This window comes from Xenopus tropicalis, chromosome 1 (assembly GCF_000004195.4).
Source record: "Xenopus tropicalis strain Nigerian chromosome 1, UCB_Xtro_10.0, whole genome shotgun sequence".
Lineage (NCBI taxonomy): Eukaryota > Metazoa > Chordata > Amphibia > Anura > Pipidae > Xenopus > Xenopus tropicalis.
Genome location: NC_030677.2, coordinates 129,384,806 through 129,506,701, shown reverse-complemented (window position 1 = coordinate 129,506,701; position 121,896 = coordinate 129,384,806). Strand labels below are relative to the sequence as shown.

The 121,896-nt window shown below is 38.9% G+C and overlaps 3 protein-coding genes and 1 long non-coding RNA gene across 8 annotated transcripts in view; 1 reads left to right on the top strand and 3 right to left on the bottom strand.

The window, feature by feature from the left end:
* Nucleotides 1–5,066: 5,066 nt before the first annotated feature.
* Nucleotides 5,067–40,090, bottom strand: fam189a2 (family with sequence similarity 189 member A2). Its single transcript, XM_002935596.5, has 11 exons — nt 39,360–40,090; nt 29,828–29,884; nt 27,276–27,386; nt 19,914–20,042; nt 18,169–18,276; nt 17,746–17,879; nt 13,004–13,133; nt 11,240–11,315; nt 9,085–9,231; nt 7,050–7,339; nt 5,067–6,078 (listed from the first exon to the last, which is right to left on the bottom strand). Exons 1-11 carry the CDS (start codon nt 39,729–39,731, stop codon nt 5,872–5,874), a joined length of 1,761 nt encoding a protein of 586 aa, XP_002935642.3. The 5' UTR covers nt 39,732–40,090; the 3' UTR covers nt 5,067–5,871.
* Nucleotides 40,091–49,910: 9,820 nt separating this feature from the next.
* tjp2 (tight junction protein 2) lies at nt 49,911–100,191 on the bottom strand. Of its 5 annotated transcripts, none has more exons than XM_031890787.1 (23): nt 100,109–100,191; nt 83,806–83,859; nt 82,247–82,371; nt 78,164–78,266; nt 77,040–77,649; nt 73,741–73,844; nt 73,094–73,247; nt 72,520–72,625; nt 71,585–71,739; nt 70,599–70,665; nt 69,284–69,434; nt 68,525–68,633; nt 64,895–65,105; nt 64,288–64,475; nt 62,788–62,883; nt 62,622–62,701; nt 61,111–61,321; nt 59,827–59,927; nt 58,377–58,589; nt 55,638–55,748; nt 54,236–54,565; nt 53,010–53,095; nt 49,911–50,880 (listed from the first exon to the last, which is right to left on the bottom strand). In XM_031890787.1, exons 2-23 carry the CDS (start codon nt 83,848–83,850, stop codon nt 50,715–50,717), a joined length of 3,522 nt encoding a protein of 1,173 aa, XP_031746647.1. In that variant the 5' UTR covers nt 83,851–83,859; nt 100,109–100,191; the 3' UTR covers nt 49,911–50,714. The 5 variants fall into 5 exon arrangements, with proteins under 5 accessions (XP_031746647.1, XP_002935643.2, XP_004910833.1 ...); XM_002935597.3 differs by lacking the exon at nt 100,109–100,191 and adding an exon at nt 94,866–95,411; XM_004910776.2 differs by lacking the exon at nt 100,109–100,191 and adding an exon at nt 94,866–95,411 and having other exon boundaries at nt 70,599–70,662.
* Nucleotides 95,285–100,613, top strand: LOC108644692. Its single transcript, XR_004219583.1, has 3 exons — nt 95,285–95,547; nt 100,102–100,248; nt 100,558–100,613. It is a non-coding gene; the product is annotated as an uncharacterized LOC108644692 (long non-coding RNA).
* Nucleotides 100,614–119,866: 19,253 nt separating this feature from the next.
* Nucleotides 119,867–121,896, bottom strand: part of MGC76064 (uncharacterized protein) — a 25,428-nt gene continuing 23,398 nt past the window's right edge. The window contains 2 exon segments of the mRNA NM_203591.2: nt 119,867–119,984; nt 120,657–120,714. Of these exon segments, the coding sequence (NP_988922.2) occupies nt 120,668–120,714 (47 nt within the window). The 3' untranslated portion in view covers nt 119,867–119,984; nt 120,657–120,667.

Sequence of the window (121,896 nt, the reverse complement as noted above, 5' to 3'; positions counted from 1 at the left end):
CTGCCGTAACCACTACACCACTGAAGATGCATTTGTTGGCAAAATTAGTGGCAGATGTTACTTTATAATCAACCAATGCAATTATAACCAAACTGTCACAAAAATACATATGTGGGAAAAAAAAACTAGAATTGACCTCTCAACCTTCAAGAGGCTGGACTTAAAATAGTTAAATGGGATTTGGGAAAAAACTGTTCACCTAACACCTCACCTAAAGCATCTGTATTCAAGCTATTCCCCAGTGGTTTTTGGCCACTTCCCTCAGCCACCTCCCCCATCATACACCTTTACAAGCCCTGACTTCCCTTACTGAACCCTGGCTGAAATCAAAAGGATCTCAGCAATTGGAGCAGTGGTTAAGAAGGTTTTTGCAAACTACAGTTAAGAAGTAAGGAGGAATGGAACCTCAAACCACTTGGCCTCTGGAGCTTTATATGAATATATGAAAATATATTAATTTTTTAAGATTTTTTTGTGGCAGGTTGTCCTTCATGAAGAGCCAAGGCCACTGTAAATAAACCCTTCAAAAATAAAAAAAGGTTTTGGAAGTAAACCCTATACCATCATCTTAGAGAGCAGCTCCCTGACACACTGCTGGTGGCAGACAGTCAGTCACTGTAAGCAAATTGTGCCAAAAAAAAACTGGAATTGAATTATCAACCTTTTTTTAAAAAAAAAAAAAAGCAGCCAAAACACAGCAGACACAGTGGCTGGTGCTTTCTGCCCCCTTCTTAACATTTACCCAGCATCTCATTACCCACCCCAAAGCCCTACCCGCCTGCTTCATGTCTCACATCACCTCTTTGGCATACACGTCGCTACGATTTCCGAAAGTCGCCCGAAGTTGCCTCTAACAAACTTTGGGCGACTTCTGGAAATCGTAGCGATGCGTATGCCATCCCACCGGAGAGTTACATTGTTGCCGGTGGGATGGCATTGCAGGGAAATAAGTCACCCATGGTAATGAAGATTTGTTGCAGGCGACTAACCTCCCCGAGTGCCACTGCCCTTATCTAGCAGAGATAGTTAGCCACTTCCTAAAGATCTGCCCTTCTAGGCCACAGTCTTTGTAGCCTCTTCACATATCCTGCCCTGCTGGCTGTGTCTCTCACCTCTCTCCACGCAGTATAAAGTATCTCCTAGTTTAGCTTTTAGCTAGAAGGGTCTTTTCCCCAGGGTGCACATGGTTGATGACCCAGTGTCACTGGTCAATGAACTGTCAATATACCCTGGCACTATGACTCTGTTTTTAACTCATTTTTGTCCATCGTTGACCTCTAAAGTACTGTGCCATGAGGCCACTCTTTTTGTTACTTCTTGCTTCCTTGTTAAGCATTAGCTCACAGGCCTTACTATATCATCTTTACACAGATGACACCCAACTCCCTCTCCAAACCTGAACTATGACCTCCAATTCAGTCTTCGATTTAAGTTTGCCTTAATGCAATGTTATTGTGCATAACAGAGTGATGCTTGTAACTCAATACTGACTAAATATACAGACCACAGCTTCTTCTGTCATTTTCCTTGATTTAATGCTTATGTTTCTTTTCTGCTCAACGGGCAAACTTCTGCCCTAATGCTCACACACTGACACCTGAAACCCACTAATATTGTATAGCCCAGCACATACAGAAAACGTTTGTATCCCGGTGCTGGGGAATATCTATGGTTAAACTTTTCCCATACTGACCTGCTTGAGGTTAACCCTTCATCTGATCTTAATACAACCAATATACTTGCCAAAATGTTAGAAATGTATTAATGCAAATGTACTTGAATGGTGTTCGAAGGCTCATCAATGAAACAGTGAGTGTTGTTCCAAATGATTAATAATTTAGGCTCCTCTGTTATTCCTTTTATGGAATGTGAAATATAGAGTAGCCCTCAAGGAGTGCTTTGTGGCGTTACCACACATATAGCAGCACTGGACAATGGTATTAAAGGAGAACTAAATCTAGAAATGATGCTATTATGTTTTGACCACACAAAAAAATTTTAAGTAAAAAATCTATTCTACCCTGCCCCAATAATTGCCCTATCCTGCAAACCATTTATTATTTTGAATGCTGTAGTACAAAATACCTGTTAAAAGTTGGCTTCCTGTCATTTGGAGAAAGGCGATACATCGATGCAGGCGATTGATCGAGCTTAGCCTGACTCCTTCCTATACAGAAGGAAGGCAAGGCTCGATCAATCGATCGCCGCATAGTGGATGCTTCCCCTGATACTTCACTTGCATCGCCGTATCGCCTTTCTTCAAATGACCGGAAGCCAACTTTTAACAAGTATTTTGTACTACAGCATTCAAAATAATAAATGGTTTGCAGGATAGGGCAATTATTGGGGCAGGGTAGAATAGAATTTTTGTGTTACTTTTCCTTTAGGACCATCACCACATTAACAGTGACAACACAGCAAAACCCCAAATAGTTGGTGTAGGGATATCACCCTTTATTCATATGTGAACAAATTATGTCATGTTAAGACACACCCATAAATCCATATGCCTCCTCCTTCCCTGTGGATAGCACAGCAACCCCCAGCATATAATTACACACCTTAGGGACCATATCATTTCCAAATGCTAACAAACTTACAGAACAAACCCCTGCAAGGTTCACCTCCCAATGGCAGCATAGGGCAGGCAGAGTAGGGCACACAGGCAGCTAAGGGCAGGCAAGAGTATGGCACACACAGGCAGTGTAGGGCAGGCAGAGTATAGTACACACAGGCAGCTAAGGGCAGGCAAGAGTATGGCACACACAAGCAGTGTAGGGCAGGCAGAGTATGGCACACACAGGCAGCATAGGGCAGGCAGAGTATGGCACACATAGGCAGCATAGGGCAGGCAGAGTATGGCACACACAGGCAGGGTAGGGCAGGCAAAGTATGGCACACACAAGCACACCTTAGGGACCATATCATTTCCAAATGCTAACAAACTTTCAGAACAAACCCCTGCCAGGTTCACCTCCCAAGGGCAGGCAGAGTATGGTGCACACAGGCAGGGTAGGGCAGGCAGAGTATGGCACACACAGGCAGCGTAGGACAGAAAGAGTATGGTACACACAGGCAGCGTAGGACAGGCAGAGTATGGCACACACAGGCAGGGTAGGACAGGCAGAGTATGGCACATAGGCAGGGTAGGGCAGGCAGAGTATGGCACACACAGGCAGCGTAGGACAGAAAGAGTATGGCACACACAGGCAGCACAGGACGGGAAATCAAACCTGCCTGATCACCACCTGGTGATTATCAGCCAGATATTGATCAGGGAAGCTGGTCGGGGGCAGATAACCTGCTGAATCGGTCTAAAATACATGAATTGGCAGCTTAAATCTGCCGTGTATGGCCACCTTAAATTGTAGTTGCATAACAAACATTTGCCAGGTGATAGCTGCCAAAAAAGCGCATGGATAGACAAGTCCTGGCATGAGCGCATGTCGGCAACTTCAATGTAAGTCTAGGGGGACACTATCAATGTGGCAATCAGAGTGCATAAACAGCCCTTGTGCTGTTGTATGTGCCGTTATGATGCTATAATCATCTGCCACGGCATGATTTTTTTTTCCGAACATTCATCCTTAATGATTATGATAATCTATGTACTAAGCAGAACAGCCAGATAACTATTATTGCATTTTACTACACTGACCATTTTTATAGCTGTAAAATTCATTCACAAAAGAAAGCTAAAGCTCATGTATAATGTACCAGATGAAATTGTCTTTTCATAGAGCACATTAAATTTTAAACAGTGAATACAAAGGCATTTAATAACCTACCCTGGTAATCCTTATCTTTCATGGCAGTTCTCAGGAAGATGACCTTTATGTGTTTCAGAATATAAAAGATTTAAATGCTCCAGCTGGCTTTTAGCAGACCAAATCAATGCATAGAGCACAACTGCTACAGACACAAGTGAATAAGCAGCAGTCAGATTCTATTAAGGAGCTCAGTGATAGCACAGCCTGGTGGATAGAGACACAGCCTTTAGTATATTTTTCAGCCCACTAGTTTTCCACGTGTCTGCAACAGCGCATGAATAGTTTTCATCTTTACATGGACTATTATTACCATGTTGTCTTTCTCATTGGATGGAACACCAAACAGCAACAAAAAACACATTGGCTGTTTAATATTTGCTTTACATACAGGAAACAACATGATTAACAGGGAAAGAATTCAACATGTTGCACATGAATACACAGCGATCCAACATGGCGCACATGAGCACATATCGACCCTACAGTTGCCCTGCGCAACAGAATGATGTAGTCTCATAGAGATTCATAGAAAATTTCCAGTAGTATTGTAATATCGGTATGGCATCCACCAGATATTTTATTAAAGCAATGCTAACGCATACCAGACTTTAAGAGAATGTCACTTTGGCTTGAAAAATCTTACAAGAAACTGAATTTCATGTTCATGGCAATGCATGGTGATGCTTTCCATGTGGCTGTTTGACAGGAAGTAGATTAGATGATGAATTAAGCTTTTCCCATAATCAAAACAAAATACTCACATAAAAATAAACAAACAATGTAAAATGACTTTGCTCCTGATTATAGAGAACAAAACCATCTTATGTTGATTGAGTCTCATAAATATCCGTACTGTACTAAGTGATTAGAAACAGTGATTATTCCAAGGTTCTTGCCTACCACGGCTCTTCCACTCGCAGCCTCTCTGTAAAATAAACAGCACAGTGCACAGGCCTGCGATTTATTTGCTGTATACTGAAAATGATTGTCAGTAGGCTCACTAGAGACCTGACATTACCAAAATAGATGGTGCTAAAAATCAGAGAAGCATGAAGGACATTTACGGGTTAATAATTCTGCAAGTGAGCCGTATTAGATCACTATCAAACTCCGAGCGCCTTTAGAATAATATAATAGATTGTATATAAGGTTCTGCATCTGTCTGAACACCTTAGTGGAAACATAGGAGATGCCTTTTTCCTAAAGTGCTTACAGGGCCACAGGATTGTGCTTAGAATAGGCTATTAGATGTTTTCTTATATTAAAGGGATATAAACCCCAAAAAACAAACGAGTGAACAGTTTCAAAGTCCAGATTTACTATAATATTCTTAAACATATTAACAGATTCATGCAGCTACACTGCATTTAACAACATTTTGTTACAAAATGCTTCTCCGAGACGGATGATAAAGTGGATATTACTGTAGCGCAGTAATCATACAAAAAAAAAGCAGAATGTTCTAACTTCCTTTGGGCTCTTAGAAATTAGGTTTGTAATTGGTTGGGTTGATAAACCCCAAGATAAAAAAAAATATATAAATTTATAGATAGTCAAATGTGTACAAACAGCTAAAAGTGCATTAAATAAAAAAAGATAAATCTAAGAAAACCAAAAACCAATGAATCAACACTGTAAATTGATGTCTGAGTGCATTTGCTTTATTATATCCCAGTAGAGTCCAGCATATTATGTTATTAAATGAGACTGCATCTTTAGTGCAAGCATCAATTTACAGATTAAAATTACCATGCCTTGATAAATCAAGATTGCACATTAATACAGTGCATGATGCATTATCTCACAGTATTGCAAAACCCTGAGACATCTAAATCTATATACACAGTGATCATTCCACTCTAGAAACTTTGTACACAATGCCTGCCATTCCATAAAACGCCTTTGTTTTTCAATTCTATTAATCAGCACCACAATGTGTGTTCTATCAACAACTTCTGGTGCTTTACCAGTTCATTTGTAAATACTTTGCAAGAACACGTCACTGACGCAAGCGGGACTGTACCAAAACACAGGCTCACAGAACAGTTCCCTGGAGACCACACATGGTGTCTCTTCATTTTTGCAGTAACAGATTATTTCCTCACAATATTGTTTCCCGGACAACTCCGATGAGACTATGGGGCCTTTCACTGGCTCTTCCATGGCTTCTCCTCGCCTCTCTCTGTGTCTCTGCAGCACAAAATGTGCTTACATCTCCGCAGCTTGCTAAGTGCATAAGACCAGGATATTGTCTGTGTTGCAATCTAGGAGCTGTGTTGGTTGTGACTTGCTGGTTTGGAATCATAACCTGGAAAGAAGGCAATAAAGAAATACAGTCGGCCAATGGTATCAAAATCTGGCTAAGGGTTATTCTCTTAGCATCTTCTATTTGTATGGTTAACAATGAATTTACTAAAATCTTTACCCAAGAAACTTAAATTATAATTTATTATCATCAGTCTTTTTTCATTATTAACAAATAAACAGCAAGTTATTTAAGTCACACTAAGATACTTAAGACAGCTAAGAAGTTTCTAGTTTCTTCTGTAGAATTACACACATGTGTATTGTCCTACATTGCTTGCTCCACTGTGAGAGCTCATGCTGTTTTTTGCGGGTAACCCTGAATCATTTAATATTTGTTAGGACACCTTCCTATTTTACTGGTCAATGCAAATGTATTGATCAGAACTATATTGTTTACAAAACATGTAATCAAACCATTTGTTTGTTTGAAGCTGACGGCACCCAGGTCCCAAAGTAGGACGCCTGCGAAGTGGTGAAATGAACAATATGTTTAACTGGTAACTCTATATGCAAGGACTAATAGGTGTTATGATTATCATTAATGCTGTTACATACATAGTTTCACTGATCAGTAGTATGTGTATTTTGCCATAAGATTTGGGCTGGCTGTAGGGAGTGGAATTGGAGGGCTGAATTGATACAGGGAAAGTAGTCTGTGTAAGGGGTTGGTTATTTCAAGAGCCCTGGCTCCATGGGACAGATCAAGACTTCTACAGCGTTTCCAAAAGAACAGCAGTAAATAGTCCATCTTGATCATTTTACATAACTAAAGGACATTCTGGATATTTGCTCAAGTTAGCCATGCACACACATTGACCTGCAGCCCCGTTAGTAGAATAAAGCTGCTGAACTGCTGTCCATGGCTTTCACTGTTGGTTGGAATATTGAAGGTCATACTCACACAAATTACAAGACAATTCATTTGGCTATCAAACTGTATAGCAAATCTGTGTGTAGTATTATGAAATATACCTCATCAAGGAAATTGGCACTGAGAATGGCTTCATCCATGTGCTCTTCATCTGACTTCAGAACAGTCTTGATGCTTTCCACCAGCTCTCTTATGTCTGGAGTCATACTGCACGATGGTTCCTCTAGAAACCTGGCCACCAGTAGTTTAGTGTCAATGTAGGATTTGTAATCTACTAGTGATCGAGGTCTTGATCTGACAGCTCTTGCTCTCAAGGCTCGTCTCAGGGTGACAGCCTCTAGCGGCGGCCTTACCTCTGTTTGTGTGGCAGCTTCACAGCTTGGCGCAACTCCTACATACAGAAAGTAAGAACGATGCTTAGTACTTCCAATTCCATGTGATCAGCTGCTTTAATAAAATGTTTAATGTAAAAAGAACATATAGGCCTTTCATAGTACACAAAGTGTTTTTCTTTTGTCCATCTTATCACATATATACTAAATGTGTTATTTTTTACAAAATATGATTTTTTTTGTGTCATTTTATATAATATGAATATATATTATATATCATGCTATTTATTAATATGTGGACATCTTCTTATACTGTATGTTATTGTATTGTATAATACTTCAATATATATTATTTGCATTGCTTTGATTATCCAAATATGTTTAAATCAAAACATATCTACTGCACAGAAGCAGTGATTATCAGTGATACTGCTTGCAAGGGAACGTTAAACTAACAGAGGAAACTAAAATTATTTTAGCTAATGATTTATAAAGTGCTTTAATAAATAACAGTATGACTTAAACAAATGGGCATTTTTAAAAATGTTTGATGTTAGGTGGATATTTATGTGTTTCAACACATAGCAACAAACATGTTAATTGATCTCTGTCTGCTCTATGGGCTCGTGCCCCAAGTTGCAGACATCAATGCTGAACAGGAAAAAAACATTTCTCCATGTATTCAGCATTGATGTCTCCTACCATGGGCACAGACCAAAAGGACAGATAGAAATTAATCCGTACTTGTGTTGCTGTACAGTGAAATGCTTAAAAAATCTAGTCAAACACTGTAAAAACACCCATGTGTATGAAACCTAAAAAGTTTCCAGTTTGGACAATAATGTATCAAAGAAGGCCGAGTCCAGTTAGCTTAGCTGAAAAGTATATACACCTGCCTATCTACCCCAACGCCCTGGTCGGTCACAAACAGTGATTTATTATAGGAGAAGGATAGGTAATACAAAGATCGATACATTTGTGTCTCCACTGATTTTCCTGCTTAAGCACTCCCAAACTTTCATGATTATTTTGCAATAAAATGTTACTGAGATCTAGAAGATTTTCAGAAATGATCACCAATGTGAGCGCAATCTTGGACTGGGCATATGTCATTTGCCCTGCTTAATTTTGCTTTCTTAATTGGGAAACTAGTGCCATCTAAGCAAAGAGACGCTAGGCTTCCTATTGGAGCAGTGGCAAAGCAACAGTGGTGTCATGAGGTCAGTGATAATGCATGTGTGTATAAATATATATATATATATATATATATATATATATATATATATATACAAGGCATGGGACTTGTCTAATAAGAATGCGCTCCCCAGGGTCAAGGGGCTGGTATTAAGTCAATTTAACAGTTGTCTGTTGTGTCACTGACTCTGGACAGATAGATATTATCAATAAGAAAATCAGAATCAGAATGTAGTAAATGAACTGAACAGAAGAAAAAGGAGTGTAAACCATATCACCTGCATTAGCAGGTAAGACCACTGGACCGTCTGTCAGAATTGTCTTCCAATGGGCCCATACATTACAATGTTTTTGCACAAAGGAAGAAATCAGTCAGACTGCCCAACCATATATTACTACAGATTAAGCAGGACATCAGATGAATATAAATGAGATTGTTTGTATCATAGATTGCTCACCATCAGTGCTTATTGCTGGAACTATGCACTGGCAGTTTTGGGCACTATTTTGACCACACAATAAAATCACCCCTTGTGACGCAGGACTAAAGCACAACTTTTTTTACACAAGAATTTCCAGCTACTGCATATAACTGGTATTGGGCTATTACCTTTTGTGGGAAGGTCAGAGATGACTGGATCACTGTGTGATCTCTTCCTGGAAGGCATGTTTGGTAAGTCACTTTCCATTGCTTCATCAGTTTGTGCACTGGCCCCCAGTACTGGTTCTACGTCAACATTACTTGTACTTGAAGGTTCTGTATTAAATGAAATGTGGAAACGAAACAGTGGCTTTTAGGGGAATGTACAAAGCAACTATTGCTCATTATTTGAATAGTTTCTAAAAAGTTTTTTTTATGGTAGTAGTACAAACATTACAATTTTGTAATTCTAGAATCCACCGCAACCTGACACCATCAAACGAGGTCCAGTTTATTTTAATAAGTGTATAAAAAGTCACCATTCTATCAAGCAGAATTTTTTGCTTCAACACTATTAAAGAAAAAGTTTTTAGGAGCATGTACCAAAAACAGGTAATTAAATTTACTACACTGCCTGGCTTTTTGCATCCAGCCACATCCCAAATATTGTATCACAGGGCCCTGACACACGGGTGTTTGTGTATGTATGTATAACTTTATTTACATGGCCCTATCAGAGACACAGCACTGTACAATTTTATGGTATAGAAAGGCAGGGAGGGCTAACATTGAAATAGGTATAAATACACAGAGATTAAGTACCATGTGGTAAAACACAAAGGAGGAGAGAAAGAAGTCTTAGCCCTGTAGAGATTACAATCTGTGTGTGTTTATTGAAATGCAAGCTAAATACATAAAAAACTTTTTTTGCGTTTATATGCTTTTTTTCCTAAATTTCTAGGATTTAATCATACATCTCATACATACATACATACTATAATCCAGGGGTGTCAAACTCAATCACATAAGGGGGCCGAAATCTAAAACACAGGCTAAGTCGTGGGCCAAATTTTTTATTAATATACTTAATAAGATACTAAGGGGTATATTTATCACAATGTGTAAAAAGTGGAGTAAGACATTACCGGTGATGTTGCTCATAGCAGCCAATAGATGTTTTGCTACTGCTACTAAATCTGATTACGGATTGGATGCCTTGGGCAACATTACTGGTAATGCTTCATTCCACTTTTTACACAGCATGATAAATATACCCCTTAGTCTTAGTTACTATGTAAGGAAAATGGAAATTGATCAGGCTGGATGGTCAGACACACTCACCAAGGGCCACATAAAACAGCCAGGTGGGCCGGATTTGGCCCCCGGGCCTTGTGTTTGACATATATGCTATAACATATACTGAATGTGCATCAAACACATAAAGATGCATCATGTGTGAGAAATAAAACAGAAATGGCTTCGAACCTCCTCCTTCTCAAATGTCAAATGCATTTCAAATTATATATTCTTCCGAGATGTGGGTTTTTTTGTATGAGAAGACTGGGATACTATGGGCACCATGATGTGACTGTGATGATTGTTTGCAAAAAAAAACTGTCTGGAGGCTGCATGTCCTATACAACACCATTAAGAGAACTGGGGATAAAGAGGCAGATTTACTAAAACTCTATCTTCTCATTTTTTCTTTTTAAAAATTAGAATTTACTTATTTTCACAAATGTCTGGCATTTACTAAAAGGTTTGAACTGAAAAAGTACATGCGTAGAAAAGTCGCGAAACTGTAACTTATTTGAATTGTCGCTAGCAGATGCACTAACTGCAAATATCCATCCATATGGATGGATAGTTGGCCATATGCCAATCCTTAATTTTATTTTTAAATTGCAGCATAGTCAACAAAATCAAATTAATCACTTTTAGCTGTCATTTGACAAGGGCTTTGTTCAGCTGAGAACTAAGGATTCAGTAAAATCCAAATATTGCAAAGTGCCGGAATTTCAGCAAAATCTATTACTCACACAGTCATTAAACCCAGGGCTTATAATGGGTGGAGTTCAACAGGTGTATCAGGGGTATGTCTAGTTGTGAATGGTAAAATAGTATATTAAGTTAAACCTATAAATTACATGTTTTATTTATGATGGGTTCTATGTACGGCCTAAGTACCTAACTTGTTATTGTTATTTCTTTGCCATTTCCAGCACACAGCCAACAGGATAATGTTGGGGACTTGGCATCCCATATCGTTCCTTATCCTGAAATGACTACTTTGTCACTTATTCTGTAGCTTATAACAGGAGAGAACTTTGATTCTATAAGTTACCTGGGTTGACCTGAGCACCATGCAGTTCTGAAGATGTGCTGACTGCTGCTGTATCTGGGATTTGTACAGCTGTCTCCTGTGCCAGAACAAGAGTAATGGAAGGCTTGAGTCACATAATTACTCTTAATTATACAGCAAAACATCAAAACAATACCCTTTATGAAAGTGCTTGAATTCCATTTTAAGCAGGAAATATAAACAAACATAACTGGCTTTATTGAATATTGTGCTATTTCTACAAACACAGGAAAGCATATTGTCCTTTATAATTTGGCTCATTAAGATGTGCTTAAAAAGACAAAATAAACGTTTTTCAGAAATACTGAATACAATGTACAATTTTACAAACAAGGCTGGTTCCTTCACAGGTTCACTGGACTTCCTGCAGGTCCCATAGTTCTCAGCAAGTCTGTTTAAAGAAACAGTAACACCAAAAAATTAAAGTGTTTTAAAGTAACTAAAATATAATGTGTTGTTGCTCCGCACTGGTAAAACTGGTGTGATTGCTACATAAAGACTGCTATAGTTTATATAAATAAGCTGCTGTGTAGCCACGGGGGCAGCCATTCAAGCTGGGTAAAAAGGAGAAAATGCACAGGTTACATAGCAGATAATAGATAAGCTCTGTAGAATATAATGGGGGTTTATCTGTTATCCTGTGCCTTTTCTATTTTGAATGGCTGCCCCCATGGCTACACAGCAGCTTATTTATATAAACAATAGTAGTCTTTCTGAGGCAAACACACCAGTTGTACCAGTGCAGGACAACAGTGCATTATAATGTAATTTTTTTTATACGCTTTCATTTTTTTTGGTATTACTGTTCCTTTAAGTGTATGATTAACGATATGTTTCGGTGTCATTCTGGGGTAGCCACTTTTATATATAACATACCTAGAACCTTTACAGTGGAATCAATGCCAAGGAACAGCTGTGGGTTAGCAGTAACATCACAGCTTTAATCAGTATCTACTTTTACCCTTAAAGGCCTAGTATTGCCATAAAGTAAACTTTTATTTTTTTTTTTACATTTAAAGTCTGTATTTGTTTATCCAGCACCTATAAACAAGCAATTAATTGGCATCAGAATATCCCACTCTTTACTTAGTTTAGGTGCTATGTAAACATATTCCCTAGTGCTCTATTTCTGCTTGAATAGCTACATAACAAATGTATTTACCACTACAGTAGTAATGTTTCTAAAGCAAACACACTTTTTTTACTGGTTTAGGGTAAGGGAAATGTGTTTTTGTCTAGAAAACGCTAGTGTGGATTTTCTGGCTGAAATCCACCCTGTTTGCGCACTAATAAGCAGATCCTATTCATACTACAGGTATGTGTCAGTATCTACATTTTCTCAGCTGGCCTAGAACTCACATTGCATGACGTTAGACTAACCGTCAAACAGTTTAAACCCACTGGTTCTTTAATACTTTAAAAAATATATGTATAGTCCTATTTCTTTTTTTAATTTGAAAATTTTTTATTGATTTTTTCTAGATAACACATAACAGGAAACGAGAAGTAAGGGAGTGAAGTAGAGTGGGAGGGAAGGTTGGGGTGGGATAGTCCATAATTGGTATTGTCCTTGTTGGCTACAAGTTCCTTTGTTTGGCGGAACAGTGTTTAAAGTTTGTTGATTGTTGGTTTGGTCGTATAGTCCTATTTCTTATTCCCTTCCACACTGGTGAGTTTATATTTGTATGTTATTGTTAGTTTTGTGTCATTTTGAGCATTATAGAAAATAAACTGATTATCCAATACCTCAGAGGAACTACTTTGGCTGACCACAGCTTCATATGGTGGAGGCGGCTCCATAGGACAAAATACTTCAATCCCTTTGAACCTGGATCCATATATGTGTGGTAAAGGGATTGTCTCATTGCCAATCATCCTGCCAAAGAAAACATTAATCATCATGATAATATGGAAACCAAGTATATGTATGGTGGCATTTATTAAAAAGAAAATGTAAATTGTGGGTATATAGAAATGGGTGTGGTGGTCATGTATTTTTGATACTTAGGTTTTGCAATGCCAATCCTGACCACTAAAAAGGCTAGATATGCCTTTACTGTTAACTGAGGTAAAAAAAAATATTAAATACATCCGCAAGTGTCTATTTTATCAAGCAAGCAGAAACTGTTATTTTATGAGAAAACACAAACAAATATATATTATATGTTTATTAGTGGCACTTAGTGATGTCATCAGTTATAATTAGTGCTTGGTGATATAATTTGCGTACCATGACACACTAAAAAGTGTAATATAAAAAAAATGTACCTAAGGGGGGCCAACAACTTGACAAATTGAGCGCAGATCCACTTAATTGGTGACCTACTACAAAATAGTAGATCTGACTGTATGCTCACCTTAACTACAGTATGGCTGCTTCAGACCAATTGTAGTTCTTTTTGATATAGTATACTGTCCCAATGTAGTGTGTGTATGCGTAATTAAAGATAATATAAACTAGGCACCTACAACTTGCAGACTCACTCGAGTGAATAGGAACTTATTGGCAGCATTTTCTAGTGACAATGTACCTTTTAAGAAAAATTTGTTTTCCAGAGATACTGATAAACACTGAAAGCAAAAATACAACTTTAATGGGATGATTCACCCACTTGTGCTACATCCACACAACATTCACTTAGTTATGAATACAGGGGGGTGAGTCACCACATTTTTTAGAGGCAGTGGGCTGTAGCCTGCAGCTGGGGATCCATAGACCCTTAGCTACATACTAAGATCAGCGACACAGTGATTCACTTTATTATAAACACTTTTATCCTAAATATTAATTCATGAAGTCTGTACATTAAAAGGGAAACTAAAGCACAAAGAAAAATTGACCTATTTGTATTTACTTGCATTACCACCACCACCATGAAAGTAATGACAGATCTAGAACTTAGCTGCTAACACCAGAAAGGTTAAGAATACACTTTACAGTTTGACTCCTCAAGTGTAGATGACAAAAGGTCCAAAAATACCTTCGTATGGAAGGCAGTCTGACTCTCTCAGGGAAAAAAATTTGAATTGTGTGGTCATGCAAAAATGCAGAAGATTCAAATGTATGACTGGCGGGGATTCATACTGACTGAATGACAAAGGCATTATTGGATGTTTTGTCATCCATGCTGGAAGAGATTTAGGGGCTGATTTACTTACCCACGAACGGGTTGAAATGAGTCCGATTGCGTTTTTTTCGTAATGATCGGTATTTTGCGATTTTTTCGGATTCTTTACGAATTTTTCGTTACCAATACGATTTTTGCGTAAAAACGCGAGTTTTTCGTAGCCATTACGAAAGTTGCGTAAAATCTGGTGATTTTTCGTAGCGTTAAAACTTGCGCAAAAAGTTGCGCTTTTTTCGTAGCGTTAAAACTTACGCGAAACTTTGCACCTTTTAAGTTTTAACGCTACGAAAAATGCGCAACTTTTCGCGTAAGTTTTAACGCTACGAAAAAAGCGCAACTTTTTACGCAACTTTCGTAATGAATACGAAAAACTCGTGTTTTTACGCAAAAATCGTATTGGTAACGAAAAATTCGTAAAGAATCCGAAAAAATCGCAAAACATACGAAAAAGTCGCAAAATGTTTGTTTTCAAGTCGGAACTTTTCCAATTCGGGTCGGATTCGTGGGTTAGTAAATCAGCCCCTTAGTGTGGGTGACAAAATGTACCATGTGTCATCAGTCAAAACTGCCTTTCCAAAAAGAGTTACTCGTTTTATCTATTCATTGAGCAGCATACAGAAAAGTGCACTTTATTTAGCATAAAATAATAGATTCTCTGAAAGTACATTATTTACTCAGTGCACAATAACTAGGTTTAATGTCATTTGTATTTCTCTCCAGAGAGAAGAAACAGCAGTAAATATACTTGTAAGGATGTTTTAAAACAAGAGCTCTGCTAGGCTGTAAATAATAGAGATCATTGTTCTAGAAACAAAAAAAACTTTATAGGTTCCTTACTGGAATGTATTGAAATACGCCATTGTGCCACAACGCTGTAGTCTGTTAAGTCTGTTAAGCAGTTCAAATATGAAGCCTTGTAACTCCTCCCCCAATAAAAGACCAAATATATGTGTTCTTTTTTTTACCATGGAAACAAACTAATAATATCAGTGTTGATAAACAATGAAAACATACATACTTTAACTTTGACTATCTATCCTAACTTTTAACTATCTTCTTGCATAGGGGAGACTATTTGATGGTACACATGTTATTCTTACTTAAATTCTTTATTTATATAGTGCCAACAGATTCCCCAGTTCTTTACAGAGATTATACATCATACACATCAGCCCCTGACCAAGTGGAGCTTACAACCTAGCTCTTATACACACACTATGGTTAATTTTATCAGGATCCAATCAACCTGAAATTTCATTACTGAAGTGTGGAGGAAACCCATGCAGACACATGGAGAACATACAATGTCTCATTTGTAAACCAGAAGGCAGCATATAAAGTGCAAAAAATGGGCGCAATCATTCATTATTATGCACTTTGTATGCTGCATTGGGGTGTGAGTAAAGACCAGCGGTTCTCTTTGCTAAAACAACGCTAACTTTCTTAGTCAGTGCTGTATTAGTGAGGGGGGGGGCAGGAGAGGCATGTAGGCATCCTGCCCTCCCACCCCCTATCTGCCCCTACTTTGCACATTATTCTGAGGTGCCAGGTAGGAGTAGCAGGATGCACAGTCCGCTTTGGGGCCCTGTCCTTACTGCCTTCCCAAAGACAGGTGGTAAGGATAGGGCTGAGCTGCACATTCTGATGCTGCATTCTTCACTGAGCGGCCAAAATTTTTATTAGGCTCAAGTGCTTAATAAATTAGCAAACTCTTGCACTTGTGCCCCCATGCACAATGCAAATAGGTCCCCAGCTACAGTGTTATGTATTGTGCCACCATGCTGCCATCATCTGTTGACAAATATAGTGTCTTGGGGCAGGATGTGAACTGTTACAAACAATCCAGTGATAGGGAACATCCAGACCATGAGCCTCCAATTTGACTAACCTGACTTGTACGTTCTTGAATGAAAAGCAAAAAAACAAAAGCTTAACACACGTCAATGAGTTTCATATTGCAGATCATGCATCTCGCTTGACTGATTGGGCTCAATCTCTGTTGTCTTAAAATAAAAGGCAAACGTATATTCAATGCCTTTCATGTTATAAAGGTAAATTAGTATACTACCAAATTCCAGTAACAAGCCTAAGAGAGCTTCTGTAAGAGAATAAGGTCAATTACAAGCGAATGGCTAGAGGAAAAGAAATATTTCAACAGCAGAGCCAGAGAAAGCTGGATTTAACTTGCTCGGAGTTGTGGGTAACACACGTACAAAATATTTACTTTATGGGCTTATAGCCTGGTATTTCTGTTGATTGGGCCTCAGCTATAGAAAACATGCAGTGCTATAAATTCAGCTAGCTAAAAGGTTTTAAGGCATTAACTATCAAGACATGGCAAACTGTTTGAAAAGTGATGTCGAACAAAGTTAGTGATGGATTATGGGTCATTAAATTTTTGCTGCGTACAATGGAATGAGGACATTCTTGAAAAAAAAAAGACAGGTATTTAAACTCTCAACTGAGATATAGTTTTTACAAAGAACTCAGCCTAGGGTAACCTTGGATTACTATAACAAAACAAAACAAAAAAACCCAAAAGAATATAAATATTGATAAATTATTCATATAACTGTCATGGTAACATGGTAACTGAAATATAAAAAGACTAGTTGCTTTTCTAGTAATGCTTTTAAAGGAGAACTAAACCCTAAAAACAAGAATTGGTAGAAATGCCATATTTTACATGCTAAACTTACTGTACCAGTCCAAAGTTTCAGCATCCCTATAACAGTAATGATTCAGGCATTTAAAGTTGAGTGCAGAGGGACACTATTTGTATTTTGTTTGAAGTGACACTCACATGCTCAGTGTGGTCTGGGAAGCAGTTGGTAAACTGAGCTTAGGGGTTGTTGCAAATTATCAAGCAGAAAATGAGATTCCCCTGTTATAGAAGCTGATGCCACAGGGCTGATTCTCATTCTGATTTCTGAGCTGCTTTGTACTGTGAATCTGAATTAATTACTTTTCAGCCTTTCATTGTGACTTTTATATTCTATATACACAGTGTATTGTGAGTGGGTCCCTAAACTCAGTAACTGACAGCAGCACAGAGCATGTGCAGTGAATCAGCAGAGAAGAAGATGGGGAGCTACTGGGGGCATTTCCAGAGTAGCAAATTTTCCTTGCCAAATGGATGTAGTCATTTTGAACTGATACAGAACCCCAACACAAAATGTGCACCATTTCTAGTCTACTTTGTTAAACTGTAGTTCTCCTTTAAAGGAACACTATGCTACTTACAACAGTTTGATGATAGTAACATTTAAGTTTATTTGCATTCAGTGCATTCTCCAGGTGCTACAAGGGGCCCTTCTGAACTCCAAAAGTGAACTATTGCACAAAAGAATACTGTTTTACCTCTGATTTATTCGGGGGGTGCAGGAATAAAATGTAGAGAAATAAGATGGAGGTGGTGCAGGAGCAACAAAATCATCAGGGTCTGGAACCCGCTCTTGTTCCTCTCCTTCCTCAGCTGATATTTGCGACTCATCCTAGTCAAATACAATGAAATACATCTTTACTACATTTCTAATATAAAAATCCTGAAGGCTAGAGTTTAAAAAAACATTGCAATTTAAATCAGAATATATAAAAACTGTGATCATAGACCATTAAGGCAAAACCATGATTTTGTAATTGCAATGTCCCATTTCTGTTGCTAGTAATAATAATGCATAAAATATTTAAAACATATCATAGGCAAGTGTCATCTTTTATGTATTGTATCCTCCAAACAGGCAATTAAGAAATTGCCTTCTTATGCACTATACACTCACTTACTGTGCAGGGCCTTCTAGTTGTGAGGAGCTGCAGGTAGCGCAGGGCAGCAGCGACCAGGCACACAGTGGTAGTGAGGGCATTCAGAGCACACAGAGCGAAGAAGACTTTCTAGGGATAGAATATAATAGTTCTTACACTTAATAGTTTGCTTTTAGCTAAAACATTGATGGCATAAACAATGTTTGGCATAATAGGAGTAGATATATAATGGAAAATTTTGAAAGTAAAACATTTGTTTTGAATACCTTGTGCAGACTCTGGAAATGGCTTAAACTACCTCTTTCAACATTCTTTGCAAATCCATTTGCTAAAATCTACTTAAACACAAAGAATTCTGGGAACTAATCCCAAAGAGCTCCAAATCCCATTTACATTGGTTTATCCTTTAGGCCAATACTAAAACCACTTAAAGCTTACATAAAGGTAAGCAACGACAGCAGCCAGACAGGTGGGGTGCCACACAGATGGGGCTTCGGGCCAGTTGGACAGCACTGCTATAGGCTAAAGCTCACCCACTAGGTTTCAAAAGAAGAAACCAGGATAATAGCTGATCAGATTCCCAACTACAGACTGGTTTCACCCTTCTTAGGGCTCATCAGTGTATTGCAGGGGTCTCTGATCAGTTTAAGAAGAGCTAGGGGTGTGGATCCACAGATAAATCAAAAGGGGTGAGGAAACCCTCTCATACATATGCAAATAAACACACAGAATTCTGGGAACTAATCCCAAATAGCTCCAACAAAATCCCATTTATAAATACAATCTCATAACTAATAAAAACTGAGGACTTGCATGGAGATTGCAGAAAGCTGTCAGGCCAATGCAACATGCTACTGCAGGCTCACATATATATATATAATTTTATTGTATGTGCAGACGTAACACACAAAGGAAGTTGAGATTCTAGTGCAAACTACTGACAGTGAGTGACTTTGTGAGTGGGTGGTTTGTTACTGTAGGTGACTGGGTGAGGGGTTAAATCAGGGAAAGCTGACATGTCTGCCTATACTACTTGGCATTTATCAAAGCAGGCTGGACTGGAACAATGACATTAGTCATAAGTTGCACAAGCATTTACAGATACAAGGATTCATTAGGAAAAAGTTTTGCATTTGCTTGCTTTCATAAACAAGCCCTCAGGTATTGGAAAGGTCCAGCCTTTTGTTAAAATTCAAGAGAATTCTGGGACAATAATTCACTAACATTTCTTCCCCATCTAGTGAGAAAATAATACACAAAAAACATTATTTAATATTATGGGTTATATAATGCTAATACTAAATTAATATTTACTAAAAACCAAAAGTTATTGTGATTTGATTCATTACCAGCTGCATTTGTTTTAATAAGCAGGTCAGCATAACCTATTGTTGATATAAGCGAAATTCGAATAAGCCTTTTGAGTGCCAGGAAAGAAGAACATGCATCAGCTCTTTTGTTTCTTGTAACTGAAAGGTCACCTTGACCAGATGCAATAAGATGGCAACAAACTATATCTAGGGAAAGAATGCAGGGACTATGGCTATGCAATGTTAAAATCATAAATAAAGTTGTAATGAGAAAATGCTATGAATTATGAACTGAAATTAGAAATTAGCTTTCAGATCCTTCCACTCCCAACAATGTAGAGGTTAATAAAGAGTGTTAGAGATCAATTCCCTGTGTGTTCCCATATTATTGAGGGGGAGGTGTTAATCAATTCAGGTGTAAAATAAAAGCTCGTCACTGTGAGTTTTCTTTACTACCTTGAGTAAGAGATGAACGGCATTACAGGACTGAACTGGGAAAAGCTTTAGAAAGTTCTCTCTTTCAAGGCACTTGTTGGCATAGATTTCTTCACAGCACACGCAGACTTTGCCTTCATTCATTTCCACCTGTAATTAGAGGGACAAGGAAAGATCTTTTAAATTAACAAAACACAATTATTCTATAACTGACTTACTGTACGTTAAAAATTAAGTACTAACTAAAGGTTGGGAGGCCAGCCCAGCGGTCACCTATAGTTGTGCCTACTGCTAGTTCCATCCCTGAGCTCAGCAGGCAGCTACAGTGCATATAAAAAGTCTACAAACCCCTGGTAAAATGTCAGGTTCCTGTGCTGTACAAAAATGAGACAAATATAAATCATTTCAGAACTTTTTCCACCTTTGATGTGACCTATAAACTGTACCACTCAATTGAAAAACAAACTGAAAATTCCAAAAAAACTAAAATAATGCAGTTGCATAAGTGTGCACACCCTTAAACTAATACTTTGTTGAATCACCTTTTGATTTTATTACAGCACTCAGTCTTTTGGGGTATGAGTCTATCAGCATGGCACATTTTGACTTTGCAAGATTTGCCCACTCTTCTTTGCAGAAACACTCCAAATCTGTCAGATGGCGAGGGCATCTCCTGTGCACAGCCCTCTTCAGATCACCCCACAGAAATTGTTCTTCTGGGTCCCTGAATGTATGGGACATGGATAAGAGTTTCAGGACTCCTCTCACAATTCCTGATATCGCCTACTTTCCTTTGCTCATCTTAATCTTAACATACAGAGGTAAGGGTTTTTATTTCTTTCACCCCACCCTGGCCAAGCCTAAAATCCCTGATTACAGTGTGTGTGTCTGTACATATATTTAGACACAAGCACGTGTATAAACACAAATACACACTAGCAGCAAACCTGCCACTTAGTGCAGACAATTGTTTCACTCTTCACAGTCAGCTCTAAGCTAACAGGCTTCTGACATAAACAGCAAGCTTCTCTTTGATGCACTAATACATGCACGAATATAGAAGCTAAGCCGGGGTGTGGGGGGCTGTACTTGTCAACAGGATGAGGATGCACACAGAAAGGTGATTCTTCTTTATTATGCTAAGTGCTAGTAATTTATAAGGCGGCTAATTCACTTTATATTTGAGTGCTCCTCCTGGCTATATATATATTTATATATATTTTTTATTTTATTTTATTTTAGCTACAGTTTTCCTTAAATAGAACTTACAGCTAAATTAAAGATGTGTTTAACTGTCCATGTGCTGTTTTTCCATCAATCAGCCCAGGCTTGACTAAAAGTTGTAGTCACTTTATTATAGGGCAGATAAAGTCCAGACCAGAAAAAAATAATATCTAGTTTTATTAGTGGCATGGCACAGGGCCTGATTTTCCAATTGCTGTCATTTATTCTTTCTCTGGTTATGCAACAAAAAGTTTGCAACAGGTCAAAGTTTTGAAACAGAAGGAAAAGTACAATCACTGGGTGGTGCCAAAACGTTAGGCACCCCCAGTAATTGTAATCGATTACCTTATACCCCAGGTTGGTGCTCCTGTTCTCCTGCGGAGAAACCACACCAACCTGGGGTAGCTGTGAGAGATCACCCCCGTGGGATGTTACCTTTTCTTCTCCTTTAAATGCAAACATCTTACTATTTGCTATAGATTACTACAACTAGGCAGACTTTGTACCTTTTATTACATTTCCTTTATTTTAATTCATTAGTACACCAAAAAGGTGCACTGAGCAATTGCTTATGCATTGGGCTTAAAGGGATTCTGTCATGATTTCTATGATTTTTTTTACTATATTACACTTTTCACATTGCAAATAATACACTCTACCATTTAAAATTGTATTCTTTAACCAATAAATGTATTTTTTTAGTTGTAATATTGGTGTGTAGGCAGCCATCTCAGTGCATTGTGCCTCAGTCTGAGCTTTCAGAAGGAGCAAGTGCTACACAGTAGAACTGCTTAAGATAACCTATTGTTTCTCCTACTCCTATGTAACTGGAAGAGTCATGAGCCGGACTTGGATTTTACTACTGAGTGTTGATCTGTTAGGGAGCATTTTTAGCAATGCAGCTGTCAGGGAACTCTTATCTTGCTATCATCCCATTGCTCTGCTCAGGGTCGGACTGGGGGTTGTAGGGCCCACTGGGGCTGGTGACCCCGTCAGCCGCTTCCCCCGCACCCCCTGCTGAGCCTGCCATACCCCCCCCACAGGGGCCCTAGCTGAGCCTCCTTAACTCTCCGCAGGGTCCCCCACCCGACTTCCTCAGCCAGGGGAAGTGCCCAAATATTCATGGGTTGGGTCTGGGCTCCCGGGGCCCACTGGGTTTCAGTCTGACCCTGTTCTGCTGATCTGCTGCTGGGTGGAAAGGGAGGGAGGTGATATGTAGCGCAGCAGTAAAGTGTGACTGAAGTTTATCTGAGCACAAGTCACATGACTGAGGGCACCTGGGAAAATAAGAATCCTGTTTGCTCTTTTGAAAAAGGATTTCAATGCAGGATTCTGCTGGAGAAGCTCTATTAACTGATGTAATTTGTGAAAAACATGTTTTCCCATGACCGTATTACATTATTGAAGAGGAGGACTGTACCAACACAACGCCAGAGGCACATGGAGGAGTCGCTCAGGGGCTCTAAATTAATTTTCATGGGAGTCCTGATTGTGGACAGCGATACAAAAACCCTATGCCAGAGCCATGGTGACCTAGCCACCCATTATGTGAGGATTGAGGAAGAAATATTTTTCCTAGTGCTTGATAAGAAGTTTCCAACTTTGCACATTTGTACCAAAAAAAAAAAAAAATACACACTGTATTTTTAAGGCTGTCTGTAGTTTTTTTATGGTCATGGTGAGTTTTCTTACATAATTTGTGTCAATAAGTCCAATTCTCTATTCATATTTCATTTAAATGTGCAGACACAAGCACTATTGTTTTTATTGAACATTTCATATGTTGTAAAAAACAGAAACAATTTTTATAATAATAATAATAATAACAATAATAATAATAAATTTGGTGTATTAGTTTCCCATAGAACAGCTGCAGTCCGTTAACAATGTATTCAGTGCATAGCTACAGCTCCAAAATATGCTGATGATGGAGAGTGAGTCCTGAAAAAGACTGAACACACTGCTTTCTACAAGGAAAAATTAGGTGTATACATGGCTGCAACAATACACAAAGCTGACCCGATGGATGCAGGGTGGACCACTGCGAATGGGACCAAGCAGGTTCATGAAAGATATGCATATTTTTCCCAAATATTTTACCTTCCAATGTTTGTAGGTAGCTAGAGAAATTTTGCCATGGGGCCCTGTAACTTCTTGTTATGCCACTGGGAGTATGTGTTTAATTAAAGCTCCCATAGCTATATCTGGTTGCCTACACATTCCTTACAAGCTTGCACTGTCGCATCAGAAACCCTTCCATGCCATGATCTGACCTTCTAATTATGTACTGAACAAGATGTAAATTAAGCTGCAGAGTCATGACACAAATTGCAGTAGCCAAAATATACTGTGCAACATTTAAAAATTCCTTAAGAGACAGAGCCGCTGTGAGCATTATTGTAAAAAATCTATACAATTTATTTAAAGTGACAACAACAAATGTTATCCTTGTTGCCTAGTACATTTCCTGAACCCACAGTCCTATCCTAGGCACCATGGATAAAAATCTGCCAACATCATCTGTAGTAGTTAGAAGAGATATTTTAGACTTACTGCTGTAACGCATGGAAACATGCATACAGGTTTAGCCAAGAAAGAATTTGTATTCATGCTGGAAAAAACCTGGTGCCTAGTACAGAGTACTTAGGTCCATGTCTGCCTCCAAGGCTATATGATCACAGCTTCCCTGACTGACACAACAGTTGTATGAGTAGGCAGTGTGTCCTTCTTCTCTATCTTAAGATGTGCTTACATGTATATATGTTTCTACCTGTACTGCATTTGCTTATTTACTATGATCTTCTTCTGTGCAATTGGAGGCAAGTAACAGTATAATGAAATAACGGCATATTTCTCAGGCTAAAGATTTGTGGGCAGCACATGCCTTTGACTTGTACTCTTTAGACACCTCCCTACCGGTCTCCGTTTCCTACAGGCAGTATACTGTACAGTGGGAAAAATAATTCACTGGGCTAACCAGACAGCTGTTAGATCTCCACAGAAAAGAACAAAAAACAAGGAGAAATATGTGCCAATTCCAATAAAGACACACAAACAGCTGTTAATGTAAGAAGTAGGTTTTGACTTTTTGTTGGAATGTAATTTTAAATCAAAATTCTAGAAGCATCATGTACAAACACATATATGAACAGTGTAATTGTGGCTACACAGGGTGTTAAGCCAGCCACACCTGCATCCAATTTATCCATTTATGAGTGGGCATGTATATAATGCAATTTGCAGCTTACATTGTCAGAGTGGGGCTTACGCCACTCCTAGCCATGGTATTAAAATAGAATAAGTGTGATTCTTTTGGTGCAAGATTTCTGCGTCTATTGATGCAACCTGCTGTGAAAAAGAAGTCACATTCGGTAGTGGTAGCTGTTGGGTTCCCCAGCATCAATAGGCAGACTGGCGCATGATGCAGCAGAAGGGGGTTATGGTGCTTAGCACAATTCTACGGAAGTGCAGGGAGCATATTTGGACACTAGCACTCTTAGTGAATACCTTCAATAAATGCAAAGTTTGCAGCCATTTTTTGATATGAATGCATTTGTGGCTGCATTCATAAATGACCCTTTAGGCCAGGGATGCCCAACCTTTTTTACCCAAGAGCCACATTCAAATGTAAAAAGAGTTGGAAAGCAACACAAGCATGGAAAATGTTCCTGGAGGCACAAATAAGGGCTCTGATTGGCGATTAGGCAGCCCCCCTGTGGACTGGAAGACTACATGAGGCTATGTTTGGCAGTTTACATGGTTTTTATGCAACCAAAACTTGCCTCCAAGCCAGGAATTCAAAAATAAGCAACTGCTTTGAGGCCACTGGGAGCAACATCCAAGGGGTTGGTGAGAAACATGTTGCCAATAAGCCACTGGTTGGGGATCACTGCTTTAGGCCTTGCAACCCAAAGCAGCAAACGTGGTAGTATGCTGCTTACCAAGGCTGGAACTAGGGTTAGGTAGAATCATCCTATTTAAGGCTTGCGCTTTTATTGTTCAAACCCAATGAACATAAGCAGTTCCTAGTTTTTTCTGTAGCTTCTAGTGTAAATTGGTCTATGTTTTCCAAAAACGTTGTCAGACAGCGAGTAATGGTGTGGTAGAATCCTGGGGGAAAGGGTTGGACACAGATTGGCAGCTTTGCCTTTGGTGTAAAAGTTCCTTGTCCCAGATTGACTGCCTGAAGGCAAGTATCTAATAGATTACCCCAGTTGCTAGATCAGAAGCAAATAGTACAGCTGTGTTTATATTAACATCAACTATAGACGGAATGAGTGATCACCAATAAAAATGCCTTGAAAAAACTGACCCCATTGTGTGTAATTGTGATACAGACTTAGGGACATATTTATTATGCTGTGTAAAACGAATTCGCTGAAAAACGGCATAAAAAGCTGTGTAAAATAAACGGAGAAGATCCGCTGCCCGAACACCAGATTTTACATTGTTATTTTACGTAAGTTCCGGCGGAAGAAAAAACGTGTAAAACAATTAAGCCGTTTTTACGCCATTTTTTACACGCCAAATTGTTATTTTACGTAAGTTCCGGCGGAAGAAAAAACGTGTAAAACAATTAAGCCGTTTTTACGCTTGTGAAAAATGGCGTAAAAACGGCTTAATTGTTTTACACGTTTTTTCTTCCGCCGGAACTTACGTAAAATAACAATTTGGCGTGTAAAAAATGGCGTAAAAACGGCTTAATTGTTTTACACGTTTTTTCTTCCGCCGGAACTTACGTAAAATAACAATGTAAAATCTGGTGTTCGGGCAGCGGATCTTCTCCGTTTATTTTACACAGCTTTTTATGCCGTTTTTCAGCGAATTCGTTTTACACAGCATAATAAATATGTCCCTAAGTCTGTATCACAATTACACACAATGGGGTCAGTTTTTTCAAGGCATTTTTATTGGTGATCACTCATTCCGTCTATAGTTGATGTTAATATGGTGTGGTGGTGTGGTGAATTTGCTCGCCGTTTTTTACACAGCATAATAAATATGCCCCTTAGTTTGTAAGTTTCACAGGGATAGGAAATTATGTGACCATGGCACAGTGATTTGTGCCATTTTGTGGGCTGTGTTCAATTATGCAAGGATTCTGGGTAAGAACAATTCATTGAAGGTAGAGAAGATGCCTATTTTTACAATTTTCCTTCTCCTTAATAAATGAGCTCTAGAGTCCTTTATTAGCTCAAGTCTGCTCTGTTCAAAGAGAGAAAATATAGAGCACTTAGGTCCCTGCTTCAGGCATGGTACATTCTATGGCTAACAGTACAACATTCTGAATTGTTTAAAGAGAACCACATTTACTTTGGTGTGAGACTCTTCTAGGGTAATGTCATCCCCAACACCTGGACTGGAGTAGAATAAAAATAATAATAAAAAACGGGGTGCATCAATTCCGTTCTGGTACAATCCTGGCTCTGGGATTGTTTTAAACTGCTTAGACCTATTTGTCATGGAATCTTTAAGGATTATGTAATTTAAGTCAGAAAGTTTGCATCTAGTAGCCCATAACAACCAATCAGCAGAGCAGCAGGTAGCATTTGCTAGTTATCTGTTTGAAAGCAATGATATGATTGGTTGCTATGGGATTAACCTATTTTCAATTCCAGATGGAAATATTCTAGGGAAAAAATAAACAGCTACTGGGAAACGGGATGAATGGGATCACGGAACAAAATACAGGAATATTATATACACACAATTGCCAAACATTACTTAACCACAACAGATAGATGACTCTGAAACAAGTCTGTATAACATCAAAAAGCCAAATATAAACAAACAATTACATGAACATAACAAACTTAAAATAGTCCCCAATCAAATCCAGGGATTGATATGAACAGCAGAGCAGAACTTTCAGCTGCCATGGTATACAGTATGTTGGGAAATGCCAACTGCCAAGGCATGGATTGGTTTCTTCTGCTGGTAAATGATCAAAGTGCTAAGGATATGATTGCAGGAAGCTATTTGGCTCATAGCTCAATCATTCTAAAAATATAAAACAATGCATGATTTAACTGATGGCTAAGCCTTTTTTCATCTGTGGTATCATGAGGAGAAGTTACAGATTTACAGTGACAGAACATTACAGTTATTCATTACTATAGACGTCCCAGTAAGATTTATAGAGTGCAATGGTTCACTTACCAGCTGACAGCTGGGAACACTGGATACAAACTGAGCCCCTTGGCATCCCAAGATAAATCCGGCCAGGTTCAGCAGGACACAGACCACCGATAACATGACAAATAGGTTTACCTAGCAAAGACACACAGATAGATTATCTGTTCCCAACTAATATTGAAGCATTTATGCCAGACAACAGAAACAGCTTTAATGCTACAGGCAAATAAAAACAGGAGACTACAACTGCACAAGAAATAGATGACTAGGTATGCACAAATACAGAAAATAGTATAATAATTATGTCACTATGGAAAGAAATTGCAGGTGGAAGACAATTTACAACACTTTTTGTACTTATATTTACATAAATAACTTGAATAGAAAGCATGAAATGTAATCATTGCTATTTTTAACTGCAATCAAATTGCAGCTACAAACTACAGGCCTCAGATTATCGACACTCATGAATCAATGCTTTACTGCATTTATTTACTGCTGTTCTAGCAAAAAAAGTAATGTTATATTCCAAGTCTCTATCTAAAATCACAAATAAACTAAGCTGTAGCACAAATTTCAGCAAGAGCTTTTCCCTGGACTGTGTATGGAATCATATATATATATGGTACCAGCACTGAAAATCAATGAACATATGGCTTTAAAATTTATTGGCATAATAATATGAGGCTGAAAACATGATTGCCATTGCAGTAGACTCAATAATACGGATCACACTGCACAATTGCAGACATACATCCAAGTCGTGGAAAGGCTCTTAATAAATAGGAGCTTTTTTCACTGTTCTGTATAGCATACTGTGCACTTCTAGTGTAAAAGTACACTAAAATATTGGCTACATCACTGAATTTTTCCTTTGGTCTTCAAGAATTATTAACGCTGCCTGGATAGCTAAACACATGGCAATAATGTTAACTGTAGTATTAGGAGGCTCATCCCAGGACTAGTACATGGTATTTGGTGCAAATATTTGCACCAATATATAGCACCATTGTTTTCACACTACTTAATGGTGATGTTTGTCTCAAATGTTAATAAATATGCCTCTAAATGTTGGATGTAGATGCAGGAACAAAGCTCTCCATCAGGCTTTATCTGATCCAACTGACTTTACAGTCGCGTGGAACAGATATTGTAGGATTCTACAAAATCTCGTGCTGTTGCATGACAAGATCAGATAAAATCTTACCCACAAAATCTGATCAAAATCTCCCATGTAGTTTAACCCCAAAGGAAGAAGAAAACTATCTTGAATGCATCCATAACAGTACACACTATTATCAGTCATAGTCATACTATCAGGAACTGTGACAAAATTGAAGAACTGTATGTTTTGTTTTGTTTTTGTTTTTTAAATACCTCCCTAATGCAGGGTTACTTTTTTGTTCTGTAGTGTAGTCCTGAGGCTCTGAATCTCAGTCATTCACATTGGGTAGGGGCACAGTGACCCCATAATAGGCTGGAGTACAATTGACATTTGTACTAAAGCCTATAGGAAGATAACTAACCAGGCTAGCATCATTTACAGATCTGGCATTCAATATTTAGCGTATCAGGGGTGTCCCAATTAGCAAAGTAACTCTGGCCTGCAGGGGTGGGTTAAGACTGTAACTGCAGTGATTTTGTTATTGATACTGTTGTTATTGATACTGTTATCCTAACAGGAATGTGTCATCAACAGGGCTCTTACACATGGGTGTTTACTCCTGTTTTCCCTTGTGGTGGAATACATAAAAAAGTCTATGTAGTGGAACATACAAACTAACTAATGTGTAAGAGTCCTTGGGCAAGCATGTCTTACACAGATGAAGTAATTATTAATCACCCATGGGTTGATTACTAAAGTATAATTCACCTAAAATAACTTAGTATAATGTTGATAACAGTATTCTAAGACCAGTTACAATCACACTTTTTCTGCTCATATAGATTTTTCGTAAGTAAGTATAGAAGGCAGGCAAAACAGTGTAACGTGAGCCCTGGGGAGAAATGTGCAAGTGAGCCCTAATGATAAAGTAGACTTTGCCAGGCTTTAATTGTCTTTTAAGTGAAATACTCAAAGTACAAGAATGATTAAATGGGACATACTGTGTAAGAAAGAAGAATGTGCCAGTGCATTATACAACTCTAAACACAGAAGTATTGTGTATGTGTTTGGCCTGAATTATTGAAAATTTCTCAAAAAATCCTACTAGTCACACGGTCCCACCCATGTGTTTAATTTCCTGCTGCCATCTTTCCCAAATTGTGCAGGGGTGCTGGCAGCACTCATACCACTGCATTGTAGAATAGGAACCAACCAGTAGCTAGACTGACGTGATTGGATGCTGAAGCCTGTCTTTGCTTGTGTGACTGCAGGGCTGTGACTGACTATACCCCTCTTACTGTACTTCTAGCAGGGTCCAGTAGAACACACCCACCCCTCAACTGACAGTAGCAGATCTATAGGGAACTCCAATAAAGGGGCTATTTTTAAAGCTAATTATACAGCACCATATAGTATTCATTATTGCCTACAACATTATTTATGCTGTGTGTCTCCTTTAAGGCTCACTTACTAGCAAAACCATTGGCCTCTTCCATGTGGTCAGTCCTACTATACCAGACAGAATTACCTGTAGGATAAAAGAAAAGCAAGAAAGCCTATGAGATGCAGTGTCATAAAAATACATTAAAGACACCCTTACTGCAACAACTGAGAGATGATTGAGAATAGTGACACCCACAGGGCTTGACCTGCACTGCTAGGTACTGTAAATTAATGTATACATTCATTCTCTCACTGTATTGTGCTAAAAGAAGTAAAATTCCTATAATGGAGAATGACAGGCAACATGACAGGCAATGTTTGTGAATATCTAAATGGATGTCTTATGGCACAATACCTTTAAAGGAGAAGGAAAGGCTAAGTAACTTGGGGGTGCACACATGTTAGGCACCCCCAAGTGACTTAAATCACTTACCTTGTACCCCGGGCTGGTGCCCCTGTTCGGAGAAAACCGCACCAGTCCGGGGTAGCTGTAGCAAGCAATTCCTTCTTCCGAGGCGAATTCCCTGGGCCGGCCCATGCGCAAGCACGCCAACGCGGAAGAAGGAAGCGCTCACAGCTACCCCGGGCTGGTGCTGTTCTCTCCTAACAGGGGCACCAGCCCAGAGTACAAGGTAAGCAATTAAAAGTCACTTGGGGGTGCCTAACATTTTGGCACCCCCAAGTGACTTTGGCTTTCCTTCTCCTTTAAACACCATGTACCAGTGACATTAAATTCAATAGCAATCTTCTTTCCAAAAATCACGTTTATTTAAACAAAGAAGGGCCCATCAAGCAAGTTCTAGGAAGAAGTTAATTCAGCAATTCTGGTCAGAAATAATGTAAGACTGGCAAGAATATGAAATATATCACCTATATAGAAATGTTTTAATCAGTGTTCTGTATTAAACATGTTTACTGTATATATAGATACCAAAACAAAGGTGCTATATTTGTTTTTTTACAGAAAACAGAGTGAAGCAGTAACATTGGTTTGTAAAAAAAAAAAAATGGATTGCTGTAGGAGCCTCCACCATCTAACAAGGAGTACATATGAAGATGTCTGTTTTACAACATGCTTCCTTATTGTGTTGGGTTGAAAACCCCAACATACTGTTCTTCTACTTTGGCTTATTCTTCCGCTTCTTCTTCTTAGCGCCCCCCATTTTCTAAACATTACTCCTCCTAGAGTTTTGGGGGTACAACGCCGAAACTCCCCACACATCTTCGCCCTATAGCGGAGCAGGTTGCTTGTGCTTTTCTAAGCGATCCCGCCCCCCGTCTTTTTGTGGCGCCGCTCCGAACCCCCCAATTTTCCCATTGACTTTGACAGGGAAGATTTTCAAACTGCTGCCAATCTTACAGCTTTGAAGTTACACCCCCCAAACTTGAATAACATGATCATGGGGTCACCCTGAATGAAACAGCAGCATTTGTTGGATGACCCCAAAGTGGGAGGGGCCAGCAACAGCCAATCAAATTTCATCCATTAACTTTAATGGGGAAATTGAAACTGCAGCCAATCTTACAGCTTACAGCTACACTCCCGAAACATGAATCACATAGTCATGGTGTCAGCCTGAATGAAAATATGATGAGTGCTGGATGCCCAAAAGTGGGAGGAGCTGTGAACAGCCAATCAGATTTTACCTATTGATTTGGCGGAAATTCAACCTGCTGCCATTCTCACAGTAATAACACCGGGGCCCCAAACTTTTTACACTTGGTCACTAGGGGACTGCAGTTTTAGATTTGAAAAGTGGGCAGAGCCACTAACAGCCAATCAGATTTCACCTATTGATTTTTATTGGTTTGATGCCAGAGTTCCCAAACTTTGCACAGTCAGTCACTGGGTGACTATGCATTCAATTTTTTTTTTTTTTTTTTTTTTTAAAACCTGCAAAGTGGGAGGGGCCAACAACAGCCAATCAAATTTTACCCATTGACTTTTATGGGAAAATTTAAACTGCTGCCAATCTTACAGCTTTGAGGCTACAATCCCCAAACTTGAATCACATAGTCATGGGGTCAGCCTGAATGAAAATATGATGATTGCTGAATGCCCAAAAGTGGGTGGAGCTGTGAACAGCCAATCAGATTTTACCTATGGACTTGTGAAAATCCAACCTGCTGCCATTCTCGCAGTAATAACCTCAGGGTCCCCAAACTTTGCAGAGTTAGGCACCAGGTAACTGTGGTTCAAGGTAAGACAAATTGGGTGGAGCCACCAACAGCCAATCAGAGTTTACCTATTGAGTTTCAATGGGGAAATTCAGCCTGCTGCCATTCTCACAGAATTAACACCAGGGTTCCCAAACTTTTCACAGTTGGTCACTAGTGGACTGCAGTTGTAGTTTTGAAAAGTGGGTGGAGCCACCAACAACCAATCAGATTTCACCTATTGATTTTTATTGGTTTGTTGCCAGGGTTCCCAAACTTTGCATAGTCAGTCACTGGGTGACTACGCATTTAAGTTTTTTTTGTATTTTTGTAAGTGGGTGGAGCAACTAACAGCCAATCAGATTTTACCTATTGACTTTAAATGGGGAAATTCAGCCTGCTGCCATTCTCACAGTATTAACCTCAGGGTACCCAAACTTTTCACAGTTGGTCACTAGAGGACTGCAGTTTTAGTTTTGAAATAGTGGGCGGGGCCACCAACAGCCAATCAGATTTCACCTATTGAATTTTATTGGTTTGATGCCAGGGTTTGATGTCAGTCGCTGAGTGACTTCGTACTCAAGGTTAGAAAAAGTGGGCGGGCCCGCCAAAAGCCAATCACATTTCTTTCATTGTTTTCAGTAGGGAAATTTTAACTGCTGCCATTCTCACATGTTTAATGTCAGGGTCCCCAAACTTTGCACAGTTTGTCACTAGGTGACTATGTTCCAAGTTTAGAAAAGTGGGCGGGGCCAACAACAATCATTCAGATTTCACCTATAGACTTCATATGTTTAAATTTAAACTGCTGCCATTCTTTAAATATTAATACTAAGGTCTCCAAACTTTGCAGAGCTAGTCACCCGGTAACTGCGGTTCAGAGTTAGAAAAAGTGGGTGGAGCCACCAACAGCCAATCAGATTTTAACTATTGATTTTCAATGGGGAAATTCAACCTGCTGCTATTCTTACAGTATTAACACCAGGGTCACTAGGGGACTGCAGTTTTAGGTTTTAAAAAGTGGGTGGAGCCACCAACAGCCAATCAGACTTCAACTATTGATCTTTTTTTTGTTTAAATTTAAAATGCTGCTTTTCTCACACTTTTTATGTCATGGTTTCCAAACTTTGCACAGTCAGTCACTGGCTGACTACATATTCAGGGTTAGAACAAGTGGGAGGGGCCACCAACAGCAAATCCATTTCCACCCATTAGATTTCATTGGTTTATATTTAAACTGATGCCATTATTTAAATATTAATTCCAGGGTTGTTTAAGTTTCCAGAGTTAGTCACGGAGTATTTGCCATTCAAAGTTAGAAAAAAGTGGGTGGAGCCACCAACCGCCAATAACATTTCACCTATTTACTTTTAATGGTGAAGTGTAAAGTGCTGTCAGTCACAATTTTTATGCTTGAGTCCCCAAAATTTGCAAAGTTGGTCACTGGGGGACTGCAGTTCAAAAATAGGAAAAGTGGGTTGGGCCACTAACAGCAAATTTCATCAGATTTCATGCATTGAACTTTATTGGTTTAAATTTAAAATGCTGCCGTTCTTTAACTATTAATCCTAGGGTCCCTAAACTTTACAGAGTCAGTCACTGGGTAACTGCAGTTCCAGGTAAGAAAAAGGGGGTGGAGCCACCAACCACCAATCAGATGTCACTCTTTGATTTCAGTGGGGAAATTTAAGTTGCTGCCTTTCAGCCACTATTAAAACCAGGGTCCCCAAACTTTGCACAGTGGTTTTTACTATATAACTGTGGTCCAAGGTTAGAGAAAGTGGGCAGAGCCCATTCAGTGACGTCATGTTTTTCAACCCAACATGAAGTTTGTTCTCAAACTTCCCTTTCTAGTTAACAATAGTATTTAAGGGTAGCCACATAACATAATCTCATCTAGGTAAAACTATACCTCAAGATATTATGTCTAGTCAATAACAAAACATATTTAATGCTTTCTTAGGTGCTTTGTATTTGCTGGGCCACATAATGCTCACCTACCAGTTTAAGATGTATTGTGGCCCTTGCATAATTTATTTCTAGCTGACTGATAATGATGAGAATTGATTTAACTTTATTACAGCAGAAGTGGCAGACAGAAATGGCACTGTGCTAATGTACAGTTCCTGTACCATTTTTTATGGAAGCTCGCCAAAACCAGGTCCCCTCCATAGAATTCTCTTCTCTTTTTTTAAAATCTATTTCATACTTGCCTAGCTGGCAAGTGAATCAATAAGTAATGACTAATAATGCACCTGCCCCTCTATCAAGAGAGGGCCTGTCTAACTGTCTTCCTTGCCTGTTCTGGGCTAAATAACCTGGGCAGTACTCTGCCTGGAGCTGTGAGCGCACATTGATATGCACTAGTCTGGGTTAGCAATGATCTCACTGATGCTACACAAGTAGAAGTGTATCACAAAAAAAAGTGATGCACTGGTTTTGGTGCTAAAATAGCTCACCATAATGTCCCTTTGCACACTTAAACACACATACACACTGTCACATAACTTTAGATGTACACACATGTATACAGAAAAATTCTTTTTTTATTATTTATTTTACCCTTTTGTCTTGATTTCCCCATTAAAACTGTTTATATTGGCAGTGTGACTATTGAATCAGGTATTTGACCACTAATTAAGCTGTTGTATGACTTATTTTGTTATTTGACAATTTATGTGGTTTTATTGCATTCTTCTCCTCGCTGCACTATTCCTGATCTGTTCCGTTTTTTAGTATAGCTTTAGTGTTTGGTAGAAAAACCTATCCTAGTCTTTACCTATTTTAAATTCAACAGAATGTGTACTTTACAAAAATATGTTTTTTGGGGGGGTCTCTATACAGTTAGGGGGTCTTACTGCACATTATACGCTGTCAGGGGGCTCTGTTTGCAAAAGCTGTTTATATGCACTATTTTCATTTTGGTTTCTGTACAAACTGCATACTTTGGTATATTTATGCATATTGGGCGTCAAACTGTTCAGTAGACCTTTGGTGTTCATATTTGGGGCAATATACCTTTGTATGTGTAGGGACCCATAGGGTTAAATGGCCCCTATGGCTTTAAATCTCCACAGGTTCAGTTCCCTTAGTTGCTGGGCAGAAGGGAATGTATCTAAGTAAGTTAATGTACATATTATGCTATTGCCTAGGAGGTAGGGTTACCACTTCCTGCCTTACTTTAATATAGTGCTGGGAAAGGAGTGGTACTTCCTCTTTGCTTCCAGAGAAACAGGGTGGATTTGCTGGGTGCCTGGGCACAGACCCAGTTATAGTCTGGGGAACAGGGCCCTGTGAATGAGGCATTAGATAATGGCAGGTGTACCTCTAGTACCACTCTAGGAGTGTAAGACAGTTAGGGTTGATCTAGAAAGAGCAGTTCTGAGCTCCAACAGAGGACTGGTAGATTTGGAGGTATCTCTCCCAGGCCATATTGCCTGTAGTGTAGGGATCCCAGTGGATAGGGAATCAGGAGAGAGAATTCCCTGAGGTGATCCAAGCCACTACAGGGTGTTGCAAAGGTGAAGTGAGCAAGAGGGGTGTAGTTGCACAACACCCTCACCTCCCTCTTCCACTTAGCAAAGGCCTATTCTGGGTGAGAGAGTAGAGTGTAACCCATGTTCTACTGGTACTATTCTTGGAAGCAGTTATTGAGCCAAAATAGAGGTTACACATGTAAGAAATTATAAGAGATAAATGTGGCAAATTGCAAACATTTTTAGACACTTCAGAAATGCTGTCAAAACTACTAACTTTAGGAAAGCTTTGCCATTAGGTAGTTTTGGGTATAAAGAAATATTTGGCTATTTTGGATTTGTCTAAATATATAGTATTATCTAAAAATATATGGTTTTCAGGTTTCACCCTACTTTTTTTTTTACCCCATACTGCCTGTATGCTATGAATTGGATTTATGTAAGCCATAAAATTAGAATGCACAAGGTATATTTTGGTGTCTCTAAGTTCCATGTGCTTTGACAAACCTATGTACAGTGGGCATCAAACTGTTCAGTAGACCTCTGGGGTTAATATGGTTACCTAATTATTTGTAGGAGATAAGATGCTGCAAAATGGAAGTTTTATCAAAATGGACACTGTTAGGAAAGCTTTGTGGCTTGGTACTTTGGAGTAGAAATACATGTGTACCCCATTTTGAATTTGGGAGAATGTTTATTTTCCAAAAAAGAGAACATAGTTTTTTGTTGCTTTACCCTACATAAAATGCTGTCAATGTGTTGATTTTGCTGTAACTGAAATGATAGATCATATGGTGTATGCTCACCTTGGGTCCCCTAAATGTCACATACTTAGGTAACCCTATACACACTGGGCAACTGTTCAGGGGACCCTGGCATTCATAGGATGTTTTTTTAATTTTTTTCTCTTAGTACCTAATATGTGGGAGATAAGATGCTGCGAAGTGGAAGCGTGAGGTGATTTTTGGAAATGTCCCCAATTTTAGGAAAACATTGCGGCTTAGTTCTTTGGAGTAAAAAGACATGGGTACGTATTCTGGATTTAAGGGAATGTGTACTTTCCAAAAATATATGGTTTCCTGGGGTGAACTTACTTTTTTGTAGCTTAACTCTACATAAAATGATGTAAATGTGTATGATTTTGCAGGAGCTGAAATGACATAAATGATAGATAATATGGGGGTATTTTTTATTTTGGGGCCCCTAACTGCCACATACTTAGGTGGGAGATAAGATACTATAGACTGGACACTTTGAAGCAATTTTTCAAAAATTTCACAATTTATTCTAAAAATCAATAACTTTAGGAAAGCATTGCAACTTGGTAGTTTGGAGTAGACACCGTTTTACCTATTCTGGACTGGCCAGAATCTTTTCTTTTAAAACATTTATAGCTTTCTAGGGTAAACCTACTTTTAGTGGAATCTTTGGCCTTGAAATGTAAAGTATGCAGCTTTTTGGAGCAGTGACTTGGATATTTGGTAGTGTACTGCTGGGAGCTTTTGACCTATACAAGTGACAAATCTCTATAAAACTATATATATTTGGTATTGGCACGTTCAGGAGACATGTGACTTTCCAAATCAGTTGTATTTTCATGCATTTTTCCCATTTTTTAGACATATCTTGTTACAGAAATGTAATTACTCGAAAATTCTAGCATATTTTGAAAGCAATATTTTGTTTTCCTGGGTAAACAAAAAAGTCCCCCAAGGAAAGGCCCCCTAAACGAAAGAGCACAAAAATGTCCAAAAACTGTCTGGCAATAAAAGTTCTGAGAAACAGTTGATTTAGAGCAGAAATCCCCAACTAGTGGCTCGGGGGCAACATGTTGCTCACCAACCCCTTGGATGTTGCTCTCAGTGCCCCCAAACCAGGTACTTATTTTTGAATTCCTGACTTGGTGGAAAGTTTTGGTTGAATAAAAACAAGATTTACTACCAAATAAAGCCTCCTGTAAGCTGATAGTGTGCATAGAGCCTACCTAGTAGCCAATCGTAGCCCTTATTTGGCACCTCCATGAACTTTTATGATGCTTGTGTTGCTCTCCAAGTCTTTTTACATTTGACTGGGGCTCCCAAATAAGAAAGGTTAGGGATCCCTGATTTAGAGACTGAGAGATATCTGGCAGTGTATTGACATATACCACCAGGATGACTACTTTTTTGTACATCTATATGATATTAGCAGTGCTGGGCCAAACTCAATTCGGAAAGGGAGCCATAAGGGCTTATAATGACAAGCATTTTAATCTGCGCTCCCCTTCAGTGGAACGCAGGAGAACACCAACACAGGGAAGTAAAAAAAACGCTCAACAGTGTGAGCCATAGCTCTGAACCACAGATGTAGACCTGTGACAAACCAGCTGATGAGCAAATAAAACATAAATTAATGGCATAACCTAAGTAGTTGCTTGCACAAAGGTGACATTTCTCAATGCTTTTCTTCTCTCTCCTTTTTAACCCAAACTAGCCAGTAATATAATGAAATATAATCTCAGTCATGGTTTTGGGGGCCTGTGTAGAAGTAGCATTTTGTTTTTTGGCAGATAGGCCCAATTAGCTTCAAATTAGTCTTGTAGAAAATCAAGGACCCACTGATATTTCAGTATAGCAGATATGTTTTTATTGCATCCTTTCAGCAGCTGAAGTGCAACTTCTCCAATTGCCTCTGAGGATGCTGAGGGCATCAACTAGTCCTGATGGGCCACATGGACAAATTAACTTTTACAGCCCTTACAAGTGGGTGTTTATTCCTGCATCCCCCTTCAGTTGATCCTTCTGTGCGTTCCACCGCAGGGCAACACAAAAAGAAACAGTGCCAAACATGAGGGGGAACGTAACTTGATTCACCTGATTGGGTACAGTCCAACAGGGATGCATAGCTGTGTTTCTTCCTGCATTCCCCTGCACTGGAATGCAACAAATATCCACTGCAGTAGAACGCAAGGCAAAATGCCTATGTGTAAGAGATCTAGACCATCTTTGTCCAAGTGTTGTTCAAGGGCACCATCATGTATCATTTTTCAGTACTTAACTCCTCAACACCATTCTTCTTCCTCTTTGCAGAAATAAGCAGAGGGAAATATTGATTAGCTGAACGATAACATGGAAATCCAGTGCTCCTGAAGGCTGACCTTGGCGCACTGTCTTAGGCTCTAATAAATAAAATAAAATTAAGCTGCAAGAGGGAAATGAGTAGCAAAGCATTTGGTGCAATAAAAGTGAATGCATTTGCAGTTTATATTGAAGTGTAATAGTGTTCAAACTCTCCATCTGATCTAGTACACTCTTGGTTTGTCTACCTCCTGTCAGTGTAGTGGTACAACTGCTATTAAAGCAGCAGGTACAGGAACCCTGGGCTGCTGAACCCTACAGATTCAAATCATTTTATTGTAATTTTCTGTAAAATAGGGCAAGAATGTGCAAACCTGAGATTACTAATAAAGGTATCTGAAGATCAGTAATTACCCATTCCTGAAACATGGGCCCGCAATTGCCCTGGATCCCTCAGGTGTCTTATTTCACCCCTGCACCAGTGACTATTCCCTTGGTAAAAGGTTTCTGCCATATGAGTTAGTATTACAGTATATCAGTCATTTGTTAGTTCTAAGAGTATCACAGATGGTGTTCAGCACTGACAGCTCAATTTTAACAAGTTAACGAACAAGACACATCCAAGGGCATCATCATTAACACATTATTGAGTAACAATGCTGGCATCATAGACCATTAATCAAGCTGCCAGGTAGGCTCACTGTCAAAGGAGGCAACAGCAGCCTCAGGGGGCTTAACTCCTAGAATCCCACCACAGCCATTAGCTATCACAGGAGGTTTAGGGATGTTCAGCACAAGAAGCTGAAGACCTGTTTGCCATGATAGAAGGACCACTCACTGTGCCACTGTGGTGCCCAGGTGCTGTACTTACCGAGGATCCAGCCCAAAAGGGGCAAGAGCTCCTGATCTGGGGGGACTTGCTGAGAGAAAGTGCTCCGAAGCTGAGGGCCACAGTACAACAGCCCAGGATGAGCTGCAACAAGCCCAGGGAAAGTAGCGGTCTCCCTGGCAGGATGAGCCCAGACCCCGCCCGACGCCTGGAAGATAAGGCAGGGGGTGGAGGAGGGGAGCAAAGCCCTTGCGATGCAGAACAACGAGGAGGCTGCAGCCCTCCGCGACTCCTGCGGGGTCGGTGAAGTGCCGGGTCTCCCCCAGGTGAAGATGCGGTGGGGACATTGCCCATAGAAGTGGATAACCCTGCCATGGGGCAGCAGGACCCAGGAAGAAGCACCGGGAGGGACATCACTGCATCACTGGGGATAAGTCCGAGAGTAGGGAACCTGTAAATCCATCCTCAGCCTTGCACGTCCTTTCCTACAGTGCCCCTCGGGTCTCCGCACACTTCCATGCTGCTGGCTCCCTGTGCGCTTTATTCGTGCATGTCAGGGCTTCCCCTTCTCATTTCTGCCTTCCACCACCCCCCCTCCCGCTTTCCCTGACTCCGGACTGTTGTTTCCACTGGGTTATCCGAGCTGGAAGTTTAAAATAACTCCAGTGATTAGTAGGAGGGGAGCAGCTCACAAGTACAGCAGCGTTTCGCTTTCACATTTTTGGCAGGGAGACAAAATGGGCGGGAGTGACGGCATTGAAGTTGGTTTCTTATTCGTTCATTGAAGTTGGTTTCTTATTCAGTCAGTAAATAAGTAATTGGTGTTTTAACGAAATAAATGACCTTGCCCCACAGATTTAAACGTTCACATTAATTGTCAGATATGCCCTAAATAAACTACAGCTTGTTCCTGCCTGGCCCAAAATGGTTCTGGGCAGGAACACTGCCACCAATGGGGCAATAGTTTCTTCTTCCCTACCATGAATAAGTAATGATTCAAAGGGTTAAATGACCTGGGGCCATTGATTTCAACCCATATATTTGCAGTCGGGTGTCCCACATTCTATGCACCCCATTCCAGCCTGGCAAAAAAGGATTCTGGGCAGTAAAAGTGGCATAAAAGTGGGCATCTTTACTATTCTGTCTATTTCAATAAGTAATGGGTGCTGAAGGGGTTAAATGACCTTGGGCCACTGATTTCAACCCATATATTTGCATTGTTTGCACCCTGTTCCAGCCTGGCCCGAAAAGGTTATAGTCCTTGCTATTCTGCCTATTTGAATAAGTAACAGGGGTGCTGAAGGGGTTAAATGGCCTTTGGCCACTGATTTCAACCCATGTTTGCAGGTAGTGGGGCTCCACACTGTATGCAACCCGTTCTGGCCTGGCCCGATAAGGTTCTGTTACTGCGTCTCCCAGCTTGCACAAGTATTTAATAGAATTCTCTCAGTGGCTTAAATATAGTTGGAGCACACACTATGACTGTGGGGTCCCTGAAGAAGGGGGGAAGGTTCACACACAAATGTGCAGAGTGCAGGGAAACTTGAAAAAAAAAATTGCTGTAGGCCTAAGGATGAGGTCTTGCATTTATGCCCCTGACTTCTTTGTATGACATCATCATTTTAAATAAACCAACCAATGAACATGTTGTCCATCAGGTAATGGGTCAGTTCCTGGGAAAATTTTGGGCAGCACTGCTGTAGTTAGAGCATGTCTAGTTCTAGTTTATACTGGGTATCTATTATCCACATAATTTATTTATATAGTCCCAGAAAGTTTCAGAATTAAAAATAAGATTGTAGGTAGAGTTGCAAATCGCCATCTACCAGCAATTTATATCACTGTCCCTCCCCCTCCCACAGACTGATAATATATACACCCTGTTCCAAATTATTATGCAAATGATATTTTTCTCATTTACCAAAATAATTGATGTAAATAACAATCAGCATAATTCTCGTGTTATCAACTATTAAGAGTACAATTCAAATTTTATTGAACAAACCTCCTAATGATAACAGTATTTTTTTTAAGAATAAAAAACTTACAATGCACTGTTCCAAATTATTATGCAAATTCTATTTAAGTGTCACAAAGATTAATTAAAATCATGGATGGCATTGTGTCTTGAACGAAGTATGAAAACAGATATTTCACAAAAACTTAAGCGTGATCATCGCACTATTAAGAGATTTGAGGCTGCTTCAGAGCACAGACGTGGTACAGAAGGAAGAACTATGCTTTCTGTAATAAAATCATCTTCATGCATGACAGTGCACCATCTCATGCTGCAAAGAATACCTCTGCATCAATGGCTGCTATGGGGATAAAAGTCATGGTGTGGCTCCATCCTCCCCTCACCTCAATCCTATTGAGAACCTTTGGAGCATCCTCAAGCAAAAGATCTATGAGGGTGGGAGGCAGTTTACATCCAAACAGCAGTTCTGGGAGGCTATTCTGACATCTTGCAAACAAATTCAAGCAGAAACTGTCCAAAAACTCACAAATTCAATGGATGCAAGACTTGTGAAGCTGCTATCAAATAAGGGGTCCTATGTTAAAATGTAACGTGACCTGTTAAAATGTTTAAAAAGTTAAAATGTTGTTAAAAGTTTGATTGAAATAGCTTTTTATTTCAGTAAATATGCTGCAAACACAACAAATGACAATTTTTAGTTCTTTACAACCTATAAAGTGTTTTGAAACTTACTGTGCATAATAATTTGGTGCATTGTAAGTTTTTTATTCTTAAACAAAATACTGTTATCATAAGGAGGTTTGTTCAATAAAATTTGAATTGTACTCTTAATAGTTGATAACATGAGAATTATGCTAACTGTTATTTACATCAATTATTTTGGTAAATGAGAAAAATATAATTTGCATAATAATTTGGAACACAGTGTAGAAGAAAAGGTGGTAACCCTTATCTGAGGGCCCTGCTCACATGAGTTTATTTAGTACTTAGCAACTGAGGGTGGAAAAAAGACACTTCTGTCTTTCTTTTCTGAAAAACAATTCCTACCTAACGTCAAGTAATCTAGTTTAAACAGCCTGAAAAGCTCTTGTGCAATCACTTGACATGCCTTAGCATGAGTATGCTTCATGCTCATAGGCATTTTACATGCCCATTATTTTTCCAGGCTGCTTGGTGCACATGAAACGCAGGGGTATGAGACTGGAGTATGAACTATGTTACCTGGCAGATTTAGTCAGTAGTGTGAATACCATGGAGGGGTAGAGGGGACATATAGTGCAACTGCACCACGGCTTGCCCCCCATGGGGCCTGCCAGGAAAAAGTACATGCAGTGGCAAAGGTGAAATGAGACGAACTTTGCATTGGGGCCTGCAGGACACTTTCTGCATTCAATATAGAGCTTTGCAAACCAAGCAATTTTGTGTGTTCTTTTTAGAATAATGTCATAAAGAGAAGCTTATAGACCTTTTGATCCAAAAATGTATTGTAGGGCCTCACACCTGCAGGCTTCCTCTGATACAGAGGGTTGCCTGTGTGAAAATTGCTCAGACAACTATTACGGTAGATCCTATCATTTAAGACACAACTGTGCACACATACTAGTTTTGTAGGTGCAGTTGTGGCTTCAGCTTAGACACCTTGTCCATTCGCAGTGTGGTGAGACTAGTAATAGTAGCTACAATCACCCAATTGACCTGCAATTGAAGAAGGCAAAATCAACACTACTTTTGAGAGATCTTTCCTTGCCACTGTCCTAGAGCAGGCAGTGAGGAAGAGATTTTTATTTGAAGCACTGTTCAACCACTATAGTGTCTTTTACATCAGTGTTTCTGCCTACATTCCCCTGCAGTGGATCTGTCATCCGTTCCACCACAGGGTAAAACAGGAAGAAATTTAGCCCATTATTTCTGATCAAGTTGCATTCCACCTGCATTCGGTGATTGTCTATGCCTCAGTGTGAGCAAAAAGAATGGGCTGCATTTCTTCTTGGTTTTTTTTCCTGTGGTGAAACTAGAGATGCACCATATCCAAGATTTGGTTTGGAATTCTGCCTTTTTCAGCAGGATTTGGCCGAATCCAAGTGCCTGGCTGAACCGAATCCAAATCCTTAAAATCACATGACTTTTCCTCACATGAACACAGGTTGAAAATTTTTCACTCCGTGCTGCACGTGTGGCTGTTTTAAACCCCTTTTATGACCAAATTAGGATTCAGAATTATTTTGGGATTCGGCAGAATCTTTTGTGCAGGATTTGGGCTTAGGCAAAAACCCAAAATCATCCCTAGGTGGAACACATGAAAAATCCACCACAAAAGAACCTGGGCAGAAAGAGTAAGAGTCCTAAGGGGGTTTTTAAATCCCAATATGCAGAATTATAATGCATTACAGTTTAAATATCAGTTGGTTACATGACAAAGAAAACTGCATCTGGCAGATATACATTGATAATAATGGCAGATCTGTGAAAAGTATACAGATGTCTCATTCTCATAAATAATGTACTGTTAGGGTTACAGAAATCCACCCTTCCCTTGTCTACAAATGCTTCAGGCAATTGCAAAGGTATTCAAACAGCAAGATAATAGTCTCCCAGATAAATGTATTTTTTTTCTCATTTACATTTGATGTGCATACTATTACTCAACAAACCCTTAGCTAGAAGAATGAGCAGCTGGAAAGCTTTTAAACACGGGACAATAAATTATTTATTCCATTTACATACAGCCATATGGAGATCAGGTTTGAATAATACCACAGATTTCACCACCAGGTTGCTTGGATGAAGTAGACTTTGAAGGCAAACTTACCGGAAATCAAGATTCACTTCAAAGTCACATTTTAATATTATTGCTTTAAAAGAGAAGGAAAGGCAAAAACTAAGTAAGCTTTATCAGAAAGGTCTATGTAAATACAGCAATAAGACTGCAGACAACTGCAATGAGTCCTCTACCAAAAGAAACACAGGATTCCTTGTTTCCTTTTTTGTAAACATGTACTTCAGAATCTGATTTCCTCTCACAGAATACTCATTCATCCCGAGTCTGTACAGTTCTCCCCACTCTTATAAAAATTTATAAAACTCAATCCCCCCTCCCATTAGAATGTGTGATCTGAGCTACCAACAGCTATAGCTGCCGCAAGACGAGATACAAAGTTAAAATGGCAGCTGCTAACTTAAACAAATGGAGGGAGCTTCTAGGGCAGTTTACTCAGGTATGGTAAAGCTTTCTGCAGAATAAATATAGCTTATAGTCTAAGGCCTAAGGCCACCATTTTGCCATGTTCTGTGTATGTTGGTCGTGACTGATCACATGACAGGAAGATGTAAAATACCCTCTTTGTTCAGTGATTGGTTCATTTAATCTAGCATGTACGTGTGGCCTTGCTTTGTGTGCAAGCACAGTGCTGCATAGCCAGAGGGACAGAATTTAGTTCTTGAAATATTTCAGTATGGGATAATCCAGTGGCACATACTATTGGAGAAATATAATTCTCTTTAAAAAGGATTTATTTATATAAAAAAGTAGTTTGCATGAGGGTTGTTTTATGTGATTTATTTTTAGAGAGGCCTGCAAAGTTTGGTGGCATAGTTTCCTTTAAGACAACCTTTTTAGTAATTATGTATGTAATATGTTAATTATAGATTGATACTGGTGAAACTTGTGAGCCTTTTTGACAGATATTACCTTTTAGTTAAAAAATTAGTGTTTTTATAATTATTGTACAGTGTATTTTGCTCTTTTAGTCTATTATACATTGCGAAGTACTGCTTGCATTGTTGGCTTTATATAAATATAGAAGGGATCTATCTTAATTAGTGATCTCAAAATTGCCCACATCATTTTTATTTATACAGTACATTCCACCTTATACATTAAACTGGTATAGCCTCTGCACAGTCAAATTCCATTTTTGATTCTATGTGAAATCCTGTCTGTCAGTATTCATTTTCTAAATTGGGCACTGTTGCCAGGGCACTTGGCAGGAGACAGAGAGACACGTTCCTTCAGCTAGCTTTGTTGAGAAATTAGAAAGAAACATGCCAGAGGACTATCACTTTAATAACCAAACTTGGATGTGAAGGCAAATCATCAGTTTCTCGCCAGCACAAGCCTGGCATGACGTCACTGTTGTCTCTAATCCTGCAAACACAATACTCAGCTGCAGCCTGCTTGCCTGCTCCATTACTAGAGACACACAAAAAAATGAAAAGATATGATACTACCTTCAGAAGTTGTCCTATTATAGTTGAGAAAGGCAGCACCAATTTAATTAACAGGAATAAAAGGACATATGCCCAGGCCTGGCAGGACAGGGGGTCACAAACAAACTTCTTCATACAACTGAAAGAGCAACAGTTTCTTTTTCGTTTTTTAAAACAAATGTTTCAAATGGTCTTTCTAACAAAAACCTAGAATCCGTAGTGTGTTTTTTTTCTTGCAATGTCCTATATAGAGGTGGCATATGAGGTTCTACTTAATTGTTTTCAAGAAAAGAGCAAAAAATGAGGAGATTTCAGAGTTGCTCCCTTTATAGTCTAATTATATTTAAAGGGGCAGTATACCTCTTGTTCAATAGTAGTTTAATGAATTGGGTTTATGCATAATGGACTCTTGCTTACAATAGTTGCAACAAAGTGTAAAAGAAGGGGTTTAAATACTGGTCTATCTATCTGGACTATCTAATTATGAACCTCACAAGACCTAAACACATAGTTATTTCAGCTTCCTAGTTTGTTTAGCTAAATAGGTAACAAAAACATTGATTTTCTGTGATTAAAACAATAGGCAAAAAGTATGTTCAACACAAGTCCTATTCATTGAACTCATATTGAACAAGGGGGTATAATGCCTCTTTAAGTTCATTTGCTTAAGGGTCGCTGGCAGCAGCATAACTATAGAGGAAGCAGACCCTGCAGTTGTGGGGTCTGCTTCCTCTATGCTTGAAAAGGTTTGTTGGCATGCTGAGCCCCTCCAAATATCTTCTTGTGGGGGGTGCAGTAACTTGTTGTTATGCCACTGCCTACTTGTATTTTAAAGCTGCCCAGGAGAATGGTTTTCATTCTATAGTTTTGTAGACAGCTCTTATTTACATATGACCTCTTTTTCTCTCCCTGGTTTAACTTATAATCATTATGGTATACACATTTTTTGCCCCTCTATTGACTAAAGCCACTAAACTTTTAATTTGGCCTGGGGTACGTTCCTGCAGAGCAGTACAGCACCATGTTTTGGCTGGTCCCTAGCATCCCTTGTGCTGATTTGTGGGGCAAATATGCAGAACAGTAAGCTCCCAATAAGTGCTATACTGTGCTGGGTAACAGGTTACCACTTTAGAATGCCATATAAATGGGCACTACCCTAGTGACATTACTTTTCATTCAAGTACTAAAAAAAGTACTAAAGCACTGTATTCTACAGAGCTTTGCTATGTGAACTGGTGCCATATTTTATCTTGAATGGCTGTAGCCATGGATATACATATACAACAGGTTATTTATATAAACTATATTCAAGCCTCTAAAGCAAACACACAGTTTTTACCAGTAAAGTGTATAGAATATTCGTTTAAATGCATAAAAATTTTATTATTTGGTGTTACTAGTCCTTTAACTGTTTTTTTTTTTTGGCTTTCCTCACCCTGCTCCACACCCACTAATTGACAGCTAATATATCTAGATATGCTGTGACTTGAAGAACTAGCAAACCATGCATATGCATCCAGTGTTGTGTTCACTAGCTGAAAGGGATGGTCTGTTTTCAGGTAGGCAACCACTGGCCCTTCAGATTTGGGTATTAGCCTCTGTAGCAATCAGCACTTGAACTGCCAGGAGAAGGGGCCAGGCTGGAAGTTTTAGTTTATCTGGCACTTTATTGGAATATCTCATCCAATTACCCATTCTGTCCCCAAAGGCCCAAGGTTTCTGTAGGCTGGTATTCTGCCCATTTGCTGGTCTACTAATGCTTGTTTCAAACTGTACACTGGGTTCTGTGTGGGGAGGAGATGTGACGACCCAGTCCCCAGGTGGGCATTCTAGTAGGTAAGATAGGATATATTTAACCCTTTAAATGTAAAAAGCATTTTGTGGACATCCTTTTTAATTAACTGAATCTGCAGGGAGAATAAAAGGGAGTAAATTCTGCACAGGCAGAATTTATGTTGATAAAAAGATGAAGTGAGTCAGGAGTGTTACATTTCACACTTAAATAGAAAATATTAGTATAAAGCCAAATGACATCTGACAATTCATGTGAGATTTACCATTTATGTCACCCTCATGCCATCATGAGGCTTAGGCTTCATAAAGCAGTGTATAATATAATAAGAATATAGATGTAACCCTTAGCTGGTTTATAAGCTGTGAAAATTTACAAGCTGTTTTTGGCAGGGGCCACTTTAGCTCTTCAGTTATTGGCTGCTTTGTATGTAAATCTGTATATTCAATGTAAACACCCATTTACAGAGCTGTGGAAATTGTTGGCGCTTTATTAAATACAGCATAATAATCATTAAAAAATAAATGTCTGATAACATTTTTACACTTACATTCATTACTTACATTTTTAATAATAGAGCAATTGTCTGCCTGTGGTTCAGTTGTTATAGTGAAGAACAAGGATTTCACACATTGTCATTTACTTTCATTACCTCTGGGCATAAAACTAAGCAAATAATCTTTCCTCATGGATGACAGGTTTCCTGTCCTTACTGCAGTTATCTCCAGGTTAGTTTATACAATAGTTGGGGCCAGCATTGGCAGTAAGTAGTCAACCTGTGTCCACATGGTCATCAGATGACATTCTCTACTTCTTATGCATTACAGCAAAATACAGGACCTTACTTCCAGTTAACAGTTCTAGCATTTGACTTTAGCAAGGGATTACTGGAACCCAGAAGTATATTTATAGTGTGTGCTACTCTGGACCATTACAAACCATGAGGTTGTTGGACAATACCATCTACATATACTGTATGCTCCCTACTTCGATTTAGCTCTATGGATGCCAGGCCTTGAGCCCCGAAAGAGAAATATAACAACTGAACAAGAGTTCTCTGTCTCTTCCGGTGCACTTTTGACACAAACTATGCATAGAAACAATGCTTTGTGCTCTAACAGATCTTTAGTACTATCTGATTCTGCTTCCCAAAGAGATAAATTTCTGTCATTTTTTAACCACTACATTGTTTATTTGGTAGTGAGCTTAATACTCAGCATTCAGTCAGGGCTAAAGTCTTTTTTATCCTCTTGATCCACAGGCTTATAATGTCTTTTGTTTTATGAATGGATTTATGCCCCTTTGTGGTTTATTTGTAAGTGTTCTTTTCAGTTTACAACACACATGCTTGTTTTTTTTTTTTTGTTCTTTGTTTTACAGGTTCATTGTCTACTGTAGCTTGTTTAGATTCAGAAAACAATAGAAAAATAGAAGCACACCAATGAGTGCACTCAAGTTTTGTGCTAGTCTGCCCTGCTCTGATCCATGACAGGCTCGCATGCACAAAGCTGTGGACACAGGGAAGACTTTGGAACAAGGCTCTGATGTAGCAAGTTCTTGCTAAGAGCTACATTTCGGTCAGGTTTGGGCCCTAGAGTCAGGAAGAAAGGTGTGCTGAAACCCATGCAGTTGAATTTTCATACAAACCCCTGCTCAAATAGATATTTTGCATCCATCACTACACTGTAGTTCCAGACTCACTGTTTGGAAACAGGGTGCAACTGAAAAATGAGCTTTGTTCTAAATTTGCATACATAAACGCATTCCTTGCTACAGACAATAGCCTAATAATATAAGGAGGGTCTGCAAAAAATGTTACATTTACATTAGAGTCTTTATTTTAAACTCTAAGTTATATTAACATATTACTACTGATGATCTGTATCACCACCAATATTTATTTTTTTTTCTCAATTCTGAATGTTGCAAAGAAAAGGCAGATTCCTCATGCTGGGCTGGGAGGTAATACAGGTATAGGACCCGTTATGCAGAATGCTCGGGAACAAGGGTATTCCGGATAAGGGACCTTTTCGTAATTTGGAATTCCATACCTTAAGTCTACTAAAAAATCAATAAAACATTAATTAAACCCAATAGGATTGTTTTGCATTCAATAAGAATTATTAATATCTTAGTTGGGATAATCTACAAGGTTCTGTTTTATTTCTACAGAGAAAAAGGAAATCGGTTTTAAAATTCTGAATTATTCGATTAATATAGATTCTATGGGACACAGGCTTTCCGTAATTCGGAGCTTTCTGGATAACGGGTTTCCAGATAAGGGATCCCACATGTGCACTTTTGGTTAATTGCTAGTGAGTTAGTGATACTGACAAGATTTCTACAACACTATTACAGTGATGCCACACATGAACTAGTTCTATAAAAATACTCAGTACCTCCACACCCAAAGTGTTTTAATGAGATGGTAATTTGTATGTTTCTTTTTTTGCATGTTTGTGATTGGTTGCTTTTGTTAATAATTAATGTTTATTTGTGAACTTTTGAGGTAATGTTATAAAAGGTTCAAAATATGCTACAGGTCTGGAACCCATAGCTTTCAAGCTGCACACCAGTAAATAATGTATACTGACAAAACTGCAATAGAAATATCCAATCAACAAAGAAGAAAAATACGATTTTATTTTTGTCAGTTGTTTATGTTTACAGGAACAGTATTTTATATAGAATAGCAAAAGCATTTACATTCCCGACTTTGTAACAGCCAGATGATCTGACAAGAAAACTTTAATAACTAATTTTAAACCAGTTCATCATGCATCATATTACATAAAAAGACACAAATGAACTTTGGATTGCCTATTCAGTATTGTCTTAGGCTTCTGTCATAGTGCAATAAACATGTACCTTAGGGATGTCAAATAGGAAGCCCTCTCAGCTGTTGTGAACTATAGCTTCCAGCATCCTCAGCAGCAGCTATACTTCACAGCAGTTTTATGGCCACATGCCAGGCACCCTTGATGTAAGATGTTACTGAAGCAAGGCACTTACAAAACGATTATTTTGGAATGTCACGTCCATGCATAAAAGTAACTACATCCACCATAACCACTTTCAATTGCATCAGTTTGTTTGGGAATATTGGCTTATATTTCCCCAGCATTATATGAATGAGCAGACTGAGAAAAGCTCACAGAAGGCAGTCTAACTCTGTTTACACATTTTCTGAATGTTGAGTATTTTCAGTTTAGCATAAGGAATAACTCCAATGTCTGTATAATGAAAACATTTCCACATATCTCCAACGTGTCAACAAAAATTGAGATGTATACTACCATGTTACATGTGATTTCCTGATATATACGCAGTCTATAAGACTTTACAGTATCAGCCCACACATAAGTAGTCTGTTCCATTAATCACCTCTGCAGTGAAGTCCAAAGTGTAGTCTGCAGTATTTTCACAACTCTGTATCTCTGTATTTTGAAGGCTGGGAATAATATCCACGCTTTGATTGGTCAGCCAGCTGACGCCGATATTCTTCTTCCTCCTCATCGCTCCCATAACTCGCTCTGTTATCTTGGTAGGTTCTGGAAGGTGGTTTTTGAGGCTCTGGTGGGCGAGAACTATATATGGAATAAAAAAATTGAAAATAATTTAATAAGGTTTTTTTCTTGATACCACATCACATGCAATATGGACTAGTGTAGTTTGACCTACAACAACTAATTTCCTGTGGTGTTACTCAGGTACTCATACATTTAGCAGCAGCACTAACAAAATATCAAATATGCTTTAAACTACAAGAAAACATTAAAGACTACTTGGAACTCCTTTATCACATCATTACTATATAGTGTTTTTATATTTTCTATCTAAGCAACACTTATTATCTATTACAGATATCCATATTATACATCTTTCTATCATATCCAACCATCTGCTATACAAATAAAGGTTAAAGTGGTAACTTGACATGCCTCAACTTCCTGAATACCTCAGCTGGACTGCCATTAAGTACCATACAACCTAGAAAATGTTTCTGCTATCTATTATAATTAGTCATTCTTTAGATTCCTGCATTCTTGCTCTTATTAAAGGCGATGCCCACCAAAGTGATATTAGTAAATGTAATTACAATTAAACTCCCCCCAGGTACAAAAGCCCCCCTAACTGCCCTGCATCGACCCTCCTCTCCTCTGCAGTCTCTCATTGCCTATAACTTTGAAAAAAGACCCTATAGAGAAACCCAAGCTTAAAAAGGCAGAACAGCACAGCAGCATACCTGGGCGCCATCTTCAGTTTATTAGAAAATGTTTTGGGTCTTACTGCCGACATGAACCCTACAGAAGCATGCACAGTGGGGGCTAACCGGGAATCGGCCCTAACCTTGCATGCTCAAGCGTGTCGGTAGTGTGACCAGAAACATTTTCTAATGAATGGAAGATGGCGCCTAGGTACACTGCTGCACTGCTCTGCTGGTTTAGCTTGGTTTTTTTTTTTATAGGGCCACTTTTTAAACTTATAGGCTATGCAAAAAGGGTGAGGTGAGGAGGGTCGATGCAGGGCTGTTAAGAGGGATGTTGTACCTGGAGGGGGGGGGGGGTGGCGGCATAGTTCTTCTTTAAGATTAGCCTACCCAATCAACACCTAGATGATTTTCAGCCAGATATCGATCAGGGAGGCCCATCAGGGGGTCCCGTACATGGCAGATAAGCTGCCAAATTGGTCTAAAGGACATAAATCGGCAGCTTAAACCTGGCTGTGCACGACTACCTTAAGCTCTGTGACTAACCAACGCTCTGGTCAGGAGACACTTTTCCCAAGAAATGCTACTGTTACCAGAGGTAAAGACCACCATATTGGGTTTACCTTGACCTGGTATGGTGGCTTGTCAATTTTATGATCATAACTTTGTAACTAAAAACCCATTTTTCTAAAATTCCATAGATACAAATTATTTATAAAACAGGGCCAGGGAATGTGCATTGATTAAACCCCACTCTTTTGTATGTTTGTAATCTGGCAAACATACATGGCCAGATCATTTGCACTTCCATTGTACTTGTATATTTCACTATTTTACAATCCCTTCCTTTTAATATACTAACGTTTCATCAATATGCCAACAAAAAAATTTTTTTTGGGTGGACATTTTAATGATACTTCATCCCACGGCTTTCATGATTAGATTCCTCTCTGCTCTGCCACCACCCTTTGACTTAAATCCAATGCCCAACTGCCCAAAAAAAAAAAAAAAAAAAATACTGCACAAAGAGTTATGTTTGTTTGAGGGGGTGCTGGTAAAGCCAAGAGGCAGAGGTGATTTTAGAAAGTCTGATTTAAATCTGTTCTGCCTGGTTACTAGAACACCTACATTTGATGGCCTCCACACAGGCATTAATGCATCTAAGAATTAAACAAATCAATAACTAGAAACTATGGAACATGGTAGAAAAACGCTAAATCACTTCTGGTGACATGACCGAACTAGTACTGTAATACAATTGTGCTACGGTATAATGATGCAGTAAATTGAATAGAGCCACCATACTAATTTAATTTTAAAATTATATATTTTACAGTTGGGGAATTTTGGATCTTTATTCCATAATGCTCAATACATTTTTGTTAAATTAAAGAGATAATGTGCCACATTACCTACAACATAAAGTACTGCTATTCATGCACTTTAAACAAGCAGCATTATATGTGCAATTGATACATACTGCTGATAAAATGAATTAATTTGTACCTTGTCGGCTGTGGTCGATTCTGTTCATTTTTCTGTGGCTTTACTGGCACAGCATAAATATCAGGAAGTTTCTGGGCGAGCTCCAACTAAATAATAATAATAAAAGGCAATATAGTCAGTTGTATTTTTTGGTCATGGTGCAATCAAGTTATTTTAGTTGTTTTGTTCTTATCTAAACCTGGATCATTCCATAACTATTGGTCTGATTAAGTGCTGCTAAAACACATTACCTTTTTCTCTCTTTCATGTCTCTCTTCCACAGTTGTAAATTACATGGCAGCTATAAACACTATATTTGAAATACTTTAGTGTATAATACCATCAACAAAAACACGTCTCACGTACACCAGTACTTTGACGCCTTGACATGTTATGGTCGTCCCCCATAAGACCTAATTTGTAAATTACAGGAATTAACTTTAAAATATAATAGTTTTGAGAATTAGTATTTTATGCAAAAACAGAGGAGACCATCAGAGCAGCTGTTTGTGCAACGGTTATGGCAGTCTACGGGAATAAATATATTTTACCAAAGTATAATTCCAACATTTTCATTTATTATTGGTACACAGACAACATTTACAATTTGGCAAGGCAGTCACCATTTTCTAACTGAAATGGTTAGAGATATCAATGGACTGGACACTCCTGTACATTTATCGGAGGGTTGCGACAAAGTATAAATTTTGGATGCCGCAGAGATTTGGAAGAGGACAGACAGATCTAAATTATTCTGTAAAGCAAGAGACAGCAACACCATTCTACATTACAACAGCTTTCACCCACCATAAACAGTGTACCCTATTTTTTTAAACAAATTGCAATTTTTGAATAGTGGTGCATGTGAAAGTCAATTGAGAGACCTTAGAGCACACATTAAATAAAGCAAGAAATATTGCCCAAATACACAGAACAAAAGTCAAATTGAAACATTTTGTAATCACCTTGTATAATCACAACGTATAATACTGAATCTTTTACTATTAAATGGGTGGTTAATAAAAAATGAGCCATTCTGGCCAGTGACAGCAACCTACCAAGGGAAAAATGTACATGGGGTTATCAGCGAGGCAGAAATCTTAATGCCTACTGACCCACAGAAGGGTTATGTTAAAACACTCATTAGGTTATTGCAATAAATATGCAATATTCAAATACTATAAAAGACAAAATAAAATAACAGATGTCTCCTGGATTGCCTCAGGGATGCTAATAGTCTTTCTTACCCTTGCATTTTGAGCCTCTTGCAGTTCTTGTAGCCTTTGTGCTCTTGCACTGAAATCCATTTTTTCAAATATTTTAACTTTTCCTAAGACAGATTTGGGAACATTCGCTTCTTCCTTGATGGGGGCTACTTCTTCTGTCCCTGGAGAGGGAACTGTAACTGGTGCCTTCAAAATGGGTTTTCCTGGAAACACAGGCTTAGCTGCAGTGGGTGGAGGAATTGCCTTGGCAGAACCTCCTGAGATCTCACTGCTGCCTACACTGGAACTGCTTCGATTTGCCTCAGAGGAGCGTGGCAAGTCATATATATCATCTTTGCTTTGTGCTTTTACCTGTAAATGATACACATTTGTAACAATGGAAAATACATTCCTGTGTGTCTGTAGAAATGTACTTATCACAGACCAAGATGCCTGCACTGAGGGAGGAAAAAGTGATATTTGAGCAATAAGCAATTAGGTTACTTAATAGAAACAAAACACCAGCTTAGTTTTCCTTCCACATACAAGCAATAAACATCAAGTCAAAGAACATTTGATCGATGTTGGCTATTATTTTGATTAAAAGAAGTTGTCTTAGGATGCTCAAAGAAAATGGCAAATAGAGTAAGAGCTAATGCTTAAGTTACTAAATCAAGGGCCAAATTAAATTTAATGAGAAAAACATAACTCCTAAATCCAGTGCCATGCCTACAGCTGACGGTGCAGCATGTGCATCGGCAAGTGGGGAGATTCAGTGCCCCATGTTCAGACAAAGGCTGAACTAAGGGGAATGCAGGCAACATTTTCACATGAACCACTGAATATATTTATCTTATTAAATTGAATTTGGCTTCAAGTAAAAATCCAGAGAAAAACGGCTAGAAAATTCAGCTATAAGTGCTGTACCAAGTGTATTTAAAAGAAAAAAAATCCAATCAGACTGCAATCAATACAGCACAGCAACTTGCATTGTGATCTGGTAGCCTTAGATTACAAGCCAAGGGCATAATCCAGCATAGTTCGCCAAGTAAAATAATACAATACAAATTTAATACAAGCAGCAGAATACTTTAGAGCAGGGCTCCCCAACCTTTCTTACTCGGGAGCCACAGTCAAATGTAAATAGACTTGGGGAGCAAGACAAGCACCATAAAAGTTCATGGAGGAGCCAAATAAGGGATAAGATTGGCTATTAGGGGCCTCTATGCACACTATCAGCTTACAGGGGGCTTTATTTGGTAGGAAATCTTGTTTTTATTCAACCAAAACTTGCCCCCAAGTCAGGAATTCAAAAATAACTCCCTGGTTTGGGTGCACTGAGAGCAACATCCAAGGGGTTGGGGAGCAACATGTTGCCCCCGAGCCGCTGGTTGGGGATCACTGCTTTAGAGAACAACAGATTAATACAGTATAATAAGCATACCTTTGGTGGTTCTGGCTTGAATGTCGGAGGTGGACTAGGATCCCTTAGCATTTCTCTGCTTCCAGCTTTTTTCATCTGGCCTCGTGGCTCTGGCACAGGTTTAGCTATAGTCTGTCATATATATAACAAAGATTTTTTTTTAAAAAAAAGGGTCACCATGGCAATACTGTAATTAAAACTGTACATAAAGAGTTTCTTTCTGTTCTTTACCTGCTGCTTCTGAAAAAGCTATCTCCTGTTTTTGCTATGGTGCAACCAACAGAGTTTTGCATTAACATAGCAATGAAAAGAAATATCTCAAGAAAATACATGTATGGGACCTGTTATCAAGAATGCCTTGGGAATCTTGGGGAAACCTGGGGTTTCCGGAGATCTTTCAGTAATTTGGATCTCCATACCGTAAGTCTACTTAAAAATCATTTTAATATTAATTATACCCAAAAGGATTGTTTTGCCACCAATAAGGATTAATTATATCTTAGTTGGGATCAAGTACAAGGAACCGTTTGATTATTTCAGAGAAAAAGGAAATCATTTTTTAAAAATGTGAATTATTTTATCAAAATTAAGTCTATGGGTGATGGCCTTCCTGTAATTTAGAGTATTCTGGATAACAGGTTTCTGGATAACAGATCCTATACCTGTACATCCATTCCCTTAAAAGAATAGTTCAGTGTAAAATTAAAACTGGATAGATAGATAGATAGATAGGCTGTGCAAAATCAAAAATGTTTCTAATATATTTAGTTAGCCAAAACTGTAATCTATAAAGGCTGGAGTGAGCAGATGTTGACATAACAGCCAGAACACAACTTCTTCCTTTCAGCTCTCTAATTGCATGCAACAATTACGATCCTTAACAATTTTTCAGCCATGCCTGATTGATGAGACGTCCAATATACAAGGCTTTTAAAGATATCGGTTGCCTTGTCTCCCACCATTCATGCACCAATTATCAGCATTTTGTATGATAATATTGGTGCATGTATGGCCACCCTAAGTTAGTCAGCGACTTGAGGGGGGGTCACATGGGACATAAATGTTGTTAGTTTGCTTTTAATCCTTAGCACACAGATCAGATTCAAAAGCAAACAGTTATGTCCCAAAGGGCCCACCCTCAAGTCACTGATTGGCTACCGACTGTAAAGGAGGAAAGTAGTGTTCAGGCTATTATGTTACACATCCGTTAACGCAAACCATTATAGATTACATTTTTGGCTAATTATATTTTATTTTGCGCAGCCTATCTATTTGCATGGTTTCCTGGAAAACAGGCAATAGAGTAAAGAATACAGCTTCTGAAATTATACCCAGAACTAAATGAGATCAAATGGTAACTCGAAGTATGCATTAGAACTTCAAAGTGTAAAATGGGTGCTTAAAGGAACTGTTCATTGTAAGACTGAAATTAGGTAAATAGATAGGCTGTGCAAAATAAAACATGTTTTCAGTATAATTAGTTATCCAAAAATGTAATCTATAAAGGCTGGAGTGAATGTCTGACATAATAGCCAGAACTCAACTTCAGTGACTTGAATGGGGGGAGGTGGGACATTATGAATCTGACCTGCGTGCTAAGGTTCAACAAAAGAAGCGAACCATGTGGTCCCCTTCCCTCAAGTCTCTGACTAACAAAGAGGTTAGAGAGCTAAAAGGAGGAAGTTGTGTTCTGAGACCCACTTACCCCTTTTTTGGCTGACTATATTAGAAATATTTTTGATTTTGCATAGCCTCTCTATTTACCTAGTTCTACTGTTACACTGGACTGTTCCTTTAACCGCCTATCCAGGAAAAACTCCCCCTTCTATAGCTTTTGAATGACAAACAGCCTTAAGAGTTATTGTTAAACAACAATTAGAAGACTCAACGAAACATCAGTGAGGTTATTTAATAAAAGTTGGCAAGTTTGCTACAAATCTAGTGCAGTAAGCACTGCATTCACTGGGAAATTGCAGATCCTTGCACAACCTGAGAATAGCAAAGGACCCGCACTGCATTCAATTGCAAATATATTTACAAATCATTAAAATGGTTTAATAAATGTATACTGGAAAGCTGCTTAGAATTGCATTTTCTTTTTATTAATTCATTTTTATATTTTTGGTATATATGCCCTTCAAAGCTGACACATTTAGTATATTTTCTCTTGCTTCATCAGAAAAATTAGTCCACCAAGGGAGGAAGGTCTTCAAGTCAGAGCTAGAACAGGTGGGGAGAGATATTGTGCATAACAGAATGTTTATTTAGAGTATTTCTTAAACCATGGAAACATACTGGATACAGAACTTGGGAAAGCATTCAGAGGAGACTAGTGGCGGGGCAACAAATCTCCTTGTGTGTCAGGGCCCTAAGAATCGTTTAGCTGCACTTTTCCAAATCATTTTTAAATATAACACTTTATTCAAAAATACTAGTAGGATCATGTTACAGTGGTTTTTGACCTGCATCATTAATATTTATTATCTTAATTTTAACTGAATTGATGTTTTGATTCATTTATGTTAATGTGGAAGTTTTGTTTACATAAAAGTTACCTGAATATACAAGAACTAAGAGGAAACTACCAAATAAAACAATGTGTAGAAAAGAAATAACCTAAATGAATTAGATGATTCATATTTGGTGTTACTGGTCTTACAGATTATATTTTGTTGGAACAATTTCTAAGATTGCTGTAATTTTAGTTCAAGTAATACTGCTGCATGGTGAAGAGTATCTGTTCTTAGAACTTATTTATACCTCTTCTTGGCGCACAGGTTCTGATGAACGGCTAATGGCGGAAACAGGCAGTGGATCATCAACAAGCTCATCTAGCTCATTGTCAGTGTATGCGCCACCTTCACCATCCGTGTCCTCAAAGTCACTGACTAAACGACTGTCACAGCTCAGGTAGTCAGCTCCCATTGCTGTTAGGTATGACATGCGGTCATCCTCCTCTTCTCCTCCATCAGCCTGAAAAACCATAAACATAATCATACTGATGGGATGTAGTGCAAAATCTTCTGAGTAATCTAAGTTTATGAATTATGAACATATCTACAATGGGTCCCTCCACTTTTTTAATTTTGGTTTTCCAATTACTTTAAAAAAATCTAGGTTAGCTATGTTGTTTACTTTTAATTCTAGCTGATTAAATACTATTCTGTCTTTAGTAGTACTGCACAGCAACATTTTTATAAAAATTGTGAGGTTTTCACTATAACATATTTACCCCCATGAAAATGAATTTAAAATGAGAAACGGTGGTGATGCAGGAAGGAACACCAAATCAGGCAGTGGTCTCTGAACATGTACACACAAGACACTTACAGAGGGGTAGGTAGTTTGGTATTATGAGCAGTAACATGCAGAGTCTCTCTAAACCCTATTATTGTCTCTCCACTAAAGATGATACCCCAAATGTGTTTGCTGCTCTCAAAGGAAATAATAGAAAGAAAGCTTACTTACAGCCCAGAGCTATGTCGTTACACTGCATTGTGATGCTGATGTAAGGAAAATAAATATGTTTGTGCAGATTCTAATGCTTAGAAATACACCACATATTGCCTGGGCTAACACTTCTCCACTGCCATCCCAAAACAATTTGCTGCCTTCAGATTGGCTTTTAATACAGCAGGATACCTTAAGGCCATTGGTGTGGTTTGAAACAAGAGAGTGTACATTCATATGTGATGCTGGACGGTAACAAGGCAATTTACATGTCCAGCTTTGTTTGAAGGAGACCCTATGCCAACTGCATGTGACAATGCAGTGAAGAATAAGCAGATTTGAACAAAATCACGTGGTCTTGTGTTTATCATGCTTTATACAGAGAGTCTTTCTTTTACTATCACTCACTTTATCTACTGAAGAAACACCATCTTATAACTGTGTCAACCCTACACTTCTTACCCAAACTATTGATTAAGGTTGTATTAGTGACTTACAGGGTCACTTTAAAGTATAACTGATCATAACAGTGTAAGAACATGCCTCTCTTAGGGCATGTGTGGGTGTGTTTCGAATCTCGAATAACAGATGCCTGAAAAGCAAGTGCACCAGTACTACCAGAGATTTCTGTAGTACTGTTTCTGCCTCTTGAGTTGTTATTGGCAATAAAACAAAATCTAGATTGCCTCATGTGCCACTGCCATTACTCATGTCAAGTTTGTTTTAGACTGAAGAAAAAGAGTTTATGGATGATCAGTACCTTTCCTTCCGATACCCAGACTGCTTGGGTCTGCTGTTCCCTGATCACATCTTTTATGCTGCCATACCAGCTGTCATTGGCTGAGTTTAAGTTGATAGTAGCTGTAGAAAGAGAAAAGAAAAAAAAAAGTAAATTCCTAAAAAATGTTTTCTCATTCCCTTTTACAAAACATAAAAAGTTAACATTAAAAAATCAGTAGGATCCAAATGGTGCAAAACACTGTGCCCCCAAATAGATATTGTGGGTAAGAGCATCTTCCTCAGCATTTGTCAACAACTGTCAATATGTACTTTATGTATCTATATTTGTCACACTTTAATAACAGGCAAAGGAAAACATCTATGTGGAAATCCTTAAAGGAGAAGGAAAGATAAAAACTAAATAAGCTTTATCGGAAAGGTCTATGTAAATACAGCCATAAGCACTTACAGTAATGCTGCACTGAGTCCTCTGTCAAAAGAAACACAGGATTTCTTGTCCCTTTTTTGTAAACATGATATTCCAGTGTCTGACTTCTTCTCTCAGAATCATCCTTTATTCCTGTGGCCAGAGTCTGGCAGTTGTCTCCTCTCTCCTGCTCCCCCTCCCACAAGAATGCTAATAACTCTCTCCCCCCTCCCTTAGGAATGTGTGATCTGAGCAGGAAGCTATTTAAAATGGCAGCTGCTGCCTTAAAGGAAAAGGAAAGGCAAAGTCACTTGGGGGTGCCATAATGTTAGGCACCCCCAAGTGACTTAAATCGCCTACTTTGTACCCTGGGTAGGTGCCCCTGTTAGGAGAAAACAACACCATCCCGGGGTACCTGTCGAGAGCGCTTCCTACTCGCGCTGCTGCCGAATGTCCCGGACAATCGCATGCGCAGTAGAGTGAAAAGCTGACTTCTCTGTTAAAGCTCGGCTTTTCACTCTACTGCGCGTGCGGCGAGACAGGAACGAGGAAGCGCTGCAGCTACCCCGGGCTTGTGCTGTTCTCTCCTAACAGGGGCACCAGCCCGGGGTAAAAGGTGTATGTGTATGGTGATGGTTTCTGCAGAATAAATATATTGTTCTAGGTGGAACTAATGTGGAAAATCTATTGGCAGTAAAATGTCAAAATGACTTTCCTTCTCCTTTAATGTTCCACATAAATGTTTAGATAAATAGCCCATTACACAGAAAAAGGCAGACAACACCACATTAGAAGAATTAGCAGATAGATTTATGTCAAAAGACTCTGAAGAGGAATTTTGTAGTTCTAAATCTACCAATTACATGTACTGTAGTTTAAAAAATGTGTTTGATGTACCTGTAATGAGATGAGCACATGTCTTCTTGAGTTTAGCTGCCTGGTCGTACAGTTTTTTGGAACTTTTGTTCGATGTGGGACACAGCCTTTGTCTCATGGTTTTCACTCCTTGCTTATTGTCTGGGTTAAAAAACACAACTATAGGGAACCATTGTGTGTAGTTCAAGAGATCCACAGCTTTGGGAGTCACATCCAGCAATGCATGTTTGTCCTTATAAAAAGAAATGAAAATAAAAATGATTCAAAAAGACAAAGATGTATTTTTAAATTTTCTGCTTTCTAAAGCCTAAGCAGTGAGCATAAGCAGTATACTGTATATTAACTCTTATTCACATGTGCTTTGCATCCTATCTTCTATAGCTATATTTAATATCTCTTTCTCCAATGGTTGTTTTCTGAGGTCAGATAAATGCTCACCCCATATCTTACTGTAATGTCCTTTAGGCTAGTCTTCTAGGGCAGTGCAGTCCAACTTTTGTGGTATTGAAGGCTGGCCTGCGTGGGCCGACAATGGAAGCCAGTTTGACCAAACCCCCTTTTCAAATCACACCCACATTATCACAAGAGCTTTGAGAGACCATACCCACATTAATAGTGGTTGCACAGCCAAACGGTTTGTGCTCACTGCAGATATAACCTCCATCACTCATGTGAAAAGTTCATTATGTCATATTAAACCACACTCTTAAATCCATATGTCTCCTCCTCCCCTGTGGGTAGGACAGCAACCCCCAGCACATATTACACACCCTAGGGACCCAAATGCTTGCAAACTCTCTGAACAAACCTCTGCAAGGTTCATCTGCCACAGGCAGCATAGAACAGGCAGAGTATGGCACACACAGGCAGTGTAAGGCAGGCAGAGTATGGCACATGCAGGCAGCATAGGGCAGGCAGAGTATGGCACACACAGGCAGCATAGGGCAGGCAGAGTATGGCACACACAGGCAGTGTAAGGCAGTGTAGGGCAGGCAGATTATGGCACAAACAGGCAGTGTAGGGCAGGCAGATTATGGCACAAACAGGCAATGTAGGGCAGGGCAGGCAGACTAGGAATGGAGACAGTAAAACCGATCATGACTAACTAACTGATTATGACCACTCCAACATGAACAGTTTGAGCTGAGCCGGAGTTGTGAACAATGTAGAATCTAAAAAAGGTGTGAACAATGCAGGGGGGGGGGGATCAGCTTATCTCAGTACCGATACGATTTAAAGCTTAGGGTAAACTTTTTAAAAAGTTGGTCGCGGGCATCTAATCGCAGCGACTTACGCACCATAGATTTCTATATAAGTCTCTGCGACTCATGGCATGCCATATATGTGTATATATGTGAATGCATTTACTATTAGCTAGGGATTTATTCTTACTCCCTAATAGCCTTTTTTGGGGCACCCTTGTGAAACACAATGCTGTCCCAGTAAATATCATTATTTAACATAAATCATTTTATTCAGTCCAATTTATAATTTATTAAAAAGCCTTTATTAGATGAAGCATTAAAAAGTACCTGCTCAATTATCATTCTCACTGTATTCAGCCGCACAACGCCAGAAGACTTGTCAGAGCCAGCATCTTTCGGCTCAGTCTCTGCAAAGAATAAAATAATGATTTACATGACCTTGCAGGCTCAGTGAGGAGGTGAAATACAGACTTTGCATAAAAACAACACTTACTGGCAATTTGATACAGGCTTGGCATGTCAGTTGCCAGTTTTTCCATTGCTACATCAGCAATAGGGCCGAATACCACAACTGGTCTTTTAAAGCCAGCTGTAAGAGAGAATATAAAATGAAGGTTAAGTTCCATAGTCACAGAGCGAGAACAAAACAGTAAATGGAAGATACAAGCAATATTTATTTGGGCAAAACTATGGTGATAAAACTGCCCCTGAGTTCAAGTGGTCAAATTGCTTGGCAGGGGAATATACACATGCACTGAGAAACATATACTTTTGTGGAAGAAAAAAACAAATTGTATAAAATATTCATTGATTGTGAAGAATCATAAAAAATAAAGCAATGCTTCCCAAGAGGTGTAGTTTTTTTTATAAGTAATAACTTTGTACACAAAAGCATTTTACCATTTTGCATGACAGTTTTGGAAGCCACTGTTTCTCAAGTATGTTTTGACAGTTATTCTGAAAACCGCTTGAACTATGTGAACACAATTCTCCCTGTGCCAGTATACTTAATAGAAAATTATACAAGAATAAAGTCACTGAAGCCTTTCTTATTTTTTAAATATATATTTTATAGTACAATAATGTATTACTTTCTGCTAAAATTAAAAGGTAACAAAGTGCTGGTTTCCCTCACCATATGTTATTTTATCCTGGTGTACAGGGGCAAAGTGTAATCCACATTACATCTTAAAACATTTATTCAGTGCTGCCTAAAGGAGGTGTAGTCTCTAAAAAAGTGGCACTTTATTTTTTAGAATATGCAGAAATGTTGTATATTCCTTTAGTTGTAGCAGCTTTATGAATGTAGGTTTTTTTTGTAACAGCTTTGTCACTCTAGGGGTTTCTAGCCCTAATGCCACCCAAATGCCTTAAGGGTGATGAGTAACCACAATCTGCAATTGCAAAGAGGCCTTGCACCAGTGAAAAGAGGCTCAGGATGGAAAAGGCAGAAAGAGAAATTATTCAAATAATATTATTCCCTTATACATTTTTTCTTGCATATCCATTTTTTAAAAAAATGATATAGTTGAAACAGACTGAAGTGATATGGAGAAACCTTAATATTTCTATCACAACTAGTACCAAGCAATTTACATCATAACAGATTTATATCAAATAACCGTTCTTTAACTATTGAAACTCCCATGATCCACAATAGGCTATGCACTGTTGTTTAACACTCAGAAGCAGCTATACAGCATTAAGTTTCCTTAGTAATGATAGTTGTGTTTGATTTACTCAATATGGAACATATAAAAGAGGTAAGGGATCCTTTATTTGGAAAGCCATTATCTAGAAATTACAGGAAGCCATTTTCATATAGACTCCAAAATAGTCTAGTAATTTAGATTTTTAAAAATACCTAGCCAGGCCAGGATGCTACAAAAATAATGCATAAAGGATAAAACACTACATGGGATAGGGCCAATGTTAATTTCTGATGAAGAAAGCAATTATAGACAAACTATTTTGTAGAGCTGCAATAACCTACCTTCTCTAAGCAGTACCCTTTCATAAGCTGGAAACTTAGTGCTAACTGCGGAAACAGTAGTCAGATCGTCACGGCTCTTCCTTGCATTCTTTTTAGCTCCAGATCTTTGGCCCCGATTTTTCCAGAAATCCGCTCTGTCTCCAGCGGCCCCTCTTTGAGCAAGTTGAACACTGGCCAACTGCTCTGCTCTGAAAGACGCATGGCATTTCTAGTTTCATTACATACATCTGTATAATAGTACATGGATGAATTCATGGCAAGAAATAAGAAATACTGCTGAAAGTAAGGCATCATGCATCATGTTTACAATATGGTCTCTGTACCTTCAGTGCTTAAAAACTGAAATCAGTATTTAACTCACATTAAATCACCAGTGTACCATCTATCCACTGATCATATTAAAAAATTTATTTTTTTTTAAAGCATAATTTTCCATCACAATTGTTACAGTAGAATCAAAGAATGAGAGGTAGATAATGTAATAGCTTGTTATACACAATGAAATCAATATGGCATAAATATTGTCTAAACCTTTTTTAAAAATGTAAATTCTTTGATTAAAATGGAGGCAATAGATCAGATAAAACCTAAAAAGACAATACCATACCTGCTTTTACTTGGAATGAGGCCCTTTTCCAGCTCATTGGCAATCCTCACAGACAGCCAGTTACCAAGTTTCCCATCATAGAGTGTATCAACTACTCGGAAAATCTCGCCTCTTGTAAATGACAAAAACTGTGGAGCTTCTTTGTCATATTCAAAATGTGTCCTTATAAAAAATGAGTCTCCCCGGCCACAGGCAAGTATGTTTTTGTACACTGTATAAATGAAACAAACCCCAGTCAGCACATTCTTTGTTGTTGTACCTCAGCTAATCAAACTAAGGCTTCCAGCATTCATTTCTTTACAACTCAAATAAAATCAGTCTGTTCATTACGTAAAAGGTCTGCAGTGAAGGAGTATCTTGAAAAGACTTTTATATGAAAGGACCCTCAATAACATACTGATACAGCAATGTGCTTTCATCAAGTGAATAGAATTCATACGCACATGGGCCTACAGACACATCATGTAGGCCCAAATAGTAAGGGTAATGGCACACGGTAAATATCAGAAAATACCTTTCCATTGGTGTCAGTGTCATTCGCCGCCAGTAAAACGTTTGAATCACGTAACCACTGAAATATGGGATTCATGTTTGACTAACATACTGGTTGCCATTACCCTAAGTGCACAATTTAGTGCCTACCTTTTTTTGCATGCCTACAGGTGGCGAGGAGGAGTGTAATCACTAGTGCAGAAGAGCCAGATTTCTTTTTCTTTTGGCTGTTAAAGTAACCTGGAGTATGTTTTGCCACCCCTGGTAACTTGAGGGATGCCTGAGGCATGTATCCCAACTTGCCTTATATTCACCATATGAATATATGCAGTGGCATACATTCTGGGCACTGGAATGAATCCAGGGCATATTTAAAAGTGAAAATGGAGGGAAAATATATAGCCTGAGAAAGGCTGAGGTGTTCAGCCGAAACGTCAGTTCGTCTACTCAATAAATTACTTTTTATTTTTGCACCTAAGTCCTGAGAGAGCGGCTTCTTTTTCTTCTTATATATATATATATATATATATATATATATATATATATACCATATATACTCGAGTATAAGCCGATCCGAATATAAGCCGAGGTACCTAATTTTACCTAAGGAAACTGGAAAAACTTATTGACTCGAGTATAAGCCTAGGGTGGGAAAGGTTTGTCCTTTTTCATTATGTCATTTACAAATAAATGTCTTACTACACTGCACTGCTGGGAGAGAACATAAATATATATTGATCAAACTTGAAATTGTTGTGCTGTGGTAAATTGCAGTTTCCAGGAATCCCTTAATATGGCTGAGGTTGTTAATTGAATAATCAAATGACTGTTGTGCCATGGGATGAAGTGTGCATCATTTATGCTTACAAAGGATGTTATGGGCACAGCCACTGATGTATGATGTTATGTTAATATCCATATATTCATAGTAATCTCCATTCTAATTTTGAATTTTTAGAAACTGCAGGACACACTCTACATGAGAATATAGCATTGCTTCTTTAGTTAAATATCCCTGCGGAAGGCATATGTAGGGCAGAGGAAAGTTTAAAAATTAAACAGAAGAACTATTATTCTGTACCTGATACTAAAACCAATGCCACTAAAACCAATAAACACCACCATAATCCCTAGCAAGTATGTGGGATGGTATTAGGATTAGTAGAGCTGGCCACAATAGGGGGTGATAGAAAGAAATTACTTTTGCAGACAGAGGCAGCTTCCATACCGTACCCCTCCTCATACGACTCCCAGTACCGCTCCCAGCTGCGTCATGATTTGTGGAGACACTTCACTGTCATTTCTGCCAATCTTTGATCCAAAACATGTTCCTTGCTCTCGATTTGCTTATCACGTAAATACTCAGCAAAGAGAGGACACGACAGAATATGGAAAGAATCATACGTGAATAGTTTTCATTCGAATCATCCGTGAACTGAAGCGCTCTCTGACTGTGCGCGAATCATTCCAGTACCGCTCTGACATTGCTGACATGCTGACATTCGCGGGGGAGGAGGGTGCGCGAATGTCAGCATGTCAGCAATGTCAGAGCGGTACTGGGATGATTCGCGCACAGTTAGAGAGCGCCGAATGTGCGCCTTCAGTTCACGTTGTCAGCATGTCAGCAATGTCAGAGCGGTACTGGGATGATTCGTGCACAGTCAGAGAGCGCCGAATGTGCGCCTTCAGTTCACGTATGATTCAGTTCAGTGGCGTTCAGTTCACGGATGATTCGAATGAAAACTATTCACGGGTGATTCTTTCCATATTATTTCTTGTGTCCTCTCTTTGCTGAGCGGTTAGTTGCATTCGTGCGCCCCCTCCCCCTGTGAATTGACCCGGCCCCCCCCCGCTGCGTCCTCTGTTACACCTGCCAGCTCAGAGAGAAGACGCAGCGGGGAGCGGTACTGTGAGCAGTATGGGGAGCGGTATGTCAGCAGTGTCAGCGTATAACTCGAGTATAAGCCGAGGCTGAGTTTTTCAGCACATTTTTTGTGCTGAAAAACTCGGCTTATACTCGAGTATATACGGTAAATATAAATGAAGAACAGAGTGCCGCACACACAGGGACTTTTAAAAAAGAACAAAAAATCTTTATTAATCCAATGTTTCGAATGTTTTGTATACTTAAGGTTCAACCATGTTCTACTAAATGGCCTTCCAACCTGTATTTTATTATATATTTTATTATATATTATACAACCTGTATTTTATTATATATTTTATTATATATAAGAAACAAAAGGACCACTCCCTACAAATAATCAACTGCCCCAGGTGCTGGGCAGGAGTTTATGTAAATGAAGGACAGAGTGCCGCACACACAGGGACTTTTAAAAAAGAACAAAAAATCTTTATTAATCCAATGTTTCAAACACCAAGGGGCACATTTACTAATCCATGAACGTCCGAAAAGCGTCCAAATGTGTTTTTTTGGTAATGATCGGTATTTTGCGACTTTTTGCCGAATTATCGCTAATTTTTAGAGCGCTCAATACAAAAAAGTCACGACAATTCGCGAAAGTCGTAATGGCTATGCCAAAGTCGCGACAATTCACGAAAGTCATAATGGCTATGAAAAAGTTGCGACAATTCAGGAAATTTGTAATGGCTATGCAAAAGTCGCAACAATTCACGAAAGTCGTAACGGCTACGAAAAAGTCGCAACTGTGACAAAAAAAAAAAATCGCGAAAAATACGAGAAAGTCGCAAAATGTTAGTTTCTAATCCGATTTTTTCCCATTCGGGATTCGGATTCGTGGATTAGTAAATCAGCCCCTAAATGTGTTGTTCTTCAGAAGAACACATATAATAAAATACAGGTTGGAAGGCCATTTAGTAGAACATGGTTGAACCTTAAGTATACCAAGTATCTCTTAACAGTCTTCTATTTTTACTAGTTGTCTGCACAGAGACATAACACTAGGGTTTATTTGTTGCTTTGGGTTACTGCCTAAAACCCAATTGTGTTCTAAGCAGGACCAGTTTAGTTCAATAACCATTTAATGGAGTATGCATAGTACTGTATAACCGATAATCAGATTGCTAATAGTGTTTTGTTATATTTATCCATTACTGATAGAGCATAACATCTGTTTCTATGTACAACACTCAATTCAAAAGATTTTGTGTAATTACCATCAGATCTGCTCTGGGTTAGAATAATTACTTCTTCTCCTTTAGGGACATCCAACAGGTAGAGAACTGCCTCCTCTCTAGCTATGCCTCTGAAGTCTTGAGTATTTACCTTGTGGAATAATATTTAACAAAAGGGTTAAAATATGAATATAACAGCACTCAAAAACCCCTGACTTCTGGTAACAATTTAGAATACTGCTAAGTATACAACAATCAGAACAATAATCAGCCAGGACAGTTTAGCCCTGTAAAAATGCCAGGGGAATGGAGGTAGGAAGGAACAGTTTTAAAGACCGCTGTGTAGCAGCAAAGCAACTGGTTGGCAGTCTGTAAAAACTGAAAAAAAAATCTGCCAATGCTCCTTCTTGATGGGGCACTGGTAGATGTGGTAATGAAAAGACCCAGAGCTCTCTTTCTTCAGCTCAGTCGCAGGCTCCCATATGTGGGAAGTCCTCAAGGGTAGCAGGCCACACTTTGGTGGCCCACAGTGCATCACTGAAAGAACTGCAAGTATTATAAACAAGCAAGGACAAGGACTGGGTGGAAGATTCAAACAGTAGTATGAACATGGGTGGGATTTTATTGGTATGGGTCATATTCTATTAGTATTTTATTAAATAGACAGTGAAATATATGAGCAGAGCTCACTGTGTACACAAAACATACTTATTCATATATTGTAAACATTCCCCAATGCTGTTCACAAAAATGATTTGTATTTTAACTGTGATTTGTTATTCCCCCCAGAGTCCCTCTTACCTTAAGCAGCTGATCTCCTTCTTGTAGACCCTGCTGTTCAGCAGCACTGCCCTCCTGCACTCCAGCAATAAATATACCAACATCATTTCCACCAGCCAGTCGCATGCCAACTGTGTCACCTTTAACAAACTTGATCATTTTGGTGCCAGGTCTAAAATCAAATACATTTTTATTACCTCCGTACTTCATTATTTTTTTGGTGCTATGTATAGTCTTATAAGTGGACACTGATCATCCAATTCAAACAGGTTGCTTTTCACCAAAAAGGCTAATATCTTCTTCATACCAGAAGTCTGATGGGCATTAGTAACATGAACAGCCTCTATGTATTTGAGTACTATGCTTAACTGTTTTACCCTATAAATCCAGCTCACTTAAAGGAACAGTAACACCAAAAAATGAAAGTGTATAAAAGTAACTCAAATATAATGTGCTGCTGCCCTGCACTGGTAAAAGTTGTTGTGTTTGCTTCAGAAAGTCTACTATAATTTATATAAATAAGCTGCTATGTAGCCATGGAGGCAGCCATTCAAAGGAGAAAAGGCACAGGCACATAGCAGATAACAGATAAAACACTATTGTATTCTACAGAGCTTATCTGTTATCTGCTATGTAACCTGTGCCTTTTCTCAAGCTTGAATGGCTGCCCCCGTGGCTACACAGCAGCTTATTATATAAATTATAGTAGTGTTACTGTAGCAAACACACCAGTTTTACCAGTGCAGGGCAACAATGCATTATATTTTTATTACTTTAAAGCTTTTTCATTTTTTGGTGTTACTGTTCCTTTAAGCAAAGGGAATGCATCTTGCAGGTGCAACCTTTATTTTATATAAGATGGGTCCAGCACCCTTGATACAGATGTTGTGCATGAGGGAAGAATCTAAATTAAACTAACTAATCTAAAAGAATCTAAATGTAACTAAATTAAACTTTCAATTACAGAAAGTGTTTCCAAGAAACAATCATCTAACAAATAAGTGAACTAATGTTTTGTCACTGCCTACAAATCCTTGCAAAGACAAAACACTTGGAATCACCATATGATTAATTTCTTTTAGAGTTATTTACTATTGATTAGAAAATAGCTGTGTCTTTGTACACCACAGGCACAATTATCATTCAAAATCCCACTAAACAAAGGGGAAAGAGCCCCTTTATTCTACTTATCATGCTTCACATTAACTAGAACAATCCTTGCCAATGCTCTACATTTTGCCATCCATCATCATTAATGAACCGTCTTCAGCTAAGAAGATGAACAAGCAGCCAAAAAAGAAACAACAACAAAATAGTCCCTAAAGTAAAGACATACCCATATATTTCTTCATCTTCTGGGCTTGGCTGCAGAAACACCTTGGGAGCAGCTACAGGCAGTTCTACTGTACAATTAAGAACATACATAACTAACATTAACAGCACAGCATATTCACTAAGCACAAAATTAATTTGGTGCATTTTTCTTATTAGCGAGTGCAATATTTATATTTGTGTGTGTGCATGTTTGTTCCTAAGAGAGATGCAAGATAAATGTCATAAGACCAACAGGCCAGAAGCTATTGAACATATGTTAACTATTAAATGTTCTACCTCCTAGTATCACCACCTAATGCTGGTGATCAAGATATTTCTAATGAAGTAAGCAGGAGACCTATACAGGCGGTTTTAGGAGTTTTTATGTTTGCACCATTAGGCTAATGCCACACCAAGATGTTTAATTCCCCGTGTACAATCGCAAAAGGAGGAAGAAGCTGATTCTGTTAAATCCGTGGTGTAAGTCACTGACTGACATGGGGTCAGGCGTAGTGCACACACGGCTTACTTTTGTCCTGAAATTCGTTCCATGTGCAGACAGGCCAATGCTGCCAGTGGACATACACCACAGAGCAGATACGAGTGGATCAGCTTTTTTTCCATCTGCATTTATACGCAGACAGAGAAACAGCCTCTTGTGGCATTAGCCTTTGACAGAGAGCAATAGCGTGGATGTTATTGTCACAGCTTAAATAAGGTGGAAAAATACCCCAATCTGCCTGTCACCACTTCCCATAGATGGCAATGAGCTGTCTGAAGCTTACATAGTGGTGAAAGGCAGAACTCTGCTCTAACACTCAAATCACAATTTATGACCAGAGGACCACCTGTCACTAATTTTTGTGCTTAAGGAAGCACCCTGTGTGCCACTAGCCTAATACTCATAAAACTAATATGTAATGGACCTTTATATGTAACTGAAGACTGATGTGTATTCATGAACAAGGTTCATAAATATAGAGCAGAGAGGACTCTACAGGGGCTGACCTGGTGCCTCTTCTTCCTGTTCTTCTTCCTTTATATTCTCAGAGCTTACTGAGCTAACAGAGACTGGAGGAGGAGTTTCTGTTGTGCCAACTACTTTGAATGGAGTAGGCATGGCTCCCATTTTAGCTAATCTGTTGGGAGGGTCCTCTTTGGAGCTATGAATAAAAACAAAATGAAAGATAATAAAACACATGTAAACTATCAGCTACTTTTTTTCCAGTTATTGGGAAACATTACTTTATTTGCAATAAATAATCAAAAATAACTTTAATGAAAGGGCCAGCAAAACACGGCCTGCACCATAAAACTGTGTGTTTGCTTCACAAGTTTCTATTTATATGTTGTATAGATTATCCTTCTTAATGGTCAATCTAGGGACCACTTTGAATAAGACATACCAAGCATACTATTTATAATACAATGGTCATATATAGAGATCAAATGCAATTACTGGCCTTGTATACACCTATAGGATAAATACCTTATACAAAAAAATTGCAGCTGCTAGACTGTAACCTATAATTACAGGACCTTTTCTAGAAAAACTACTACCCCACCCACGATATTTTAAGAAATGATCAATACCTAAATATTTACTATAGATGTGAAAACTGTTAAAATGTATCTTTGAGCTGTATTTTAACCTTTTAGGAGTCAATATGTATTTTGCTGCACAAATAGTGACTGAATGCTAGGTCAACACAAACATCAGAATAATTTCCTTTTAATTATCCCAACTATGGGTGTGTTTGTAAACCACAAAAATGCAGAGTAACAAAAAGTCTCGAAGCAGAACTAAATCCTAAAAATAGTTACAAACTCTTGACCTTTTATGGCTGTTTAAGCTTTTTTTGAGAACTTGCATCCATTTCACTTCCTATTAATTAGGTTCAGTGGAAGATCAAAATAAAAGTTTGCAGATATATATTTCCCACCTGCTTTTTTCTTTCAGCTTTTCAGTGGAAGAATGAGAGTCAGAATGCTGCAATCTGCTGTCTTCAAGAGGTGAATTGGAACGATTGGATTCTATATCAGAAATGTCTGTTTAAGGAATGGCAAAGAAACAAAGATGTTACTTCAGAAGACAGTAGCTTCACAATTAGTATTCCACAAAAAGCATGACTTGGAGATACTAATAATATGCTTAAATAAAATGTAGGCTATTGTGTGGTCCCTGGCAACTGCTAAGAATTTGACACAGAACTACCCAGACTTACAAAATTATCAAGACAAAACTAGCAGTTTTAGGGACAAGGGACTATTTAGTAACATCTACAACTAAAACGCCATATCCACAATACTGAGTGTCTGAGGGGAGGGATATGTAGCATAGACTAGAAAGAGAAGCAAGCCTTTAAGCATGATCATGGCAAAATGACTGTTACTTCCTCTTAATAGAAAAAGCATTCTTTGCATGTTTGTATTCTATTGCACAGGTCCAATTCATAACAAACTTTAGATTCTATTTAGACCTCCCATGTATAACATTAGCTTAGGTAAGCCACTTGCCTCCTATGTCAGAGTCACTATCATCTAGTGCAGGGATGTTGATAAGGGTCTGGCTGGCATCCCTCTGCACTAAAAGCTGAAGTTTCCCTCTGGACCTCTCGATTAGCTTTCGAGCATCTGTTAGAGACATATTTTCTGTGACAGTGCCATTAATCTGTTGGGAAAAATGAACAAATATAAGCAGATCGACAATAGCAACATTAACTAATGCTCATCGACAGCCTTAGTTCTATTGGGCACTACAACCTCCATAATTCTCAGATGATCTCTGGCTAAGAAAGGTTTTTTTTTTGCACAATGAAAGAAAATGTAATTCCAGGCAACTTAAATGTATACTAAATATATACTAAAAATGTTCACTTTCGTTAACAGTAAATCAGCTCTCCTCTTGCCAAGACTCAATTTTCTACAATACTTTCATTGCTCTGAATCTCAACAGATCTGAAAAGTAGAATAATAGAAGCATGCAAAGGGTTCTGGTATATACGCACATTTTTTTCATTAATTTTTTTTCTAAAATGGTATATTAATGTATTTGCAAGCAAGGTCATTATGTGCATGCACAGGGATACATAAGCAGTAATCTACATGGAGTATGGCAGAAGTGTAGAGGTTTGTAATCACATGCACCAAAAGTCGTAACATACCTTAAGAACAATGTCTCCTTCATGGAGGTTTCCATCTCTCCTTGCAAGACCTGTATTTGTCATTTCTTTTATGAAAATCTGACTTCCAAGTCGCAAACCATATTCTGCAGGGCAGAAAAGGAGTCATGATGCTTAAGGTGCATGCTTTTAAAGGTGTGTTCAAAAATATTGTCATTTTAACTCTATGGTGTGGCATGTATTTGTAAAGCTGACACACATTAAAGAAAAAAAAAGAAAACAATCAACTGTAAAAACACAATTTTTCCTCAATCTTACTGCCAAAATTTTCTCTCTGCCTGAAATAGGTAACAGCATTGAGGTGCTATATTCTGCATTAATCTGGTGTAACTTACTACACACCTTTCAAAACACAATAATTAGTTCTCTAAAATGGATTCATTCATGTGGAAGAGTTTTATAAATGCATCATGTAGTTTTTGGGGTGTAAAACACAGCTTTATAAATATACCCCATAGGAGTAGTCAACACTACATAGAATAGTCATTATAAATGTAAAGTGTAAACAAAGGGGCACAAAAAATGCATTTAACCACTTCTTGGCGGTAATGCCCTTTACCATGTGTTCTATGTAAAGGGAAAATTAAAACCCAACATAAATAATATACCTACAGTTTATGTCATGTCAAAGAGTTCCTGTACAGAAGTCATAAGACACATAACTGCATGTATAATGTTGAAGCCCATAGCACTCCGGTTATGGGCCTGCTCCCACTGGCCTGTGTCATTTGCTAGGTTCAAAACTGGGGTAGGGTTCCATGTTGGTAGCCATGTGCATGGATTTATTTAACATTAAAGGACTGTGCAGGACAGCTAAATATATAATACAGATTTATGGCAAAAAGCAGTGATTCCCAACCAGTGGCTCGTGTTGCTCACCAACCCCTTGGATGTTGCTCTCAGTGCCCCCAAACCTGGTAGTTATTTTGGAATTCCTGACTTGTTGGCAAGTTTTGGTTGAATAAAAACAAGATTTACTACCAAATAAAGCCCCCTGTAAGCTGACAGTCCAATAGCCAATCTTAGCCCTTATTTGGCACCTCCATGAACTTTTATGATGCTTGTGTTGCCTAGCAGCTACCCAATAGCCAATCTTAGCCCTTATTTGGCACCTCCATGATGCTTGTATTGCTCTCCAAGTCTTTTTACATTTGACTGCGGCTCACAAGTAAGAACGTTTGAGGACCCCTGGCATAAAGTGTTGGCGGGGTTTAGGGCAGTGACACTCTCTCAAGGCAACTTCAGCAAATCGAGGCGCCGCGTATGCCATCCCACCGGCGATTTACATTCTAGCTGGTGGGATGGCACTGCGGGGAAATTAGTGGCCCGTGACAAATCTCCCCATGTGTCACTGCCCTTAAGCTACACATGCTTTTGCTGCAGCTCTAGTTGCCCGATAATACAACTGAAGAGCGATGAACAATGAAGGTCTGCCTATACCTCAGAGGGGGTTAAAGTAATTTCCTTTGCTAATCGCTAGTGTAATCTATTCAACCTAAATGATAAATCAAAGTGCCTGCAGTTCAATTTAAAGATGGATTACATGCAAGGGCAGAATCTCAGTCCTAAGAAATTTATGTAGAGACACTTTTTAAATCGATCACCAGCAAGTGAAGGGTCTTTAGTAAACCTTCTGAGTAACCAATACCCCTGCACATTTCATTACTCAGACACTCCTACGCAGTATTTCCTCATATATCTAGAAGCCTTAGAAGAAATAGGGAATTGCATGGCCAAATCAAGTCCCTGGTCTGTACTCCCTGAGGTCATCAATAAATATCCAAGGAACTGATTTATTCACACCTATTCCTTCATATAATTAAAGTCAGTTTTTAATAAACTGTTGAAAAGGCACAATCTACTCAAGGCAATGTATTATATAAATAGCTAAACTATATATTTCTGCCTTACAGTTCAGCATTATAATTCAGTTTGTTTAATGCAAGGTGAAGTTAATATTTAAAGATAATTCATTTCTAAAAGCAAGGGCAAAAATAATTTAAAACTCAAATTTCCACATTATATATCAAGGCTACATGATCCTAACTAAGATACAATCAATCCTTATTGGTGGCAAAACAATCCTATTGTGTTTACTTAGTATTTCAATGATTTTTAGTAAACTTATGGCACAAAGATCCAAATTCTGAATAGACCCCTTATCTGAAAAACCCCTGTTCCTGAGCCTTCTGAATAGCAGACCTCATAAACCAGAAAAGATGGCAAACCTCCATATACCAGGGTGTATCTTTAAAGAAAGCAGGCCCTGCAAATGCTGGGGAGCCCAGGAGGTATAGGGGGCCCATTGGAACACAGACTAATAAGTAGTTTCAATATTGGTTTATGAAATATATCTAAATCTTAAAAGCTTAGGGGGGCCCTAAAATGATTTTACTGTGTGGCACAGTATCTTCTAGTTATACCACTGCTATAAACCTTTATTTTTTTCCTCTTTTGTTTTGGTATAGTGAAAATATTATAATATACAACATATTATAATATTTATTTTTTGTAGGTTCTAGTTTTAGTGCCTCATATTGCAGTCTCAATGACCATCTTTAGGGTGAAGACACACAGAGCTACTAGCAGCAGCAGCTACTTCTCACGGCTACTAAAATAGACAATTCTGATCATTTACTGATAATTGGTCCCTATGTGTGTTTAGTAGCCGTGACAAGTAGCTGCTACTACGTTGATCCATATGTCCTAGCAGCAGCTACTAAACTCCAGAAAATACTCTGCCATAGACAATACTGAGAATTGCCTCTGCTTAAACACACGTAGAGACAATTATCAGTAAATTATCAGGATTGTCTATTTTAGTAGTCACATCAAGTAGCTGCTACTAGTAGCTTCATGTGTTTTCACCCTTAGGGCAAGTGGTACACAGGGAGATTAGTCGCCCCACGACAACGCGACTAATCTCCCCGCAATGCAATCCCACCAGCTAGAATGCAAACTGCCGGTGAGATGGCATACGCGCCACTATAATGTCCCGCAGTCGCCTGAAGTTGTCTTGAGACAACTTGACTTATCTCCCCATGTACCACTGCCCTAAGGGCTCTGGTACACGGGGAAATTAGTCACCCGCGACAAATCTCCCTGTTCGCGGGCTACTAATCTCCCCGAGTTGCCATCACCTGCTATCCCACCGGTGAAAATGTAAGTCGGGGAGATTAGTCGCCCGCGAACAGGGAGTTTTGTCGAAAATCCTGCCTTTCTGATTGCAAAGCTTGCTGTCAAGAGCAGACTGCTAAATATGTCTGTATTTATAATCCTACCTTCACTGGGCTTGTTTTTACTAAGCAAAACACTGATGGGCTTATCATGTCCCTTGTGAGCTGCAGCAGATTTTCTGTGTGGTTCAGGTGAAGGACTGTGGGACTGAAGCCTATCACGAGCACGATTCACTGGCATCTCCCTCTCACTCCTGTAGTCAGGTGCTAGTCTCCTGCCGTTGCCTCGGTCTGGGCTGTAGTCTCCACTGTAGCTGCGTTCAAAGGATTCCTCTCTGTCCACACTCTTTTTGTGATCTCTTTTGTATCTACGCTCCTCACTCTGGTCACGGTCTAGACTTCTACCCCTACTGCGCTCCCGCCTGTATTCTCGCTCATCGTCCAGATCCCTCTCCCGGCTTCGCCCACGAACCCAGTCTTGATCCCTGTCGTAGGAACGACCTCTTTCCTGGTCCTTGCTGTAGCCTCTGTCTGGACTCGATTCTCTACTGTGATGACCGTTTCCACTATGCCAACTCCTCTCGCTGTAGCCACTGTAAGCACTTCTGTGTTCAAAGGGTCCATCATCGTCTACAGCATCAATATCTCTAGGGTCCAGCTCAGGAGAAGGTGACCTTCTTGCAGTCACCTGAACTTTTCGAGGTCTTTTCACAACCTAGTACAGATTGAAGAAATCCGTAAAATATTATTTGGTATTAGGGTCAGAACTGAAATACAGACAAGTGTGGTCTACTGTTTCCAAAACAAAAATCTGCTAAACACGTCCATTTACAATACAGGTCACATATACCAATACAAAAAGTCAAATAGAGACCAGTTTGACTCATTGCTTCACTGTATACAAACACATCATAGTCATAATTGCAGCCAAAATGGTCTATATTTGACTTTGTGTATTGGTCTATGTGACCTGTACTGGCAATGTTGGTTTGTAAATCTATTTGTCAATGGTCATTACTGTTTGCACATATTATCACTGGCCAAATGGATAACTGGCCACCCATCTGATTAGATTGTTTAAACCTGTGTTGGGATCCCAGTGTGTGCCGCAAAATTGGTCAATAGTTTGCCTGTTTGGCTGTTGTGTTAAAATGGACATCTGTTTGTGTGTATTACTCAGGACCCAAAACAAATCCTCACAAGTTGTAGCCATCAAAGCTGACACTTACTATGACGGCTGTTTTTCCACATTTCCGTAGCTGCTGAACTGCAAATGCATGGAACACATTATCCATAAGTGTCCCATTAACCATAACCACACGATCATTTACTCTGAAAAAACATGGAAGAGAGCATTACTCTTAAACCACTGGTAAAATACATAAAGCATTTTCATATTAGAATCGTCAAAATCTTCCAACATGCCTTAAAGGAGAAGGAAAAGTAAAAACTAAGTAAGCTTTATCAGAAAGGTCTATGTAAATACAGCCATAAGCACTCACAGAAATGCTGCACTGAGTTCTCTGTAAAAAGATTAGTCGTGTCTGTTTTCCTCTGCCAGAGATGCAGCTTTCAGCTTTTTCCTCTCTGCTGCTCCCCCCTCCCTCAAGAATGCTAAGAACTCACTCCCCCCCCTTAGGAATGTGGATCTGAGCCAATTAGCAGGAAGCTGACTCATAGTCTAACTAACTGAGCATGTTCACTTGGTCTGGGTGTCTGTGCAGGAGTGAGGCATTATGGGAACTTTCTTTACACAGCTCAGCAGTTTTTCTTCCTGTCTGGCATCTGATCATCTGAACGGGAGAAATATGGGGAGACTTAAGGGCACAATTGAGACAACTGAAGGTATGCCTGCAGCTTGAGATTAACTCTTTATTAGCCTTTCCTTCTCCTTTAATAGAAGGGAAGTTCAGGAACATGACTATCATTGAACATTCCTCTCTCTCTCTCTATCACATCCATGTATCAAAATTATAAAATGTAATAAAAGATTTTTGTTTCCCTAATTATATAATTTTACAACCAATTAGTTCCTTTGAAAACACCAGTAGAGAGAAGATACAATGGAACACTTTGATGTTTGAAAACACTGCTGTTTGTGCACACTACAGTAAAGTTATGTTTTGACCCTAATATCACAAAGAAACTGGCGACTGAGCCCCCTATGGCTCAAAAATCCCTATGTAGAGGCAAAGAATAAAGAGGCCTATGAGGAATTCTGGGACTCTAATGCTAATACTGCCACTCCAAACATATTATGGGACACAAGCAAAGCCCAAGTAAGGCAAGCAGAGGGGGAGCTGGCTAAAGCGGAGAGGGAGCATGCTAGCTAAGGTGCAGGCTTCCTCCACCACAATGGCACACATCCTAACCCCCAACAGGTGCATACGCCACAGAACACCCCATTGTATCAAGGGCTGTATAGTTCAATCGTAAAATATACCAACTCTCTCAATACCTAGATATTATAAAATACCATCATTGCCACGGAGCACTCAAGCACTTCTTGACTATCCATTATCCACTCAGGGAACAGAATTGGGTTTAGCAGAATTACCTTCCAATAAAACCCCAGGCCCTGACAGACTCACCTGTTGGAAACTCTTCAACATGTCTATGACACTGAAGCCCTTTCCTCATCTGACACTGAGCCCTTAAATCTTCCATTTTAAAACGAGGGGAAGATCCAACAGAATGTTTCTTACTGGCTAATTTCATTACTCAATAGCGATGGCAAAATGGGCAAAAATTCTGGCTAACAGACTTAAGAGAGTCTTTATAGATCTCGTTCACCCTGACCAATCCGGCTTCATGCCTGGGAGATTAACTGCTTTCAATATTCGGCATTTATTCACTAACTTACAGTTAGAGCACATAGAGCAAGGTTCCAGGGTCATTGCCTCCTTAGACTCAGCCAATGCCTTTGACTCAGTTGAATGCCCATATCTCTGGGAGGTCCTTCAGAGATTTGACCTTGGTGAGAGATTGATTACCTTGGTCAAACTCCTATATAATGCTACAACAGCACGGGTCAGGGTGAACAGAATTAGTTTCCCATCCTTTCTCCTAACAAGAGGCACAGAGCAGGGGTGTCCCCTCTCCCCCATCCTATTTGCACTGGCAATTGAACTGCATTGCATTGGCCCTTCTACAAGCAGTGAATCAAATTGGGCATTTTTTAGGATTAAGAATAAACTGGGACAAGACGGTTCTCCATACCTTAGATAACCTTCACTCTCCATCCCTGCCAGCAGACATACCCCTCAAATAGGTCTCCTCCTTTAAATATTTGGGTAATATAATACATCAAAACCTAGAGCAGTACATAACTCTTAATCTCTCCCCTATTACATCCTCACTGTCAATTGATCTAGTTAACTGGGCTAAGTTACCACTGACGCTATGGGGCAGTATAAACATCTTCAAGATGATATACTTATCTAAATTTTTATATATCTTTCACAATGCTCTAGTATAACTAACTCACTGCAAAGATTTTTAAGGACACTGATAAATTACTCAACCCTGTGTTGGAATAACAAACAGCATTGTATCTCATGGGCAAAACTAGCCACCCCATATAAAGCCGGAGGACTGGCATTTCCAAATTGACATCTATATTATATGGCATCCCAGTTATATTATCTTCATTGGTGCTTCCTCCCAGACCCACATATCCCAAACATGACACTTCAGGCCCTAATTTTTTGGATTGGTAGAAGGGCTGAGAACCTTTCCTTACCGCCATACAAATTTCCAAATTTGCCCTCCACACACTCCGTTCTCTACAAAATATGGATTGCAAACCTAAAGCTCCACAAGGAGACCAACTTGTACAGTATAAGATCATGTACCAATTATATATTACCCCAAGTACACCGTATAACATGGGGAGAAGACATGACCTCTCCTGCCCTAGATGCAATACTTCCCCAGCCACCTTTCACCATATGATGTTGTTTTGCCCTGTTATATCCAGATGTTAGACAAAGGTTCTTAAGGTACTAGCTGATAACCTGGACTTTACCCTCATTGCCAACCCATCCATTGTGTGTAAAATATAACATCTAAAGAAACACAAGCACAGCGGTTCCATTTTCATTTGACCTGGGTGTTATCTGCAAAGAGTTTATGTTTTCTCCCTGTGTCTGCTTGGCTTTCCTCTGGACAGTCTGCTTTCCTTCCACATCCCAGAAACATACATGCAGGTTATTTAGCTACTGATAAAACAGACCCTTAGGCCAATGCCACACGGGGTGGATTTTTGACCTGCGTTTATCCACAGACTGAAAATCCACCCCATGTGGCATTAGCCTAAGGGTCTGTTTTATCCGCCCCTATGCTCAAAAAAGCTTTTGGTTATGCCAGCACCTGAAGCCATTGCATTGGCCTGGGTGCAGGCACACACAAGAGAATTCTGTGCAAAGCTGCTTGTGTATGCAGTTTGCCTGTGCCAGAGCCAACACAACGGCTCCGGGTGCAGAACAACCAAAAGTTTTTTTTTTTCGATTGTAGGGGTAGATTCTTGGCCAGTGTTTTTCTGCAGGCCCATAATCCACCCTGTCTGGCACTGGCCTTAAAGTGTATGTTATTTATGTAGTAATAGGGAGCCTAGATTGTAACCTACACTGGTGCAGGTGAACAAACTGCAAACTGCAATTGTGCTATACACCAACACAAGACAGCACAAAATATACATTTCTGGAAAATTAGACTGTTTAGAGCTACCCAACCAGAATATTGTCTTTTTTGGATTCTACCACTAGGAGGAGGAGCATGCAAATACATATCTCTCAACCACTGCATGAGTTTTATACTCCAATAAATGGCCTTTGCAAGAACTGCAAATAGCCCAGCTTCAAAAACTTGAAATAACAGAATACAATGTTCAACAATTCTGTTTACAGTTCCACGTCTCAGGGACCTTAAGGAATATTACAAGATATTATGCCCACACTTTAAACTCAACATACAATTTCAGATTAGCTCATGCAATATCAGAACCCCTTAAAAACAATTATTTGTAAAATGTTAAGTGAATTCGAATTTCTAATCTACAGAAGGAATGCGTCAAAGCATTATTGATTTGTCTTGGTACTGTATTCTCCACAAAATATTTAGTCAAATTACCACTGTTGGTTTCCCAAAACGACTTTAAGGGTGCTTGGATTAGTCTGAATCCTAGATTTGATGCATGTCTAAAATATCCCAATATTGTCAAATAAACAAAGAAAAACCACAATCTCTGCCCCAAAGGGTACAGGTATGAAGTAAAGACACACTTTACAAGACCAACTGGTGTCAGTACTTACTGTAAGAATCCATCTGCTGGGCCTCCAGGAAGCACATCTGAGATGACAATTGAAGGTTCTCCATTTTCAAAATGGGGATTATCTTTGCCTCCAGAGACAGCAATGCCAAATCCCTTTTTGCTATCCTGAAACAAGGTAACAAATCCATAAAGAACACAAAACATGGATTATGGCATCCATATTCTATAGCCCCTACCAGCACCACTAAGAACATTTTAGAAATAGAAATGAAATAATGGACTTTTAAAGAACAAATAAATAATTGAGAGATAGATGGGCTAAGCAACCAGATTGATTATACCTAAAAAAAAAAAAAAAGAAGAATACCTATACAATGCAAAAAACAATTGCACTCGTAAGTAGCTCTCCAATACTATGTCAGCGGCCAGATAGATAGGGTGGGCCTACAATGTGGGGAGTATATTATTATCATATGTAACTTCATGTAGAGTTCGAAAGGCAGGGCACTCACCCAAAAAAGGCAAGAAAGGCCCAGGTGCTGCCGCTAAAAATACAAGAATGTAGAACACAGAGCATTCACGGGACTAGTCAATGTTTCGGTCCTACACAGAGGACCTTTATCAAGACATCACCATTAAAGTTTTGCAAATAATTCAAGTCCCATGAGTGCTCTGTGTTATACTTGCTCATATATAACTTTAGATTAGGAATGCATAGAATCCAGGATTCGGTTCGGTATTCAGCCAGGATTCAACCTTTTTAGTCAGGATTAGGATTTGGCCGAACCAAATCCGAATCCCTTCCAAAAATCTAGGTTGCAACTGTTAGGCCTAGTGTTTGATGGTATAGTGCAACCATAGGGACTCTTATAGTACACACCATGTGAATCGCCACTTATTTATCCTGACTTAGATGCTAAATTAGAAGTTTCATACCTTCCTGTGGAATGAAGAATTTAAAATGTCTGACACCTAGCAATTATACTACTGGTTCAGCTGGAAAAATGCTGCCTAAGGCTAAAGCTGGTACTAAAAATGAGGATCATAAAAATGATATTGTCAGTAAATTCATGCACCCATCTTGTTACTCCCCTCCAGACCTCCCAGGTATGCCCCCAATCTGCCCAATTATGCCACCAGCCCATCTAATTAAGCTTCCCTGATCCAACACAGTTCCCAACCCTACAAACCTGCAGCTCAAGCCCCCAATTGCCTACAAACCTTCTTTCCTTTATTTTTAATTGAAAATGTGGCAGCAGTATACAGCATTTGCCAAATCAGTGGTCTACAACATTGCTCCAATTCTCTGTTTTGTAAGTATAATTTTGATTATTTTTTTTTAACAATTGTTATGTCACATTTTAAGAGGCAAGGAGCAGCATCAACGTAAAGTACACTCCCAGCATAGAGTAGAATGTTTATATGACTAAATTAATAAGTTGAACTGGACCCAGACAGAAATGGGGTATATTTATAGCCCCAGGCAGAAAAGATTAACAGCATGTCAAAAAGGATTAAGAGCAGTCAAATCACAAGACTAATATATATGACTGATGTTTTAAAAAAGCGGGGGGGGGGGGTAACATTTAATAAGCTTACCTTTTGCAAGGTCACTGTGAACTGCTCCCATATGAGTTCTTCCATGCTAGAGGCCTATAGAACGAAAAAAAGAGGGCAAGATAATCAATACCTGTCCAGCAACAATTCACAGCACCACAATATTTATAACAGCTACCCATATAACAGCACTATTCAGTCATAATAAAAATCAGCAGTTAGGAAGGTCATGGTTTGCTTGCCTTATCATAAAAGAATTCAATTAAAAAAAAAAAATTAAACCATAAAAAATATAAAAATCGATATTCAAACTTTAAAATGACAGGAAAACTGTAAAGTGCTTGGCATTGTGGGTTTTTAAAGGGATGCGCCAAATCCCAGATTTGCCATTTTTAGCAGGATTTTGGATATGGCCATATCAAAGAGCCCAGCCAAACCAAATCCACACCCTATTAAATGAAAAAATTTGCCAAGCACTGCATGCACACCCCAACATTTTCCCCTTCAATTGCCAAACTTCCAGCTTCAGATTCAGTTCAGTATTCACCCAAATCTATACCCAAGGAATCAGGGATTGGACGAATACCGAAACAGAGGGTTTCGTGCATCCCTACTTTTTCTCTGAATGGGATCCATAATATGTATGGGCTACATATTGGGCTATAGCAGTGATTTACCATGGACTGCACATTGTGGTGTAACAGTAGCTTTGGGATTCAAATTTGATCTTGTGTAGGTGCCACAGGTGTAGGAATACAACCCCATACGTCTGCACTGACAGGAGGCCTGTTTATACAGAGAACCAGGAAAGGCACGGGCCCAGGCACACACAGAATTTGCAATATTTTAAAGTACAAACGTGCCAGTGTATTATTTTTATTAAAAAAAGGAGGAGGATGCGGCTAAATATAAATGTATGGATTCAGTGTATTCTTATGGACATAAAAGCAGAATGTTTAGAATGTTTAACTTTTTTTTAATTGTATATGTATGGTTCAAGTACAAACAATGGTTATATTCTGCTAGTATAGGAAACCAACTCAAGTAACATACCGTAAGCTTCCTGATGTTTCCTCAGCACTACACCACAGGTTTACCTCTTATCTAGCAGGTAAGTGTCTTGTGTAAGTCTTGGTAAGGGGAAACACAGAATTACCTGATCCGGAAATCAGACATTTTGCTATACACACAGACTGTGCAAAATTCCTATTTTCATTTTGTTAGTTCAGAGTTTCTTTGTACACTGAGCGCACGCACCCCTTCCTGTATTACTTTAGTCAGCATTGCAATTGTTGACATACCTGATGTTTGCTTGCCCAGCATGCAGTACACTGGAGGCGGGGCTGAAAAGATACTATTTTTATACAAACAGACTGGCAAAGCAGCCTGCCCAGAGAGCTGCACCTTTCAGCCTAGTAATTGGACACCTGCTTGTTGCAAAAGATAGGAGAGGGTTTCTGTTTTGCTCAAAGACCATACCCTAAATACATCAATGCCAGTAAGAGAGAAAAAGACTGGAAAATATGCAATGCTTCTATGTCATGAGCATTTAAAGCTGGCTGAAATATTTGAAAGCCATGTGCCGATATTATCTGGTTTATCAAACAGCATGCTTTTTCACTGGTAAATATGTATTTTTGGTGGACACAAAATTTGCACCACAGCCCACGTGGCCAATGCTCTAACCAAACCCCAGGGAGGCAAGGTTACAAAAAATGTTAATACCCTTGTGGGATTTTCAACCACACTGGGTGATGCAGTGTTTTGGGGGTGAAATACTTTACGTGAAAAGGGGAGGACAAAATTTGCACCAGGGCCAGGTTATCTAATTATGTCCCCTGAGCTCTGTCATCAGGCAGATAATCCTGTCTATGACTCTTTCCAGCTTTTAAGTGGGGGTCAGTGACCCCAATAGCCAATAAACATTTGCTCTGTGAAACTACAATTCTATTAATATTCTTAATTACTTATCTTCCTATGCAGAGACTTTCTCTATGCATATTGCCATCGCTCATTCAATCAACTGCCTGGCTGCAAGGGTAAATAAGACCATAGCAACCAGATAGGTGCTAAAATACCAAACTGGAGAACTGCTAAACAAAAAACCAAATAACCAAAAAAACATAAAAAAATGAAGACCAACTGCAAATTGCATCCCTCCCACCTTTATTTGCAAAGCCAATTTCCAGGTTAAAAAGGGGACTATATTGCACAACAGAAGGGTTACAGGAAGTTATAAGATTAAAACAAGCCTGTCAGAAATTAGTTGGTTGCTTATTAAACTCAATCAGAATATTTACATCAGACAAATGTTTTTAAAAAAGGGGGGGAACAAAAATGAAGGTATCATGGCCCTTTAATACCATGGGTTATCCCTCACTTTGAGCCTTATTAAGTTTTTTTTTTTTTTTTTTTTAAACTCCACATTTCCCTGCAATTTTCAATTTGAGTTCAGTATAAACTAACATTTTAAAACCCCAGAAGCCAGTAAAGTGAAGAGAACAATGAAAAGCCTGTGTGCAGGTAATTAGCATACGGTCACTGTTTGTACTGACTGTAGCTGCAGCTGAAGATCAGGGAACCAATGGACAAACAAAACCAATATCTAATGCTGGCTAAGAATACAGCTACCCACTGTGCGCCACAGACAATACTGTTATTCAGCAGTGCCACAGTGAAAACTGCCTCTCCTTCTCAGGACACAATACATTCCTGGCATACTTTTAATCCACTCAAAAGGGGAAACTTGGAGGAAAGAAAAGAAACTACAGAGTAAAAACTGCCAAACAAGGGGAAAAACAAGGTTTTACAAGAACTTTTATCCTTTTTTGACTCTCTTCTTCCTTACCCTGTATGTACTTTTCTCTGCAGCAATGGTAGCAAAAGACAGAGTGGAGAAGGAAACTCATACAGAGCAGATTATCCCTCCTGACACTGTAGGGTAGAGTGTGTATAACTTATTCCCCTCCTTTAATGATTCTGTAGAAAGCAAGGGAAGGCAGAGGAAGGGTATATAAATATGTACCCTGTGTTCTGCCAGCATTAGTTCATGTTGTTTCCCTGCATTACAGCGGGTTACTCTATACACTTAAATAAACAGCCGGTTTGCTCTTTTCAGCCTGCTCTGGTGTCTGCACTAACAGGCACTGTGTCTGACTTGCATACACATGGAGGATTTTGTTGAGGAAATATGTGAGTATGCATTTTTGTGCCTAAATAAATAAATATTATTTATATAGCATTTTGTGCTATATAAATACTAATAATAATAATAAATCCACTTTGTTTGTCTGCACACAGATCAATCCAGTGCCAATGGAGTGGATCTTCTGTAGCAATGACCCTGCCCAAACAGAAGAACTTTTAGGCTGCACAATTAAAAGGTCATTCACCTTTAAACTAACCTTTATATATATTCAGAAACAATTTGCAGCACCCAACATAACAATGAATGGTCTACTGTGTGTGAGTCGGGATAAAATGTACAGCAATTGCATATTTTAATAATGCACAGAGCATACTGGGAAAATTTCATCATGTACTGGCACAGGCTGTGGCCAAAAGAAAGGAGGAAAGTATAAGGAGAAACATAACACCAGAAGAGAAGTTGCAGAATATTGCATAAAGACCTCTATGGCTGTATCTAAATAATGGATCCCCATTAACATGTAGTACATAACCTATCAAGGGCTTGCTTCCATCAGTTTTAATAGACTAGGGTAGTTAAGAGTAACATTATTGGATTACTAAAATACATAAAGCCAGTATACACAGATAATATTAGTTGCAAAATAATATCTGTACAAATATATAATACACAAGAGCCATATCATGTAAATTCTCTGTGACTTCTTATATCTTTATATTTTACAATAGGGGGTGCATTATTCACTATATACTGTGCATTCACACACCCACTAGAGCTAATTTAAAATGAACACATAAACTAAAGCTAAGGGCAAATCGGCTACAGTGACAAAACAAAAAAATGTATGGCAATGTCCCCAATGGCTGGAGCCAGCCTGGAACAATGCAAACTAGTTATGAGTCACTAGTGAATAATGTAGGTCACCCAATAACTATAGATGCAGGGGGAAAAGCCAAGCATTTTGTAGCATTAAAATATACATTTTTTTTTGGGGGGGGGGGGTGTAGCTTTCTTTGCTAGGAACTGCAGAACTCTTAAGACACTGCGTGGAAGACTTCCCTTACTAAAAGTCTGCATATTCTACACTAATTCCTCTGCCTACATTACTATGAGCTAGATGGCTGGGTAATAGAGTGGGGTTGCAGCTTCCCTCCAACACACTGAAATACAGTGCACGATAAACATTAAAGAAAGAGCAATGGTTTAAGGGAAAACTTTTCTGTAGCAGCTACAAAATGCTATCTGAGGGGTTATTGTTGCTTTAAAAGTGGGTTACTATCATTTAGAAATTAACATTTTCACACAATTAGAGATGCCATGCTGCTTGTGGCAAGGTAAAAATGAACCCTAACCTATAATTTCAGTAGAACAGTGTTGGGTGCAGCCTTCCAAAATTTCTTGGAAGGCTACCTACATCCCCCAGGCACAGGCCAGTAGGACACCTCTGATGGCGTTAGCATGTTTAATAGTTTTTTCTAAGCAATAACCATTCAATGAAGCAAGCATATATTTTCAATAGTACAGGTATGGGATCGCTGATCAGGAAACCCGTTATCCAGAAAGTTTCGAATTACGGAAAGGCCATCTCCCATAGACTCCATTATAAGCAAATAATTTTAATTTCTAAAAATTATTTCCTTTTTCTCTGTAATAATAAAACAGTAACTTGTACTTATCCCAACTAAGATATAATTAATCCTTATTGGAGGCAAATCAAGCCTACTGGGTTTATTCAGTATTTAAATGATTTTTAGAAGACTTAAATTTTTGAGATCCAAATTACGGAAAGATCCCTTATCTGGAAAAACCCCAGGTCCCAAGCACTCTGGATAACAGGTCCCATAACTGTCATGCAATAGTAATGCACAATGTGCAGCAGCCACAAAAATATACCTTTGTCTGAAGGGGGGAAAAATACATATTTAGGTAAAATAAATTATAGCAGTATCCTGAATAAAATGAAGGAGCCTGTCCTTTTCCTAATGCAATATGACTAAATACAACCTTCAAGTGATCATTAAGGCTATAGTCATACTGGTTACTTGGAACCATGATTTGGGGGGGGGGGGGGGTTAAATATAGCAATAGGTTTGTTCTAAATTTCATAACCCTTACCTGCTATATTAAATGCTGTCTCTTACGACTGCAATCAATTGATTTCCCTTTGTCTGCAATTCAAAGCCTCCAACAGTTCCAAACAAATCTGTAAAGGATTTACTCTTCAATACTGATGTAAATTACATAGTTCATGGGCCCTTAAGCTGGCCATACACGCACTGATAATATCGTACGAAACCTCGTTTTGTACGATATTCGGTGCGTGGATGGCAACTCGACGAGGTGACAGATATCGCAGGAGGCTGCTGATATTGGTCGACTCGCCGATCGGGTGGGTTAAAAGATTTTGATCGCCCGCCATAGAAGGCGCCAGAGCAAAATCTACCTCCATATCTGACGTTTCAGCCCTGAACATCAGTGGCGGATTGGACCGATGGTCGCACGAAAGATCGGAATCGCCACATGTGGTCACCTTTAGTCCCTATGGTTCTCTTTCAGCAAACTAATCATGCTGTTTGTCAAAAGCAAATTTTACCTGCTATGACTGATTCACAGGATAAGAGCTTCAGCATTTACTGGTTAAACCAGATATAATTTACTGTTATAATCAGGGATTATAACTTTATTTAGGGGAGGATTAAGGCTGCCTTTGGTCTTAACATCACCCTATGCCCTTCCCACAAAACCGACCTGCTTCTTGCCTGCCCCACCTATTTTCCGCCTCTAAATTGCAATTGAATTGCCTTATTCCTAATGAAAATTATCGAAACTGCCCTCTGTGTTCCAATGGTCTCTGGACAACTGCCAGGATAGACCCTATGATAATTTGCTATTAATATATATATATATAATTTATGAAAATGTCTCCTAAAATTGCACTAATATAAGCAGGTAAATGTACACAGTGGAATAATATAAATGCATGGCTGCTACCTCTGCCTTCTAAAAGAATTCATTAACAGAGAGCAGTTAGGCTTCTGCAAAATAATCTTTGGGAAATGTGAACGGTCTGTTCTCACTCAGTGAACCAAATAGTGCAATCCAACCACAGGTCAGTTTTGTTCTTTTTAATAGTAGAAAAAAAATATCACTGTCGAAAAGCTTTACTGATTGTGACATTCAAAGAAGACAATGACTCAAAGAAACATCAAAAGCATGTCAAAGTTGTGGATCGGGTACCACAGTTGAATCAGAGTTAGATTACAATATATAAATATTAATGAAACACCATCACAGAGTAAAAAGTTTTGTATCTCAAAACACGAACTATAAAAAGTACCTTATAAAAAGGCAGACAGTCTGTTAATTTATTTATTAAATTACACCGAAAAGAGTAGAACACTTGTTTAATTAAAATGACTAAATTCTAAACTCGGAGCTTTACTGTTCCAGCATATTTAATTCATGAGTGGAAGCTGAAAGTCTCCTCAGTAACGGTGCATTTAATATACAACACAGTGGCTAAATTACAAAGGGAATGGTTTAAATTATACTTGACAGTACTGTGCAATAACTTTTAAACTAATCTCTCTGGCATGTATTGATTTAATAAACAAAAAACCAAATACATTTTATGTCACATTTAGACTACCTGTCTAAAACAGGTATCCCCAACCTTTTATACCTGTGAGCCACATTCAAATTGAAAAAGTGTTGGCGAGCAACACAAGTGTCAAAATGGTTCCTGATGGTGCCAATACGAAAAATAAATTGCTATTTAATAGCCCCTATGTGGACTGGCAGCCATACATGAGGCTCTGTTTGGCATTATACTGGATTTTGTATGCAACAAAAACTTGCCTCCAAGCCAGGAATTCAAAAATAAGCACCTTCTTTGAGGCCACAGGGAGCAACATCCAAGGGGTTGATGAGAAACATGCCACTGTTTGGGGATCACTGGCCTAATAATTCTATAATATATAGTATGCATTATTTGATTACTAGTAACTACTGTAGTAGTTCTGTCATGTTACACATGCATTGTGTATATAATTGCTGGAGTGGATCATATTATGATCTTCTGACCTATCTGAATGTTCACTGTTATCAAGATCTTCACAGTTTGGAATAAACTTCTCAATGATCTCCAAGGTGCCATTCTGATTGAGTCAACTGTCTGCCAATACTACTGAGGTTGTAAGTCAATACAACTTGATAAGTTATAGAGAACACACTTGAAATGCTTAGAATGGAGAGGCAGAACAAGTTCTCCCTTTTAAAAGTGTTAATGGTGATCTGGTCTCATCCCCAGCTCCGTGTGGCTGTCCTACAAGGTACAGCATTAACCTAAGAACAAGTACACAGAGTGGAAATTGGCTTGAAAAAAGCAAAAGCAGTGAAGTACATAACGTGCTTGGGGGGTCAGGATAGCAGAGGAGCCAGGAATCACTACCAACATCCTAACAAATTCAAAGAGACTGGGAACAAGCTGGGAAACCAGCAAGGACTGTAAATTATTTTAAGGAGATGGCAGACAGGAAGTTTTGCTTCCCATGCTTAATCTCCCCCAATATGGGCTACAAAATGTTCGTAAATATCAAGACATTAATTTCGATGTGAATCTGCACTGGTAAAACACATCAATAGGTCAAGTGCACTTACGTGATTCAAATATATCTCCAGGGGACAATCCCACCAACACCAATGCAAAGGTTATTTTGTTGCCCCGGCTGAAAGAGACATGTCAAAACCCTAATGCAACAAATTAACAAAATGGGGATAGATTAGGCAAACTTTAGTAGCTTTCGTGCTCTTATACAAGGCCAACTAAAAGTGTGTTTACTGAAATGCACGGTTACACTTGCAAACACTGACTATATATATAAATATTTTATATATATAATATAATTTTTTTTATTTATTTTTTTAAAATGCAAGTATCTTTTATGTTCAAACACAATGCTAGTGGGTGCAAACAGGCAGAATATGATGTAATCAAATAAAGTGCCAACGCACATCAACTGCACAATAAAATGGCAATGCGTATGGGCTCTTCTAGGGGCAAACATGATCACTTGAGCATGGGCTTGAGCAACACTCAACCTGTCACTCAGAAAGAGCTTAGACCAAAAGACATACCTGCAGAGGTTAAACAGCCAACAGCTCAAAGATAACCCATTAAGCCAGTTTTTAAACTGAGGCTGCAGCATCTATTTTACAACAAGCCATAAACAAGCCATGCTGGCAGCTGTAGTCCGGCAACATCAGGGTTGTATTCTTAAAGCAATATTGCACAATAAAACTTTTTCAAAACTTTACCCAAATCTTCAGGGCCAGCAACTACATTAAAATGCGAAAAATCCTCCAATGATAATCCAAGCTGATCTATGTAAATTTGGCTCCCTGTTCTTTGTTCCTGCAATTGGAGTTGGAAGCAATAAGCAAAGTTTCCCAGCACTGAACAAGTCTGTCCTGTATTCCCATGTCTGATTCGAGTGTCATATACTGAAGAAGAAAAAAAATGATATAATTATCTCTATATGTAAGATAACAGGAAGATGCCCGACATGGTGCTGGGAATCGGCATTCTCATTGGTCACTTCTCTTGCACTTATAAGGAGATTTTTAGTAGAATGCTCAGTGATGAGTTGAGTTTTCTTGCATCTATAGTTATGTTTTTCGACAACTTCTTTAACAAAACTAGGGGGCGCAGTGGGACAGCAATATGATTGGGTTTACAACCCCTTTGATTGGATAAACCTGTACCTGTGGTTAACCGGGACCTTTGTGGGCCTTTCAGCACCTCTTGCCACATAACATCATTTAACTCTCCAAGGTCTGCCCCCCATTAACCACTCACTAGGAGGGGAGCTGATGCATGTTGTGGGCTTTGCATAGAATTTGGATAATTTTTTCTTCTTGCACTGGACTGTAAAAGTATCACAGGCAGTCTACTACTATAAGGGATTTGTGATTATGCACCCTTAGTAGTCCTGTTTGAATTCATAGTATGTAAGCCACTCTGAATCTGGCAGTTTAAATTGAAGCTTCAGTTCCTGAAACACCACCAATGTATTTTTATTCCATACCTCACCTTGAGTATGTGTGCCCCTCCTGTTCCAACCATGGGCATAGGGCACTGAAAGATGTTCAGGAAACATGTTATTGTTCCACAGGGGGGTAAAAGAAGTTGGAAGTCAACTATTAAATTAACTTTAAGTAGTCTCAGAAACTTTCAGTTAGTGTTAACTTCTTTTTCTTAATTTAAATGTTTTTGTTTAATTATTAGCCTCCCTATTTTGTGGCTTTTCAGTCTGCAACTAAAAATGCTATCTAGCGTTGTTCTTATTATTTAGCATTACTCAAATTCATGCAATATCCTTTTTTTATTCTAATCTATTGCAAGTTATATGAAGACAAGAACATTTACTCCCACTAAAAACAGAGATTTTCAGGGACATAGCCCCCTTGTCAGTGGGGCAGTCTTCAGTAATGGGTGTGTCTTAAGTCAATTTCACGCAAGCAGCTTTGTTAAGTAAGGTGGCTATACACCATCCAATAAAAGCTGCCGCCTGTCTGAGCTAGGCTCCATACATGGGCTATACCTGCCCGTGCATGGAGCCTAGCTGACCAATATTCTGACTGAAAATTGAGCAGACTTCCCTATAATAAATTACTGGTACAAACCTGCTGAACCCCAATCCTCCACTTAGCCCCATTATGTGTAAGAAATAGGACAGTTTTAATAAACTGCATTCTTCAGAGACGCTTCTTAATTATCTGGTTTATCCAGCGAGCCTTGACAGTTTTGCCTCTTGCCTATTACAGTATTATTGCTGAGCAATACACAAATTCCTGGCAATATATAAATGATGAATTTGCCAACTACAATTACTTTTGAGCAATATCTCCTTTGGGCATTGAAAGAATAATATGTGGTTATTTGCTGATTTTCTGTATTATGGTTAAATGCAGTTTGAGGGTTTGAGAAATTATCTATATTGTGCCACTGCAATACTACCTGCTTGGATATGCAAAAATTCACTTCAATTACATTAACAGGAAACATTTTAAAGATACTACACAGCGATGACTAAGAGAATAGTGAATATTTGTGCTATGCTGATCACTGCTACACCTGACCTTGAAACAGATCAGTTCCCCATGACTCAATATATCTCAGTCAGACCCACACAAGCCTGGCCTGGCAACAAATGCAGTGGATGTCTGTTAATATGATACTAGTGTACGTGAAGGAGGTACTGGATCAGCATGCATTATAGATAGAGGAGCATTCAAACTTTTTCCAAACACATGAGAGCTATGGTTTATTAAAAAAGCAATAACAAAAAAAATAAAGGTTTTTATTGTATTTTACCATATACTAGTATTCTGTACTTCCAAATCCAACAATGCATACACCAAAGAAATCAAAACTTAAACCTTAGGGGGGGGGGGGGTGCAGAAGCATAATTGCATAATTCTAAAGAAAGCAGACACATCTACTGCTGGGGAGCCAGTTGGGGGCTGACTGATAGGCAGTTTCTGTATATGCTTATATCATCCTAAAAGTCTGGAGAGGGGAATGAATCAATGTTGCTGGGGTAGTCTGTAATCTCTAGTTAAGCAGCAGGATGTCTGGTATAAAATCAATACAAGGATTATGAGGAGTTTGACTGCCCCTTTGGTTTAGGTTTGGTTTAGGGTGAACACATGGAGGTACTAGTAGCAGCTACTTGTCACGCTACTAAAATAGACAATGCTGATCACTTGTCTATAGCATTGTATTTTTTGGCATTTAGTAGCCTTGACAAGTAGTTGCTACTAAGTAGCAAACAAACCCCTTTATTATAGCTGAAATTCCCAGTGCTGCGAGATCAGTCGCTCCCACATGTTTGTGCACAAAATACCTGCCGGCAGAGAAAGCAAAGCCAGTGCCCCGGGGGTCCCCACTTACCCCAAGCCATGCTGACAAATTCTTGTTGCCGTGATGAGGCGGAGAGAACTGATGGACAAATAGCCTGTCTCCTCTCACGGGCATCTTCCCAGCAATCATGGACCGCGCAAGAAGATACGGCTAGAAGTAGCCCAGTTTCTGCTTTCTCGGCACTGCTGCTGTTACATTGACTAATCCCACAATAGAACAGAGCACTTGCTTTCCCTGTGCATGAATCCTCTCTGCTACTGTAGTGTGCGGTAACTGCGAACTAACAGCGCACTGTAGAGCATGGTTATTCCCCTCCTCTGCCAAGTGTAACAAACTCCCCAGAGGCAACCTTCCAGCGGACCTCTACCATCCCTCCACCTACAGGGGTGGGGACATTAGTGCTTTAAATCGAGGCCAAATAGCAGACAGACGATTGACTTTCTAGACGTATTTCTGCTTAGCGGTGCATTTTGTAAGCGCCATAAAATATCCAGAACGAAGGCTAAGCCGTGCGGGCACGACTGACTGGGAAGCGCCCGATCCAGAGGGAACACCTCTCTGGAGCAGTGGTTCAGTCTAAGAGCAACCAACTCGCAAGATCAAACTGGAAGTTTCAAAGCAAACAAGGAGGGAGGGGACGCTGCACCCTGCAGAGCCGGGGGCTGGGCCAGCCCCAGGGTAAGGGAGCTGAGGGAACTGCTTCAGGCTCCAGGTGGATAAGGCACTCAATTAATTCCACAATTTCACTTCCTAAACAATGTTAAATGTTACCTTTACATACAATAGTCTGATTTTTCACAAAGAATATGCAAAGCCTTCTAGCAGCAGCTGCACAATGTTTTCTGTGTGTTGGGGTCTGAAATGTTGAGGCAGGGAATCAGCACATCGAAATTAACTGAAGGATATTTGTAAAAAGGAGCTAAAACAATGAATAGGTTAATGACTAGTATTTTGGTCCTACTGCAACCCCCTTTCTTCCCCAGTGTATGTATTCCCACCTCCCCCTTGCTGCCAACTTTTTTTCCCCACCATCAGTCTTTACCTTCACTATATTTATCCCCCCCCCCACCACTAATATCTGCTTAACTGTATTAAACATCACTTCCCTTTCAGGCCCAGGGTGTTTATCAAAGCCACCAGTTTCTGGTTCACTTTATTTTTCCCCACCAGCAAAAATCAAGCGGCCATATACACATCAATGTTATGAAGTTTTGTATGATTAATGGTATGTGAATAATAGTCCACTTCTCTCAACCGATATCCACCCATGTTCTATGAATTCAGCCAGTTCAGTAATCGGGCCTCATTACTTGCTGTTCCGTTCATGCTTTTTGCACAAATGAACAGAACAACAAAAAAGCCACCTTACTGTGTGTGACCCCTCATACACTTTCTGTCTGTTTGGACCTTGGGGCCATTGGTTGGAGAGCGTATGCAATCAGTCAATGTCTGCTTTCAGTCCCAGTACACTTATCTGTTATCCCCCACATCCCCCCTTTATGCACTGATGAATTTGTCCCTGCCATCAATCTCTGAGCAAGTAAATTTATCCCCTCTGCTGCTTCCTTCCACTCTATTTATCCCTATTTATCCCTATACTCAATTTTCTACCAGCAACTTTAGCCCCAGTATATATATCACCACTATCATTCTAAATATATATATATATATATTGAAAACAGGGTCAGTAGCCATGGCAACTAAATACAGGGCTTTAGTGCTATCCAATGTTGGTATTGATCCACAGATAGATACCATGGCAGTTTTGTACAAAACAGCAGACATCTGTAGATCAAGTATTTTCGCTTTAATTTAGTGATGATTTTTAAACTAAAATTGGAATTATAGTAGAGAAAGATTAATGTGTATACTGCTCTAACTTTACCTTCACTTGTTGCTGAAAGTAATGACCATCACAACCACAAAGTGCATATACCATCTCTTTTTTTTATTTTGTGTGTATGTTTTATTTATTTATTTTTTCGTTTTCCTGTGATGTTTTTTCTCATCATAATACCAAACCTTATCTAAGCTTTAATTACATAGTTACAATAGTGGGGTGTGGGGAAAACCCCAGCATGATGCTAACTTACTTTTTTATGCTTTCTTATGATCTAAACCCGCGGGTGATGTCACAAAATGGACTTAACGGTTAGGGTTAACAGGCAGGAATTGTTGCTTTTTGGGGCAGTTTAAAAACCAGACAGGTGGCAGCCAGGGGTTCTAAGGTATGCTATAAGCCCAACAGGTTCTGGACACCCCATCTAATAAATGGAATTGGTTGTTTTAGTCATACTCAATAAATAACAACTAGATCATGGATGCCTGTGGTAAGCAAGCAGCAAAGCCTCTTGCATAAAATCAGCTTTTGTAATCACTTATATTCTTTATTAAACAAAGAACATTTTGCTTTAAATAAGCATTGAAATATTATGAATTGTTATACGCATTTCCTTTCTTTCAGTGCTAAACCAATTAGATTAAATTACAAACCTTCATCAGCGGTAAGCTAATAATCACCAAGGGAGGACAGTGCTAGCAGGAAGATTATTTAATTTACCTAAAACTTCTAATCACAAGGATCCCAATTGTACACAAATACATTATAGTTTGCCTGAGCACAGTTGGTTTATTTTAATGTTTTTTTGGTCTGTGTGTGTATAAGGTGCATACTGTATGTATAGAGATGTATAATAACTGTACATAAATAAAATTAAGGCAGAGCTTCCCCTAATTCACCAAGTCCTGTATGTAAAGGCTCAGGGAGTCCCACAATTACATCAATGTTTACACCAAAACCATTTGCCACAATGAACTTGGGTTGTGCAACTCTAGTAAATAAGTGTATGAACCAGCATTCCTATAGGTTTCTGCACACGTTTTAGCAGCTTTTATGCCCCTTTTTTTACTTGCTATTAAGCAGCTGCCCCTCACTTATAACTTTATAATTAAATTGTTGACCTGTGTCAGCCCTAACCTCCTCTTTTCTAACCTGGCCCATTGTACTGCTATCAAATTTATACCCATGCCTGACCTATCCACATCTGCCTCTGAAGGGGGCAGGAAGAGGCCAGGGTGAGTATATAACTTATATGTGGCAGCTGTATTTGACCAGGAAAATTCCTTAGAGAAATCTGAGGAGGAGGAGCAGTGGGGTGGATCCTGATATGTCACCCACCTGCAACACACCCAGACAGTAAAGGCTGGCCCAACCAAGGGGCACATGTGACCAATACATAAGCAATAAATACAGATGTTAGAGAGTTGCAGCATGGTCACAAAAAGTCAGTGGTGAGCCACAGGAGAGGCATACAGTGGCAATAATTTTATGTTCCTTTCTATTTTGATCTTCCAGTTAAGGTGGCCTTACACCTGAAGATTTAACATGCCCATTCAGACTGGGTCTATACCTTATCTAACCAAGTATGGGGCACTTTAAAGGGCTTGCTCAGATGTTGATCAGGCAGGTTTGGATTGAAGACCACACCTGCTTGTTGATGCGGTCCTTTATTGGACAGCCTGCATAACGGCAATTTATCATCCGATTTTTAGCCCGAGCGTCAAACAAATGGATCAGCCAAACATTGCCCTCCTCACAGTGAAAGATCTGGTTGTTTGGCCTGTTTTGTCCCCCCAGACCAAGATAGAAGTTTGCTTGCCTGTGTATGGGCCCCCATGAGGGCCTGCCAAACTAAGATCAGGCAAAAAATCAGCCACTTATCTATTGGGCAGGTTTGAAAATCCCATCATGTGAGGACCGCAACAGCACATTAAAGTTTTGCTTGTCCAACGGGTCTCCATGCCAAAGATCACAGCAGCCAGATTTGCCATTACATATATATGCCCATCTATAAAACTGGTTTATGGTACTGATATGATTTAAAGTTATTATTCTAATCCATTTAATTTTATTATCAAAAACTGTAGCAACTTCAGTTGTTCTTTGAAAATTCATAAATGTACTGAATTACCAAAAACAAATATTAAGAAAAGTTTGCTATTCGTTTTTTGCTAAAATAGGCAATTTCCAGATTCAAATCTGGGGATTCAGTCCTGCCATGGATGTCTGCTGAATTAATCAGAGCCTGTGGTCAGATTAAAAGGGAGTTGACTTGGCGGCTCAGTTCAGCATTAATCTTCTGAGCTGATGCCATTTATGACATTTCAGTTGCTAGGGTTTTCTACACAGGAAGCTGAACCGTGGATTATCTGTAGAAAAGTACTGCTCCTGGTTGTGGCATTTTGCTAGGAAAATTCAACTGAGATTAGAAGTATCCGTGCAATTATGAGATTATTTTTATGGAAAAAAAACTATTTCACTTCTTTTATTACATATTATTGTGTAATTTATTAATAAGGTAAAATAAATGGTGGATATTTATATAAAGGTTTATGTGTAGGTCCTGGCCAAGGGCTACCTGTGCTACTTCTAATTGCTATCTAATTCAAAGGCAGAGTGATGACTTGATGGCTTCATCAATAGGTTCAGTTTGTTATAGTCCTAAAGGTGATGGCACATGGTACGCTCTGTTGATGCTGTTAATGCATTTCTATTTACTTATGCTGCAGAAAACACATTCTGTGACACTAGCCTAAGCATTAGGTACTGGACTGGTCATTCATTTCTGTGATGCTTGCATTTCAGTCAACATAAAGAAAAATTTTCACCACATACATACTCTCAGAGGGTGCTTTACTTCCTCAACTGCTCCCAAGCCTTTTTCCATGTATCTTTGCAAAGGGGAAGAAGCACACCAATTTGCTGGCAATGCCTTTATCTTATTTATTTGCAGAAACAAACAGCACCTTTTTGTTTGCTGTTTGTTTCTGCAAATAAATGAGTTAAAGGCATTGCCGGCACATTGGTGTGCTTCTTCCCCTTTGCTTGCATTTCAGTCACAGACAATAAAATATTGAATTGTCACCCATTTTGGGGAGAAATTCACCACAAATCCACGCCTGCCAAATTATTTCACCCATCACTAGACTAGTGATGAGCAAATTATTTTCTCCAGGCATGGATTTGCTGCAAAATTTGCATTTCCCCATTGGTGAATGGAAAAATGTTGAGGTCACGTAAAAAAGTTGTAGTTGTATCAAAAACATTGCTGTCATGTCAAAAAGTTTGCGTGCATCAAAAAAAATCTTGCAGCAGTGGCATTTCCCAAATTTTTCCCAATTTTACACATTTTTCAGTGAAGCTAAACAGGGCAAATTTGCTCATCACTAGATGTGACATACAAATTGTATATATTTGCTCTTGCAGTGTGTACCTGCTGAAATGATCGACAGCTGAGAAGCCTTCGTCGGGGCCTGGTGGTGGAGTGCTTCGGAGGGGGATTCCAGTGTGAGTTGTTGTACCACTCGCATACGCTGGGCAATACTTTGCTCTGGTCCCTGCAAAGAAAGTCAGGTATGTCTGTGAGTAAATAAGGATAAATTATTCCTTATTTCAAGAGTCAGAACCAAGAAACTGAAAGAGAAGGGATTATCAAAGACTGGAAAGTTGCATAAAATAAATTTATATTATTATGCAGTGTTTAAATGTTTTTAACTGTGACCCCCTGTAAATATGCCCATTTTGCAATCTGAATGCCATAATTATAACTGGATGAAATAAAAAAAAAACTGTAGTGGAGAAGAAGGGGCCAATGAATTAGGAAGGTAGATGCTCAAAAAAAGACATTAGATTACATGAAACAGTAAATCATACTTTTAACAGACCTCCAGCAGGCATGTTAGAATTTAGAAGAACAGACATCCTTGGCAGAGATTCAGGTACATTTAGAGTATAATATGTCAAATTAAAAAAAAAAAAAAGAATATGGCAGATACTTTTTTTTTTTTTTACATTTTTTATTAGATCTGCTATGTTCTTGCTGTATATCGTACATTCCATTTTCCAAAAATGCATTATTCATAGCTCTCAATAGAATTCTTCTGATCTTTTCAAAGTCTCACGATTCCCTGCGGTGAATTTCAGGCACGCATGCACAGTAAGCATATGATGCATTTGCGCAGGTAAAATTTTTCAGCTTCAGTGTGTGATGTCACTGAAGACTTCACAGGGGAAAATTTCAGTATTTCTCTTGAGGTTGACAGCTCTGATTATTTGCTACACCTACGTCCTACTTAAAGGGATTCTGTCATGATTTTTATGGTATAGTTTTTATTACTATATTACACTGTTCACATTGCAAGTTATTTATTCTTGAACCAATTAATGTATTTTCTTTAGCTGTAATTTTGGCATATAGGCAGCCATCTCAATATCTTTTGCCCGATTCAGAGTTTTTAAAAGGAGCCAGCACTACACAATATAACTGCTTTACTGCTTCCTATCCTAATCTGAAGCTAAGCTCAGCGAGTAGGGCAGTTAAAGGTACCTGTGTGCCATTACCTTAACCCAGGGATCCCCAACCTTTTATACCTGTCAGCTACATTCAAATGGAAAAAGAGTTGGGGAGCAACACAAGCATGAAAAATGTTCCTGGGGTTACAAATAGGGGCTACTTGAGGCTATGTTTGGCAGTACACCTGTTTTTTATGCAACCACAACTTGCCCAAAATCTAGGAATTCAAAAATAAGCACCTGCTTTAAAGCCACTGGGAACAACATCCAAGGGACTGGGGAGCAACATGTTGCTCATGAGCCACTGGTTGGGTATCACTGCCTTAACTCTTGGGAAACTGTTATTCATAGTGCTTAATGCTCTTTGTGGAAGGAATGGAACATGTATCAGATGAATATATTCCTTGATACATTTCCCCTTTTCCTATTTTGTTTTTTGATTGTTTTAACCCAAAGGGTGAAAGATTTAACATTTGATACAAGGATACTGCAAATCAACAATTTTTAAAAAAATGTAATCTAAATTGGTCTTAAATCATACATAAAAAAAGTACAATCAAATGACTTTGTGGCCCCCAAAATATACCGCCTTTCTATTAATAAGCAAGTGAAGAGCAGCTGCGGCTCCTCTTGACTTTATCATCTTCCAGTGCACCATTCTACTGACTGATATGGTTTATCAGCAGATGAAATTTTGCGAGTCTTTTTCTGCGATTTCCCGAAATCTCGCCGCCACGTGTGCCATCCCACCAGCGACTTACATTGTTGCCGGTGGGATGGCAGGGGAAGGCAACTCAGGGAGATTAGTCGCCCGCGAACAGGGAGTTTTGTCGCGGGCGACTAATCTCCCCGTGTGCCAGAGCCCTTAGCCCTTATTATATGGGTCCTAGTGCAAATGTATACTGTTTATTTTCTGTTTATCAATGCCAGCATTGTAAAAAGATCTGATTAAGCCAACCAAAATTTAGCCACTGGTGCTCATTCATTGACTGGGTAGTTAGACCCTTTTCTGTATAACACTATTCAAATAGTGAGAGCACAGTGTAAGTTTATTTCTCAAGAACAGTGCAAAAGTCACAGCACAATGTTTCAGGGGCCCACACCAGGTAAAATATACTTGCATCTCTTCCATTTTCTTTAGTGTCCTTGGTAAATTGTGTTAGATTATATGAAAGACATTAATATACAGGCCTTCAGACATTTTAGTTCAAGCACCTTTAAAGGTGCGTTTAGTTCATAATAATACAGATATATCAAACCATTACTGTGCTATACCAAGAGGGATAAAAGGATATCCAGAACAATAAATTACTAATTCTTTCCATTTGTTTCAACCTAATTCTCAATTAGGAAAAGTCTGATATCCACAGCTCTGCTCCTCCTAGGTGTATCGGCCCCATACACAGGGAACCAATGTTCAAGAAAAGGATACACAAGTTAAAGGCCCTTCAACTTGAAAGATTTCCTTTATTCCTTTAGAATCTGGAACAACTGTTTCATATATATATATATATATATATATATATATATATATATATATATATATAAAATATATATTGTAACTTTTAGTTGTTAGGAAGAGCTCTATGGCTTCATTTGCATAGCAAGTAAATAGTAAGCCATCTAATATATTATTATTGTTATTAACATTTATTTATAAAGCACCAACATATTCCGCAGCGCTGTACAATAAGTGGGTTTCATACATTGGATATACAGAGTAACATATAAAGCAATCAATAACCGATACAAGAGGTGAAGAGGGCCCTTCCCAAAAGAGCTTACAATCTACAAGATATACAGTTGTTGCACTCATATAAAAGTGATGCCCTTCCAGACTGCCTAAGGGATCTATACACTTCTATCACATTATAAATTACATTATTGTCTTAATACAGCAAGGCACACAGTATAATATCAGAGCTGAAGGCTATATATTTTCATTAATCTTGATAGTGTAACATTTCCTGTTTGGAGAGGAATTTCTTTACCTTTCCTCTGCATAAAGCTGCTATTTTGCCATGCTGGTCACTTGTAATAATAGATTACTGACCCAATTCATTCTAGAATTTCAATAAATGTCAGAGATTGTAATGCAGAAAAATATATTGTTTAAAAGCATTATTAGAACCACAAGTGCATCTCAGAGACTATGCTGGGATGGAACTATAGACTCATAGATTATGTTGGGGTGTAAGATTTATTAAGAAAGTAATTATTTAGTCTAATAAAAACTGTATTTCAGCAAGTGACTTACATAAAATGCAGAAGAAAATACTATAAGTAAAAAATTACATTTAACCAGTAAGACTAGTAATTTAACTTAACCAGACAATAATTGACTGAGAAGCAAAGATGCTAAAGCCTGTCTGCCAAAGCATGAATTCTAAATTAACGAGGGCTCACACAAGGATTTGTCTTCATACAGTCTTACCCTGCAAATTTCCACAGGTTTGCATGTCTTCCTTCTGGGAGCAGCTCTCTCTTATTGAGTGGAGTGATGCCAATCGCCGCCTCTAAAATAGTGAAGTATTTCTTGTACCTCATTTTGCCTCTGTCATCCCAGCAATGCATGGGACTGCTGTTAACAGAGGCTCAGTGCTGTGTCTCAGAGCTGATGGAGGCTCTGATTATTTAACTGCAGACTGCATCCTGGGTATCGGAGTTTGCAATCATAGCAGCAAAACAACAAATTTGCACATGTTGATTCTCAGTAATGTCACATAATGCCAGTGGTCTTGGAATAAAGCCATAATGAAAAATCTCTGTATTTATCATGATGCTGTAAGCTTGGGTCCACAGACCAGAAGTCCAGTTGACTAATCCCTAGATAAATCTTTTAGGTCAGCAACCTACTAAGTCTAAACTAGGATTCAATGAGTCTCTGGAAATATGAAGCATAACCACTTTATACCTATAGTACTTCCATTTAATCTCTTTTACATTATTTAAAGAAAAATAATCTAAATATAAAGTAGAAAGGGATTGGCAAACACTGAATATCATATGAGAGATTGTAATAAAGATTTGACAGAAAAGAGGTGCAATGTGAACACTTTTTTCTGTACGCACATTAGCTTTTACTCATTTCATGTTTTCAAAACCTGCAAAGTGGTTTTGGACTCGTCAGCATAGGAAAAGAAGATTGTGCATTTTTTTTAGTGCTGATATACAACATTTCTTTCTTACTTTTGAGAAATGTAATTGCTCGTTTATCACATTCCTCCATTAATTCTGCTATTAGGAAAATTCTGTTACTGGACACCAATTGAGGTAAAAGACACAAGCTCTGTGGATTCTGAACCCTGAACAAAGAAATGACAGAATTTGGCTTGGTCACAGTACACAAAAACAAACTTAAAAGAAACTGCTCTTAGAATGTTACATTGTCTTTCTGAACTCAGGGACATGATTAAAGTTACAATGGGTATCTTGAAATAGCAATAATCACTTGGGGGGGGTTGGCGATGCTGAGCGTGAACTGTGCCTATACAGATTTGCTCTGTCACTGTAAAGGAAACGTAGTTGTCAAGAAAAGTTCCCCAAAGTGAATCTAGTGTAGACACAGCCCGTCGCAGGGTAAAGGAAACAATTTCACTGACATTTGTGTGACCTGGCAGGCTTTTGCCTGGAACCTTTACCAGCTGCAGATCCCCCTCTATGCGCACTCATAATGGGGCTTCCTATCAGTGTTCATTAGTGTAGCATACGCATGTGTGGCCCTGTTATGGGTTGCACACAGTGAGGCACATCAGCTGTGCCTGCCTGGTCATCCTGCTACCAGTGACTGTACTGTTTTCTCCTGCTTTGTCAGAAGACGGCTCAAATGTTGGAAACTTTCCCAGGAGGGATATGAGCCTTTCAGTATTTCTTTCATTCTATGATTGTGTTGAGAACTACTGATCTTGGTGTAAACATTATTAGAAATCTTTCATAGGGTTTCCATCTTTCTGAAGAGTTTTTGCTGGCAGGTGGGGATGGGTCATGACATATAGGGGGCAGGGACATGACATAAAATAGGTGGAGCTATGGTGTGGCAATGGCTGGAGGGAGGATTAAGGAGTGCATCCCGAAGGAATAAGATCTAAGCAGATTGGGGCGGGCCAGGGGGCTAATCTTAAAGGTATTACAACTTAACCAGCAACGACATTGCCGGTAAATTTGTAATACCAACCCTGGCCTTGGCAGATATTTTACCTGCTACGCCAGTAAAATACTGCCAGGTGGCAACCCTAATATTACAAAATAATACAGGGGTAAAGGCAAGTTGAAGTGTGTTGTGTTTAATTTAAAGGAACAGTAACTCCAAAAAATGAAATAGCTTTAAAGTAATAAAAATATAATGTACTGTTGCCCTGCACTGGTAAAACTGGTGTGTTTGCTACAGTAACACTACTATAATTTATATAAATAAGCTGCTGTGTAGCCACGGGGGCAGCCATTCAAGCTGGAAAAAAGGAGAAAAGGCACAGGTTACATAGCAGGTAACGGATAAGTTCTGTAGAATACAATAGTGTTTTATCTGTTATCTGCTATGTGCCTGTGCCTTTTCTCCTTTGAATGGCTGCCCCCATGGCTACATAGCAGCTTATTTATATAAATTATAGTAGACTTTCTGAAGTAAACACACAACTTTTACCAGTGCAGGGCAGCAGCACATTATATTTTAGTTACTTTTATACACTTTCATTTTTTGGTGTTACTGTTCCTTTAACCCTGTGCTGTTGTCAAAATCACTGTGTCCCAAATCACTGTTTCTCACAGCATAGAATAAGACATTCTCTGTCCTGATGCATATAATCCCATCCTGTAACACTGAACAAAGTTAGCCCCAGGCAAAAAATGTTTATTTTAAAAGAAGAAATGAAAGTTATGTTTTGACTTTCAATCTCTGTTACAGTCTGCATCAACTGGTCGGAAGGTGCACTTTTTTCCCTATCCCTCTGTGGTGGGGTTTCTTTTTTGCCCTATAATCTTTCATATGTTGATAGAATGCTGTGCGTGGGCAGCAGAGAATGCTGACTTAACCAAACTGAAGTGATGGTGTGAGTGATTCCATGTGCATACATATAATGCTTGTCTTATGATTTGGAGAGCGAATAGTATAACGGCTGAGCTTTTACAGGACTGGGTTGTGCCCCTGTATAGATAATCATGCTGTTATGCTGTTTTTCCACTCTCCGTCACACCCATTTGTGTTTATATAAAAAATGCTCCCTTGTGGTTTCTAAGGGTTCAGTTTGTGTTGTATGACCAAATAAGCGTTAACGGGATCATCTTTTTATTGTAGGTATGTACCTGTCCGCTAATAATACCGCTATTATGCTACAATATCCATGCAGGTTATGGTTAGGAAAGAATGAGGTATGCAATAGGCACTGTTTTAGAGACTGGGTTCCAAGGGGGTATAATGAAAAGATGTCCTTATAATATGACCCAGAGTATTCAGAAAATATTAAAACAGGCTCTTATATATGCCAGACTGTTTAAGCAAACTCCTTTCATTTTCAATTTATACTTCCAATTGTTCACTATTACTATGGCGCTGCTTACTGCATGCTAATGCTTTACACAGATATATAAGCATTATATATTAGCTATAAGAGTAATTGTTAAATGTGAAATTATTGTAAGTAAGTGGAATGACAGCCATTCCCTTAGTCCCATATGAGAAACCAGGAAGCAGAAGGTGTTCCCCAGACTGTTCCTGAGAACTGGCTCATGTGGTGAATTGTTTTACAGTGAGTAATTTCTTTAGAATTAATAATACTCATTGAAATATAGAAGGAATGTTTTTTAAAGTGTTTCTGGCTAATTTATTAAAAATTCCCACCCATCTGTTCCATTTCCTGTTGCCTCCTTTCCCAGACTGTGCAGGGGTGCCGGCGGCACTCAGCACACTGCACTGTAGGATGGGAACCAATCAGCAGCTAGGCTGACCTGATAGGGAACTGAAGCCTGTCTTTGCCTGTGTAACTGCACGGCTGTGATTGGATATCCCCCCCTACTGTGCTTCTGGCAGGGACCATTAGGACACGCCCACCCCTCATTTGAGACACATTCAGGGACCCGAGAAAATCTATAGGGAACACCAATAAAGGGACATTTTTAAAGATAGTATCATAGGTCTTGGATGACTTTAAAGTATTTGCACACTAAGGGGCAGATTTATAAAAATGTGAAATTAGAGCTTGCTTGAGAAAAACCCACCTCATTTCTATTTATTCATATAGGATTTTTAGAAGCGTATTTATGAAAATGTGAACTTTTAACTTTCACCCACTGATAAATATGCTTCTTACAATTCCATAGAAATGAATAGAAAGTGGGTCAATTTTCAGTGGTTGACTCTAATCTCATACTTCGATAAATCTGCCCCTAAGTATAACATAGTAAACCCAAGTTGAAATGCTTAAAAAAAATATGCAAATAAAAGTAATGCATGAGCCAATCATACATTTATTATATTATCCTAGAAACTGTGCTTACTGATTAAATGTGAATCTGTTACCATTATCAAGGCCCATGACTAATGTGACAATAATGTGAAAGCACTGCACCATTGTTTTCACATCATGGGAAGCTCCGGCCTGTTGAAACTACAAACTCTAGTCATGTCACAGCCTTTTAACAACCCTTTGTGCTTATGGTCTTTAATTAGGAAAATAGCTATTGGCTGGTATCTACCACCAGTACAATTCACTATTACAACACAAAACAGCAATTTACTGGAAGAATATAACAATAGCTTTAGGTCATGCTTGAATTTTATTGTTCAATCAAGGCAAATCACACTGACTACCCATACTATATTAAAATATCCACAACACTAAAGGTGAATAGCTTTGCTAATGAAACAAACAAAAGGTAAGAGTTGTCTCAAAGGGAAGCGTGTTTTAACTTGCTTAAATATGCTGCGGAACCAGTTATCTCTAACTCTGTAAAAAGGCTAGGACTACCTTATAGTAAATGAGCCAAAATCATGAATATAACTTGCAGAAATCATGTTTATATTCCTACTGTTGGTCATTCCATCCCAGCCAAACAACCATCCCAGACCTTTCTTAAAGTTGCCAACTTGCCTGATTTCAAGGGACAGCTTCCTTTTGTTACACTTGGGACATTTTATGTTTGGAATTGTACAGCATTTATTTATTCTCTGTACCACTCTGATACATATCATCTTAAATAGGGTGCACCTTGATCCCTCCTATAATTTATGGGACCTGGAAGCAGCCTTGCAAATGCCACTGTAAACTACTTGTTCAGACGTACCTACTTTTGCAGTAACGGTTACATTATTAGGTACTAAGGTGTGCTGTATCCACTATTTTGGGATTCAGCTAAACCCAGAATCCTTTGTAAAAGATTCGCCCAAACACCGAATCAAATCCTAATGTGCATATGCAAACTAGGCTACTGAAGGGTTAAAGAGAAAAATGTCTTCCGCGTTTATATGAAGAAAGGTCACGTGATTTTTAAGGATTTGGTTTGGACAGGTACATGGATTTGGCTGAATCCTGCTGAAAAAGGCAGAATCTTGGCCGAATCCCGAACTAAATACTGTATTCGGTACCTTTCAGGTACCAAGGCAACCCAGACACTTTCTTTAAGAAGAAGATAATATAAAATATCTAGTCAAACTGCAATGTAACCTCTCGCCTAAAACTGCAATTGCAGTAACAGGAACTTACCTTACAGCCCTTAAAAGTGTAAATCAAAGAAAGTCAAGCAAACAAAGGTCCAGAAAGAAGCGAGCCAGCTTAAGAAAGGAACAGAGCAAACAATCCCGTAAGAAAATCCAGAAGCTTTTTTTTGTAGTTTTCCAAAGTAATTTCCTTAGGGATCTTAGAGTAGCTAGTATAAGGTTGGCTGTCTTGGGTGTGTTCTGCCTGGAGCAGCAGGGTGGGGAGTGAGAGCCAGGGAGCTTCCTGTTTGCAGAACAGTATGTGTGTATAAAGAGTGCGTAGGGGAGGTATTTGCAGGTCATAGTACTATTCTTTTATGTAACACTTCCAGGTAATATCTGGTTACTCTTCAACCTTGCAAACGAGAAGTCGCCTATTCATTTCTTGTGAGCTTTCTTCCGCAGTTTCAGTTGATTATCGGATAGAAAGTTGGCTTTTGTTTTCCAAAAAAAAAAAAGGGGAACCAAAAAACTGAACAGGTAAATTCCACATTTCAAAGTCTGCTGGAATATTCTGCTTGGCTTTAGAAAATATCATGTTTTGCTTTGTGTGCTTGAGAAGCCTGCAATACATATGGCACACACATTATGAGACAAACTGGAAAATATTGCTGCTAAATGTTTCTGATTCAAAGCAAAGATGAATCACGTTTAACAATAAGAATCTGCTTTCCTCTGCAATTTAATTTAAAAATTATTTTAGCATAAGTAAAAAAAAGTGCTATTACTGTATATTGGAAATTTGCTTAGAATTAAATTTTTATCAATTACATGTTTTTTGGGTGGACATATCCTTAAAAAAAAGAAGTGCATTTAAGCTAAAAAAAAAATATAAATAAAGCATCTCGTTCGCAACTTCAGCTACTTAAAATGACGGCTCTGGTATTACTAAGGGATGCTTCAAGAATATTAACAAGCAAAATTTCTCGCCAGTTTTGACGCAAAAAAATGCCTATAGAATCCAATTGCGTGGTAGCTGTGAAAGAACGGCCATTGACTTAAATGCACCTTGCAAATTTTTGCCCGTTTCGTGAATTTTTCAGCAAAATGAGACAGAATCACTCATTACTATTCAAGAACCCTACACCCACCGCCTCTGCAGACGCTTATGTGAATATAGCCACAGGGAGAGTATGCAGGGTACGCTTGGAGAGTTCTTTGAAGTAAGCAGATAATACCCTGCTTCACCCTGGCCTTTGGGTAAATTCCAAAATGTTGCTGCAACAAATTAGATATTTGCATTCATTAGTTGCTGATTGCTGATTAGTTTGCATAGCTAAACCAGTTCTAGGAAAGGTACTTTTTAGTCTGCCTTTAACCTTTATATGATATATATATATATAGGCAAGGATATGTGCCAGGGCTGTAGATATGCCTTTCAACATCTCTACATATTCACACTATGGATGCACAGAATGGATTCAGACAAATTCCAAATCCTCAAAAGATGTTGTTGAATATGAAACCCTAATGGGAAGTAGAAAAGAGGCAAAATAGTGGTGACAGAGAAATTGAACACAGAATGTAAGAGTAGGAGGCAAGGACAAAGCAGGAGAGAAAAGGGAAGGGTACAGCATGAAACAAACGGAGAGTGTAAAAAGGAAAGGAAAGCACTTTCTTTACTGCCTGTTCAATGAATGACCACTTTTGCTAAATTACTATATTGTATACACTTTTAATAAATGAGTATATAATTTGATAAAGTTACACATTTATAATTCTTGTGGGGTTCTGTTTCCTTATTGCGATCACTCTTACTATAATATTAAAGGTTCTCTAACAAAGTAAACCAGTCTCCCCCAAATTATGCTAAATTTTGTCCATTGCCTTTAGGCAATACAGGTGTCGTGCATCCCTTTAGCCAATAAAGCAGTTCTTTAGCTCCATCTGCTGCCCACTGCTGGCATTGCAATTATATTAAAGGAAAGTAAGTGCTTAGGAAAATCTATTGCCATATGTTATTCTGCACAGGCACCTTTTGTTATTCCAGTACTTCTGTATATTCATGTGAGTGGGAGCAGAGATGATTGATCTGACAATAAAAAGGAAGACAATGCATGCTCTGGTAGAAACACTCCTGCTTTTATTACACAATAACAGTTGAACTTTGCATCTTACTCAAGAGGAAATACACTGTAACCATAGTATTTGTAAATGAGGGGTTTATTGCCATGTCATGTTTGGGGCAAACACAGTAGCCACCCTCCCTATGCACGCACCACTGATCTCAAGTAGGTACTGCAGTGGTTTGTGCTAAGCCTTTACTATCTGTTTTCTACCAATGCAATTTATACCCTGAGTAGTGCATGTCCAGGGGTGACGATGGGTCACCAAATTCAAATACTTGGGCATAGTCTCACCTGCTGCCAACAAATATGTCACAGATAATGCTGAGCCGCCAATACAAAACTTCAAAACCATGACAAGCCACTGGGTGCATCTTCCACTTGTAGTATGGGGCAGGGTGAATCTTTTTTCTATACTATTTCATTTTATTTGGGCTTACAAACCTCCCAAAGTAAATCAGATACTAATGGCCCCCAAGATATTCATTATTACTTTTATGCCACACAATTAATGTATATCCATAACTGGCACAACCCGGACCCAGAAAGCCCCCTTTTCAGCATTGCACGCTACTGTAGCGGAATCCCTCAAAGCAATTCGAAACACCCCATACAGGAAAGCCAAACATTTACTCTGCCTGAATTACCACCCCATCATTGCAAACCCACAGAAAGCCTGGGCAATGGCTTCTAGGCTGAGCACTAAGGCTACTCCAACCTTAGCCCTTCTCCGCCTTGTGAAGAAACTCCAAATCTCAGCACTTCTCACTCCTGCCAGACTTCCACTACTGGGCAAGACTAGGGGTGCGCCACCTTAAAAGTCAAAATTGCCCAATAGTCCTCCTATTGTTTAGTAAAAATGCCACACTTTTGGCTTACCTAATCAAATATTTTCTCACTTCCTTTCCCTCCTTGCTTCATACTGCACATGTGTTTCATTCCCTCCCCCCCAACCTCTGGCATATCTGCTTCTGATTGGCTGGAGGGCATGTGTAGCTCAGAACAGGACATGGGATCAAGTTACACACATGTGCATTGCTACTGAAGGGGAGAGAGATTTCAGTGATGTCACTGGAGTCTTCACACTGCTGTAGGCTGCCAGCACCATATCTCAGAGAAGCAAGCAGGCATCTCGGAATTTAGATATGCAGTAAGTACTTAAAAAGAATGCCTTTAGACTTACTTTTAATTCATTTTAACCTTTCCTTGTCCTTTAAGGACCTGCTAGCCAAGGGCTCCTTTCCCAATTGCTGTTTTGCAAAGAAGAATGGGCAAGGATTTCAGTCTCTAGATGTGCAAAGCTGGTAGAGACATACCCTAAAAGCCTGGCAGCTGTAATTGCAGCAAAAGGTGCTTCTACAAAGTATTGACTCGGGGCTGAATAATTACGCACACCCCACTTTGCAGTTATTTATTTGTAAAAAATGTTTGGAATCATGTATGATTTTCCTTCCACTTCTCACGTGTACACCACTTTGTATTGGTCTTTCACGTGGAATTCCAATAAAATTGATTCATGTTTGTGGCTGTAATGTGACAAAATGTGGAAAAGTTCAAGGGGGCCAAATACTTTTGCAAGCCACTGTATATGACTGATCAAATCCTGTTGCCTGGCCTGAGGTATGTCTGCTGGGAATATAGATCTAGCCTCGCTGAACAAAACTAGAATCCTCTTTAGAATGTTATATTTCTACACCAAAAACAAATGCAATGGATTCAATTAGTGAATAGCAGACTCCCAGTTACATAGTTACATAGGGTTGAAAAAAGACCAGTGTCCATCAAGTTCAACCCATCCAAGTAAACCCAGCACACCTAACCCACACCTACCAATCTATACACTCACATACATAAACTATAAATACAACCACTAGTACTAACTGTAGATATTTAACTGCAGTTATTAAACTAACATGCCTTTCCAGGAGATGTCCCCAAAAATTCAACAAAGTATGGGATCCGTGGCTAGAGGACCCAATGCAATAACTAAGCCTTGTACTAATATACCCATATATGCATGATTTCTTGATGTACGCACTGATTTAGGGTACAAATTGGGGTTGTTCTGCATACTTCAGTGTCATAGTACTGCCTGTTTATTACTTTTCTTTTGCTGTTTTGTTGTAAATCCTTTAAAAAAAAATAAATTACATTATAATTTGCACAAAGTGTAAATTCTATACCTATAAACAGCTAACTAAGAAACACACACTATTCCACATGTCTCCTGGCATCTCCTCCCACGCTGTCTCTCTTTCATCACCCAAACCAAGCCCTGGCACTGCCATCCCGTGCTCCAGGCACATGAATTAAGGTTCCACCTTGCCCAGCACTGCCCTTAACTAAATGCCCTACAAATAGTATGCAAAGGGGCATATTTAACAAAGAGTGAAATTAGAACTTACCACAGTGGAATTCCTCCACTCCCTGTTTGAGATATATATAGGGTTTTTAATTGACTTTATCAATGGGTAAAAGAATTCAAGAATTCACCCTTTGATAAATACACCTCTAAAAATAACCTGTAGTGATGAATAGAGTGTGACGGAATATCTCTTTTTAAAAAAAATGCCCCAAATTTACTCAAATAGATGCCACTCGAATCATATAGTGAACTAATTTATAACTAGTGATTCAACTCTTAACTAAAAGTTTAACTGATTCTATATTTTACTTAAGTTAAATCTGCCTAGTTTATAGTTAGTCCTCACTCTTATTCTTCTTTCTTCTTGTCTTAACCTTGCTGTTTCTCTAGTTGTCCTATGTTCAATTAAAGCTGCTCGTTCATTATTAGTTTACGTTGTACAAGTGAATTTAAACCACAATTGTAATTTGAATAGAGGTCCCTATATTCTTCAGATGTTGCTACCAAGTATTTACTATTAGAATGTGAATATACTGTAATAATATTTGGTACTCAACAACTATGTATCAAGTGCAATGGAAAATTCTTTAAAAAAAAAAAAAAAAAAATTAAAAAGGGCAGGGAAGGAATCTTGAATCTGCTTTAACCTGCAATTTAATTTTCATATAATTTAACATCATTAAAACAGTTTACCTGATGTATATTGGTAATTTGCTTATAATTACATTTTGATTAATGTAAGAAAACTTTTATTGGGGAACATAGTTCATTTAAGTAAAAAAAAAATAAAGTTGCACGGTAGCTGTGAAAAAAACGTCCATTGACATCAATGCATATTGTGAATTGTGAATTCTTGCTTTTTCCATAATTTTTTCAGCGAAGTGAAATGAGACAGATTCGCTCATCACTATTCAAGAACCCTACGCTAACAGAACTTACTACCACTTAAAGTCACAAAAAATACCGCAATCAGCCTTGCATTGGTCTTTTCATTTAAATATTCTCCATTTATATTGCTTATCTCTGATTGGAGCTTACATTTCCCCTATTATGCAATTATTGTAGGGAGTTGACTGCCTGCCAAATCCCATAGTGAGTGCCTCTGCAGATGCTTAACATCCAAACCAAGCCCTGGCACTGCCCTCCAGTGCTCAAAGAATATGTGTCCATTTTATGCAGTGTCTATTATATGCATGTATACTATTTAGCCAACTCAGTCTAGGGACAGCATATCACCCTTTATTGCACCAGGACCCTTGTTTGTTAAATTATTATAAAGCCCCGTTATATTAATTAATGCAAATCACTATTTAATTAAATGATAAAAACACTATACCCGGTGCCGGATTTGTCCACGTGGCGCCCAGAGGCAGCCTCCTGTCATTTCCCACCTTCCCTCCCTTGGCTTTTGCTGTTGCAGACATCTTAAGATTGGTCATGTTCTCAAGCATACCTGCCAACTTTCCCTTCTAGCTCCAGGACAGTTAAGCCATGACGACTTCTGCTCTGGTCATAGCTATTTAGTTCTGCTCTTGATCCACCCTAACCACATCGCTTTTGGGGTTTAGAATTAAGACTGTGTTGCTTTAATAGAGTTGTGACGTGTACCAGGATAGCACGTCTGTTAAATATGTATCACTATCTACTAGATGTGTTTATGTTTTATGAATAAAGTCCTTAACGCCTAATAGTAAACAGGACATTTATTGTTTTAGGACTATAGAGAAAAAGATGCAGCACTAAGCATATTTCAGTACCATTCTCTCCATCATTCTAATGGTACAGTAACAAATAAAAAGAACAACCTGTACATAATGGAAGTCTTCAGAAAAGTGCAGTTCAGCGAGTGCAGTTTAACAAAAAGTGAAACTAATCGTTCCCAGACACTCTCTATTCTTTTGTAATGGTGGTAATCAAAAGCTGGGAATACCTGCAGGTACATTGGGGCTCTGTATAACAGGAAGCTCTGCAAGTGTTCTGTCCCCATAATTATTACTTCACTCTGGTACATTTTTAGTGATCATTTTCATCTCAAAGGGAACTTATAGTGTTTTATATTGAAGTCAGTGGGGGAAAATTCCAACTTGCACCTGCAAAAAATCCTTAAAGTGTTTTTCTACGACAAAGGTATTCATTATGGGTTTATAAGAACAGATCATATCAAATATACTTTTTTTTATTATATATTAGGTAGCAGATGATGTGGTCTACTTAGATTTTGTCAAAGTGCTACATTCGCTTTCCAAAGTAAGGTGTTGGTCTTTGTGGTAGTATTTGAACATATATAGAAAACCAGCATTAGGCTCAGGAACATAAGATTTAGGTGGGGATAAATTTAGAGTGAAAATCTTTGATAGACAAGTGCCTTACAATAGCTATGGATAAATATATAAGTAAGCCATACAATAAACAAACTTGCCCTAAGGTCTCACCAGCAGTGCATGTTTTGTGGATATTTCTTCTACAGAACAAGGGGTGGCCCAGTTGGGTCTTTCCAGTCCACATACAGTAGATATCAGCTGTGTAGGTGCTACACCTCTAAAAAGATATCTCTCCTGCCTTGTCACTTTCATATTGCAAGTCTGCTTCACAAGAGGAATAAGGGGTTTGAAATGGACCCCTGAAGCTGTGCCTGAACTCTGTGTTCACCATTTGCCTAGTAATGAGTCGTACAATAACACATACAATAACAAGTCTGAAGCATTTTCTTTTTGTTTTTAAGTTCAGCTTTCATTCTACTACTGTACACATGTGCCTGCTGAACTGAAACAAAAAGTAGATGGAAAACTCAGAAGATGATGCCGGAAAGGACCTTCTGCAGAAATACCTTGGGCTGGTGCAGTTTTTAGGGAACAGGAGCACAGGCTCAGGGTTCGTGATCTTAATCCCTGGAGGGTGCCTAACGTTTTGCACCCCCAGTGATTCAAACTTTCCTTCTTCTTTAATGCAATGTTTTTTTCTCTTTTGTGTGCTGCATAGTCCTCATCAGACTTACTTGAACGAATAGCATGCCTGCCTGCCTGCCTGCCTGCCCAAATAACCTGGGAAGCTGGTATATACTGTACATCAAAAGTGACAAAACTTCTAAATTGTAAGGGTTGAAACACAGGATATTTCAGTGTTTTTCTGAAGTAATATGTGATGTTAAATAAATCTTTTCATTCCCGATATTTTGAAATATTACAGAGAACATCTGTTTGCAGGATTTTGTATTCGGTAAAATTAATAGGGTCTGAAGATATAGTAGGGAACTGCCACTGACTGAAATATTACCAGTAACCATAATACTGTAATACATGCATATCCAATATCTGGACATTTTCATCCTATAAATGAGTCTACCATTGAGAAGTGCCCATAAATACTATCAACAGAGATAATCTCAGTAAAAGCATGTCATTCATATAGCATTAAGCCAAAGTGCTTTTCTGTGCAATTGCTTTATCGCTCAACCATCATGTGAATGGTTTTGTACTCACTTTAATTGTTTGCTGCCTAATCCCCAGCTGGTTCCATTTTTATGTCCATTACCTCATGTGCCTTCTTTACAGTGGACTTGCTCTAGTTACTTCCATTTACTTTAGCATTCTTCCCACCCTTGCCCCCAACGTGGATCTTTGAGGACTTCTTTGGTACATTAGATGTCTCACAGGTCACATGTTCCATATGAAATAGATTGGGTTTGACAGTTCTCACTTCCTCCTCAAATAAAGGCATCAACCACCCCCCCCCCCCACCCTTAAAATTTATCCTTGAGGTTTTAAAGAGAACTGCAATTGGTAAATAGTGACTCCAATGTATTGTAAAATAAGTCACGTGGCTTGGAATAAGTTGCTGCAAAAAAATACCCGTTGACTTACACGAGTATTAAAAATTTTCACCATTTCACTAATTTTTTAGCGAAGCGAAACAGGGCAGATTCGCTCCTTCACTATTGGCAAATATAAATAAACCTCATCAATGCTTTACTGTGTTTAAAAAAAAAAGAAACAATCTCTCATAGGCTGGTGGCAGACGTGGTGGGAGGGGATGGCCCCTCTTGCCCATTTCTGCCATCAGCCAAATTAAACAATAGGATTTTTTTTTTCTTTTTTTTACAAACAAGGCCTCTCCAGCTGTAGACCGGTACATTTAAGAACTACCAATGACATCTGCAGTGACATTAATAATTAACCAACCCCCTTTTGAGTACAAAATGCTTATTTTGAATATACTTCATCTGAATCAATTTTATTAATAAGAATAATATAGCTAGGTAAATATGGTACTGGGTTATGTAAACCAGATCCTCTATGCAACAGAAAATACATTTCTGGATAATGAAGGTTACAAATCTATACAATAATGCCTCAAGAATGCTAAGAACTCACTACCCTCCTTAGGAATGTGGATCTGAGCCAATTCCACAGGAAGCTGACTCATAGTCTTACTAACTGAGCATGTTCAGTTGGTCTGGGTGTCTGTGCAGGAGTGAGGCATTATGGGAACTTTCTTTACTCAGTTCAGTGTTTTTTCTTCCTGTTTGGCTTCTGATCATCAGAACAGGTGAAATATGGGGAGACTTAAGAGCACTATTGAGACAACTGAAGGTATGCCTGCAGCTTGAGATTAACTCTTTACTAGCCTTTCTTTCTCCTTTAAGGTATGGTGATCCAAATCACAAAAAGACCCCTTATCTGGAAAACCCCAGGCCCTGAGTATTCTGGAAAACAGGTCCCATACCTGTACTATGCAGCATCACTGCTTTGCACAAAACTATGGGTTAATTTATCATCCTTCAATTATCCTGTTCATGTAAACATATGAGAGTTTCTGAACTCGCTCAGGTTTCCCAAAATTGATTTCTTTCGCAAAATGGATTCCAAAAACAAAAAGCAACAAACTGCAAAAAATCCAAGGGAGTTCTGGAACGGACTGTTTTCTGCTATCAATTTATCCGAAGAATCATATATAAGCCCTACCCAGTTAATCAGCTCCTAGGGATTGCTTTGATGCTTTTTCTAAGTGTCAATTTAGCAATCTAAGGAACTGCATAACCTCTGGCCTCAAACCAGAATATTTATCCTTTACAGAAATGTGTAGGGCTTAGCATAAAATATAATGCAAACTAGGCCACCTTCTTGGAATACCTTACTGTGCAATGAATCACTCATTACCACCTCTCTCAGGGACTATTTCTTATTTTGACAGAGAAATCTACTGTAAGCTAATGGTAAAAACATGTTTTCCCTGGTCTCAGTGGATATCCTGTTGCATCAATGTACCAGCATCTATGTAGATAGATAATGTTGTCACTGACACAAACACTTTTACACAGCTGTAACTCTAAAAATGAGAAAAATGTATATAATATGTATAATAATTATTATAAGAGAATTTGGATCTCCATACCTCTATTAAAAAATAATTTAAGCATTAAATAAACCCAATAGGATTGTTTGGCTTCCAATAAGGATTAATTATATCTTAGTTGTGATCAATTTCAAAATACTGTTCTATAATTACAGAGAATAATGTTAATAAGGCTACTAAAGCAAATAAAGTGCTGTCTTGTATAAAAAAGGGCATTGACTCATGGGATGAAAACAGAATTTTGCCCCTTTATAGGTCCCTGGTAAGGCCTCACCTTGAGTATGCAGTGCAGTTTTGGGCTCCAGTCCTTAAGAAGGATATTAATGAGCTGGAGAAAGTGCAGAGACGTGCAACTAAACTGGTAAAGGGGATGGAAAATTTAAACTATGAGGTTAGACTGTCGAGGTTGGGGTGGTTTTCTCTGGAAAAGAGGCGCTTGCGAGGGGACATGATTACTCTGTACAAGTACATTAGAGGGGATTATAGGCAGATGGGGGATGTTCTTTTTTCCCATAAAAACAATCAACACACCAGCGGTCACCCCTTTAGATTATAGGAACAGAGCTTCCATTTGAAGCAGCGTAGGTGGTTTTTCACGGTGAGGGCAGTGAGGTTATGGAATTCCCTTCCTAGAGATGTGGTAATGGCAGATTCTGTTAATGCCTTTAAGAGGGGCCTGGATGAGTTCTTGAACAATCAGAATATCCAAGGCTATTGTGATACTAATATCTACAGTTTCTGGATAACAGGTTTCTGGACAACGGATTGCATACTTGTGTATATGTGTGTCTAATATGTATATGAAAAATTTTCAACTGTGTTTGTGACAAAGTCATGTGATTTTAAGGATTCAAATTTGGCTTGGCCAGGGAAGTGGATTTGGGCACATTTGAATCCTGCTGAAAAAGGCTGAATCTTGGGCAAAATGACACACACACACACACACTAGTTTTTTCCTCATTTTAAGAGTTCCTGCTGTAAAAGGTACAGCCTTCAGCCCAGCTTGACTGATAGTACATGGTACAGATCCTGCACTCCCTGGCATCTAAGCCATGTTGAAGTGCTGGGGGCACTTTTACAGGAAAGATAATTGTGACCATTTTTAGTAATACTGACAGATTGCTATTTTTATTTTTTAATTTATCGCATTTACATTTGTCAAAAATATGCATTATTTTAAAATATGAAATAAACACAGCTACACAAAGCTTTTTTTATGGTTAATCAATGTTTAATGGAATATGAAATACAAATAATTCTCAAAATATTTAGGAAAAAGGGTAGAAAAAAATGTTCTTTTGGCCTTTTAAAACCCCACGTCATGAGTCTGAAAGATAAACAGAAAACCAAATATTCTAAATAAAGATCTCTTCTGGAACATTACAGTACACGTTGTTAACACTATTTGTTACTTTTAAATTGACACAGTATCTATTATTTTCCCCACATCTATATAAAGTAATAATTATTTTTCCATAGGAAGCAAAAAATAAATCACAAACCACTATAACAAGGCACAACATTAAGGGCTTAGGGCACACATGGCATCTTGGCTGCTGTGACCCCTAAGAGAGAACCATGGTGGGCAAATATACTCATTTGTTGGCTGAAGCCATCAATAAATATAAATTTTATGGTCTAATTGTTCCTTTAAAAATGGGCATGTAACATATAGACTGGTGTTAATTAACATTTTGTGGCTGGTAGATAAAAAAGCCATATTAAATTAACAAGTAGCCTCTTGTTCATGTGAACTGTGTTTTGAAGATATTACAAACTATATGTTTTATTTATGTAAGTTGTAAGCATTTCTCAACATGTGTCAACAGCAATGGGCACAATAAATCCACAGGACATTGAGGAAAAAAAAAAAATACATACACCTTTGCCCCTATGTATGGAAAGCAATTTAGGGACCAAGAAGAACAGCAATGTAATTGCTCAAATATAAATCAAATATAGCAACTTCATGTTTAGCCATGAACTGCATTGTCCTTACCGGTTCCTGATTTATGGCTCCTTAGACCTTGGATTCCTCCTCTTGTGTGAATAATCCTCTAGAAATGCAAAAATACTCCATAAATAAAACACAACTGGCCACAGATAAGCTGTCCTTTATCTGTGTGAGCTAACATTATCTTAGGCCAATTTGGGATGATAAGACAGGTTTAGCCCCAAGGTCAAAGATCAAATTGCAAAAGGCTTCATTTAGGAAAGGTTCAAACACAAGGCATGATTCAGTCCTTGCTTGTTGGGATTCTCCAACCTTTTGATATCTCACCGAGCCCCAATATAACCACATACACAGACCTTTATGTTCCCTTCTAAGCTGTAGGCTTGTGCGCACACACAAAAATTTGTGTGGTGTGCACAAAGAATTTAAACATTTAATTTTGCACCGCAAACTCCATAGAATAAATCCCTCTCTACAGTACTAGATAGAGAACTATGGCTATATCTGCTGATTAGGGCCGGAACTAAGGGTAGGCAAAAGAGGCACATGCCGAGGGAGCTACCATGAGGTGGTGCTATGCACATACCTCTTCCTTTTGCCTACCCCTAGTCTGGGCCCTTGATCCCCACTGCCGCTTGTCAGCGCTGCTCCAGTGCGAGCTCCTCTGCAGCTCCACGCCACATATGTGAAAGAATGTGCGCATACACACAGTGACCCTGCAGGGGGGGCGGGTGGGAGCACTGGAGTGCCGACGGGTTGCCTAGGGCTCCCAGCCGGCTTGGCCCAGGGCTCTGCTGGTGATGCTCACCTTGTTTCATAAAGTTAGATTTCTGCTTTGGAGATATACAAGTTCATTTCACTACATGAAGTGTTAGATCAGGCTTTATGGAACTAGCTGGAAGGCAGAAACAGTGTTAAGGTCCCCGGGATACACGGCCGATTCAGCAGCTAAACGGGTCGTGTATGGGGACTATCGACGGGCCTGCCTGAAATTGGCCAGATCTCGATTGGGCAGGTTAAAAAATCTAGTCGGATCGGGGACTGCACCGGCTCGTTGATGCGGTCCCCAGACCGACTGCCCCATTGCCGACCAATATAAATTTGATCGTTCGGCCCCAGGGCCAAACAACTGAATTAGCCTACACGCTCCCCGATATCGCCCACCCTTAGGTGGGGATATCGGGTGAAGATCCGCTCGCTTGGCGACCTTTATTCTGGTATCTGCTGGGAGCTGCTATCTTGGTACCTTCCCATTGTTCTGCCGATCAGCTGCCATTGGGGGTAA

Excerpts from the sequence above, each read along its gene's own strand:
- fam189a2 (XM_002935596.5), bottom strand. The coding sequence starts at position 39,731 with ATGTCCCTCCCGGTGCTTCTTCCTGGGTCCTGCTGCCCCATGGCAGGG. Across the intron at positions 11,316-13,003 it reads GCCAAAGTAGTTCCTCTGAG|GAGACAGCTGTACAAATCCC; the intron begins GTATTGGATAAT and ends GTTCTGGCACAG. Across the intron at positions 7,340-9,084 it reads CTCTGACCTTCCCACAAAAG|GAGTTGCGCCAAGCTGTGAA; the intron begins GTAATAGCCCAA and ends TTCTGTATGTAG.
- tjp2 (XM_002935597.3), bottom strand. The coding sequence starts at position 94,964 with ATGATTGCTGGGAAGATGCCCGTGAGAGGAGACAGGCTATTTGTCCAT. Across the intron at positions 71,740-72,519 it reads AAGCTGAAAGAAAAAAGCAG|CTCCAAAGAGGACCCTCCCA; the intron begins GTGGGAAATATA and ends TTTTATTCATAG. Across the intron at positions 64,476-64,894 it reads CTCATTCCAAGTAAAAGCAG|AGCAGAGCAGTTGGCCAGTG; the intron begins GTATGGTATTGT and ends TGCGTCTTTCAG.